This window comes from Oculina patagonica, chromosome 2 (genome assembly GCF_052425735.1).
Source record: "Oculina patagonica isolate OP01 chromosome 2, crgOcupat, whole genome shotgun sequence".
NCBI lineage: Eukaryota > Metazoa > Cnidaria > Anthozoa > Scleractinia > Oculinidae > Oculina > Oculina patagonica.
Genome location: NC_135759.1, coordinates 37,873,432 through 38,008,058, shown reverse-complemented (window position 1 = coordinate 38,008,058; position 134,627 = coordinate 37,873,432). Strand labels below are relative to the sequence as shown.

The following is a 134,627-nucleotide window of genomic DNA, read 5'->3' as shown; positions in this document are numbered from 1 at the left end:
AAGCATGGTGGATAATGGGAGAAAGTTATCCACCATACGTTACGCAGGCTGACGAGTCCCAAAGAGGACGAAACAGCTGTTAACTGCTAGCCTTGTAGGTACTTCTATCTGGAGTCATGCAAAATGCACATTCCGGAGTGTAGTGAGTCCATTTCGCTAAAAACCATATAAATTATATTATGTACCCCAGGTTTATATGTGCTCATTTAGGTTATTTATGTTAAATTAGTAACTTTTTTTACTTTAACTTTTGATTCACTAGGGGATCGACTTGTTCCATTAGCCAACCTACCAGCATGTCTGCCAATACTTAGTCAGTCATGCAGTCAATCAATTGATCAGTCAGTTGGTTAGTCAATTTAAATATTCGTCTTTCTTTTATCACAACCACCTGGGTAAATGTATCTGAAGGAAAAGGGCGCGAGAAAGTGACAGAGCGTCGAAGTAAACAGTGATTCATGTCATGCAGAGAACGTCAGTCAATCAGATAGGCAGTCAATGATCAGTTGGTCAAACATCTGTCACTCAGGGAGGCAGCCGATAAGTCAACCAATCATCAGTCGTCGGCTGTCAGAAAGACAGACAGCATCAATCAGTCAATTAATCAGTCGGTTAGTAACTCAGCTAGCTATAGCTAGGCAACGAGTCAAGCTTGCAGGAATAGTTTGCTCAATTAGTTGAACCACGTGTCTACGAGAAAGCCCACCAACCAACCAATCAGTCAGTCAGTCAGGCAAACTGTCGGCCTCAGTCAGCCAGCCAGTAAGTCAGTTAACTAGTCGTCAGTCGTCAAAATGGCATCTTAGTTTCTTACCTTATTTGTGTAATTTCCTCTAGCACCATAGAAAGCCACTTCGTACCATGTGGCGATTAATACCCACGTGGCTTTAAATTTTCGTTGATCCACAAAAGTAGCTGTGACGTCATCAGTGGCTTGTTGAACGAGGTTAGAATCTGTGGTCTCTCTGTAGAACACATCTCCTCCATTACGTGTATCAACATCAGCCCAAAATGGCGCCACCAGTCGACGATTATCTCCAAGAGGAAAATTATCTGGTGTATATTGTGAAACTTGGACCAGAAAAGAAATTACACCATTGGTGTTAACCTAAAGAGATAAATAGAGAAAAGTCAGAGCTCATTTACAACCACAGTCTTTTTATTTTGTATCCGAAAGTTTAGAGGTCTGTAGTTGTAGTTTGTAAACGATTTTAACATTTTTTCAAGAAAAATAAATTAAAATATTATTATTATTATTATTATTATTATTATTATTATCATCATCATCATCATCATCATCATCATCATTATTATTATTATTATTTTATTATTATTATTATTATTATTATTATTATTATTATTATTATCATCATCATTATTATTGTTTGTAAAAAAAAATTGTTGTGTACCGTATTTTCTCGATTAAACGCCCCCGGAGTTTATGTCAAACTTGGCCCGATAAGGTCGGCGTTTATTTGAATTCAGGAGTTTTTTTCAAGCCCTGTGTTTCTAAGAAATGATTTTTATTCATTATTTTTGACAGCTATATAATTAGACATTATTTTGAAAGCATATTAAACCTTTAATAATTGTTTAAGGGGTATATTTTCAAACACAACTTGGAGACCCGGCGTTTATTCGGGGCCCGGCGTTTAATCGAGAAAATACGGTAACTCAGATAACAGTATGTAAATTGTGACGCCCACTCTTAAGATAGACATATTTCATTTATTGATGCGTCGATGCTGAACATTCCCTGATCGTGAGATGAGCCAGATACTGGAACATTTTCAGAGCTAGGATGTTTGTGCAAACAGCCTAACACAAGATTAAACAGGTTGGGCTATCTCGAGCTTCATTAAGCATGCCTCGCTGCGGGACAGGCATGTCTGATTGTATTATTTATATTAGTAACTCGCTTCTTTAGAAACAAGAAGAAAAGAGGGCGAGTCTCATCTCGCAGTCATACATAGATTGGACTGAGAATACCGGACAATAAAACGGATTACATTGGCCCCCGGTTGTAATTTTGTTTTGTATTTTGACTCTGCCACGCCATTTCCTTGGCACCGGTCCAAACGATAAATATTGATTCGTTTGACATTTTAGATAAATCACTTAGCTTCGAATATAGGCGCATTTGGTCATATTTACATGTTAATTTGCGCCATAGTACATTTAGCATAATTGGTCGAAGTGCCTTGTTATTCTGTGGAGTCGCCGAATGCTGCAAATATTTGTAATATCATTGAACCGAAACCAAGGAGTATTTTGGTAACTACTTATTACAAAATTCATCAATCCTGGTTCGTCACGTAGCTAATAGCTTGTTTCAATATACCTCGCAGTAGGAATAACATCCATGTCTTTAGCAGCATTGCATAAATTAGCTCACTGGTTGTTAAGGCTTGAAAAAAACTGGGAATGTTTTGTAATTTGACTCACGTCGACGCCATTGCCTCGATATCTGCTTCATGTTAATTCCAGACGATACGATTTTATTGTGGAGCTGCACAGATTTTAAACTTTCAAAACACTGGCCTGTTTCCGTAAACGTGGTGGAAACCTTAAGCACTACATTAAGCACGTTTTCAAGATTACAAGTCAATCGATGCATGAAATATCAAAAATGTTTGGTCCCAATATGAAAATATGTCTTCAGTTCACCGATTCCTTCCTTTTTTTCGTTTGTTCACAGAATCTCGACTACCCAAAAAGTAAATGATTCAAAATGAAAAAAGGAAACAGGGATTTGTAAAAGGTGGAATAATCATTATTAAATCCGTGAGGTAGAGCAGTTAACTGAGGTTATAAATAGCTGAAAGTACTTTACTTTATTTAACACGTTTCCTTCTAAAAGAAACTGAGCATCTTTTTAACTTGTTGAGAAGATTGAACCTTTTAGACATGTAAAATGATTTAACTACTTGTTTGATTTATATCGCAACAATACATCTATCTACTTCCTTGCTTCAATGCAATATGCATCTTTTCTATAAATAGTGTCTTCACTGAAGTGCATTGTGTATGAAAAAATTGCGTCCACTGGCTAGCAAAAATCAGATAAAATATTTGGTGTACGCACGCAATAATTAACAACTTACTCTGTCTCTGAAGGGAAAACATTATTCAATCAATCATGCCAATCAATCAAACAATCAATCAAAAACGTTTTATTTAAACACGATGTTTAGCATTATAATCTAGTTGCTATAAACGTATGATGAATTTGTCTGATAATTAAAGTGTGTTATTCTTGAATGAAATCATGAAAGGTACACTGTCACCAGTTTCACTTCAAAAACTCTAGAGCCTAAAAACATATGGAAACTACGAAAAGTGGTCCAGTTTTGTCAAAAATCACCATACAAGTAGTGTACAAGTGATATAATTATGATGCCATCAAGATTTTTAGAGTAAAGAGCTTTTTTAAATTTTAACGTTTTTTTTCTTTTCGACTGGAAAAACGCCTAACAACAATTTACTTTATATCTCCATCTTGATGTTCTAGTTGTATTTCACGTATGCCGGAGAGGACTTGATTCGCTAACTGTAGTACCGAAAAGCATTAAAATTCCCGTGACAGTGTCACTTTAAAGATATTAATTAACTTAATTGAGCAGTACATATAAATGTTATACTTACAAACAGAGAATTGTGATTCTGGTCGAAAAAAGGAAATGAAATCGATATCGGTATTGTCCCAGAACTTTCGTCATCATTTGGTGGAAGAAGCTGGTCGCCTTCACTTTGTCCAAAAGGATAAAAATTTGGAAGTATAACAGCTTCTAAAAAGGAATATTGACAGCAGACAAAAAACACAAGCGGTGTTAAAAATACCGCGAAAGTCATGGTTTGACTTTGAACCAAGTAAAAAAGTGTACTGATCAGCGAGGGACTATTTAAGTTAAGCCTGTCACAGTAGTTATTTTTTATAATGACAGTCTGAAAGACGAGTGACAGATTTGTAGATATAATTTGTGTTATTAATAGCAATTAGCAGATGACGTCATTTACTTTTATTGGAAGTTAAATAAATGCAGGTCACCTCGTTGTGGGCAGACATGCTTAAAAGAGCTTAATCAATGTTACTTCCGTGATGCTGACGTGCTACTGTCATTTGTTTCTTCTACTAGCAACGTAATCGTTGGATTTTATATGAGCAATATTTACGATTGTTTGGATTGGGTACTGCTTAAACGACCGTTGTTGTAAACTGGGCAAGGCATGAAGACCGTTCTTCAATAAAAAAAATGTCTTCCGACCGAAGAAAGCAGGATTAAGAACCTGTATGCATCAGCAAGCCATGTGGAAGGTAGTACTTCAAGAAACACCTTAGATCTGAAAAATAGATAATTCAATTTTCGTTCACCCACACCAGTTGTCATTAATTTGTTTCAGCGGGAAAAATCCCACTGACGCGTTATTTTTGACGTGTGTAAAAAAATTAGAGACAATGTATGAACGGCTTGCGTACACGTTTACGCAGGCCGTTCATACATTGTCTCTAATTTTTTTCACGCGCGTTAAAATTTACGCGTCAGTGGAAATCCACCATTAAGGTGAATTTCTACTGACGCGTATTTTTTACGTGCGTAAAAAAAAAAAAATTAGTGGCAATGTATGAACGACTTGCGTACACGTTTACGCAAGTCGTTCATACATTTTCTCTAAATTCTTTTAATTTACGCACGTAAAAAATTACGCGTCAGTGGAAATCCACCATTACGCTGAGATTCAGTTGACCCGTGACCGTGCCGACTAATGTTTCATGCAGTTAATCACAGACGTAGAATTTAAACAGGAAGAACAACGTAGTGCCGATGCTGCTTCTGCTTGTCGTCTGGGACGATACAATTCTAATATCAGATGCTATTATACTTCCAGATGGTTATGCTTTACTTTGTTTGAATCTGAATACCCTAAATAAGTTGGCATCGATATAGATGGGATTGCTAAAAAGCTATTAATTACAGAAATGTATAAAATTTTGATTTAATTTGAACTCCCTTATGAGTTTGAATCAATGCAGAGAGAGGTGCAAAATACATAAATTGTTACAAAATGTTTACTTCGATTTAGGGGCCTTGAGAGGTTTTTGGTTCTGTTCTACATGTAGAGTGGTTGCTCGATATCAAAACCTTGGCAGCAGCTGTATAGTAAGCTGAATACTCTTAGAGACAACTTGAACATATTGTTGAAACCATAAGGCTTTGCGTAGTAGAAAGCTATGAATATCTGCAGCGGACGATCATTTTGTGGCTGGCTTTATTTAGAGATAGACAGAGAAGTAGGTTTGTGGAAGGACCTAATCCGTTCATTATTTCAGTTTCATCAATGAGATTACGCTTTACGAAGTAGGACGCTTTTTTAAAACAAATCACCGTCTAGTCATTTAATATGTCGAAGTAATTACTTGTTAGAATATCTAAGGGTCATTTTTACCGAATGGTAATGAGGTTATGTTATTGGCCGCATTTTCTCACTCGAACACTCACTCAGTCACTCGATTCTGATATCAAACCGCAATTAATTTATCATTAAACGAGAAACGTGCTGACAGAAAGGTCCTTTAAACGCATTCAGCACATGTCAATCAGAAACAAATTACTTCTTCTTCAACCTCGTTCCAGGGTCTCTCTCTTTCAGGGAACTAAATTGAATTTCACAAAACAAATCGAAAGAGGATCACTCACACTTATCCTCTGGTGATAAAAGAGAATAGAATTCGCTCAACGAAGCCTCAGAGCATAGGCTATCAATGACCCATTCACGTAAGAAAACATTCAAAGACGCGTTTTAGTAAACACAACATTCATGCACGTTTTTGTTTCGCGTCACATCATCTTCGTGTCACGTCATCCGTTCTTCATCTTTTTGAGTCGTGCAGAAACGCGCATCTTTCTCTCAAATTTTATTCGCTGCTTAAAATAACGCTATACGTGCTGGCAGAAAAGTAAACATATTCACAAAACAAATTTACTTAATGCTAAAAAGGATCAAAGGTTACACTTAAATATTTTTGTGAAAAAAAATAATTCGCGCTACGAAGCCTGAGAGCACGAACCATCAATGATGCAATTCCCATGGAAAAATAAAACATTCACAGGGAAATAAAGTGAGATTGTGTTACATTATTGAACGCGTATTTGAAGAAAAAAACTATCAATGACCCATTCACGCAAGATACATTCGAAGGCAAATTAAGTGAGATTGTGACATTACTGATAGCACCTATGAACTACATGTAGTTATGCTTAAACTGTTATAAAAAATTATTCCGCACGCCTTGTGACGTGTTTTAGTCAACACAACATCCACGGCACGTTTTTGTTTCGCGTCACGTCACCTCGTGTCACGTCATCCGTTTTTCATCTTTTTGAGTCGAGCAGATACACGAAGTTCTCGAGCGTATCTTTTCTCTCAAATTTTTTCCGCTGCTCAAAAATAACGCTATACGTGCTGACAGAAAAGTAAACATATTCACAAGACAAATTTACTTAATGCTTAAAAGGATCAAAGGTAATACACTAACCGGTAAATATTTTGGTTGTGAAAACTGAATAGCGCTACGACCCTTGAAAGCACGAGCCATCAATGACGCAACTCACGTGGAATAATAAAGCAAAGTGAGATTGCTTTACTTTATTGGACACTTAGTTAGAAAAAAATGCGGAGGTCGGCACTTCATTCATCGAATTACCATGAGGTTGCTCGAAGAGCCTTTGATTAGTGCAGAATGCACTAGTGTGATGGTTTGGTGGGTTGGCGTTTGCTAAACCCCTAAACCACTAGAGCGCTAACGCGGTGTAAACTTTTAATCACCAATTAATTAATTAATTTTTTTTTTTTGTATTTTAATATTTTTATTTCATATTCAATACTACTGACAAATACACTCTAGAAAGTTACAAACTTACAAAAACAAACACTACGGAAACAAGAAATCTGTTACAATAAAGCTTAATTTTTTTCTAAATTGCATGCAGTAAATAAATTGATACAAAATGAACACTCTGTAATACATAAGATTTCTTACAATACATACGTTGAGAAAACATACAAACACGCACTTTTTAGAGGAGGTTAACCTATTTACAATATTGAATGACAACGCGAATAGAAATTGCTTAAGAGACACAGTGTGAGAAAGAGACCTACTATCAATTATTACATTTCTTTGTGCTTGCCCCATTTCTTGAGATAAGTAGACCATTTATTGTTTGATTTGGCGATTTTTAATTCCAGTTGATGGATCTTCTTAATCTTTGTAATTAAAACTATGACGGAAGGTTTAATCTTATCATATCTACAAGAGTATATGTATTTCTTCGCAATCAACAAAATGTGATTTACAAACAAATTTTCCTGGGCTTCGACGATGCCTAGCATCTAGGAGAGCGCATGCGGCAGCATGGCGTACGGACGAAATCTCTAACGCTCCGCGAAGTATGGGCGCTCATGTCAGTTCTTGAAGCAAGTAGCAGTTAAATCAATTTCCGATTACTTAGATCAACTTTCAAGAAATGCAAAATATCTAATTTATGGCAAATAAGAGATACAAAAAAAGAAAACAGAGAGGATCAAACTCTTCGACTCAAAGCGAGTCCGACGATGAACAAAGGAGACCAAGAAAATATCAAAAGCTCTATCGATGCTTTAATCAAAGCGATGGAAGCCGGTTTCGCCAGCTTACGTGCCGACTTCGACAAACTCAGACAAGAACTCAAACATGAGATTGAAGAGATGAGAAGCGAAGTGTAACATCGTTGAAAGAAAGCGTGAGTTTTACACAAAGCGAGTTGGACACGCTGAAGGAAAAAGCGAAGGAAAACACGAAGGAAATGAAGGATGGGCTGGAAGATCTCAGCTTGAAAGTAGCTCAGCTCGAAAAGAAATTGGAATCCGCAGTAGAAGAAAACATCAAGCTAGAGCAGTACACCCGTCGAGAAAACTTACGTTTCAACAATATCACGGAGTACGAAGGTGAAGATTGCAAAGCTCTGATTTGTGGTGTAATCCAGAACGAAATGGGCATGGATGCGTCGAACATCAATTTCCACGCGGTGCACAGAGTGGGGAAGAAAATCGACAACAGATGTAGACCCATCATCGCCCGATTCATCAGCCGCGAAGACAGAAATGAAATTTGGAAAAACCGAGGTAAGATAAAACAATCAGAAAATTATCCTGATGCGTACATAACGGAAGATTTTGCGAAGGCGATACAAGATGAAAGAAAAGTATTAATTAAAGCGATGATGAAGGCAAGGGAAACTCAACAGCATCCAAACGCGAAGGTGGTTGGACGATATCTTGTAATTAATAACGTGACATATGATCAGAATACCCCGCAAATGAGATTCATCTTATTGAATAACAATAGTTCCTATTGTTTCTTGCCTCGTTCTTCAAAGAGTTCCGACTCGGTGAATCTCATTTGCGGGGTATTCTGCAATTGCTCCTATCCCTATCTACTTAAAATAATTTTTTTCTCCTTTCCTCTTTCTCTCTATGTAACTTTATTTTTACAAAAAAGCCTATGCAAATTGATCGCAAGGACTAATGAGTTGACCCATCTATCTATTATTATGATTATGACAGTCAACTCTGCTGGGACTCGAACTGACAATGGAACGTTTTTACGTGTGCTTTTTTTTGTCGCCTTTTTCTTTGTATGTGTTTCGTTTGTTTTAAAAACACAAACATCATGTTCTGCTATAATAACCACAACAACATTAGTTTACTTTTTCTGCATGGTTTTTTTCCAATGTTTTCTCCGATGTTTTATTTACGGATCTTAAAATAGGTTTTCTTAATGTGAGAGGACTCGGGGATAGACTAAAAAGAAGAGAAATGTTTAATTGGCTCAGAAGGAAAAAGTTTTCAATTTACATGCTTCAAGAAGTGCACTGCTCAGAATTCACAATCCCTGTATGGTCTGCTGAATGGGGATACAAAACAATTTTTAGCTGCTGCACCAGTGCTAAAGGAGGCGTCGCTATTCTATTCAACAACAACTTTGCTTTTCAACTCGAACGAACATACGTGGATCCCAATGGTAGATTTATTATCTGCGATATCACAACAGATAAAAAATGTGTAACCATAGCCACACTCTACGCGCCTAATGAGGACGATCCTGACTTCTTTTCGAATTTTTTTGACCATCTTAATGACTTTGAGTGCGATGATGTAATAATTGGAGGGGACTTCAATTTGGTTTTGAACCTGGATGTAGATAAAAAGGGCGGACTCACTAGAACACATACAAAATCGGTTAAAGCTCTAAAAGAGCTTTGTGCCGAACTTGATTTAGTGGCATTTAGTGGACGCATGGCGAATTCTAAACCCGGACAAGCGCAGATATACGTGGCGAGCAAGCTTACGTGGCGGAGCAAACGCCCAGAAATTCAATGCCGTTTGGATTTCTTTCTTGTCACGCAAAGCTTAATGTGTAATGTTAAATCTGCTAATATCGCCACCGGATACAAAACAGACCACTCTTTAATAGAAATTATAATTGCCACCCACTCTAATGAGAGAGGCCCGAGCTTTTGGAAACTTAACACCTCGCTTCTATCAGAAATTGATTATATAAACCAAATACGAGATACAAAATTACAAAAATGATTGTTTTGTCGACGATGCCCTTATGTGGGAAATGATAAAACTAAAAATTAGAGAACAGTCTCTAAAATATTCAACAATTCAAAAGGCAAAACTTTCTCGGCATGAAGAAGAACTTGAAAAGGAAATTAATAATCTGCAACGCTCCGTTGAATCCAGCAATATCGAGGACAAGGATAAGGAAGACACGCTGCACGCTTTTATAGACTCAAAAAAATTAGAATTAGAAAAAAAAATTGAACACCGAACAAAAGGTTCAATCTTGCGAGCTAGATGCCGATGGCACAATGAAGGTGAAAAGAATACAAAATACTTTCTAAACCTAGAAAAACGCCATTATAAACAAGGGACAATAAGCCAATTAAAACTGGATAACGAAAACTTTGTCAGTACAGACAAAGAAATTCTGAACGAGTGCGAAAACTTCTACAAACGCCTTTACAGTTCAAACAATTGTTCTCAAAATGAACTGACAAATAGCATCTTCTTCGGTTCGCAAACGGAAAAAAAAACTAAACCTAATTGAACAAAAAGGTTGTGAAGGTTTACTAAATAAAGCGGAATGTCTAAAAGCACTAAAGGATATGGAACGCAACAAGACCCCGGGCTCTGACGGTTTACCAGCCGAATTTTACAAAGTCTTTTGGAATGATATCTCCGATCTCTTCTTAAATTCGATAAACTGCGCCTACCGTATTGGGCAGCTTTCAGTAACTCAGAGGAGAGGTATCATAAAACTCATACCAAAAAAAGATGCAGAACTCAACTTAATAAAAAACTGGCGCCCGATATCTCTCCTTAACTGCGATTACAAAATAGCAGCTAAAGCTATTGCTAACAGATTCAAGCAGGTTATCCCAAATATCATTAGCCATGATCAAACCGGCTTTCTTAAAGGCAGATTTATTGGAGAAAATATTCGACTTATTGATGGCATTATAAAGCACACAGCCGCAAAGAACATACCAGGGCTCCTACTCTTTCTTGACTTTGAAAAGGCCTTTGACACGGTAGAGTGGTCTTTCCTACAAAAAACCTTACAGTATTACAACTTTGGACAATCTGCTATAAACTGGATCAGGCTCTTTTACCATAACACAGAAAGCTGTATCCTCAACAACGGCTGGTCTAGCAATTTTTTCAAACTTGAAAGGGGGTAAGACAGGGTTGCCCTCTGTCTCCATATTTATTTATTCTCGGCGTAGAAATATTAGCGGAAACAATAAGGAAAAATAAAAATATTAAGGGCATAACAATAGACGAACAAGAAGTAAAGATTAGTCAATACGCAGATGACACTACCCTTGTTTTAGATGGATCGTCCGCCTCTCTAACAACCTCTTTACAAATATTAGACCTCTTCAGCGAGATTTCTGGTCTTCGATTGAATAGCAAGAAAACTGAAGCTTTGCGGATCGGTGCCAATATTGGAAAGGAAACACATCTCTGTCCTCAGAAAGGTTTTAAATGGGTAAAAGATAAGGTTAAAGCTTTAGGGGTATGGCTCTCCACCAACCCCGAAACCACCATAGAAGCTAATTACAGCGAAAAACTAACCAAAATCAGAAACAGCTTAAGCTGCTGGGAACTGCGCCGTTTATCCCTACTAGGAAAAATCACAGTCCTAAAAAGCCTTATTGCCTCTCAACTGGTCTACATCTTGTCCCCTCTGCCATCCAACCATAGCGCTATAACAGAAATAAATAATATTTTCTTCAATTTTCTATGGGATGGCAAGGGAGACAAGATAAAGCGTGATATAATGATCAACGATTACGAGAATGGAGGGCTTAGGATGATTGACATCAAACTTTTCAACAAAGCCCTTAAATCAAGTTGGGTAAAAAAATATCTAGATCCGGAAAATCAAGGTAAATGGAAACTTTTGTTCGATTCTGAATTACGAAATTTCGGTGGTGTCGAACTTTTTCGTGGCAACCTCAATAAGCAAGATCTGCTAAAGATTATCAAAACAACAGACAGCTTTACTTCAGAAATACTCCACATCTGGGCAGAAATCTCACTTGAAACTAACATTTCCTCTATCGATCAGCTAAAGGCGCAAAATCTATGGCATAACTCTCTTATACGTGTTGGAAACAAACCCATATACTACCGTTCATGGTCTGTAAAAGGAGTTAAAAAAGTGGGTCATTTAATGAATGATGCGAACAGCTTCTTATCATTCTCTGATTTCACAGAGCTTTACAACATAAAAACAAACTTTCTTACTTTTCAAGCCATCTTATCAGCTGTTAAGGCCTTACAAAAAAGCAACGAAGCAAACTTCAACAACTGCAACACTGCCTACAAACCTATTTTTGAGACCTTTCAAAAGACGTCAAAGCCAAACAGACTAACGTATAAAATCCTTACGAGCAAAAAACAGAGGAGCCCAGTTGAGGTCCAAAGAAAATGGGTCACACAATGTATATCTGAAACACCAGACGATATCGACTGGAAAGCAGTTTACAAAACACCCTTTCTATGCAGCAAAATCTCCAAATTAATCGTGTTCCAATTTAAGCTACTACACAGAAGACTAGCCACCAACATTTTTCTTATCAAAATAAACCTCAGGGATAACGAGCAGTGCACTTTTTGTAAAAAAGATAAAGAGACTCTCATCCACTTATTTTGGACTTGCGATATTTCCAACCTTTTTTGGCAAGAATTTAAACAATGGATAATTAATCGTGGAGAACTTTCGAAAGCTTTCAATTTGTCGGCATATATTGCACTAGGGCTTAAGCCAAATGATGACAATAAACTAAACTTCTACTTTTTGGTCGCTAGATATTTTGTATGGATATGCAAAACACGCAACACCTCTCCGGAGATAAAAAGCTTTCCCCTCTTCCTCTCACATTATAACACAGCGATCCTTTCCCCGTAAATTTTGATAAAAAAAAACCATGCTCAAATCACTTTATGTATTTACTTTATATTTTATTTAAGTTAGTTTTACCTATTTCGATGTTTGCCTTAAGCATTATTTCTTTGTAGGATAGAGAGTTAATTTGAATTGCTTGATCTCCAAGCCATTTTATAACCTCCCCCCAAAATTTCTTGGTGTAATGGCAAGATACAAAAATGTGTTCGAGTGATTCGTTCGCTTCTCCACAAAACGAACAGGCTGGGGAAGGAATAAGGCCAATCTTGTTGAGAAAAGCGTTTGTTGCAAGACATCTGTTGAGAAGTTTGTATTGGAACTCGCGCAATTTTGTTTCCAATGTGACACGATGAGGTAAACTATATATTTTCTTCCAATCTAAGTTATCATTCTCGAATAAGCGGTTGTATTTGAATTGAGCAGTCGGTGGAGTAATGATTCTATCTCGGATTTCTTTGTAAATCGTCTTTGAAACAGCCTTGCTTATTAAAACATTTTGCCCGTTTAAAGTTAGCTGAACCTCATTTTGTAGGGTAAAGGGTTCAATAGCAGTATATTTGCAAGTTTTTAAGGATTTTCGCCATTCATCTGGAAGAGCTTCGATCACACAAAGAAGTCTAAATGCATCAAGCGGAGAAATGTTAAGTTCTCGCAGCATGTGTACCGTTATGAGCTTATTGTTTTCAGTAATGAGATTCCTTATTCTGATGATACCGATATTTGCTAGGCTGTGATTATACACAGATTTGCCTTCAATACAGATAGCTTTGTTATTCCAAAGAATAATTTCCGAACAGTCTGAATGAAAACGCTCTTTCCTTGCTGCAGAGCATTCTGCAAAGTTTTTTAGGCATTCCTCGTAAAAAAATGGTAGCTTGATGGGCAAAGTTTTGACATCGAAGTCGCAACTTAAAAAAATTTACCGCCTACTGGTTTAAGATAATGCAGCAGAATAGTTTTCCAACTGCATGGGTATTCACTCGCGAGTCGTTTACAGCATAGTATCCTTTGAGTTTTAATAATAGAATCCAGGTGCGGAGCTTTGAGGCCACCATCTTCGATGTCGCTAACAAGCGCTAAGCGTTTCACTTTATCTCTTCCCTTCCAAACAAAATCGAAGATGATTTTGTTGGCCTCATTTACGAATTCTTTATCTAAACAAATCATGCTTGCACGATATAAAATGATTGGAATAATGAACGTTTTTACAATCTGAATCCTACCGATGATGGTAAGATCTCTCCATCTCCATATTCTTAATTTCTCCTTTATTGATTTAATCAAGCCTTCAAAGTTCAGCTTCAGTTTAGCACGATAATCATAAGTAAAGTGAATCCCAAGAATTTTAACGGAAGATTTTATTTTTAAATTTTTGAAAAGGTCGTGATTTAGTAAAGAAGAAGTGCAATTTCGAAGCAGCAGTATCTCTGATTTGTCATCGTTAACTTTCAGGCCGGAGCAATTTCCAAAGTTATCTAGAAGCTCGAGAAGTCTGGAAAGAGACTCATCATTCAATAGAAATGCAGTCAGATCATCAGCAAAAATACCCAATTTAATCTCTTGTTAATTAATATCAATTAATTAATTATTTCTTGTGTAGGGGGTGCGGGTGGAGAGCACCCGACCGTACCCCTAGGTAAAACCTGGAGCACATCTACGTTACTTTCATACAAAGATTCTCAAAGGTATATATTTGTTTCAGAAAACCCTTTGCTCTCCTTGTGGTACTACTCGACGTTTTAGAGCAACGTACTTTACGCCAAACGCATGCGCAGTGTAGTCTACGTTTCTTTCATGAACATCGCTTGTATTGCGTGTTTGTGGTAGGATTCCTGCAGACTTCGTGGCGCCAAGTGAAAACCGCAAATTAATTAAATTAGATTTTTAGACTTTTACAGCGCTTTCGTAAGTAGGAATGCAAAAACTTGCACCGGGATTTTCGGCGTGAAACTCCTGATAACCAGGAAACAAACATCCTACCTGTACTGCGTTTTAAAAATCTTTCGAAAGAGATGTTTTTGACTAGATTTGCTCTTTACTTTTTGAGAATATGACAGGGCAAAAATACCGATGAACAAACTTATGGAATACGGACCCAAACTTAGCCAAAAAATAGTGGAATAATAAATCCCTTATTTGATGGTTTAACATATAATACGAGCGGACATTTTGCTCATTGCTGCGCAACCCGCAAAAATATCTGCGCGTATTATACGTTAAACCATCAAATAAGGTGTATTTATTCACACATAATAAAACAAAAGATTTAATAGATAATAGACAAAAAAGATAATCCATATATGAAATCCATATGAAATATCTGATTCAAAGTTATTTTGACATTTTTTACTTATTACTTAGATCTACTTAGTACATTTCTATTATGTGGAGCTCGAATTGTTTCGTCCACATAATAGAAATGTACTAAGTATGTCTAAGTGATGTTAAAAAGATGTTGAACAAGCACGCAGCAACAACAACAACAACAACTATATTGACTTAAACTTAAAAAATATTGATGAATCATATGCAATAAAATTAAATACTGAGAAGAGTAATTGTTCATTTTTAACTCCAAGACAGACACCTATATGATGATCTTCCAAGCCGTGCAAAGCTAATCATGTTTCCATGATATTTGACGTTGCCATAGCCACGTCATAATTACAAGCAGGTCCTGCCACAAATCGGCATTTTTAACATTTTTCTTTATTTTTTCCAGTTTTTTGAAAAAGAATTGCATGATTTGATTAATTCTGCATTCCATAAGCATTCTGGCTTGATTTTGCATTAAATTCAGTTATTTTCTGACTTTCTAAGAAAATGGTGAATTCAAATACAAACAGCATAATCATTGGAGTTGCAAAACTGTAAAAACGTAATGTCGGTTGTTTTGACATTTCATTTGCGCCCTTTTTTTTCGCCTGTAGATTGCGAAAATTACTAGTTTGTTCTCATTGTTGTACTAAGTAACCTGAGAATGTTGAACCAGTTACAGAACTTAGATTAAAAAAAAAAAACAGAGCAAACAAGCTGTTATTTTGATCTTGTTTTAGCAAATTAGTCGACCCTCGTGTAACATCGTTTGAACCGGTATCTTCAAGTCAACTGGTTGAAGATCTAGAGTTCCACAAGTTCTATTTTGACAATGGTAAGTTGGTTAGGCGGATATATTTTATGTGTTTTGTCGTTTTTACTCGTGAATGTAATGAAACGAGTATTGTTATGGTTATGGAAAGTGATATGCAAATTTTCAGTCGGTCGGTCGGTCGGTCGATGGGCTGTTAACTTTAATTTATGAATAATAATTTATGCATTAAATTAGAAATTAATTTTCCTTGTTTTTTTTTTTTAAACTTTTTGTTTCACACTTCTGAGGTTTGAACCGGCGACTCCTAACATCAACTATGTTTTTGAAGACAAAACCCCTAACCGCTTGACAACTTCGGCGTACTGATCATTTGGGCTGAAAATTAGCATATAGATTTCTTTGTGTTGTTGTTAGTACGATGACCGATACCGTAGGTTCAAAGTTAAATGGCTTGTATGTAAAGCTTCTTCGAATGGCTCGATTTATAGCTCTTAAGAATTTCACATGACAAATAGAAGAAATAATTTTAGAGAAAATATGAAAATCTTCGAAACACTGAACTGACATTCCGTGTTTTGATCGAATTTTTAGATTTTCCAGGCACGAACTGTGGACTGCGACTGTGTTGGGTATTAAAAGGTTGATTTCAGTCCAATTTTAGCAGTCTCTGAATGTTCTATAGTTCCAAGCGTATTGTATGATAATCGATAGTCATGATATAGGTAAATAATTTATCGTAAAAAAGCTCGCCAAACTGACGAATTTTGTTGCCTTTTAATAATATACTGTATAGTACTTGATTTGCATCTCTAATAGATTCATAAAAAAGGAGAAAGAAAAAAAGACGTCGTATAAAATTGTAAAATAGATTGTCGTAAAAAAAAATAATTAATCGTCCCTGCTGAGAATCGAATCCGGGCCGCTGGACTGGAGGGCCAATGCATTGCCACTACACAACGCGTTAGCAAGCTTGCACTTTATGGTAGAAATTAGTGTTACATAACGAATGCTTTTGAATGGATTACCCGCGTCCGCTGTAAACACAAGGAACCAACGTGATCATATCTCCCTTCAAACAACTTCTATACTAACATGCCGCTCACAAAAAGACAGAATCATTTCATAGCTCTACACCAATACATTTAGTGTTCTCATTCACGAGTGGGCTAACAAAGCGCTTTTGATTTGTTTTTAACATCGCTCCATTTTTTCTTTCAATTCCAAGTAGGGCACGACTTGAACTTCGAACGTTGAAAATATTTATTTTAAATTTTAGTAATAGGATTTATATGATTGGTTGCCCCCGCCACTAGTAATCGAAGCGGGGGCAACGGTCTAAATAAAAACAAGGTTTACAAGTTATAATACAATATTGAAAATGGAAAAAAAGAGAAAATGAGATAAAAGATATATAAACAAATGATTAATTAATTAGTGAAAAAGTAAACTGAGGGCCTGATTACATGAGCCGGGCTGGCTCGGTTTGCCGAGATGACTTTCAGCCCGGTATTACATGAGCCCGGTTAGCCGGGCTGGCCCGGTTTGCAGAGATGACTTTCAGCCCGGTTTTAGCACGAATGATCAGAGCACGAATGATCTTTGATCACCTTTCTCCGGCAATTTGGTGGTTAATGTTTTGCACTTATGCATCTGGATGGGTTACGTTACCTCTACATCCTATTTAGAAGGAGTAGCATTGATTTTTTCGTCGGATATTGTGCTTGGAAGAGAAATTTAATGCTGGCCCGGTGCACGCGATTACATGGAAAATTTTCAGCCCGGCTAGCCGAGATCCCGGCATCGCGATACCGGGATCTCGGCTAACCGGGCTGGCCCGGTTGTCATGTAATCGCGAAGTTGATTTTTGTTGCGTTTAACAGACGTGCCGAGATCTCGGCAAACCGAGCCAGCCCGGCTCATGTAGTCAGGCCCTAACAATATAATTAATGTATACACCTAATTGCAATAAGGTTGTCACAGAAAAAAAAAAGTCAAAAGTCAAATAGGAATTAATTAAGCGCATGTATGAAATTTATTCGTACAAATGGCCTCAAAATGCCTCAAAATACGAATTAATCAATTGTATGAACTAAAAAGTGGCCTCAAAGCGTGCAGATAAATCTCGTGAGTTTTCTGTAAATGCCACCAGTTATGAAACTACGCTATTTAATTCCTATTTACCTTTTTTCTTTTTCTCTTTTTTCTATGACAACGTTATTGCAATTGTACACACACACACGAAAAGCTACTGATTACTGATTACTAGATAATAAATACAAGGTTAATTAGAAAAATGTTCTATCAGTTGCGAGACTGATAGTCATCTTAACATTTTAAAACTTCAAGAAGTAGTTTCTTTATATTATTTTGAACTTCTGATTTATTTAGTGATTTTACTGAGATATTGAATTCCAGATTGGAATTCAATGGCTTTTGTTAGGGAAATGATGGCTTTTTTCTGAAGTGGTGTTGAAAAATCGTGTTATTTCTGAAGGGGGTATCATGTCGGCACTTTGATCTTTTTTTAGGGGGTAAATTTTGACTTACCTCATCAATACGGGGGAGTGGATTATAAAACGAAATGGCCCACAAACAAAGCAATAAAACAAAATCTCGAAAAAATGTAAACAATGAGGCTACAGTTAAGGTCACAACCTCCACAAGCTTCTTCAGAGTTTTTTTTTTCTTTTCAGTTATTAGCAAAAGAACAACACCAGTCAATACGACGATTTTTTCGCAACGTGTTCATATGCTGGGGGACGACGCTGCTTGTATCTGCTACGTTCGACTTCGACAGTTCGTCAACAGGTAACATACAAAAACTAGCCATAACAAATGCAAATGTATCAAGTGGTTTTTGTAACTGCCAAAATCTTAAAAGGCCTTTTTTTTGCAAACACATGCTAATAAGCCGCTCCTAAAAATAACATCAGTGTTAAGAAATAATACTCATTACCGCGACTAGTTAACTGAAGGATTTATGTAAGCTGGTCCGGAAAATAAATAAATAAATCACTTTATTTAAGTGTCAATGTATTTAGCACTGCTGTGTTAATTGTGGACACGGTAAAGAAATAAACAAATATTGCAAATCGAACACCTCCGGATTACAAGTCCAGTGCCCTGACCACTAGGCCATGTGGCCTCCTCAATTCCATCCGTTAAATTTTCGTAGGGACCTTCATATCGGAGTACTACTATGAGATCGAATACGAGTACGACCTCGAATTTCAATCTGGTTAGGTTCTCAGAGCCCCCCACTTCTCCCTGTTGCTGAACTTGAAAAGGAAACTAATGGTATGAGGTTAGCATGGAATTTGATGATAAAAGACAACAGCTTTGATAGATCGTACTCAGCTCCGATTTGAAAATCCCGAGTAGGAGTACCTTAAAAGCTTTCCAACAAAAACTACAATCCCATAAAAAAACGGTTGGGAACGTTGTAAACACATGCCCGATTAAAGAGAGTTTCGAATTCAGTTTAGCAATCCCTATTCCGGTACTGCTGTAGGATCCCCCCGTCCCCCCTATCAATGTTGGTCCCTCCCTTGACAAACTTGTATGTGTATTAAAGGTCGCTTTTCGCTCAACATTGAAGAGGGAAGGAAGGGAAGAACAAAGGGCAAAACTTCCCAAGATTTTTGTCTGGGGTTGCAGCTCAATCCAAGGAAAATAACAAAATACAGTTATTGACTGAATTCGGTCGAATAGTGCGGGAAATATTTGGCCGTGGTCACATTGCCTCGCAACACGTGATCCATATGCCGTGGACTGCGCTCGAGTCAAATTGTTACCTGTCTGACCCTCCTACTTTGTCATAATATGTTATTCGTTCACTCATTTTGCAAAGCAGTAATTCCTGTTTTACTCTTTTTGAATGTTTTTGCTTTGCTTTATATAGTGCTGGTATAGCCTCGGAACAGCAATCAGAAGAAACACATGTCTGGCACAAAAGGTCAGGACGTTGGGTCATGGTACATCTACACAGTACCTACGTGTAGTTCGAGCAGTAAACGATCGGTCACTTACAGTGCATTCTAGTCTGGAAAGAGAAGGGAGTGGCACGTGGCTGTTACAATGTAGTTTTTGCTGTTAGATGCATATATTAAAGAAATAAAGTTATTGTTATCGTCACAAAGGCTGAAGCTTGGCATTCTCCAGTTCAGGGAGCCAAATTTGTAAGACCTTAGTTATTGTAATTGTTTAATTTTGCGTAAGTTTTTAAACACTTCTGTGTTTGCAACTTCAATTTAAGGTCCTTGAAAACGAAAGTTCTCGTATCCGGACAAACGTCCCTGCTGCCCAATTAGCGCGGCATTACACACTATGTGTAAGCCGCACAAAAACCGTTTCCGACAACTTGAAAACCGTTCACGTCAGATTTTCTGCTCGGCACACATTTTATTTACACACAGTACAATACATGTACAATACAATACAATACCTCTTTTACAAGATAAAAATTAAAGCTTCGATTCGCTTTTGGGGTCGTACTACAAGGTACTAATTACAAATACTAATTAAAAATACTAACTTGCAAATACTAAGATATTTTTAAGTATAAAAATGTTTAAATACTTGTCAAATACTTGCACACCTAGTAAACCTAACTTAGAGCAGCGAAAATTTTACCGGTTAGCTATTTCGGTAGTGTGACCTCTTCTCTGTTCACTCTAACTAATGATAATCAGAAAATTGACGCTCGGTGATTCAAAACAATACAAACCAGCTAAAGTTATACTCAAACAGGACTCATGTTATCAAACTAAAAGTCAATTATAATGCGGTTTTTGGTGCGTTCAAGATGAACATAAATACATGTTTACAAAATGCGTGAAAAATAACGGGGATGAGTAACAGTACTGCCGGACAATATTCCCGTTTGAAAAAAGTCGAAATTACTTTCTACCCATTCCCGCCCTCCGAAAAAAACCCGGTATATTTTACTACAATGTTCTAAACAATATTGTGCGAAAACGACGAAGAAATCAGTCAACTTTGCGTTCATAGCTTTTGCTCATATATACCTAGATTTCTCCCATTGGCAAAACTTCAGAACGCAGAACTTCTGGCTTAAGATCATTAGATGATGAGTAAGCAAGGTTGCTAAAAGATAAATCTTGCTTGCTTGTATTTCCAGCTGGTGAAGCCGCCTGTTCTTTATCACGTTTCTGATTTTTGCGTCTGCCTTTAAGAATACAGATGACCACAGTGATTACTGCGACCACTACAAAAATGGCTGCAGCGGAAATAGCAGCGTAAATATACCATGGTGTGCCACTGGATACAGTATCTGTATTAGAGAAAAACAGCTTTATTAGTAAGTTCATTTGGTATGAGTATTAAGTATGATGTATTACTATCCAATCTCATCTTCATTAAGTGAAATCCTGAACGGTTGTATATATACGCACTACGCATAATGCTAATAATACTAATGTGGAATAATTGAATTCAGGATAGCTGTTACAGGTTACCATGGTGGTATGACGGATACGTAGTTAGAAACATGGTTTATGGGCCAGTACTGTGCCGAGTGCAACTATTTAATGTTCAATTGTTCAATATTCACTGTTTACTGCATTTTTAATTGTCTTAGAGTAAATTCTCTACTTTCCAGCATTAGAATTTTTTTTTTCTAATTTCTTAGTTTAGACTGAAAAAAGTGTAATTTTCCAGAATCCTTATTCCCTGAAGGCCCTTTAATCCGGAATATATAACATGCACCACTATGAAGTCAGCCTGTAAACTCTAGTTTCCTGATTATCTCAATGTGATGATATTTTATAGTACGAGCTTGAAGACTGGTTTATGGACCAAGACATTTCAATATTGATTTTCAGTTCCCTCCTGTATGCATGCTCACTTTAAATTACTTTATTTTATTATGTTTGAAAAAGTAGTTACATGCTGACCAAATCAACGCTCAGAACAAAATATTTGTTTAATATTAACTGAAATCCCAACATGCTTAGTTTGGAATTGGTACATGAAACGTAGAACAAATATCGACTAACATAATAACAGGATCTAAAAAAATTGCACCACATAATCTATCCTCCATCCTACCTTTTGAGCATTTAGGTAAAGTTCCATTCCATTGGCCGTCCTTCCCGCAAAGAATAGTGTTTGAGCCAATCAGCGTGAAGCCTTTAGCGCAGGTGAACCAATAGAGTGAGCCCACGCTTGTACCGTTACCATGCGCATGACCGTTTTCAAAAGACCCAAAAGGAAGGCAAACTGAGAAAAAAGGAAGTAACCCATGACTGAGTATAAAAAAGCAAGCTAAAGAGGTTGGAAGACGTTCAAAGTAATAGAAAAGAAAGGTCGTGCAGCAATTTGTTTTAGCCGTTTGTTTTACCTATATCCGAAATTCCAGGCTAATTTAATCCTTGAAAAAAGTGCCACAAAACTAAAATAACACATCAAGTTAACATTTATTGACCTATTTGGTGACAACTTGGTTTAGACCCATTCCACTCTCCGTGTAAACAAGATATGACAGACGAGCCGTTCAACAGGAAGCCTGGGTTACAGTGGAATCTGTAGACTATTCCTCCATCTTGTGTGTCATTTCTCAGCATGGTACCTCGATGCAATTTGTCTTCTATTGGAATGCAGCCTGCAACTAATATTCAAGCAATATTAAATTATCGCACGGTCAATTTGTCTAGCTACTATGCTGCGTTAGCAGGCAAGTAATTTGGGAAAACGCTAAGAAAAATCAAACAATTCGTTAATAATAATCATAAGTTTTAACTGATTATTAGATAACGCATTTATTACCTGACTGACAGCTTGGTTTAGATCCATTCCACCTCCCGTGTAAACAAGATATAACAGACGAGCCGTTCAATTGGTAGCCTGGGTTGCAGTAGAATTTGTAGATTATTCCGCCATCTTGTGTGTCATTTCTCAGCACGGTTCCATTGCTTAGCGTGCTTTCTATTGGAATGCATCCTGTACAGAAAACGTCAAATTGGTTGCTTTATTGATTTCTCTTGATTATCATCGACTTTAAGTTTATGCAATATTTGATCATGGTTGTGATAAACCACTGTTTTGGATTTAGAAATCAGAAGGCCTTAATAACACTAGTTATGGAATGCTTTTGATTGGTATATCCTAAAATAAACTGTAATTTTTAGGCTTCAAAGATGAGTTCCAGTCCGTACTGCGCAATCTTCGCTTGCAATGTTTATGTAAATCTCACACGAAGGAATGATTACTAGCAAAGTTAAAAATTCTGTGACAAACTTACCTTTTTCTTCATTATTAGCACCTGATATCCTTGCAAAACAATAATAAGGAGTAGGAGAACCTCGAAGCTATTTCAAACCGACGTTTCAGCTCATCGGAAATTCTTTGCTATTACCGAAGTGTAACGTTTTAACGAATTAAAAACAAAAACAAAAACAAATCCCGAGTCTGCGCAGTACGGACTGAAAATCAGCTTTAAAGTGTCCACAACTGGCTACTTAGGCTAAATACTCAGACACTAATAAAGTACTTCTTCCTGTTAGCATGGGATAAAAGTCATCAACAATTTTTATTTTTCAGTTACTTTTTTCTTTTTTTTTATCTCAATCGTAACACTTCACCTCACCTGGTGTCTCGGTCTCGTTGATAACTGCAACGAACAACTCCACTGCCTGTTTAGAAGCCTCTCCAATGCTGACCTTTTCAGTGGTATAAATATCGAACAGACATTGTTTGTTATCACCACACACGTCACGAGCCTGCTGTCCCAGGGTTGCGTTATCAAACACAAGGTTATCCTGATCCAAAAATATTGGCACGTATCCCACATCGAAATAAGTTGTGTGGTTGCTGCCTTCCTCATAAGTGAATAAGGAGTTATTTTCGGTTGTAACCCCTGGAAAAAATGTAACACGATATGATGATATGATGATTTTACCTTAAATTAATCCACTGTTTCGTGTTTTGAACAAAAACGCAGCGATTGCAACTGTCAATGGCATCAGTGTAAGTGGCTCGGTAAAAGATATCACCAATAAACCATGCATTCAGAATCGAATCGTCTATCAGAATTAAAAATCACTCTGACAAGTGCAAGAAATTAATAGCAATACTTTTCCCTTTGCAATAAATATAAAAGAGCTATGAATACAAATAAACATGTAATTGGTAAACAGCTTAATCCCAGGCTAGGCTAGTGACACGGGCAGGGAAAATGCCTAGTACTTTGATTTTGCACCTAATTGACCAAAAACAAACATCAACTTTGAAAAAAGCAGTGCTAAATTCCAATTTGATCGGGAACAGTGGACAAAGAGCCACTCTGTGGAAGTGTCACTACAAATTCCCATTCATTATTTTATTTATTATTATTTACACGAATGAATACGTAATGGGAAAACAAGCCCAGACACTGGTCGTGTCATCATTTGTGTGATTTTCAGTGTAGAGAAACAAAATCATAGTTATGCTATGCGGGCCAGGAGTGCGTGTGATTTCGTGAAAAGCGGACTCTCTTCCATCGCACCCGTTCGCTCCGCATTACTAGCATCCAGTCTCTTCCTAACCAAAAACCAGGTAACAGTCTGTTTGGATATCCGTTGTAGTTAACGCCTAAACTCGTTTTGTTTGGTACAATATGTAATCAATAAATACTTACATAACTGTCCAAACTCGTAGTGAATTCTTGTTTGGGTCGAATTGGTGTCCAGGAAAGTTCCATTGGGAAGCAGAAATTCCTTTTCTTGGTCGTCATTCCAGAATCCAAGTAGTCCGCTTGTGTTCCCTGATTGAGAAAACAAATCATGAAAAGCATGCAACGACAAAGGGGAGAATGAAAATACTTGTTATTAAAAAGCTTTGCTTGTGATCGATAAAACAAATCATGAAAAAGCAACAACAAAGAGGAGCCGATGAACATATTTGTTGAAAAAGATTTGCTTGTGACCGAGGTTTTTTGATTTTGTTAAAAAATTGCTTTCCAATTTTGAAGTTTCTGAGTGAAATAACACCCGCGAAAACGTTTCTGAACTTTAAATACGCCAGTAATCCAGTAATCCAGTAACCAGTAATCTTAAAATGTCCGTCAACCATGGAGAGAAATTCTTACACTGAATACCTTGTTAAAAAATAGCTTCTACTCAATCAAAGACAGCACAAACTAATGAAGCAATTCCTCTTTTATCAATGAATATTCTTAATACTTGTCCCTGGTAAATCGTAAAGCATTTTTATTTGGGTGAGGGTCAAAATAGACGGCTCTAAACTCCTTATTACCTTAAAATAATTCTATCCACGTGTTGTAATTCGTCTCAAAAATTCTATAGAGTTACCATCAACGAAAGACCTTCTTCTCATTTATGTAAAATACAAAATAAAAACAGATTTGCGCGTCCTTATTTTACTTTTGTTAGCATTTTCATTTTAAGTAACTTTTCTGATTACTTTTAAATTGAAGGAAACCTAAAATAAACAAGGATGGTTTCGACTGACGAAGATAAGATGGATTTGTCCGTGACGTAGCTCCTTTAAACAGCTGCGATGAGATAGGAATTGTCATTTTTGATAGAAATGATTTGCCTGAAACGTCACATGTAGACCACTAGCCGTGGCTAGTTGTGTGTCAACAGCCAACATGGAAACCTTGAGCTAGCCAACTAACGTGACTCAGGACTTCTGTTGAACTTGAAAGACAAATTCAAAGGAAGATAAATAACAAAATAAATACAAATGTACCCACCCTTAAACATTGGTGGTACCAGTAGCATCATTTGTAAGATGTCCTCAACTTTCTCGATTGTGACTGATATTCCAGAATAAAATATGGCGGAGAATTTAGATGTATTGTTGTATTTTAAAACGATAACGCCGTTAAAATCCATCATCAAGTCCTCATCAAATTCCATCAGATCCCCATTCACCAAGACCTCTACTTCGTTGCGACCGTTGATATGGACCTGAGAGAAGTTAGGGGAAAGGGGTGAAATATCCAAGACATTTAAGGTCTAGATACATTCAAGACAGGTAGTGGAGCCAAAGTAAAAGGTATGGCACTCAAATGATTTTTAAAGTTACGTATTTGCTTATAAGAAAGAATGGTGTTTACGAAAAATTTCTTCATGTTCCTACGAAGTAAGTTTCTCAGCTTGCCATGCAATTGCTCTCGGCTGCAGAGGATATAGTTGTTATTTGTTATTGTACATCCCAGTCAATATTTATGTCGTTTGCATGGTTGTAGGGGGACAATGTGACAGTAAAGTGTCTTCTTACCGGAGCACAGCACAACGACCCCGAACTTGGCGTAATCGACCATTAGGACACGGTGCTTTTCATAAAAACTTACAGTGAAGTAGTTAATGTTTCAATGATGTACTGATGTATTATTATTATAGAGATTAATAAGCCATAACACACAAAGATGACTCAGTTCTAAACTTTAACTTGACTTCTTTTCACCTGTGAGAGACAAAGCAAAGGATTCTCCCTTCGTTTTTTCTTATCATTGACTAATTTTTTAACTTTATATTCACTTTAGAATTCTCTCAAAAAACCTTCGCCATTTAAGCATTATCTGCCATTAAATTTCTATAAAGTAAACATTTTACGCTTTTGATTATGACCCGTAGGGTTCCTGAAGCAATCAGTGTAAAGCTACCTGTACAACATCTGAGTCATTTTCCTTCATTGCAAACGCTTTATATATTGTAGCAGGAGTGTTGCTGCCATCATCATTGATCAAGGGCTGCATTCTTCCCTGGAGTTTGAAGTCAGGGCCAGCTACATTGAGGATTTGGTACTCGCCATAACCATTAAAGGTGTATTCCACTCCATCAAGTGTGATCATGTGAGGATCGCCGAAACCAGTGGCTATGAAACACAATTAGTTAGGTGATAAATAAACTCATAAATTAGTGAATAGAGGTTCTTTCTTTAATTCGCGCATAGTTATTACCTGGTCTTGGTGGTTCGTAATTAGAACCGTCATCTGAAGGTCTTTTTTCAAAGTACTTTGCACAGTTGTCGGAAAGCAGACAGCAATCCAAATATGGCACAAGATCGTGAAAGAAATGAGAGAAGACTGGTACGCCTGCCTCAATATGAAATCGATCCAAGGATCCTCCGTTTTGTGGACCAATCATTAGATTTCCTTGTTCAGTATAGCAGCATTGCTGTCCTGCTCCTTGATCACTATATAAAGACAGTCGAAGACAATAGTTAAAACCTATGTACGTGCTGTTTTGATTTATAGGGGAAAAGGACTTGTTTGTCAACCAGTCCCGCTTTTTACAGGTAGATAATTACGTGATGTGGGGCAATTCTTTTCACGGCACTTCCAGACATTGCAAACTACGAATATCGCAGGATATCGGTTAAGTGCAGATGACTGATTACAAACCAGGGCTTCCTGACCGTATATGGAAATCCTTAAAACTTGTCAAATAATTATTTAGTAGCAATATATTCTACATTGTTAATTTACCTGGGAGTGTTTGTCCTGAAGCAGTGCGTGGCTCCAAAATGATAAACAATACAATGATGCTCAACCTCTGGATTGCAATATTCATCCATCGTAAATCGTCCACGGTCTGCCATTGCTTGAAGAACCGTTTGCGGACAAGGAAGGAGAGAAGCGTCATCTGCAATGGCAGTGAAACGACGAACAAGAATGTTTATTGTTTCACCTGAGACAAATCATTTACCAATTGGCAAGTGTTTGTTAACTTTTTCATCGACGTTAGATCTGGAAATCCGGGTTTAAATTACGACAATGTTTCAAATCGTTTAGTTTTCTTCAAGATTTTGAACTTGATTTGAACTTTTTATGCAAATTAAAAGACATGAGTTTTTATATCAGTTCATTAAATACAAACTCAAGAGTAATTTACATTTAAAAATTCTATCCAGGCTGTCTTTGAAAGATTTTACCTGTATATATCTTTGGGTGCGGCTGATTTCTGTACCAGTTCATGCATCTCTCGTAGCCCCAAACATAACTCATCCAGGCAAATAGATCACTCCAGATCCACTCGGCCGGGGAATTACGGCCACTGTCACCAGTCTTCTTCACTGACACAAGTGTAACGAAACGGCCGTCTCCAACAGTAGCTCTGTGAAATTGACGTAAGTATGGAGAGTATGAGTATTGTTATCGTTGTAAAAGAATTTGTAGGAGTGAGAGAACAAACAATGTTCTAAAAACACGGTCGGCACAGTAGACGCCAAAAGGTGCATTAGCTAATAACCTTTTTAGTTTTAAATCAATTATTCTGAAACTTTGCACCAAGATAGAACTCATCATTCCCTAAAATTCTGTTGTTAGTTTTTCAGAATTTGCCATTTATGGCGGGAAAATGACGTCACGAAATTAGCGCCAATTTTTGGATTTAGTATTATGGGACATTCAATGATACCATTTGAAAGACCTTTTCACAGGGATCTCAAAACTGAAAAAAAAACTGAAAAACTGAAAAAAGTTTTGAAATTTGGATTTTGAGCACCGGTAGAATTACAAACTTAAGAGAGCTGATCAATCTTGTTGACTTACTAATCATACTTCAGTAAGTAAAAAGCTAAGAAGCTTTAAAAACAAAAGAACGAACGAATGAATAAACGACTTTAAAAGGAATACTTTTTTAAGTGTCAATTGTGGACACCATTCTATACTACTTATGCTGTACATGTCAATATAAATTGTACACTGCAACGAATTAGCTATTTGCCTTTTCTTCTTACCCTTGTCCCTGTCCTTTTGGTACAGTAAGTTGACCTTCTCCAGTGTTCTGTTGTTCTGCTATTAAAGGAAACATGCTATGAAAGTACACGTGGCCATCGTTCATGGAAAAGCGTGCCAATCGAATAGTCACAGTCTGGTTCTCGCTTCCGAGGTGGCCTGGGTCCCATGTAACCTTGACAGGCGATTGTTCAATCCACGTTGCTGTTCGCAGTCTTACAACACGAGGTCTTACCCTGTTGATGTTAACTACAAAGAACGAAATAACAAATACACTCGAATCAAAGTGGAAACTTTTCTGATTTTAAGGGCGTCCGCTTTTGAGAGGTTTGACATGCCTGTGTTTTATTGCAGTACAATTAATGTACTCTACACAAATAAAAAGGAATTTGCAGTTACATATGTTCATATGTGGCTCTTCATCCACTGTTTCTAGAAAGAAATGGAATTAAGAAGGGCTGGTTTTTGTGTAGTAAGAAAAACCGGAGGTTATGTACAAATGTAAACAATATCTTCTTCTTCTTTAGGACCCAGGGTGCCTGGTGGCACATGGGGCTTCCATTGCGAGGCCACGCTCCAACAAGTTTTTCTGCACTCTTCTTCTCCAGGTCTCCTTAGGCCTACCTCTGCTACGCTTTCCTTGGGGTGTCCATCTCAATGCAACCCTTGGCACTGAGTCTACTCTCATCCGTAGGACATGTCCCAGCCATCTCCACCTTCTCTTTTGCACAACAATTGAAACTGGTTCAAGATTACATGATGACAATAGGTCTTTGTTGTTGATCTTGTTTGGCCAAAATATGTGTTTGATGCGCCGGAGGCATTTAGTCTGGAAGACGTCCAGCTTCCTTGAAATTTCCTTGGTCACTTTCCAGCATTCACTTCCATACAGTAGAACCGATAGCACATTGCTCTTGTTTAACCCCAAGCAATATCTTAGTCTAGTTTTTTTACAGGAATTTTTGCTTTGATTTTACTTCGCCTCTCATATTTTAAAATTCAAAAATGTTAGTAGTGCATGTGCACTACTTGATCACATTTATGTAATATAACATTGGCCAATAATGCGGAAATAGTCAGAACGTACAACTCTTAAGTCGCAGGAACAAAATACCATTTCATCCTTTTGAAATAGCTGTTTGTTCTTTCCTAGACCATTTCTTCTTACACAGCCGTGAAATTTTAAAGAAAAAGGCTTAATTGTGTCCCTACATAAATAGGCCAGTTAAGTGTAATAACCTAGAAGACTGTGGTCATATTTTAGACCAATCTTCAAACATTCTTATTTATATATATTTTCCTCATTTATGACTAGTCTGTATTTTATTCTCGTTACACAATCGTTTAAAAATATTTATACATATATATTACCTGTTGTAAAAATTCCTTGAAAATCGAAGCTCGTTCCTCCATTGACTGACATTTTGATTGACAACCTGCCAGTCATGTTGAGCATGGGCACGGTACAAGATGCCCGGATGTTACTGATATAACTTCCGTTGCTAAATTTTCCGCCAGTAAATTCACAAATGATGCGATCTGATGGCGTGTAACAAGGTCCAGCTATGAAAAGGTTATCACCACCAAGCATAATTCCTGAACGCGGTGAGACCACGAGCGATCCTAAGCATGAATAAAATTAGTTATTTTTAATTCAACTCAGGATTGGACATCTTTGCGCACAGAAGTGCATTAAACTTAGGCTACAGATTAAGAGGGATGTACTTTTTATCTCCTTTTTTCCTTATATACTGAACAGTCCCAACTTTTCCCATCAAATGTTTAAAATTAAGAAAATCAAAAGGCACTAGGCACACTCCAGAATGTTAACATCCTTAAAATTTAAACAGTAAAATATATATTTTGCAGGATAATAATCTTACCTCATACACTTTATAGCTTACAAGGAATACTTCAAAAAATCTTAACTATTTGACATCCCAGATCATAACTTACTAAATCAGTGGAAGGTGCTCTTACCTTTTGTGTTGCAGCCACCAGCCTCGATATTCGCGCTGTCAATACGAAACATCCATCGGCCGGGCTTCCCAACATTAGACTGGGTACGGATGTCAATAACTTGGTCTGTAGCAGATCCCGGAATGTTGAAATATCTTACACCGTCACCGGCATTGAAACCAGCCTGTTAGAGGAAAAACGCGACTTTTTACGGAAATATGCTTAACAGGTTTACTATTGTTCGGCTCTTAAATGTTTTTAACAGATTTTAAATTTTTACAAGAATCCTAAGAAAGAAATTGACCGATGTTGAGCGTTGAAGCACTGAGAAAGATACATTTAGGCCTGGAACGAAATGAAGGCGAATAATGACGAAATCCATCCGATTGTGTTTACCTGAATGAAGGCTTTTGGTGAAGTTTCGCCCATAAGACTTTATTCAGAATAATTAAAAATGTTATTCGTATGAAAAAAAATATCTGTTAATATCTTAAAGAAATTAATGTATTTACTTTAATTTACTCTGAGAGTATAACATAATGCGCGATGCAGTCGTTGTGTCACATAGCCCACAAATGACCACTGCTCAACACTAGAGTTCTCAGTAGCTCAGTAGTTAGAGCGTCCGACTAGTGCACGGAAGTTCGTGATTTCAAAACCCATCTCTGAACCCAGAATTTTTTTCGATGTCTTTCTCTCCAACGTTATTCTTTTATCATAAATCAATGTATTGACCATTAATTACCTAGTTAAATAAGGCAAGAAAGTAAGCATTTTCCTTGGAAAATCATTTTAGTAAACGAGGAAGCTACTTGTGTCCTATTTACAAGAAAGGTATCTATGATGACATTTGAAAAAAAGCATCTTCATTGATCCGATCAATGAAAAAAACACTAAAAAGGGCCGATTCGCACTAGCGGAAAAGTTTGAAATGTCCTGACAATTCTCATTTAAAGAGCGCGTGTTCTCATGCAGTGTTAAAATGAGTCGCTTCACGATAACTTTTTCTTTTCTCACCTTTACATTAAGACAAACACTTCACATATAAACATGCTTTGCCTATCGCGTAAAGATTTCACGGCTGTTATATGAAAGTGATAGCCACAGCACGCTGCATACTGCCGCAACAATTTTTTAGTGCGTGTTGTCTCTCGGTGCAATCCGGGCTAAACACACAATAGCCAATTAACAACCTATTGTTATCTGGCACTACAAGGGACTTGGGAATGCCGGTTGTCATGAAATGTCCATCCTATAGCCCATGAATTGTGCTGCCTAGAGGCAGGACAACGGCCCCTTTGAAGTTTTGTCCGTTTTGACAAAATTTGTCCTAGTCAAAACAAGTTGTTCGCACATGTTTTTGCGATTGTTTTCACTTAAAATGACAAAGTGTATCGTGCGTGCAACGTGGACCAATGGCAAGACAACTGCATCTTTGTTGCTGTGTATTGTTGGACAAGTTTTGCGTCTCAAATACCGAATTCACACTTATCTTCTGCAACAATTGACACATTAATGAAGCAATCTACCAATTGTTTATACCAAACATGTCCGCAAGTGCGAATGTTCCCTAAGTCGGTTTTCTTTTCAAACGCCATGACTTTTGTCATTTTCACTATTATCCATGTACAAAATAAATTAACATACTTGTGCCGGATTTCCACCGAGACCTGCATAATCTCCTCCACTGAACGTGCCAGTAGTCCACGTGATTTTGTTGTAATTAAAAATGACAAACGAATGTCTTCCGTTTGTAATCAGAACAGCCTGGAAAGTGTTTCTCTGGAAGGAAAGGATGCAAGGTTACAAACGTTTATGTAAATAGATTGTGATACAGGCTAGGCACATGCATTCACAAGCCAGGGGCGGATCTAGGGGGAGGGTGAAGAGGGTGCGCACCCCCCTCCCTCCCTCCCTGAGATGACTTGTGGCTTTCTAACACAACTGGTACTCTGTAAAAAAAAGTCAGTTGGGCCATTCCTAAGTGGTGCACCCCCTCCTAAGAAAAATCCTGGATCCGCCCCTGCAAACTACGCAGGCAACAGTAGATGACTAACGACTATGCTGTAGTACTTAGGGCTCATGAGAGCTAGGTTATTTAAATTTTGTTTAGTAACTTTTTTTTTACAGAGGCTTAATTCACTATGGACTCGACTTGTTCCATTAGCCAACCTGCCAGCATGACTGCCAATACTAAGACAATCATGCAATACTGTTTGTCAGTCAATCAATCAGTCAGTTTGTCAGTCAATTTTAATATTCGTCTTTCTTTTATCAAAACCACCTGAAAACTTCAGGTGGTCAGGCAGGCAGGCAGGCAATGATCAGTCGATCAACCTATCAGTCAGTAAGTCAGACAGTCTGTTAGTCAGTCAGTTGGTAACGCAGCCAGCTAGCCTACCAGTCAGCCAGTCAACCAATCAGTCAGTCAGGCAGGCAGTTAGTCAAACATTTGGTCTCAGTAAGTCAGACAGTCTCAGAAAGTAAGACAGTCCTGGTCAGTCAGCCCGTCAGTCGTCAAAATAGCATCTTAGTTCCTTACCTTATTTGTATAATTCCCACTAGCGCCAAAGAAAGCCACTTCGTACCACGTAGCAATAAATAACCACGTGGCTTTGAATTTTCGTTGATCCACAAAAGCAGCTGTGACGTCATCAGTGGCTTGTTGAAGGAGGTTAGGATCTGTGGTCTCTCTGTAGAACACTTCTCCTCCATTACGTGTATTAACATCAGCCCAAAATGGCGCCACCAGTCGACGATTATCGCCGAGGGGAAATGTATCTGGTGTGTATTGTGAAACTTGGACCAGAAAAGAAATTACACCATTGGTGTTGACCTAAAGTAGCAAATCGAGAAAAGATAGCTCCTTTAAAACAAAGGTCCTTTCCCATTGTATCCGAAGACTTAGAGGTCTGTGGTTGTCTAGGAAACGAGTCAACATCTCTTCAAGAAAAAAATTGAAATATATGTAAAAAGTTAATGTAAATTTTAATCATTATTTCCCGTCAAAACTTAAAAGACAACGACTTTTGTAGGGTAACACAAATACTGGTGTCCCAGTAGTTTTCAATGTGGCCCTGAATTCCCGATGGAATTGGAATCTAGAAGGGTAGGTGTTTGTGGAGGGAGGAAAACGGAGAACCGGGAGAAAAACCTTTGGAGAAGGACAAGAACCAACAGCAAACTCAACCCACATATGACGCCGACTCCGGGAATCGAACCCGGGCCACATTGGTGGGAGGCGAGCGTTCCCACCACTGCACCATTCCTGATCCCCCCAACTTAGATAACAGTATTGTATGGTGACGCCTACTCTAAAGATAGGCACATTTCATTTATTGATGTGCCGATGCCGATTCTCCTTTGACGAGTGCTGCAGAATACTGGAAAATTGTCTAAAACTAGACCAAACTTTGACGATTTTGCAAACAACCTATAACAATATTTCACAGGTTCTTCACGCGCTTTATAGGCTATCTGAAGCTAAACCTGCCTTGCTGCGGGACAGACATGTCTGATGCCTTTTAAAGGAGCTACGTCACGGACAATGCAACTTGAAAAAAATGGCAAGTTTTTTGACAAGTTTGTCGTTTCTAATCCGTCTTAATCTTCATCAGTCGAACCTATTCTCGATTATGTTCGGTTTCTTATTACCCTGTTGGTGTTTTTTGACGTTAGAAACCTTTTAATTTGAGGTTTCCTACAAATTAAAAGTAATCAGAAAAATGATTTAAAATACCGTGACTTTAAGGAAAAGATTGTATTGGCTATTCACCACTTTAGAAAAAAGAAGACAACTGGGGCGAGTCTGGGGACAAAAACGAAGACTCTTTAAAAGCACATGTTACGGTTAAACATTTTCCAGCAAGAGTCGTAAAATGGATTTCGCTCATATTCATACCAAAGGAAGATCTTAATATGAAACAAATTACAGTATACCTTGTTTGGCTAAATGTCGATTTGTTTTCGAGAAAATCGATCCTTTTAAAAATCAGCAAAAATGGCGCTTTTCGGGGCTCAAAATGTATGCCGAGTTTGTTAGCTTTGCCTCAAAAAATAAAACACTCTGTTAAACACCTGTTAAATGTTAAAGAATGACATCAAATCAATACGTCAAAAGCAATTTCAGCTCTTCAAATCATTTTATTTAAAAAATATAATTCATTCATTTGATACACTTTTATTTTGATTCAAAATAGGTCAAACTTATCGAAAAATTTAAGTATGAGCAAAGCGAAATAAATGGCCGAAAATTTAGTATTTGAAAGATAAATAATTGTTCTTTTCGATACGAGAACGATTTCATGGGGAAATGATTTAGTGCGATGCTTTCAAGTCTCAAAGTTGTTTAAAATTCGTTAATTTAACCGACCGTGACCTTTTTTTAATCTTTCTGCCGTAAATGATAAGAATAATAATAATGATGATGATGATGATAATAATACTTTATTTATAGAGCGCTATTTCTATTTCTAACCAATAGCGTTTTATATATGTCACATTAAACTGCAAGAATGCTGGAAAATAAAATAAATAACATTAGAGGCCTGGTTGTTGTTCTCAGTGGAGCTATTTGAATGGAATGCGCCAGCTGTCCGGAAATGTTTTGCAATTAGACTCTGCATACCATTTCTCGATACCGATAACGATAAAGATTGATCTACTTTGACATTTTAGATGAAGCACTGAGCTTCGATTGAGGAATACATGCGTGATTCTAAATAGAGTTTACTACGTACTTCCTTTAACCTTGCTTATAATAGCATAACTTATTCGTTGTGTATTTTACAAAGTACATTGTGCATAATTGGTTGAAGTGCCGTGTTATTCTTCGGAGTCGCCATATATTTCAAGTATTTGTAATATTATTAAACCGTAACCCAGGAGCATTTTGAAACCACTTATTAGAAAATTTATCAAACCAGGTTCGTCACGTAATTGATGGATTTTTTCAGGAATAACATCCATGTCTTTAGCAGCATTGCATATATTAGCCTATCAGTTGTTATGGTTTAAAAAAACCTGGGAATGTTTTGTAATTTGACTTTCTTCAACGCCATTCCCTCGATATCTGCTTAAGAAGTTAATTCCAGACGATTCAATTTTATTGTGGAGCTGCACAGATTTCAAACTTTCAAAACTCTGGCCAGTTTCCGTGAAAATTATTATGCACGTTTACAAGTCAATCGATGCATGAAATAAAACTGTTTGGTCCAAATATGAAAGCATGTCTTCATTTTATCCGATTCCTTTCCTTTTTTTCGTTTCTTTAGAGGATCTTGACTACTCAAATAATAAATGATTCAAACTGAAAAAAGGGAACAGAGATTTGAAAAAGTTTGAAAAATATATAAAATCCGCAGGAAGTAGAGCAATTGGCTGAGGTTGTAAATAGCAGAAACTATTTTGCTTACATTTCTTTCCAAAAGAAACTGAGCATCTTTTTGGGGGAGATTGAACCTTTTGGACATGTAAAATGACTGAACTACTTGTTTGATTTATATAGCAACTGTGTATCTATCTACTTCCTTGCTTCAATACATACGCATCATTTCCATAAATAATTTCTTCACTGAAGTGCATTGCGAATGCAAATATCGTGAAACTTTTGTCCACTGGCTGGCAGAAATCAGATAAAATATTTGGCGTACGCAATAATTAACAACTCACTCTATCTCTGAAGAGGGAAACATTATTCAATCAATCAATCAATCAATCAAAACCTTTAATTAAACACGATGTTTGGCATCATAATCTAGTTGTTATAAACGTATGATTGATTCGTCTGAAAATTAAAGTGTGTTATTCTTAAAGGGAAGTATAAAGATATTAAACTCACTTAATTAAGCAGTACAGGAATGTTATACTTACAAACAGAGAATCGTGATTCCGGTCGAAAAAAGGAAATGGAATCGATATCGGTACCGTCCCAGAACTCCCGTCATCATTTGCTGGAAGAAGCAGGTCGCCTTCGCTTTGTCCAAATGGATAAAAGTTTTGAAGTACATCTGCTTCTAAAAAGAAAAATTGGCAACAGGCGAAAAGCACAAGCGGTGTTAAAAATATCGCGAAAGTCATGGTTTGACTTTGAACCAAGTAAAAGAAGTGTACTGATCAGCTAGGGAACTATTTAAGTTAAGCCTGTCACAGTAGTTAATCTTTATAATGACAGTGCCTGGAAGACAAGTGACAGATTTGTAGATATAATTTGTGTTATTAATAGCAATTAGCAGATGACGTCATTTCTTTTATGTAGTAGATAAAATATTCGCGTCCGATCTGTATGGGAGTATACAATGGCGAGCCGATAGGCGAGCCATTGTAAACGCCCATACAGATCGGACGCGAATATTTTATTCTACTTGCGAAATGAAAACAATAAATTGAATGCGAAGTTTTGTTATGCGAATCAGTAGAGATCTGTATCAAAAGTTAATGAATACTAATTAGCTGAGCAGGAGTCTGTATCAAAAGTTAACTCTATTGTTTGATTTGTATTGGGGTTTATAGTTGCGTACATGTGATCTGAATACTGTGCTGGGATTGGTTTGCACCCTCATGAATAGTTAATGAATTTTACAATGGAAGTTAAATAAATGCAGGTCACCTCGTTGTGGGCAAACATGCTTAAAAGAGCTTATTCAATGTTACTTCCGTAATGCTGCCGTGCTACTCTCATTTGTTTCTTCTACTAGCAACAAAATCGTTGGATTTTATATAAGCATTATTTAGGATTGTTTGGATTGGGTACTGTTTAAACGACCGTTGTTGTAAACTGGGCAAGGTATGAAGACCGTTCTTCAATAAAAAATGTCTTCAGACCGAAGAAAGCCGGATTAAGAACCTGTATGCATCAGCAAGGCTGTGGAAGGTAGTACTTCAAGAAACACATTAGATCTGAAAATAGATAATTCAATTTTCGTTCACCCACACCAGTTGTCATTAATTTGCTTCAGCGGGAAAATCCCTTCTTCTCCAATCATATCTTTCCTTTCGCATCGGCGACATTTCAATATTCATGACTCGCGAAAAAAGATTTCAAAGACACAAAAAGATCAAATAAAGCCGCCTTATCGGATTACGTAGCCACCAGGTCTTCCGCTGAGATTCAGTTGACCCCTGACCGTGCTGACTAATGTTTCATGCAGTTAATCACAGACGTAGAATTTAAACAGGAAGAACAACGTAGTGCCGATGCTGCTTCTGCTTGTCGTCTGGGACGATGAAAGTCTAACATCAGATGCTATTATACTTCCAGATTTTAATACTTTACTTTGATTGAACTTGAATACCCTAAATAAGTTGGCATCGATATAGATGGGATTGCTAAAAAGCTATTAATTACAGAAATGTATAAAATTTTGATTTAATTTGAACTCCCTTATGAGTTTGAATCAATGCAGAGAGAGGTGCAAAATACATAAATTGTTACAAAATGTTTACTTCGATTTAGGGGCCTTGAGAGGTTTTTGGTTCTGTTCTGCATGTAAAGTGGTTGCTCGATATCAAAACCTTGGCAGCAGCTGTATAGTAAGCTGAATACTCTTAGAGACAACTTGAACATATTGTTGAAACCATAAGGCTTTGCGTACTAGAAAGCTATGAATATCTGCAGCTGACGGTCATTTTGTGGCTGGCTTTAATTAGAGATCGATAGAGAAGTAGTTTTGTGGAAGGACCTTATCCGTTCATTATTTCAGTTTCATCATTGAGATTACGCTTGACGAAGTAGGACACTTGTTTTTAAAACAAATCACCGTCGTCAAGTCATTTAATATGTCGAAGTAATTACTATTTAGAATATCTAGGGTCAGTTTTTGTTTGAAGTTTCCAGCCAAGTAAACAAACGAACGGAACATCATTCCTTAAAGTAACCCTGTCGGTTTCAGCTAACCTTTGAATATTAATCCTTTTAGTGCTGTTACTTCCTCTTGACCAGCAATTTCACAACGCTTTCGAATACTGATGGTGAGAAGAATTTTCAGTCGAGAGCCATATCAAGCTATTTATCTATGTTTATCTCTAATTTGCTCAGTTTTGATCAATGTTCATAATGAAATACCCAAGTTCATGGGAAGCAGAAAATATCCCCTTCTTTGTCTTCACATATTTCAATTCTGACTAATGTAGCAACAAGATGGCGAATGTTCATAATCAAATACTTAAGTTCATGAACTGAATTTTTTATTCCCACAATTTCGTTCGTTTACACGTTCTACAATCTGGTAAATCGTACACCTGACTCTGTTACAACATCCTAAAATACGCCCTTGTAAGTCTTTTTCTACGATCTTTTTTAGCTCACCTTTTTAGTGCCGTAATCGATTACGACTCCTACCTGAGTTTACTAATCCTTGAAACTCGCCCTGTCACAATTCGTTGAATTAACACTTGCAATTTTGCATACCGCACGCCTAGAGCTGTCGTCACTTGATCTCGTGCAAATTATTTACTTGCAATCATCAACCCCTCAGACTAGAGGAAAAAAGTAAACATCCTTTGCTAGAATAATCTAAGGAAAAATCCACACATGCTCAGTGGTGGTGAAGAGAGTTGTTCCAGATGAGAGGGCGGAGACACGAGAAAACAAAGGCGCCTTTATATCAGATCTATCAACTTGAACGCTGGGATTCAGTTTACCCCTTATGATGCTGACTAATGTTTCATGCAGTCGATTGCAGACGCAGTCGTTCTCAGGCGATAAACATGAAGATTAACGTAGTACTGACGCTGCTACGTCTTGCCATCTGTGATACAATTCTAGCTTCACAGGCCATTATACTTCCAAATTTTTACCCGTTTGGACAAAGCGAAGGCGACCAGCGTCTCAAACCAAATGATGACGAGAGTTCTGGGACAGTGCCGATATCGATTCATTTTCCTTTTTTCGACCAGAAACACAACTCTCTGTTTGTAAGTATACATTTTTAATTTAACTTGAATACCTTTAATAAGTTGGCATCAATACAGAGGGGGTTGCAAAATAGATAATTTGTTACAAAAAATTGTTTACTTCGATTTAGGGACCTTGAGAGACTTCTGGTTCTGTTCTGCGTGTAAAATGGTCGCTCGATATTAAAACCTTGGCTACAAATGTATAGTAAGCTACATACTCTTATAGCAACTTAAACATCTTGCCGGAACTATTAGGATATGCGTTGTAGGAGACTATAAATATCTGCAGCTAGCCTAACGACCATTTTGTTTCTGGCTTTATTAGAGATCGCTAGAGAAGTAGTTTTGTGGAAGGGCCATTTCGTTCATTATTTTAGTTTTATCGGCGAGATTACGCTTTCACGAAACAGGACGCTTTTGTAAAACAAATCACCGTCAAGTCTGTCGAAGTAATTACTATTTAGAATATTAAAGTCATTTTTTGTTTGAAGCTTTCAGCCAAGTAAATAAGCGAACGGAACATCATTCCGTAAACTTACCCTGTCGGTTTCAGCTAACCTTTGAATCCTTTCAGTGCTATCAATTCCTCTTGATCAGCAATTTCGCAACGCTTCCAAATGCTGATGGTGAAAAGAATTGCCAGTCCGGCGAGAGCAATGTCAAGTTGTATATTCATGTATATTTGTAATTTGCTCAGTTTTGATTATGTTGAAAAGTTAGGAAGCATGTTATATCATCTTCTTTATTTTTACAAACTTATCCCGGCTAATGTAGCAATACGTTGGAAAATTTCCATGTTAAAACACCCAAGCTCAAGGACTGAATTTGTTATTCCTATAATTTCGCTCGCTTACACGTTCTAGAGTCTGAAAACTCGTACGCTCTGCTGCAACATTCTAACATACGCCCCTTTAAACCAAATGATGACGAGAGCTTTTTTCGACCAGAATCACAATTCTCTGTTTGTAAGTATACAATTTTGATTTAACTTGAACACCTTTATAAGTTGGCATCAATGCGGGGGGGGGGGGGGGGGGGGTTGCAAAATAGATAATTTGTTACAAAAAATTGTTTACTTCGATTTAGGGACCTTGAGAGGTTTTTGGTTCTGTTCTGCAAGTAAAGTGGTTGCTCGATATGAAAACCTTGGCTACAGATGTATAATAAATTAACCTAAATACTCTTAGAGACAACTTAAACATATTGCTTTGCGTAGTAGGAAGCTATAAATATCTGCAGCTAGCCTAACGGCCATTTTGTTTCTGGCTTTATTAGAGATCGATAGAGAAGTAGTTTTGTGGAAGGACCTTATCCGTTCATTATTTCAGTTTCATCAATGAGGTTACGCTTTACGGAGTAGGACGCTTTTTTTAAAACAAATCACCGTCGTCAAGTCATTTAATATGTCGAAGTAATTACTATTTAGAATATCTAAGGGTCAGTGTTTGTTTGAAGCTTCCAGCCAAGTAAACAAACGAACGGAACATTATTCCTTAAGGTAACCCTGTCGGTTTCAGCTAACCTTTGAATCCTTTCAATGCTATCACTTCCTCTTGACCAGCAATTTCACAACGCTTTCAAATGCTGATTGTGAGAAGAATTTTCAGTCGAGAGCCATATCAAGCTATTTATCTATGTTTATCTGTAATTTGCTCAGTTTTGATCAATGTTCATAATGAAATACCCAAGTTCATGGACTGAATTTTTTATTCCCACAATTTCGTTTGTTTACACGTTCTACAATCTGGTAAATCGTACACCTGACTCTGTTACAACATCCGTAAAATACGCCCTTGTAAGTCTTTTTCTACGATCTTTTTTAGCTCACCTAAGATTACGACTCCTGCCTGAGTTTACTAATCCTTGAAACTCGCCCTGTCACAATTCGTTGAATTAACACTTGCTATTTTGCATACCGCACGCTTAGATCTGTCGCCCTTTGATCTCGTGCAAGATTTTTACTTTTAATCATCAACGCCTCAGACTAGAGGAAAAAAGTAAACATGCTTTGCTAGAATAATCTAAGGAAAAATCCACACATGCTCAGTGGTGGTTAAGAGAGTTGTACCAGACGAGAGGGCGGAGACACGAGAAAAACAAAGGCGCCTTATCAGATCTGTCAACTTGAACGCTGGGATTCAGTTTACCCCTTATGATGCTGACTAATATTACCTGCAGTCGATTGCAGACCCAGTCGTTCTCAGGCGATAAACATGAAGATTAACGTAATACTGACGCTGCTACGTCTTGCCGTCTGTGATACAATTCTAGCTTCACAGGCCATTATACTTCCAAATTTTTACCCTTTTGGACAAAGCGAAGGCGACCAGCGTCTCAAACCAAATGATGACGAGAGTTCTGGGACAGTGCCGATATCGATTCATTTTCCTTTTTTCGACCAGAAACACAATTCTCTGTTTGTAAGTATACATTTTTAATTTAACTTGAATACCTTTAATAAGTTGGCATCAATACAGAGGGGGTTGCAAAATAGATAATTTGTTACAAAAAATGTTTACTTCGATTTAGGGACCTTGAGAGACTTCTGGTTCTGTTCTGCATGTAAAATGGTCGCTCGATATTAAAACCTTGGCTACAAATGTATAGTAAGCTACATACTCTTATAGCAACTTAAACATCTTGCCGGAAACTATTAGGATATGCGTTGTAGGAGGCTATAAATATCTGCAGCAAGCCTAACGACCATTTTGTTTCTGGCTTTATTAGAGATCGCTAGAGAAGTAGTTTTGTGGAAGGACCATTCCGTTCATTATTTCAGTTTTACCGGCGAGATTACGCTTTCACGAAACAGGACGCTTTTGTAAAACAAATCACTGTCAAGTCTGTCGAAGTAATTACTATTTAGAATATCAAAGTCATTTTTTTGTTTGAAGCTTTCAGCCAAGTAAATAAGCAAACGGAACATCATTCCGTAAACTTACCCTGTCGGTTTCAGCTAACCTTTGAATCCTTTCAGTGCCATCAATTCCTCTTGATCAGCAATTTCGCAACGCTTCCAAATGCTGATGGTGAGAAGAATTGCCAGTCCGGCGAGAGCGATGTCAAGTTGTATATCTATGTATATTTGTAATTTGCTCAGTTTTGATTATGTTGAAAAGTTGGGAAGCATATTATATCATCTTCTTTATTTTTACAAACTTATTCCGGCTAATGTAGCAATACGTTGGAAAATTTCCATGCTAAAACACCCAAGCTCGAGGACTGAATTTGTTATTCCTATAATTTCGCTCGCTTACACGTTCTAGAGTCTGAAAACTCGTACGCTCTGCTGCAACATTCTAAAATACGCCCCTTCAAACCAAATGATGACGAGAGTTGTGGGACAGTACCGATATAGATTCCATTTCCTTTTTTCGACCAGAATCACAATTCTCTGTTTGTAAGTATACAATTTTGATTTAACTTGAACACCTTTATAAGTTGGCATCAATGCGGGGGGGGGGGAGGGGTTGCAAAATAGATAATTTGTTACAAAAAATTGTTTACTTCGATTTAGGGACCTTGAGAGGCTTTTGGTTCTGTTCTGCATGTAAAGTGGTTGCTCGATATCAAACCCTTGGCTACAGATGTATAGTAAAATAACTTAAATACTCTTAGAGACAACTTAAACATATTGCTTTGCGTAGTAGGAAGCTATAAATATCTGCAGCTAGCCTAACGGCCATTTTGTTTCTAGCTTTATTAGAGATCGCTAGAGAAGTAGTTTTGTGGAAGGACCTTATCCGTTCATTATTTCAGTTTCATCAATGAGATTACGCTTTACGTAGTAGGACGCTTTGTTTTAAAAGAAATCACCGTCAAGTCATTTAATATGTCGTAGTAATTACTATTTAGAATATCTAAGGGTCAGTTTTTGTTTGAAGCTTTCAGCCAAGTAAATAAGCAAACGGAACATCATTTCGTAAACTTACCCTGTCGGTTTCAGCTAACCTTTGAATCCTTTCAGTGCTATCAATTCCTCTTGATCAGCAATTTCGCAACGCTTCCAAATGCTGATGGTGAGAAGAATTGCCAGTCCGGCGAGAGCGATGTCAAGTTGTATATCCATGTATATTTGTAATTTGCTCAGTTTTGATTATGTTGAAAAGTTGGGAAGCATATTATATCATCTTCTTTATTTTTACAAACTTACATTCCGGCTAATGCAATACGTTGGAAAATTTCCATTGTTAAAACACCCAATCTCGAGGACTGAATTTGGTTTTCCTATAATTACGCTCGCTTACACGTTCTAGAGTCTAAAAACTCGTACGCTCTGCTGCAACATTCTAAAATACGCCCCCTCTAACCAAATGATGACGAGAGTTCTGGGACAGTACTGATATCGATTCTATTTCCTTTTTTCGAAAAGAAACACAATTCTCTGTTTGTAAGTATACAATTTTGATTTAACTTGAATACCTTTAACAAGTTGACATCAATACAGAGGGGGTTGCAAAAAAGATAATTTGTTACAAAAAATGTTTACCACGATTTAGGACCTTGAGAGACTTTTAATTTTGTTCTGCGTGTAAAGTTGTCGCTCGATATCAAAACTTTGGCTATAGTAAGCTAAATAATCTAAGAGAATGACAACATCTTGCTGAAACCATAAGGCTTTGTGTAGTAGGAGGCTAGCGCTATTAATATCTGCAGCTAACGGCCATTTTGTAGCTGGCTTTATTTAGAAAAGTAGGTTTGTGGAAGGACCTTGCATTGTAATGAAAATCTATTCAGTAAATTTGTTTTCTCAGGACGCTTGTGTAAATCAAAACACCGTCACGTTGTTAATATGTCGAAGTAATTACTATTTAGAATATCGAAAGGTCGTTGTTTGTTTGAAGCTTCCTGCCAAGTAAACATTTCAATCGGAACACCATTCCTTAAAGTAACCCTGTCGGTTTCAGCTAACCTTTGAATCCTTTCAGTGCTATCACTTCCGCTTGACCAGCAATTTCGCAACGCTTTCAAATGCTGATGGTGAGAAGAATTGCCAGTCTAGAGCCATATCAAGCTGTTTATCTATGTATATCTGTAAATTGCCAAGGTTTGATTATGTTGAAAAATTGAGAAGCAGAAAATGGCATCTTATTTATATACATTAATTGATTCTGGCTAATGTACTAGCAACACGTTGGGGAATGTCCATAATCAAACACCCAAGTTCGAGGACTGTATTTATTATTTCTACAATTTCGTTCGCTTACAAGTTCTACAGTCTGGAAGCTCTTGCACTCTGCTACAACATTCTAAAAAACGCCCCTTGAAGGCCTTCCCTTATATTAAGTACAACAAACACGGTTCTAGAATTTCGCTGGACGCAATACAAACGTAAAACAATGTCCATATTACATACCCTCAGCTACGGAGTATGCGATTACACAACACAAACTAAGACAAACCTTCGGCCATTCCCAATCAGCAGCACTATTAAACAAGCCGGTAATATGCTTAAAGCTGCACAGTACTCCTAAAATTGCAATCTTTTATTTTCAATAGTAGCCAAGTGTTGAAAATATGTCGTATAACCTTACATTACAATCCACAATGTGTACGCTCTTTATTATATTAACTATCACGTAAAATATGGCTGAGCCTGAGGATATTCTTATTTTAGCACATATATGTTCAGAAATTTTGAGGCAAATCTCAGCCTCGACGTTCTTTAAAACATGGCTCTTGTAAAAAAAATAAGCTAAAATAGTTTACGCCAAGCGGAAGCGTTATCTAAAGTACTCGTTTTTCTCTGCATAATCACCGTCTTTGTATCGCCTGATTTTTGACCCAATTTTGAAATGGTAAATCCCTGATCTTACCTTGTAGGGGCGCAACCGCAGCATCACAGTATTGTTAAATCTTGACATGGGTATTATGGGTGTACGAACCATTGCTCGTAACAAGCCCGGCGTGTCTTCACAGCGTACAAAAAAATCACCTTAATTTATTAATATCGTGCTAGATATAATGACGGTTTCAACTCCAATACCGCTTACTTAGATAATTGATCGCAATGTGTTAAAACGACATAAAAAAGGCGCAAAATAACATTAAATGTCTAGTTTGGAAACGTCAACCAAATGGCTGACACGCCAAAATGTCCCTAATAATAATAATAATAATAATAATAATAAAACTTTATTTAAACTCGAATTTAGAGTAGCTTGACAAGCTAATATTTCCGAGAACGAAAAATAGATAACAAAAAATTAAAATAAAAATTACTATTTACATATTTAAAATTGACTTATATTAACTAATTATAAAAATTGTCATTTACATAATTTATGAATTGGCTGATTTGGCTCTGCAGATGTGCCTTTTAAAGTCAGATAAATTTCCTGATTCCCTGGCTTACTTGTTAATGTGGTGGTTCTTTTGTGTTTAACAGCAAATCGGCTTTAGGTCATCGCTAGAAATCGCGGACATTGAAGTCGGCGAATTTTGATGCATCTTACATTAAACGCTCACGAAACTTGGTAATAGCCACTGATTCGAAAGCCTGACTTTGGGCTCATATACATCTACGATGGTACACAAAAATGCGGCCTACACAGAGAAATATTTTGTAAAGTAGGAAAACCACTGGTCAAAAATATTGCCTGATAATAAAACTGGAGCAAAATATCTTTCAAACGATGGCTTTTGCGGCAAAATTGGAGCAAAGACGGCTGAAATATCGTAGCTCAAAGACAGCGGATTTTGGGATTTCAACGTGGACTGCCGCCGTGTGTTTACAGTATGCGATTTTTTGTGGTTTTCTTACGGCAAAGATACAAATGAAATCTAATCGGAAGGAGATGTAAATTGTTTGGTGAGTTAGATTCATGTATAGTTTTATTAAATCTGCTTGCACATTTTTTCGATCACATTCAGTTTGCCGATAATCCCCGTTTATAAACTTTAAGTTTTCGGTTTTCGCCATACATTCCTCCTCTACGCCTTATAATTTTGCTCTCAAAAACCTGCAAAAACTGTTCGCAGAACACGTTCATGAATACAAATGAAATTCGAAGTCTGCACTTCGATTCTTGTACAATGTGGTTCTTAATACACCAATCTATTGTGTTCCGCTTGCACATTTTTACATTTGTTAATTTGTCAAGAAATATTTAATAAAACATTTCATTCTCCATACATTTTCTTTGTAATTTCTTGAGTTCGCTTCTACGGTCAATGTACCGCAGGACATACTATTCGCGGACTCGGAGGTCCGCGATTTCTAGAGATGCATTTTCCAAATTCAGAAACAAATAAGAAAATGGAGGAATTGCGTGCTCCTGGCTGTATTTACTTGAGATCCGCGCGGCAGTCACTTTTAGCAATTCGGTGAATTGGCTTTTGCAGTTTTGCTCACCGCACGCGTAGATTTCGCGTGCAAGTTTTTTACTTGCAATCATCTCCGCCTCGGACTCGAATAAAAAAGTAAACATCCTGTGTTATAATATTTTTGTTCCGATTATGACATTCGAGGAAAAACCTAAAGCACACGTGCTGAGTAGTGTCAAGACAAGGGGGCGGAGACACGAGAAAACAAAGGCGCCTTATCAGATCTGTCAACTTGCATATGTTACTGTATTATAAGAAAAAAAAGGGATTTTATAAATTTTTAATCCGCTGTCCAAATCCCCGAGTCCACACATTTTTTTCTATTATGGCGAGACGATTATTTCTGGGATCATTAAACACAGTGTAAATAAACACTGTCTGTTTCAATTTTTGACAGTTTGTTGTTATTTTAGACTGAATTTTTTTTTCAGGTCAACACCAACGGTGTAATTTCTTTCTTGGTGCAAGTTAGAGAACGCACACCAAATGATTTCCCTCTCAGTAATAATCGAAGAATGGTGGCACCATTTTGGGCTGATGTTGATACACGTAATGGAGGAGATGTGTTCTACCGCGAGACAACAGATCCCAACCTCCTTCAACAAGCAACTGATGACCTAAAAAATAATTTTTTTCTTGATCATACATTCAAAGCCACCTGGTTATTTATTGCCACGTGGTATGAAGTTCCTTTTTATGGCGCTAGTGGAGAGTACACAAGTAAGGTAAGAGCTTTGTCAGTTTTAAACTGTGACAAGAAAAGAAATAATAATAATAATACCAATAATAACTCAATCGTATGATCCTCGGTGGTTAGGTTGGTGGGTAGGTAGGGCTGCGAGATCCTCTGGCCACTTTAAATAATTCAATTGCCTGATGTCTCCCTCGTGCTCCCATACGGCATGGTAGGCTGGTAGGAAGGTAAGTAGGTAGGTAGGTAGGTAGGTAGGTAGGTAGGTAGGTAGGTAGCTTGCTTGGTAGGTAGGAAAGCAAGTAAGTAGATATGTAGGTAGAAACGTAGGTAGGTAAATGAATGGGTGGATGGTTAGATTTAAATAGGTAGATGGTAGGTAGGTAGGTAGGTAGGTAGGTAGGTAGGTAGGTAGGTAGGTAGGTAGGTAGGTAGGTAGGTAGGGTGGGTGGGTGGTGGGTGATTGGCTAGGTAGGCAGGTAAGTACGGGTATGTTGGTGGGTGGGTGGCTGGGAGGCTGAGTGGGTAGTTGGTAATCCTCATAATCATAATTATGCAAAACTAAACCAAGTACGTCTTTGCATTTTCCATTTCGTTTTTGGATGAAATGTGCTTTAAATCTTGAAAAAACTCTTAAAAATTATTTAGTAAAACCAGGAGTCTCAAACTGGTAAATTGTAGTCCCTTTAATCCTTTTTTTCTTTTTATTTTAAGAGGAACAATTTCCAAGCGGTTCTAATTACAAACGGAAGTCATTCTTTTGCAATCTTTAATTATAACAAAATCACGTGGACAACTGGTACTGCCGACTCGGGGAACAAAACAGGACTCGGAGGTACTCCAGCACAGGTATACCAACGTCCTTTGTTTACTCGATACTTACTAAGTACTCATACCAAGAACAACAATATTAAATTTAAATGTGGAGGTAACCATTCTCGTCCCCATAGCCCTTTCGTTTCTCTTAGCCGGCTTGGCACGAGAAAACGGAGGGCTCTGGGGACATAGGATTTTTGAATTAATTCGAATTCTTTTGATTGGCTGTTTGGAACAAAGAATTCCTAAACGGAAGTCGAAAACGTAACGACTCTCTCATACATTCTTTTGAAACGTCGTGACTGCATACATGAAGACCGGAAGTCCTAGAATCTAGGACTGGAAATCCTGTGTCCCCAGAGCCCTTTGTTTCCTCGTGCCAAGGCCCAGCCGGCTAAGAGAAACGAAAGGGCTATGGGGACGAGAATGGGAGGTAACTACCTAGAGACAAGTTCTATTTTGTCGCCAACATTTGGCTTACTTGTTTGCCGCTGTTGTGTCGTTCACACACACCAACTTGAGTTTACTAACACGAGTTGGCCAATAGTTTGTCGTGTGAAAGCCGCTTAAGGCTTGTCAAAAGAAATGCCTTACAGCATAGAATTGACTCTGTTCTGGTTTCCTTTAATTTGTACTCTAAAATAATTACTAGAAGAGCACAAAAACTATCGTAATTTTTCAGAGTTGATTAAACCCCAGCCAAACAACCGACAGATCAACCAAAAAACCACGCAACCAAGCACCCAATCGGCCGACTGATCAAGTGAGCAAGCGAGCAACCCCCCCCCCCCCCGCCCACCCACCAACCAAACGAGAAACGAATAATAAACAAAAAACAAAAACAACTACAGAACAATTTTTCTTACAAACAAACCAAAAAATAATCCATTTGTTGATGAGCGCCATAAATCTATTTCACTGACAGGCGGGCTTCAATGCAGGTGACGGTAGACGATATTTTAGTATTCCGGGGTCTCGTACCCGTGAAGTTATTAACCTACCAAGCAAATCCAATGTGTGGAAACCCGGTCGGTGGATGTTTCGTATTGACAAGTCAGAAATCGAAAAAAGAGGCTCCATTAATCATGGTAAGACCTGAGTTTTAGTAGTGGCAACTGATCAGCCTCCCATCAGTTACGATTATTAACAAGTCATTGTTAAAAGACAATTTCTATGCTTACTGTGCATAGTTAATAAGTAACATGGTGTATCCTACCCTGAAGTAACACTCGACCATGCATAGATTACACACAACAATTCTTAAGTAGAGCAGTAGAGTTGAGTTAGCGTTGGGCATGCTGCAATTTTTGTGCGAAAAGTTACGCGTAAAATTTCACTGTGCCTTAACTGTTAACTGTCTGTTTGATTTATTTCAGCGATGGAATAGTTCCAACGCTGTGGAATGGCATTTATGATATTAAAATCAGAAAGTTTCGGAACTCAGTAGGTTTTAATATTTCGGCTTTAAATGTTTATGTAAGTATCGGGTGAAGACTGTAATGATTCGAATAAACCACCGAGTGAGCAGACAAACATGTGCATTAACACATGAAAGGCCTCAACAGACAGGCCGAAGGAACGGAGGTCAAGAGTGCAGAAAACTATCCATAAGACTGACTGACTAACTGACTGTCCTTAGGCTTTGTACATGAAGATTAATTCATTACTGATGCCGCTTCAGTTTGTCGTCTTTGATACAATTCTAACTCCACAGGCCATTGCATTTTCAGATTTTTATCCTTTTGGACAAGGCCAAGGCGACCAGCGTCTTCCCGCGAATGATGACGAGAGTTCTGGGACATTACCGATATCGATCCCATTTCCTTTTTTCGACCATAAACACAATTCTCTGTTTGTAAGTATACAATTTTGATTCAACTTGAATACCCTCAATAAGTTGGCACAATGCAGAGGGGGGTTAAAAAAATTAATAGATAATTCATTAAATTATGTTTACATCGATTACGGAACCTTGAGAGACTTTTGGTTCTGTTCTGCATGTAAAATGATTGCTCGATATCAAAACCTTGGCTACATATGTATAGTTAGCTGAATACTCTTGGAGACTACTAAGTACATTTTGGAAATCATAAGGCTCTGTATAGTAAGAGGCAATAAATATCAACAGCTTGCATAATTTAGAAAAGTAGTTTTGTTAAAGAAATCGAACCTTGCATTGAAATGAAAACCGATTCAGTGCATTAGTTTTCTTCCTACTATTGTTCTACAACGAATTGGGACGTTTAAACGTCAGGCTATTTAACATGTTTCTTTTTTACACCACATAAAAACAGTTTGTTGTTGTTTTGGGCTGAATTCATTCCTTCAGGTCAACACCAATGGTGTAATATCTTTCCTGGTGCAAGTTTCACAATACACACCAGATGCTTTCCCTCTTGACGATAATCGTCGACTGGTGGCGCCATTTTGGGCTGATGTTGATACAAACTATGGAGGAGATGTGTACTACAGAGAGACAACAGATACTAACCTCCTTCAAAAAGCCACTGATGACATCACAGCTAATTTTTTTGAGCATCACACATTTAAAGCCACGTGGTTATATATCACCACATGGTATGAAGTTGCTTTCCATGGGGCTAGTGGAGAGTACGCAAGTAAGGTAAGAGCATTGGTAATTTTAAATGTAAACTGTGACAAAAAAGCAAAATACTACTGAGAAAATGAGTATATTGAGATGTCGAAGAAGAATTCTTTAATCCAGAGATCCTCCGTGAAAGCCTGACACGCACCTAGTCATATTCAAGTACAAAACGTTTAAAAGACATCCCGGTTAGGTCTAGTTTCTGTACTTATCTAAGCAAAAAAACAGTAAACGGGGATTTTTATGTTTAAAAGTGTCGGGAAAGAATGGTAGCTAGCTAGGTAACTAGCGTAGTAGTTAGATGGCTAGGTAGGTAGATAACTAGGTTTCTAGGTAAGTGGGTAGGTAGGTAGGTAGGTAGGTAGGTAGGTAGGTAGGTAGGTAGGTAGGTAGGTAGGTAGGTAGGTAGGTAGGTAGGTAGGTAGGTAGGTAGGTAGGTAGGTAGGTAGGTAGGTAGGTAGGTAGGTAGGTAGGTTAATGACACACACACACAAAATCGTCATAATCATAATTAGGCGAAACAAAACGGGTAAAAAACGTCCATTAATTTTTCATTTTCTTTTAATGGAAGCGATAAAAAATATTCTTTAAAACCTCATTAACTCTTAGAAATTATTAAGTAACCTGTAACCCCCAAAAAGTATCAAAATCGCATATTGCAATTGTAGTCACTATTAATTCGAGTATCTTGGGACCACTTAAATAATTGTTCTTTTTTCCTTTTTTAAGACGAACAATTTTCAAGCTGTTCTTATTACAAACGGAAGTCATTCTTTTGCAATCTTTAATTATAACAAAATCACGTGGACAACTGGTACTGCCAGCTCAGGGGACAACACAGGACTCGGAGGTATTCCAGCGCAGGTATACCATTTTTTTGTTCACTCGATACTTACTACAACATGGACTGTTACATTGTAAATCGAACTAGAGAAAAATGCTCTACAGTACTGAATTAACATTACCTGGTTCCCTCATCACAATAAGCAAATAACAGGAGAGCATCAAAATCATCGTAATGTTTTCGGTGTTGACAGCAGTTTGGCACTGAACACCAGCCAAACAACCGACCAAGCAAACAAGCAAACTACCAACTTACGCACAAACCCACCCACTTACCGACCGACCGACCGACCGACCGACCGACCGACCGAACGAACGAACGAACGAACGAACAAACGAACGAACGAACGAACGAACGAACGAACAAACAAACGAACAACACGAAAAGCAATCAATCTCACCCAGAAACCAAAAACTCTATCCATTTATTAATGAGTGTTAATCAATTTCACTGGCAGGCAGGCTTCAATGCAGGTGACGGTGGACGATATTTTAGTATCCCAGGGTCTCGTACGCATCAAATTATTAACCTCCCTAGCCAGTCTAATGTGGGAAAGCCCGGTCAATGGATGTTTCGTATTGACAAATCAAACATCGAAAATAGAGGTTCCATACATCACGGTAAGATTTAGTAGACAAAAAGGCTGCATGGGTTACCAAATTTCCTTACCCATGGTGCTCCGCTGGAGCGCTTCGCGCGCTAGAGCTCCGCAAAAAAAAACAATAATAAATACAAATCAAATAAAATTCACCGCATTTAGTTCATGGGACTATAACGTCACCTACTTAATTTATTTGTTACACGCTTAAAAGATTCCTCCCCAAAACACCGGAGTAACCGGTCCCTATTTCACATCTAAGTCTTTTTGATGTGAAGAAGCTTGAAGATAGTACTCAAAAAAAAGAAAGATATCTGAAAGATAGATCATCGGATATTTGTTTGTGTACCCAACACTAGATGTCATTAATTTGTTTTAGCGGGAAACTCCCCTCCAACAACGCTGATATTTTAAAATTCATGTTTCACAAAAAAGACTGTCGAACGTCACAAAGGGATCAAATATAGTTGCTTTATCAGATTAATAGCCGTCAAGACGAACACTGGGATTCAGTTGACCCTTACAATGCTGACTAATGTTTCATGCAGTTGATCACACACGTAGTCGTTCTTCGACTCTAAACATGAGATTAACGTATTGTCGTGTGCGATCAGGAAATCTCACCTCAGATGTCATTGTACTTCCAGATTTTTATCCATTTGGACAAAGCCAAGGCGACCAGCGTCTTCCACCAAATGATGACGGGGGTTCTGGGACAATACCGATATCGATTCCATTTCCTTTTTTTGACCAGAAACACAATTCCCTGTTTGTAAGTATACAATTTTGATTTAACTTGAATACCTTTAATAAGCTGGCACTCAGCTACATTGCTGTTTCATGCTGCCGTGATTTGTAAATATTTTTTCATCTCAAATAACTGCGTTTCTGCAATTTCGAGGCAATTAGTGCTATGGAGTTATGGGAGTGTCAGAGGTACAGAATGAAAAATTCTCCTTTACCAGAATATTTAATGTTATTTTTAAGACTTTGTTTAAAGTCTCTGTATTTCGCAAGCTCTTTAGATGACTGACGAGCAGAGGAAATAAAATTTTATTGCTTTTTTGAGTTTGGTCTGAGATAAATTCATCAAGGCCGATAAGCTCTGTTAGTCAAAAACAAGTATTTCAACATGTCTGTTTGAAATAAAAGTTCACTGAAGAAACTAATTATTTCTCTGGATTTTATACTGTACATATGTTGCTACTAGCTGAAAACCTCCCGGCGCGGCGTCAGTGGGTTAATTTGGGTAAAAAAAAGAGTGGTTATTGGGTACTTTAAAAGGTTTCTTTTTATCTAAAGAGAGGGCGCTTTTGTGGGTTTGTTTACTACATCATGAACATTTCAAAGACATTTTAGCTGTTAACTATTCCTGTAGTTGCACTGAATTGATAACCAAATGTCCATTGAGAGGGCTCTTATTTTCTTTGGAACTTTCTGCCAAGTAAACGTGGGAACAGAACATCATTATTTTGCAATGCTTCCCAATGCTGGTGGTGAGAAGAATTGACAGTCAAGAGTGATGTCAAGCTCTATATTTAATTTGCTCAGTTTTAAACATTGGAAGGCAAAATTTTCTTTATCTTCACAAATGTATTTCACCTGATGTATTAACGCTCGCGAAGGGTGTTTATAACTGCAAAATTGCAATCTACTTTTAACAGAAGTCGAGTACCGAAAATATGTCCTCAGAAGCCATGACTGCTGTAATGATTTCCTCCGCACAATCACTGTCTTTATATCGCCGGATTTTTGACTGAGTGTTGGTTTGGCAGAAGATATTTTTGCCAGGGCTCCCCCAGGCGATAAATATTGACCGGTCCCTAAGCTGCATTATAGAAGCCGATAATGGCTGCATTTTTTTAACCTTGAATTCCGCCCGGTCACTTTTAGCATCCCCATCTCTCTTCCCCCAAATAGGGTTAACTCTCCCTGTTGTCTAACAGTTTTTCGTTGCTTTGGACTGAATTCATTCCTCTAGGTCAACACCAATGGCGTTATTTCTTTCCTGGCGCAAGTTACACAATACACACCAGCTGCTTTCCCTCTCAGCGGGGATAATCGCAAAATGGTGGCGCCATTTTGGGCTGATGTTAATACGGGCAATGGAGGAGATGTGTTCTACAGACAGACAACAGATCTTAAACTCCTTCAAAAAGCCACTGATGACGTCAAGGCTAACTTTTTAGATCATCATAACTTCAAAGCCACGTGGTTATTTATCGCCACGTGGTATGAAGTTGCTTTTCATGGGGCTAGTGGAGAGTACACGAGTAAGGTGAGAGTTTAGATGTTTTGAATGTAAACTGTGACAAGAAAAGCAATACTACTACTGAGAATATAACTACAATCAAATCCAATGATCCTCAGTGAAAACCTGACAAACCTAGCCATCTGCAAGTACAAAACGTTAAAGAGACATCCAGGTTAGGTATAGTTTCTGTACTTGTTCAAGCTAAAAACCCAGTAAAGGGGAATTTTTATGTAAGAAAGGAAAGATAGGTAGGTAGGTAGGTAGGTAGGTAGGTAGGTAGGTAGGTAGGTAGGTAGGTAGGTAGGTAGGTAGGTAGGTAGGTAGGTAGGTAGGTAGGTAGGTAGGTAGGTAGGTAGGTGGGTTGGTAGGTAGGAAGATAGGAAGATAGCCTTTGATCAATCCACACACACACTCACTCATCCTCATAATAATAATAAACTAAACCGAGTTACGTCCATTCATTCTGTTTTTAGATGGAATCGACGAAGTAATTTTGCTTTAAAGCCTCACTTTTAAAAATTATTTTGTAAAATTGTAGCTAAGGGCCCAACAAGACGTCAAGGTCGATCTGCTGGTCATCATTTTGGAACTGGTTCGGCAAAAAACAAGAGTGCGCACGGGCTCTCCCGAGCTTTTTGTAAACGTTCGCCCGTAAATCACGTCGTCCTGAAAAACTACTCGTCGCAACGACTTACTGCCCCTGGGTCACCGAGAATGTCCAAAAAGTATCAAAATCGCAAATTGTATTAACTTTAATCCGAGTATCCTTGGACCGCTTAACTTATTGTTCTTATTCCTTTTATTTTAAGAGGAACAATTTCCAAGCTGTTCTCATTACCGACGGAAGTCATTCCTTTGTAATCTTCAATTATATCAAGATCACGTGGACAACTGGTACTGCCAGCTCAGGGAACAACACAGGACTTGGAGGTACTCCAGCACAGGTATACTATTTTTATTTGTTCACTCGATACTTACTACATGATGCAATGTTGCACTGTAACGTGTACTAGAGAAAAATGTCCCTCAGCACTGATTTAACTTTATCTTGGTTTTCTTTTCACTCTAAAAGAATTACTAGGTTGAAAGCAGTTTGGCACTGAACACCAGCCAAGAGACCGACCGACCGACCAATCAAGCAACCAGGCAACAAGCCGACCGACCGACCGACCAACCGACCAAGCAAGCAAACCCACCAATCCACCCACCAACCGACCGACCGACCGACTGACCGTTCAAACAAACAAACAAATATATGAACAAAAACAACACAAAAACAATCCTTCTTACAAACAATCCAAAAAAGTTATCCATTTATTGATAAGAACCATTTATCTATTTCTTTGACAGGCGGGCTTCAATGCAGGTGACGGTAGGCGATATTTTAGTATTCCGGGGTCTCGTACCAATCAAGTTATCAACCTCCCTAGCCAGTCTAATGTGGGGAAGCCCGGTCAGTGGATGTTTCGTATTGACAAAACCTAGGTCGGGAAAAGAGGCCGCATACATCACGGTAAGAGTTGTTTTTAGTAGGCTTTAAGGAAGACAACTGATCTCCCTCCCATCAGTTGCAGTTATTGACAAGTTTTTGTTAAATGATAATTTCTACGTTTATATATAGTTCTTACCTTCTAGCATTTCGTGTCTGCGTGTAGTTTATTGATAACTCGTTTTACTAGAAGCGGGGGGCAAGCAATTTTGTAATAATATATAAATAAATTCTAGTCTATTGCACATAGGTAATCAGTTACATTGTGCATCCAACGCTGAAGTGACATGCCCCTGCACACGACCATGCGTTACACCAATTCCAAAGTAGAACAATAGATTCGAATTAGCACAGGGCACGCTGCAATCTATTTTGCGCGGAAAGTTACGCGCAATATTTCACAGTCTTAGCTTTAATTCTTGCTGCTAGCTAAGTATTACTTGAACGCGTTTTGTCCACATCAAGCTAGCAGGCTGTCGAGAGGACTATTTTCCTTTATTTTACCTACAACAAGAATTGGCAATGCACTAAAAGTAATTTCCATTTTACTACAATCTGTACATTCTTTACAGACAAGGTGACTACCCTCATCATTTTTTTTTTTCCTTTCAGGTGTGAACCTCTTTTGAAGGATATTTTTATGTTGCAATATTTTTTTTGTTTATTGTTAACTTCAAGTGTGACATTAAAGGAGAAGCCCATTCCAAAATGGCACTTTCCTTTCTTCACGTAAACGACAAGATAATTCCAAACGCATGCAAGTCGCAAAATTTTAGCTTCGAAAGCGCATTCAAAGGAGAAGTCCGAAAATCGAAAACCGGCCGCCGCCATCTTGGAGTAAATTAGCAGCCTGCGATTTATGTGTGACGTCAAAGAGCTTCATCTGAAGTTTGGCTGGAAGTTTTTTCATTGTTTAAATAGTGAACACTCCTCATTAATTTTGTATTCGCTTGTGTTTTGAAGTGCCTGTTTGTTCAGCATCATTTTGCACAAAATAAACTACAAGAGGTAACAAAAGTTGAGCTCAATGACGTTACGCATAGATTACCAGACTACTAAATTACTCCATGGCGGCGACCGATTTTCAATTTTTGTACTCCAGAAAAGTTTTCATAGGGTTTGAATACTCTTTAGAAGCTGAGAAATTCGTTTACAACATATGTTTTTATTACCTTTTCGTTGGCGTGAAGAAGAAAAAGTACCATTTCAGAATAGAATAAACTTCTCCTTTAAGGTTGTATTTATTTGCAACATACATATACGTGCATAGCCGTCACCTTTGCTTGTTGGAATGTTTTATTGTTTTCGAGCTAGAAAAAATTCCGCGAGTAAATGCGATGGCTATACGCGTATGTTGCAAATAAATACGCCCTAAATTAGGCCTCGATTTTGCCATGAGCTATTCAAGAGATTTGATGTTAACAAAACTATTACGTAGGCAAACCTTCCTTGGCATAGGAAGTGTTCCGAACAAGTGCATCTTGCCACTCTAAGGGCCTGTTTATATAGAGGAGAGTTGTCCCTGGTAGGAGGGCTACCCTCCATACCGAGCCACCCCGGGCGAGATAGCTTTTCATACGTTTCTTTATAAATAGCTGCGAACTGTTTATATGAGAAATTGCAAAGTTGGCTCGGGGGGCAGGGTGACCCTGGGTGGAGGGTCACTCGCTTTGAAGGTGGGGTGACCGTGGGGAGCGAGCCAACTTTTTCCATATAAACAGTTTGGTTATTTTCGCCTCGCCTACCAAGGACAAGTTCACACATAAAGAGCATGCGCAAACGCTGCAGTCGACCAAAATAAAATTGCAGATACATTGAAATCGAATTCGGCGGTAAATTTGTCCAAAAAATGGTCGTGGTAGATGTTTCAGCGTTTCTTATTTAAAAAAGACAGGCAAAATAGATGTTTCAAAACAACTCTCGCCAGTCTTTTGAACCAAGAGGGCCAAGTTTCGGCTCGGACAACAGGGACAACTTTCTCATATAAACGCTTGGTAAAAGATAGCGCGGGGGAGAGGCCGAGGGTAACCCTCCTACCAGGGACAACTCTACTCTATATAAACATGCCCTAATCCTCTTATTCAGTCGATTTATCGAACTTTTTCCCTGTTGATTCCTATACTACCAGTAAATATTCTGTACCATACGTTGGTCAATAATGTAATTACTTCCGCTAATGAACCACTTCTGGCGTTTAGTCGAAGTGGTTAAGTTTCGTTTGTCCTTTTGTTAATCTTTTGGGTTACTTTGATAGTTCAAAATGTTCCTATCACGACAGGTGATATTAGGATGGCAAGTGCGATTGTTTGTGCTTTCAGCTTATCTTAAAGAGAATTTAGCTAAAGAAACATGTTGTGAGTTAAGTTATGTGATCTTAGTTAATTGCGTTGGACGTAAACTTTCTTTAGTGAGTACGTTGGCCGTGCATTTGAAAAGAACTGCGGAAACGTCAGTTTTCGATGTTATTGAGCCGTGGGACACTTTAAGGTCGCACAGGACCCTTGCATTCATTAGTATGTATTTATTTAAAGGTATGCACGAACTCGACGACTGAAGCCGACAACAAACGAAATATTCATAAGAATGATTGTTCTTTAAGTTCTTTGTACTTAAGAAATAGAAAACATGTTTCGTGTTTCTATCGAGTTATAGAAACACGAGTGCAAGTTTGGGAGAACGAGAAGTGCTGTGGGAACACGAGCCGATAGGCGAGTGTTTTCACAGCTTTTTCGAGTTCTCCCAAACTTTCCCCGTCAATAAATGTGGCTAATGAACTTAATAAGCAAGGGTCCTGCGCGACCTTAATTAAGGTGGCCGAATACGGTTTTACGTAGCTCACAAGCGCGCGCTACGATTTCCTGCTTGACGTCATTATTGCTCGCGCGGGCTAAAATGGCGCTAGCAACTCTAAACAGAAATGAAAAAGAGTTCCATTTGTTTTACCACGTTTAACCAAATTTGTCTACAAAAGAAAACTTCAAAATACTTTCAGATAGGTCTTAAAACCTGGGGCGCAAAACAATACGGCAAAAAAGGTGGATAAACAACCGACAGAGAAGTTCTAATTCTGTCTTTCATTATCGCTCGCGACGCATGGCGTCATATTAGCGCTCGCTCGCACGCGCAATTTGATTCGCTTTGGAGGTCGTAAAAGCCAGATTTTGATCAAATTTTCTCAAAAACCTACCGTACAACCTATTATGAAACTTTCACAATTAAATGTAAGAGGTGAACCACGTCCACAGCCAAAATTTTGAAAAAATCTGTAAGACAGATTTTGAGCTATTTTTAAAATAGGGAAAATATCACATTTTCCTATTTTGCGAAAAAAACTGTCCTACAGATTTTTATATTATTTTGCATGAATGTTTTATCAAAGCCAATATCTAATTTCTGAAATTTTGAGGTAGGGTCATACGGGTAGATTTCGAGAAAAACGCCATTTCACCTACTAGTGCCAGTTCCCTCTGAAGCACTCGGCCATTCATTTTAGCTGTTTATTAGCATTTTTACTTTCCAAATGTCGCATATGATGGTTACAGGATGTAACAAATAGTAATACGAAAAGGATAAAACATTTCTGGCGATTGTAAAAGAGAGATAAAAGATGGACTGATTTTCCCTCTCAAAACTGTACTAAGCCACCTTAAGTTTTACTGTTGTGCTCAAAAATATTTACCACTAGTCTCATAATATAAATTTGATTTTTTGTGCTGCTTGATTAAAAATTGGATCACGTCCGTTCTGGTTATGACGCATGCTGTCCAGCCAGTGATTGGTACTAAACACTGGCTTAAAAAGATAGTTTTAGTTAAGAGATAGTTTAAAATTCATTTGCGGCGAATAGACACCGCTATTCATGTTCCTTTTGGCCAATCACATCGCAGTATGGACGTAATGCGAGGTTACTTAATCGCCAGTTTAAGAGTTGTCTGTTGACAACGGCTAAGTAGTAGCTGAAGAATAAAGAAGGCAGCTGATCCAAGAAGACGTAGTCTGACTGAGTTAATCGCTCCCTGAACTACAGTTGCGTTACATTTTGTCCTGTAACACGTCCTTTCACCCACGCTCGTAAATTATGCTTGGTGTTGATATTATATTTATGGCTGGAAAGCGCAGTTTGAATGTTACTTGTGGACTTATGGCTTCCTGTGGCCACTTAGTTTTATTGCGGTGGACTGCGTGCCTACAAGTCTTTGTTCTAGCCCTGGCTAAGGTGTTGTATGAGTTGCTACAAATAGTCTTTGACAATAATAGTATTTGACAACACCGCAGATCAATTCTCAACCACCATGAACTTGACGACCCTACACCAGTATCGATTCATTTCAACCAACCCGGCCATTTCATCAACAAAGTTCTCCTCATCCCGCTTGAACTTATACGTAGCAAACGTGACTCAGTTAGGAAGGCTCGTGAAGCCCATTTAAAGTTTTCTATTTGTAATAATCCATTCACTTTTATCACTTTTTATTTCCCGACAGCCCCTAAGGAAGGTTTGTTTTGCAAACCGAATTATTGGCCAAAGTTTTTTGTTTTGTTTTTTTCTTCAATACAGCTCGAAGGCCTCTGTTTGGTAGCTGTTCAGACCTGCATTCAAAAGGTTCCTTCCTAGTTTTAGTAAGGTATGGACGAAGGAACCTTTTAAAAAACAAAACTTCTGTACAGTACTAGACAGAAGGCACATATCACACATAGCCCACCTGGGCCTAAATTTTGAAAGAAATATCTCGAATTAAAACAAGAAGGCTTTGAAGAAAGACCTACATGAAAATAAAGCTTTGAAAAAGACGATCTCTGAGGCGTCCATGTTTTTTTAATCTAATATATGAATTTGAGTTTGAAAACAAGAGCTTATGAAACTGTAGAATGCCAATTCACTTCTTCAGTTTCTTTAAAAGAATACGGAAAGAATTTAATGTGTGCTTATTTACGATTGAAAAGTTCGAAAGCCTAGGAATAACCGGAGTGTGGTAAGAGTGGGTATATAGCAATTTTTATTAAGTTTATATGTGTTTCTCAATTTTGAGCAAAAATCGCAACATGTCTCGTCTACTTGCTTCCAACATTACAGAAAATGACAAACGCAAATTTCACCGATATCTTATAATTCTACAGTCTGTCATAAATGTGAAATAGAAGAAGCTTACATTTAGCTATTAGCAAGTTCCCGAGGCTCACTCCGCTGAAGATAATTTCTTGTCTAGAAGAGTCCGGTTCGTTCGAGGAATCTTCAAGGACCACTTTCTGGGGGAAAAAAAGGCTTGAAATGCACTCACGGCGGCATCGACGGTTGTTGACTGTTCTTCTGCTTGACAAGAAAGTAGCATTTCTTCAGAAATTGTCACAGGTGATGAAGGAAATTGTCAATATGTAAGCAGAAGGGGAGTGTAGACATGTGCGCTGTGACACGATAACAGAAGACGTCATTTGATGACATTTTCTCTTTTGTTAGTTATGTAAACATTCTTACAAGAGCTTATTCAATTCTACTTCCGTGATGCTGCCGTGTTGTTATCCTTTGTTTCCTCTAAATATAAAACCGTTTGATTTTATATAACCATTATTTTGGATTGTTTGGATTGATATTGCTTAAACGACCAAAAACCGGGCAAGTGATGAAGACTGTTCTACAAGAAAAATTGTTTTCAGGGGTAACAACCTGTATGCGTCAGCAAGGCTCTTTAATGTGGAAGTACTTCAAGAAACACATTAATTAGATCTAAAGAATAGATCGCCAAATTTTTGTTTGTTTCCACCACGCCAGATATCATTTATTTGTTTCAGCGGGAAAATCCCTCTACCTCATCTCGCCCCTCACATCGGTGATATCTTAATATCCATGACTCACAAATTAAAAAGACTCTCGAAAGTCACAAAAGGATCAAATAAAGGCGCCTTATCGGATTAAGTAGCTGTCAAGCCAAACGCTGGGATTCAGTTGACCCCTGACCATGCTGACTAATGTTTCATGCAGTTGATCACAGACGCAGTCGTCCTTCGATTCTAAACATGAAGATTAACGTAGTACTGATGCCGCTTCTGTTTGTCTTCTGCGATGAAATTCTAACTTCAAATGCCATTGTACTTCCAAATTTTTATCCTTTTGGACAAAGCGAAGGCGACCTGCTTCTTCCACCAAATGACGACCAGAGTTCTGGGACGATACCGATATCGATTCCATTTCCTTTCTTTGACCGGAATCACAATTCTTTGTTTGTAAGTATACAATTTTGATTGAATACCCTAAATGAGTTGGCGTCGATACAGAGGGAATAGCAGAAAAGCTTATTAATTACATTAATGTTTTCATCGCTTTAGAGACCTTGAGAGGTTTTTGGTTCTGTTCTGCGTGTAAAGTGGTCGCTCGATATATCAAAACCAGTCTAAAACCTTGACAACAGATTTATAGTAAGCTTAATACTTTTGGGGACTACTTAGTACATCTTGGAAACCCAAACGGCAATAGGCATTTGAAGGCTATAAATATCTGCAGCTACAGGCCTTTTTGTAACTGGCTTTATATAGAGAAGTAGCTTTGTGGAAGGATCTTGCATTGTAATGAAAATTACTAGAATGGCATCAGTTTTCTCAGTGGGAATATTATGCTTCAACGAAGTAGGACGTTTATATAGAACAAAAAACAGTCAAGTTATTTAACATGTCTGAATAATTTCTATTTAGAATATTGAAAGGTCCTATATTTCCGCTTGGAGCTTTCGATTCTGCCAAGAAAACGTGCGAACAGAACATCATTCCATAAAAATATAAAACACAACGGGGAATTGACCCTGTCGGTTTCAAGTAACCTTTGAATCCTTAAATTAGTGCTATCACTTAGCTTCCGCGTGACCAGCAATTCGCTACTCTTCCAATTGCAAATGCTGGTGGTGAGCAAAATTGCCAGTTGAGAGCCATGTCAAGCTGTATATCTAATTTGCTCAGTTTGATCATGCGGGGGGGGGGGGGGGGGGGCAATTTGGGAAGCAGAAAATGTCCTCTTCTTTATCTTCACAGGTAGATTTTTTAGCAATTAAACGTAGTAACGCTTGCGAAGGTTGTGTAAAGCTGCACAGTATTCCTGGAATTGCAATCTATTGTCAAACTGCCGAGAATATATCGTATCACCTTACCTTAAAAAAATTCGTAATAAGCCAAGCTTGTCTATTGCCCTGATTTCTTCGCACAATCACTGCCTTGGTATCGCCGGATTTTTGACCGAATTTGGGAATGGTAAAAACCCAACATGTAGGGAATTTCGGCTGCATCTCAGGTTCGTTTGATTATGACATGGGTATTTTAGCTAGCTCGACTGCAAAGATACGAACCATGGCTCGTCCGAACGAGCCTGGTGTGCCGCCACAGCGTCTCCAAAGAATACCTTAAAAGAAGCTACGTTACGGACAACACATTTAAAAAAAAAAAAATTCGCACAGTTTTTCAAATTTTTCGTTCGAAATTTTTCTTAATCTTTATCAGTCGAAACCATTCTTGGTTATTTTTTACCTTTTTATTACTCCTTTGTTGTTTTTCTATGTCCCTGGCTTCCTTGCAGTGGTTATTTGCTACGTTACGGTAAATCGGCTTTAGTTTATTTTCCGTATTCAGATGCCAATAAGGAAATTAATGTGTTGCGTGACGACCAAGTATTAAGCTGCATAAGGAGCCATAATCGATTAAAGCTTCTGGCTGCTTTAACTATTATCAACCTTGAAATCCGCCCGGTCACTTTTGGCATCCCCGTCCCACCTCCATCCAAAAAGGGATAACTCTCCCTTTGACTGAATTCATTCCTTCAGGTCAACACCAATGGTGTAATTTCTTTCCTGGTGCAAGTTTCACAATACACACCAGATGCTTTCCCTCTTGGTGATAATCGTCGACTGGTGGCGCCATTTTGGGCTGATGTTAATACAGGCATTGGAGGAGACGTGTTCTACAGAGAAACCACAGATCCTAATCTACTTCAACAAGCCAGTGATGACGTCACAGCTACTTTTGTGGATCAACGAAAATTCAAAGCCACGTGGTTATTAATTGCCACGTGGTACGAAGTGGCTTTCTATGGCGCTGGTGGAAATTACACAAATAAGGTAAGGACTTTGGTGATGTTAAATGTGTGCCTTTTGTTTATGGATGAAATTGATGGTATCATTTTGCTTCAAATTTTCACAAACCTTTAGTAAAACTATAAACCCCCGCCCAAAAGTCTCAAAATCGCAAATTGAAGTCATTTTTAATCCAAGTATCTGTGCACCGCTTTCCTTATCCTTCTTTTCTCTTTTATTTTAAGAGGAACAATTTCCAAGCGGTTCTTATAACAAATGGAAGACATTCTTTTGTAATCTTCAATTACAACAAGATCACGTGGACAACTGGTACTGCCAGCTCAGGGAGCAACACAGGACTTGGAGGTACTCCAGCACAGGTATGCCAATTTTTTGTTCACTCGATACTAATTGCATGATGTACTCTTGCACTGTGTACAATATACTCTTGAACTTTATCCTTGTTTCCATATCACTCCAAAAAAAATTAGAGGAGCATCAAAATTATCGTATTTTTTTAGGAGTTGATAGTAGTTTGGAACTGAACATCAGCCGAACAACCGACCAATCGACCGACCGACCGACAAATCAAGCGAACAAGCAAACAACCCATCCAACCACCCATACACGCACGCACCCACGCACCTACCTACCCTACTCACCAACCAACCCACCCACCAACCAACCGACCAACAAACAAATAAAAAAACAGCAACAACAAAAACTAATGAATTTATAAACAAAACAAAAATTTATCCATTTATTGATGAGTGGCACAAATCTATCTCACTTTCAGGCAGGCTTCAATGCAGGTGACGGTAGACGATATTTTAGTATCCCGGGGTCTCGTACCCATCAAGTTCTCAACCTTCCTAGCAAGTCTAATGTGGGGAAGCCCGGTCGGTGGATGTTCCGTATTGACAGCGCGAAGATCGAGGCTGGTGGCTGCAACACAAAAGGTGAGAGCTGTTTTTAGTAGGCAGGAGGAAAAACCAAATGGTCAGCCTCCCACATGTTGGAATAATTTTAAACAAGTTTATGTTTAATGACAATTTCTATGTATACGATATAACAGCAGGCGAAAAAAAATCTTCAAAAAAAAAACATATGAGTTTAAGTTTGAAAAACATGCTTCGGATGGTCTACAGTCTCTTGCCCAGTTTCCGGCCACTTTAGTTTGTAATCGCTATAACTTCTCATTTATACACGGAAAGTTACTCATTTTTTGTTCAAAGACAGTTCATCTACTTACCTTTAAAATGTACAAAAATTGGCTGTGCACGACAAGTATTAAAGAAATTATGCAATTTTTCGCAGAACTAGTATGTTGCCCAGTTTCCGGCCAGGTGGTCCAGTTTCCGGCCGTCGAACTAAAACACATTTTTCCCTACAACCGCTCGACTTAAACCGACTTGTAAGTCCCTTGGCAAACGAAAAGTAAGTTTCAATATCAGTTTATTCGAATTTGCTTTCTCGCCTGCCGTTTTATGGAATATTTCTTCGTCAATGACCCGTTACCTTTTCTTTCGCTTATTAGGATGCATTGGCAGTGTATACATATAAATGTTGTAGTCTATCACGCTATGCTTGCTTTAGCCGCTTTTGTACTCTTTGCTAAATTTTTATTTCATAAATTTCTTGAGCAGGAGATACTAAAATTCAGTTATTTCACTTAATAAAAATGCTTTTGAACAATGTGCTACTCGGTGGCCGGAAACTGGCACAGCGAGTCCAAATCTTTGTTAAAACTCTGACTTCTGAAATTCAGAAACAGCTGAATTCTGGCTTGTGATGACAGAACCCCTAATCACTTTCATCTTAAATCTAAATTCTGGCAAAAAATTACGAAGCTTCCTACGAAACGAGCTCTTGGTTTATGTACGGTAGCTTTGATGTGCAGTGAAAAGCGCAAAAATTAGTCGTCTAACGTTTACTCACGTAAACAAAGCTCGACCTTACTCGTCCGTTTCTTGACCAAAAAGCCTGCCAGAACCATCAATTTGTAGCGGAAATGTTCCTTTTTCTGTAGGAAAGCTTCGGTGGACGAAAATAAAACATAACTACGAAAATAACCGACGAATGCATTTTTTGGCCGGAAACTGGTACCGGCCGGAAACTGGGCAACAGACTGTACATCTATCTTCAGCTTCGAATGCAAATTAGACTGCTAGTCGGCGTTTGCGAGAAAAGTTAAGCGCAATGGTTAGCCATGTGTTTGGGCCTTAACCTTCATCCTTGCTGCTAGCTAAGAACAACTCGTACGCGTTTTGTCCACGTAAGACTAGCAGGATGTCAAAAGGACTATTTCCAGGACTACAAATAATCGCGATTTGAATTATGGAACTGGAACCGTGTTTAGCTGAGGGCGCCGGCATATTCCTTCATTGTTCCTTCTATAGTTGGCAATATACTTAGAGTAATTTCGATTTTACTACAATCCGTACATTCTTTAAATACACGGAGGCTACCTTTATAATTCTTTTTTTCAGGTTCGCTCGTCGTCTCACCACGTTCGGGAATTATGCTTGGTGGTGATAACATATTCATAGCTGGACCTTGCTACCATCCATTGGATCGCATCATTTGTAAATTTGCTGGCGGGAAAGTTACCAACGGAAGTTATATCAGCAACATCCGGGCATCTTGTACCGTGCCCATGCTTTTTGTCACTGGCAGGGTGTCAATCAAAATGTCAGTCAATGGAGGAAATAGTTTCGATTTTCATGGGGTTGTTACAATCGGTAAGATTGCAGCAAATTGTAGAGTTGTTTAAAATCTCACGAGCAACCTACACCAGACTGTACACCAGACTTGGAAAAGAATTCCGACAATAGGTTCAAACGACCAGATAACGCAAGAACAAATGAGTTGTCACTCTGTTGGAGGCCAGGAACCTAGTTAGCCAGCAAAAGGTTGAGCTTAAACTTAACTTAAAGTTAAAATGCAGAGACCGATACAACGTAGAATGATGAAATTTGTTATGTACTAACAATTAGTGTATTAACAATTGTTAGTACTAACAATTAGTGGGGTTGACTGCCAATTGAGAGGTCTAGGTTCTACCCCGGGCTATTATGTTGTGTTTTGTTCCTGGAGAAAGACACTTGGTTCTCCTAGTATCTCTTCATTCCTGTGAATTATGAGTAAATTCTGGGGGTACCCTGCGATAGGCTAGCGTCCCATTTAGGGTCTGGCAGGGGTGGGATGGATATCAATGAGTTTTAGGCTCCGCCGACACGAGGATTGAACCCTGAGTACAAAAGGTGAACTAAAATTTGTCTAATTCATTTTCTTAGATTATATCGACTCTGTCTCTTGCAGTAAAAATCAACAGGAACAGACCTCGAGTTAATAGGCTTACGGCGAACATGTGGTTTGAAGACCGTCAACTGCAGGTCACATGGGATCCAGGCCACCTTGGAAGGGAGAATCAGACAGTGGCTGTTGAACTAGCACGTTTTTCTATGAAGAACGACCACGTGGTCTTTGACAGCATGTTTACTTTAGTGGCAGAGCAGACTAACACTGGAGAGTGTCAGTTCATTGTACCAAAAGGGAAAGGTCAAGGGTAAGAGGTCAATGTTTGGTTATACAGTGGAACCTCGATTTAACAAACCTCTATATTTCGAAGTCCTCGATATAACGAACGATTTTGTTCGTCCCAGAAGTAGCAAAATATCTGGAAAAAAACCTCGAAATAGCAAACACATTTTGCCCTTGGCCCTTCGTTATATCGATAATTTCATTCAGTTTGATAGTGGGGGCGAGGGGGAGGGGGTGGAGAAAAAAGCTGAATTGTGCAAAAAAAAAGTAGGAAAAAAAATCGTACACAAGGAAGCACAGGGAAAAAAAAACACTATTTCAGAACGATAATTTAAACATTGAAAAATTGTTTACCGATCGCGAGGTGGGAGAAGGAGATGAGAAGTAAGTACCTATTGTAACGCGCTGCTCAGTACAGTCGAAGCTCTCTTACGGACACTCTCGTAAGCGGACGGCTCTACTTACGGCCGCCTTGTTTGAAACCCCGTTTTAACTCCCATACAAACTCTGTATTTTTACATTCTCGTAAGCGGACATTCTCACGAAGAACCAGCACGTCAACGGCCAGCTCCAGTTACGGACACTTTTTTCGCGTCCGGAGGGTGTCCGCTTACGAGAGCGTCGACTGTATACTAGCTTATTCTATATGTACCAGGCTGTTGGAAAAAGCAGCTCAATTCTTCCTTTTTCGGGAAGATAGACTTAGGTTCTAAAGGCATCTGGGGCTCTTGCTGAAACACATCACTCTTGATGTCTTAGAGCTCAGAATCCTCACAGTGGTTTCTCTTTAGTTGCTCAGTGCATCCGCGTAAAAATTCGAACTCAGTCCTTCAAAAAGTAAATGCAACATTCACTCGGACTGCAACTTTCGCATCAGTCTAACATTTTGTGGCACAATCATGTGCAGGGTAGGAAAGATGGGCGGGGACGTAGCTGCATTTTTAAATGGTTAGATGCCTTAGATACTTCCTCGTTGATTTGTTTTTGCAATTCTCCAGGGCTAATGTTGGTGACGGCCGCTTCGTTACACTTGTGCAAGTGAAAAAGACTGGTCAAAATCGCGGTAATTCCGCGGCCGACAAAATCTGGAGCGATCTGTTTTCGTGGATAAGTTATGAGTGGGGTCACGAAAGATGCATGGACTGGTACAGAAAACAGCCCAATCCAAAACTATATACAGGTAAACGCACAGCCGGGCTTTCAAGCCGTGATTATGTAGTTGTTTGATGCATCGAAGGGAAGGGATGTTTCTGGAAGGCTACATGTTATAAAGAGTATAAGTAGCATACAGAATGTGCGTCTGTGTTTGTGAACCAATATATAACTGGTGGGTTTTCAATGTGTCTTAGCTCAACATTCACGTTACTCTGTAGTTCCATGCATAGGCGGGTGAAAACGGGACACTTATGTAACCATTGGTGCAATAACAGTTGTGAATCTTGTCAGGAATTGATAAATTAATGGCTTATTTACAGCAATTTGGTGCAAGGGTAATGTAATTAAGATATCAATGCAGATGATGCATCAGTACTGTGGACGGGTATATTTTGCTGCGTTTTTTGCTTGAACGAAAACGGAAAGTTTGGAAACTTTTAAGGAGTTTTACAGCAAGGCGCCCAAAAGTGTGACCACCTTTAATTAATTCACATTCTTTCGTGCAACCACCATCCTATCAGAAGTCAACTGGAACCTGTCCTTGGCTTCTGATTGGATGGTGGTTGCACGAAAGAATGTGAATTAATTAAAGGTGGTCACACTTTTGGGCGCCTTGCTGTAAGGGTGCTACACAGACTAAGAAATATCTAATAATACTGAACGCCTTTCAAAATATTATGCAACGTTGTGTAACTTTTGTTCTTCGTTACACACTTGTCGCAGATGACGCTTCCCTTCTTCCTTGTCCACAAACGTTTCTTCAAGCAATGGCAGACCGTGGACGATTCACGTTGGATGAATATTGCAATCCTGGTGCCGAGGAACACTGTGAGCGTTACCATTATGGAGCCACGCACTGCTTCAGGACAAACAATCCAAGGTAAAAAGTGTGATCTAGACTAACTGAATGTTTTTAATTTATCAAGCGAGTGAATCTACATGAAAAGCAACGAGAAGAGATGAGTGGTACATGCATACATAATTATCGTAGGAATTATCTTTAATTTATTTTTTTAAGGTGGCTTTCAGAATTTCGTTATATAATAATTCGGATAATTATGCAACTAGTTTGATGTTTCTAATATAGAAGCTTTAGCAGAAAGCTATTTAACGGAAAAGAAGCGTCAAATCATCGTCTTTGTCTGAAACCAAAATTGTGCATCTGCACAACTTAAATGATATATGGGCTCAAAGTGCAGCAATTTTTTTTTCTTTTTTTAAAGAAAATGCTTTTTCACAAAGATTGTCTTTTCACTTAAAGTTCGTTATTATGATTTTATTTTTCTTTTAGGCGGACTGAACTGTGTTTTAAAGCAGAACCAAAAAGCTGTAAAAGTTAATCATGAAAGGTTTTCAAACTATTTAATATATTTTTAATTGGTAGTAACGAAGGTGCAGGACAGCAATGCTGCTACAACGAGCAGGGAAACTTAATGGTCGGCGGTCAGAATAATGTAAACGGAGGATCCCTGGATCGATTTCATATTGAAACAGGAGTACCAGTCCTCTCTCATTTCTTTCACGACCTTGTGCCTTATTTGGATTGCTGTCTGTTCTCCGACAACAGTGCAAAGTATTTTGAAAAACGACCTTCAGATGACGGCTCTAATTACGAACCTCCAAGACCAGGTAATCCATAGAATATTCCTTTCTTTCTGTAGTTTAACCAACACGTGTATAAGCACGTTCGTGAAAAAAATTTGCATTGAAAATTGAAGATCAACCTTTCGGAAATAAAAAAAAATGTGTTTTAAAGTTGGATATGAGTTCCATGGATATTACTCATGGCACAAGATAGTTAAAGAAGAATTTAATGTTCTCTCGGCTCGAGGAAGAATGACATTATGAAGCTAGGCCGTATATACCAGGGTTCAAATGTCAAAACTTCACGTACACTAAACACAAAACTCTCAGCTTTGTCTGACTTGAGATAATAAGATAGATAAATCTTTCCGAAATCTTTTCCAATAGTTTACCGTTAAGGTCAAAACACAGTTTGAAAACACTGATTATTATTATCATTATTATTTGCGTTTCATAGCTACTGGTTTCGGCGATCCTCACATGATCACACTAGATGGAGTTGAATACACCTTTAATGGTTATGGCGAGTACCAAATCCTCAATGTAGCTGGTCCTGACTTCAAACTGCAGGGAAGAATGCAGCCCTTGATCAATGATGATGGCAGCAACACTCGTGCTACAATTTATAAAGCGTTTGCAATGAAGGAAAATGACTCCGATGTTGTACAGGTAACTAGTATTGCAATAAAATGAACCAATTAGCAATAAAAACTTCTTTCAGCTAAAACCCGTGGTATTGAATTGTGAGTCATTTCGGAAGAGAAAAACTAAACAGCTGCCATCCATTCAAAAGGTAACAGAATTAAGTGATTTATATAACGAAACCTCCAGATATAAAAAAGTCATCTTGTGTGAAATCGAGCGTCAACTGATATCAGTCGAGCACATTGATTGTCAATGAATATTTTTCCTTTTAGGTCCGCATCAGTGGTCGCAACGAAATAGAAGTGTTGGTGAATGGAAATCTGATGGAATTTGATGAGGAATTGATGATGGATTTTAATGGTGTCATCGTTTTAAAATACAACAATACATCTAAATACTCTACCATATTTAATTCTGGAATATCAGTCACAATTGAGGAAGTTGAGGACCTCTTACAAATGATGCTACTGGTCCCACCAATGTTTAAGGGTGAGTATGCCATTTCATTGTTATTACTGTTCTCGAGTTTGATCGTCTGAAAAGTCATACTATGTAAGGCACGGTTCAGACGCCGTACTTCACATGAGCCGAAGCGAGTAAGATTCATGTGAAATACGTCGTGTGATTGAATTCGGATCGCTTACCGTGCTCTCTTGGTATTGTTTTCTATTTGAAAACTTTGAATATGGTCGCTTTCTATTGGCTCAGAATAAAGGAGGACCTACAGGATAGGATCAAAGAAACTTTTTTACTAACGATTCAAGTCGGATAAGAGTAAATGTGCACAGTCACGCTCCCTATAATTTTTGTTCTGTCTGATTATTTCGCCATATTTTATCGATGTTACAGGGAACACAAGCGGCTTATTAGGATTCTGGGATGAAGATCAAGAAAGGGAATTCCTGCTTCCTAACGGAGCCTTCCTGGACACCAATTCCAGCCAAAGCAGGATTCACTACGAGTTTGGACAGCTATGTAAGTTAAACAATGGAATCCGTCCAAATTTCAGGGATTTCTAGGAAGCTAATTTCTTTCCATTTTGGCATGATTAGGGTACACTGCTTTTTTGCCTTTTAAGACTAATTGACTCATGGCTCCAGGCCCATAACTCCGGTTTCTGTGGTAAGAAGTCGCTAGAAGTACTGTTACTAACCCTGGATGGGATGCTAGTTCAGCGCAGGTTAACGCTCAGCTTTCTTTAAGGTTTCCCCAAGTGTAGGAAAGAAAAGTATCTTAGTGCCTAAGAACTCAACACTGTGACCCGACCAGAGTTCGAATCTGGACGTCTTTGGGTTGATCATGATAGCTTTTTTTATTCACCTCCTTGCAAACTCTTATCGTTCCGGGAGGCCAATTTTGTGTGTTGTCTGCAAAACAAAACTCTTTGCATCTTAAGGGGAAGCCATCAGTGAATGAGGTTTAGTATTTTCAGCTGTATCTAGACAGTATCTTACAAAACTACTTTATGTCATTATTCTCTTCACAGGGGCCACAACTAATAATTACTCGTTATTCACTTACGATGAAGGCACGAACCACTCAACTTATTTCAATGTCGGATACGTGCCGATATTTTTGGATCGGGATGACTTGAAGTTTGATAACGCAACCCTGGGACAGCAGGCTCGTGACGTGTGTGGTGATAACAAACAGTGTCTGTTTGATATTTATACCACTGGAAAGGTCAGCATTGGAGAGGCTTCTAAACAAGCAGTGGAAACTTTTATTGCAGTTATCAATGAAACGGAGACAGGAGGTGAGTAGGCCATCAGGCTTGGGATGGAAACTAATGACAGGCCTTGTCATAATTTTCCAAAGTTTCCTGTACAATTTTGGCAACAATTGTTTGCACTGACAATGCTTGACTTTTATCAATATTCTGACATTAAAAAGTGGACACGTATCAATTCAAACATGGGGCGAAAGAAAGTGTTTGTTTGGGAATCTGTCGCAGAATTATTTCCGTAAAATTTGTTTTTAAATTAAAAGTTATTACATTCTGTAAAGCACTAAGTTTACTGAATATATCTGTGCGAGGGATGCATGCAGTTGCATTTTTTTTTATTTCAATGCAACCGTCCAAGAATTTTCCCGTCAACTTTTGACTTGATCCCAGTTACAAGAAAACGACTTTGAAGCCAACACTGAAAACGTTTGAATTTGTGCACATAAAATTCTTGCAGGCTGTATACCAATTGAGAACATACTGCAAAATGGCTCAATGCAAAGAAATGATTCTAAAGATGGAGGAATAGTCTACAAATTCCACTGTAATAAAGGTTTCCGTCTGAACGGCCCTGCTGTCATTCGATGTTTCCAAGGACGGTGGAACGGCTCTAAACCAAGCTGTGAGCCAAAAGGTTAGTGATTTTCTTCCAAATAATAACATAAAGTAAAGGGGAACATAGGTGAATAAAAAAGTATGCGTTGTGGCGACCCACACTGCTCGGCATCCCCCACCTTCAGCTGAAACGCATTCCTTCTTTCGGGGCCTATTCCAGTAAGTATTAGTTTAGGTGCATGGGCGACCCTAGCAGCCCCAGAGTGAAAACACTATGGGGATTCCGGGTAACAAAAGGCTAGAAAAGCATCAGTTGGACCTGTCACGGATCCTCCATATCCAAGCGGACGCAGATTCAGCAGTCTCTTGCAGCTGTCTATTTACAGGACCACCTTGCTCTGGGAGCAACCCCGACATCGGTCAGAAAACGAATAGCAGACCTGCCAGCAAAACCACAGCATCATTCCTCAACTGGATAAACACAGCATGTCCACCCACAATCTTCACACTAACTCCTCACATTTGCATACTGGGGCCCAGTTGTTCGAAGAACGGATGCGCTATTCGCTGGATAAATCGCTATCCAGTGATCTGATTCAATGCTGACAAAACATGCTACGCTATCCACTTGATAGCGGTTTATCCGGGCACAGTTGTTCAAAGGGCGGGTAACACTATCCGTTGAATGACTCGCTATCCAGTGGATAGTGTAGCCCTTGCGTTTATATGCCCACCCTAAATCCCATACGAAGTTGTATAGGCCCAGCGCTTTTAACCGGAGTTTTACGGTATCATTTTGTTCTTCTTACGTATACATTACACCACTATAAAGCAACCTGGCTTGGGAAACCCATAACATATGATGATCTCTCCTTATTTCAACTTACCACCTTAGCATTTTCCACTATGCAGGAATTCAGGTTATACTGATGATTTATTAGGTAGCATCACAACAACTTACTTTATTTGCCTATTTTTTTTTTCAGTTGCAGATGTTGTATCCAATAGCACACCATGGTATATATTCGCTGCTGTTTCAGCTGCAGCCATGTTTGTAGTCGTCGCAGCAATCATTGTGGTCAGCTGTTTTCTTAAAGACAGGCGCAAAAATCGCAAACGTGATAAAAATCAGGCGAACTCACAAGATGGAAAGGGGATTAAGGAAGACTTAGTCTTCGTTGGCTCTTTTAGCAACCCTGCATTTGCTGCATCGTCCAGTGACCTAAAGTCAGAAGGCTTACGTTACGAGATTTGGCCAGTCAGAGAGCTCTAATAGAAAAAAGCTATAGCGAAGAGAGTTCTTCATTTTCTTATTGTGGTCGAAAAACTGTACATAGTTGAAATGGAAGACAGACTTACAATCTTTTAAGTTGTTAATTTATTGTTTACTTTAGAAGACGTTCATCTTCTGTGTTTACTGAAAGCTTATGAAAACAATTCGTTAGCTATGTTATCTTAGTTTTAAATAACAGTCGTCCCCATTTCAAGTGCGTGAATTCGTTGTTCTGATTGGTTTTAATATAATATTCTATTACGTGGCTTTGTTTAACCTTCTTTTTTTTAGGTTTTTTGGATCGTATGGTTTTTGTTGTTAGATAAGTCATTGAATGAAAGACTCGGGCTTATAAAACGGACGATCTAATGAATGAACGAACGAAGTCAAAAAAACTTTAGTTAGATTTTAATCGAATTAACCCTTAAACGGAAAGAGAACCACTTTTCAAACCTGGGCGCTTCCTCGATGTTACCTTTCTTCCAGACTCCGCTGCTACTGGTCGGTGACATGGAGCGGGGGACTTATTTCGAGCCAGCCTTCCCTCAGGCGCCTCGATTTTCTGCAACAAAACGAGAGAAAAAACGAGGCAGATTTCGAGCCGCATGGGTCCTAATAACCAGTGCCAAGAAACCTACACGACCAGGAACATTAAAATCTAAGAGTTTGTATATAGTTTACCTTTTATTCAGTTCTTGTTCCTGAAATGAGTATTTTCCTTTCATTTAGTGTTTTTCAGTTCTAAATATCGGTAAATCCCCATGTGTATTTAAAATAACCGGCACGCATACATGCATGCACAGGCGATGACGCTTTACAATGATCCCAGAAATTGCATTTTTCTTATTCATTTTAATTTTTATTTGCCTTGACTACAAAACGAACCTCCAATACATTACAAACTTACAGTATGATACGATAAATACATTAAATCATTATGAACTTCGTCATTTAGCAACAGAAAGGCCCAGGATTGATTTCCACACCTAGTCGATACTGAAGATTGTGTGACACTACCGTATTGAAATGGTCTGAAATACCGCTTACTAGAAATAGGGTAGAAGTTCTTTCTTAATTTCTTAATTCTGGCTTCTCGTACAAATAGGAATACGGATACCGTCACTGTGTGGTTTTTAATGGCTTGAGATAAATACCCGAATAAATATTATCAAAAGCAGTAAAATGAAGATGGCGAGTCGCGAAGGAAAAAGAAAAGAAAATTAACTTAAACTTAAATATTATCGACAACAATGCACGTCAAAGCAAACAAAGATTTCAGATAGCTCACCTTTGCAATCTAATCAAGATACTGCTGCCATCGGTCTCCCTTTTGGAAAGGTTTCAAAAGTTATGACACTAACCGGCCTTCACTCGTCAAATTCAAGCCATCACGTATGCCGACTTCGAATACACGTATAACGGTAGAAAAGTTCTTTAAGCGAGCTCACAATTATCCAGTACATCGATCATTCTCCCTTGAACCCAAAACTCTGTTTAACTGTACGTTAGAAATCAAACGCGTTTTGCCGATGGATGCTCTTAAAGTTGATTCAGTACTCATGACAATCAAAGATGGCGTACCAAAACTGAGTAAACAACAAAGTGCCTAGTTCCCAGTGCTACTCGGTTGGAGTAATCGTAACATTGCCCGTCCACGGGCCACAGCATATAGGCGTTGCGTCACCGCCTAAAAAGCAACAATTCACTAATGAGCGATTTGAAATTAAAACAGATTACTGTCTTCGCCTGAATAAAAGTAGTTGTTAGAAAGCTACAAAGTGATGAGAGTATTTCACTAATAAACAAACAGGCAAAAGCACCGGCGAGTGTTTTTCTTTACACCTCTTTCGTGCTTTTTGTTGTCACTTCTTTAGTTGCTTTCGGTGAGACAATTAAGACACTTGAAATGTAAATGTTTTAATTTATTTTAGCTACCCGAAATCGTGTTAAACGTTCAGCGCAACGTTCCTAATTAACTTTGCTGAGCCGTTAGTATCAATTTTGCGACTGTATTTCGATTTACATATCGCATTTTCACCATTGCCAACCCTCGATTAACATCTTGATCTGTGTTGTACAACACTATCGAGAAGAAGATTAAACAGCATTAAAGACCAGTCCTGTGTGTGAGTCCTGGGTTTGTCCGAATTCCAATTGCCACAGATTCCCGTGTACAGGAGATCGTGATGACGAGTTTTCATCCCTGCAGCAAGTGAGTGCTCAAGATTTAATTTCCCCAAGTTGTGTTATTGTCCACCGTAAAAGTCCAGTTTCCAATACCCGTCCCGACAGCGAAAAGCTATCGTCACAAATTTTAATCCTTTATAAACTTAGGCTTTGTCCTCACTTGACCGTTCACGATGATATGGATCCGGTCCCAAAGTTGGATCAAATAGACCTTTCGAATTCATTCACACGAGACCTGTCTATCCGGTCCCAATTCCGGTCCCGATGACGGGTTCCGTGTGAACACCTCGACCAGTCCATTGAGGTATCAGCTGCGTTATTTTGGCTATATTCACAACGAGCCGGTCCAAAAAAGGATTCGTTCGGAGACAGTTTGCTTGCTTGCACTTGAGACTGGTCCGTGTGAACATAAACCACTAATATATTCAGTGATAATTATATTGCTGCATTTTTCACGTTCTGTTCTGACTTATAATACTTATTGATTGTCTTCTAGGAATTAGTTTCCGAAAATCTGATTTTTAAAATCGACGTGGATATGTTGCAGATTAAAATGGTTTTCAGGTTAAATCCGTATCCAGCCTAGATAACATTACAAGGAGTTCTCTTCAGCTTGAAACAGATTAAACTAGGTCCGGTTGAAAACGGATTTAACCTGAAAACCAATTTAATTTCCAATAGATATGCCACAGATTGCCTTCGTTTATCAGGAATAAATTAAATCGGGGAATAGAAAGCGTTTCTATTTTACGGACGCTTACCTCATTTTCGTGATGATTGACAATCATTTTTGCTGCAAGTATCCAAACAAGCTTCACAAATCAAAATAGCTTTCTCTACAGTGCCTTTGGAAAACAACTTGAATTCCAAATCAAACTTTGTAACTTTCGTCACGTTTTTAGTCCCAAGCCTGCGTTGGCGGCTTTGTTTGTCGCAAACACTCACGGTGCTTTAATATGTGCGCCGGAATGGCTTATTTATTTATGGTTTCTTTTAAAATCCAATTTGACACCGCTGTAAGCTATTGTGTGCCTTTATAATAAGACATTCATCAAGCAACAAGGTTTCGTACTCCAGCATTGCAGGCATTCATTGTCCAGTATACTGCGCAAACATATTCAGGGAGGTGAATTATCTTTACAAATTGGAAACTACCGCTGGTGTTTTCTTTTTATAAACGATACAAACCTCATCTTTTTTATTTTCAGTAGGTATAGAATGGGGTTGGGGAGGTACGCATTTGACAATCTAACCGAAAAGTTTCCTTGGATTATTGAGATAAACAACGTAAAAGAGCTATGACTGACAAATCCTTGCAATCTTTTATGTTTTTTGTTAGTCTCTACTGAACTTGTGTAACTGTTGACAAGATGACACATACCTTATCCTTCAGATTTTTCAATAAAATGTACTGAAAAAAGACAAAATGGAATGATCTTGGCGTCCTTTTCACTAAAAGAGTAACCCATACAACGCGGAAAGCAAGTTCATAAACTTTTGATTTAGATCCGGAAACTCGTTTACCACTTTTCTGGGCGATAAAATGACAATTTTTAAGTAGGATTTAAAGGGTGACTGAGAAACAATTTTTGTATAGGCGGCAACTGAAATGCAGTTTTCCATTGGACGAGATCGTATCACGTGACGCGCTATATAACAAAACTATATATCACCCTAGGATGACTCAACAACTCCTTCGGCGACAACAGGGTGCATGAACCTTGGATTTGCACGTGATCAGGAAGTGCGGCTGGAAACCACGGTATGAACGCGAAGCAATTCGAAGTTTTGGATAAACGCTAAGCTTTTATTCATCTTTTTTTTTTTCGTACTCTGGAGTCAACAGTTCAAATATAAAAAAAAAATCGCACATGCAAAATTTTCGTTTGATTCAAAACTGAAAGAATACATCTCAATGCTAATTCGAAAGCTCAAAGTACCGCCAATTGTTAACAAATTCAATGAATAAATTCATGTCGTTTTCGACCCAAGGACAATTTAAGTGTTGAATGAAGAATGCAGCAAAGCGTTTAATTGATGTTGAGGGGTATAACAAAACACTTAATGACTGCCCAAGCGGGAAACAACTAGTTTTGTTTCCCTTGGGGCCAGTCATTTAGTGCTTCCCCCAGCACCGGAGTAACGAGCGTCTCAGATTGTGCTCGTCCATGCGCTGATTTACATCTAAGTTCTCCGTATCAAGATTTGACTGACAACAGTTATTTTTTACAAGGATCACTACTGGCTTTACCACACCAGATATTTGATTTACCTTTTCGCTGTCAATCTATGCGTTAACTACGTGAGTCCCACATGGCCCCACAACATGACGCTCTTGACTCGACCGTGCTCCCAAGCCCCTACCTGCTGGGAGAGGTGTCCATTCTATCACTTTATCTTGTCTAAAATGGCGTGAATCCCGACCAGAAGTAAGTGTGAACCCTTCTCTTACACTTAGGCAGAATCCCGGCTTTTAGCGGAGCTTTTGGTGGAACATTTAGAATTCTGCAAAGCGCACGGAAAGACCAAAAGAAACACACACTTGTGAATTTTCATGTACTAAACAATTGAACCTGTCTTGCACCTCTTTGTCTCTATAGTGCTTGCATGCCAATACTGAAAAGATAATTTGCACTTGTGCTTGTCCACGCGCTGGTGTAAATGCCTCAGTGTATAAAACCTACATAACTTGCATCAGACAAGTGGCATTGGAATTTGTTAACTTCATTATTAGGTGTTACACTAGATAACAGGCTCAAGTTTGATGCCCACATCGCGGACATTTGTCGTAAAGTAGGAGGACAAGTGAATTCCCTGAATAGGCTAAAAAATATTCCACCTTGTAAGACCAAAGAAGCACTCTACCGCGCCTTTATTTTCCCTTATTTTACTTATTGCAGCCAAGTCTGGCACCACTGCGGGACCAGAAACGCTAACAAGCTAGAAAAAGTTAACGAGCGTGCACTTAGATTAATTTATAAAGATAATTCTACATCATATCAGACTTTGTTAGAGTGGATAGGTCTTAACAACACTTTAGAAACTCGTAGGATACAGGACATGTTAATTACCATAAACAGCTGTTTTCAGGGTAGAGCCCCTGTAAAAATTGGACGTCTCATAAATGTGAGAAGTAGCAGTTACAATTTGCGAGGTGCAAATGTCTTGACATTACCTAAGGCAAATAGTACCAAATACGGACTTAAACGTTTCAGTTATTACGCCGCAAAACAATGGAACGGACTTCCCGAGAACGTACGCTGCCTAGCTGGCACCAAAGATTTTATACGCAACATTCGAAATTTAACGTTTTAAATTGTAAGTTTTTATTTTTTAGGACTTTTTATAGCGATGTTAATCAATCAAGGGTGTTTTAATTTTTTATATTTGTAATCATGTTAATTATATTATCTATAGTAGCTAGCATTTTTATATTGTATATATTTTAATTAATTTAGATTTTAGTTTTTAATTTCGTGAAATAACTGTAAACTAGCCGTAAAGCTAAGATTATTTTACGCTAATAAAGTATCTATCTATCTATCTTCAAACTGTTGGTTTAGACCCCGTCCACACTGACCCGGGTAAATTTGAAAACGCATTTTTTTCTCGGTCACCGAAAACGGTACTTTTCAAAAACCCTCTCCTTAGTGGGTAATTTGGAAAATGCCGGCTAGGTGGTGTAGTGTGGACGGCGAAAACGGGCGAAATCGGGACTTTTTGAAAACGCTAATGTTCTCGTTGTAACTCAACGTGCGATGAAGGGTATCTTTTTCAATTTTACCCGGGTTAATGTGGACGGAAAACACTTTACACGGCGTTTTCAAATCTACAAAGGTTAATGTGGACGGGGCCTTAGAATAATGATTTTTTTTTCTCTTGTACAAAAGCTTAATGAACAAGAAAAACAAGAAGCTTAAAGAGGTAACACACAAGTCCACGTTTTGTTGGTACATCCACATTTGAACAAAATCCTGCTCAGGCTTAAAAATGTTTGTTTTGTTCAGAGGGCTGAATGAAATTAACTCAAACCCGAGTTTTCCCGATGGCATGTCTCCCGCACTTTGACAAATTATTGTTGGGTTTGCAATTTTCAATTTGATGTCAAAACTCAACTCCAAAAAAACTTCAGTGACATGAAAAAAGTCGTTTTCAGGTCAAAAATCTTTATTTACAATAGTTACATAATGATAATGGGATGACGACCGTGTGTTTTATGAGAGAAGAACTCAGAAAAAAAATTCAGTGTGCACAGATGGGACTTGAACCCACGACGTTCAGTACACTAGTCGGACGCTCTAACCACTGAGCTACTGAGAACTCTAGCTGCATAATATGAAGAATGTAGTCAAGATTATGTCATTATTGACAGCACAGTTTGACACATTGCGTGGTCTTACAGTACTTTAATTGAATTTACTTAATTTATAAATATATTACAGTGCTTCTTACAAAAGTGACCGATGGAAACCCTTTAATTGTCTGTGATTTCTGTAGTCTGAAGCTCTTGCATGTGATTGGTTACAACACAAAGAACATCGCAGACATATTTCAAGTGTTCACGCTTCTGTAATAAATGTAATAAGGGGACTCTGTAAAGTGAGGAAACGGACGGCGGATGCGGACGGCGGATGGCGGACGGCGGACGCCGGACGGCGGACGGCGAAAAAAAAAATTGAATAAATTATAGTAATAAATTTAAAAAATAAAAAAAGGATAATAAATAAACACAATAATTAAAATGAAATAAATAAAATGTTAAAAAACGCATCATTATTAGTCGAGGCATCTTCGGATCACTGCGCTGGAAACTCGTCGAAAAATGCTTGGAAGGCTTGGAAAAGTGCAAAAAAAGGTTTCGTAGTAAATTCATTCTCCAAGCACTTATGTATTTAACTCTTCATCTGTCTTATTCTTGAGCTTGTAATAATATAGGAGTTTATCGCTAAAGACAGTGTTTGGATAATTTTCAGAAGGCTTCGGAAGTTGCACAAATACTATTCACACACTCGTGTGTAATCTCTGTATATTTTTTTATTTGTGACTTTACAGCATCAATAATGATTAAGTTTAGATACTAAATACCGGACTAATTTTTCAAGAAAAGATTTATACACGAAAAACAAGTCTGCCACATGCACCTCGCTATTTTTTATCGTATCAGGCAAACTATGTACTTAGTTAAGACGTCAGTGAATTTTATTCCTTTGTATGAATCAAAATACCCTGGGTGTCAGAGGGTTTTTTGCGCGATTTCCAGTGAACCTGTGTCACGACTATAGTTCACTCCATAATGGAAATTAAAAGCTTTGGAGCTCAATTAAAGTGGCCTAATAACTGCTACAAGACTTTCCAAAGAATCATCTGGTTTTATTTTATTTGCATTGTTACAACTTCCACTATTTCTGTCATCTCAAAACCCTTCCTTGATTCATCGGGTTTGTTTGTGTACTTGAAACAATTAAACTGCACTGTAAATTGTATTTCGGACGCTTTAAAATTTCGGACGGTTTTATTTTTGGGCAATTTTTTTGTACGAAATAAAAATTGTTCGAAATCTTTTGCAAGTAATGTAGAACTTCAGGCTGTTGATCGGTTAGAATAGATCATGTAAACTTAAAATGCCTCAGAGGCAGCATTTGGCTTCATTGTAGATTGGTAAACCAATTGAATGCAATTTGTGTTGTCACTTCCCTGTCACATCTGGTCAGCTGGAAGTTCACTCTATAAACGGGCACAGTGTGCAAAATTTGCTTGCGATATAAAGCCTGCATTTAACAGTACACGAACATGGACAGCAGAAGTAATCTTTTAACCCTTTTGGTTTTTGTGACCTAACGTCTCTTGACCGCAAAAAATAAACAAATCTGGCATATAAACCATTAGCCGACACACCAAATGACTTTTCACTGGCGTCGCTAGCTATCCCGCCAAAACATGTTTACGAAGAAGCAAGACGAAAATGACCAAGAAGTTTTTCGAAGCAAACACAAAATTTGCCTTAATAGAAGCAAAAACTTGTTTTACTTTTTGATTTATTTTCGTAAAACTGTTTTATCAGCGTTTTGATTTATACAAAGGAATAGTATAGAATAGTTTGTTTGTAAAATACGATAATACGATGATACGTGAGGTGCATGTAGCAGAGATACATTGTTTGTTCAAGTTTAAATCTTTCTTTGAGATATTAGTCCGGTGTTAAGTATCTAACCCTAGTCGCTATTGATTCTGTAAAGTCACAAATAAAAAATATACAGAGATTTAATCTCTCTATATTTTTTATTTGTGACTTTACAGTGTGAATAGTATTTGTCTTTAGCGATAAATTCCTATATTATTACAAGCTCAAGAATAAGACAGATGAAGAGTTAAATACATAAGTGCTTGGAGAATGAATTTACTACGAAACCTTTTTTTGCACTTTTCCAAGCTTTCCAAGCATTTTTCGACGAGTTTCCAGCGCAGTGACCGAAGATGCTTCGACTAATAATGATGCGATTTTTAATATTTCATTAATTTTATTTTAATTATTATGTTTTATTTTATTATCATTTTTTTAAAATTCATTACTATAATTTTTTTTCGCCGTCCGCCGTCCGCCATCCGCTATCCGCCGACCGCCGTCCGCCATCCGCCGTCCGCATCCGCTGTCCGTTTCCTCACTTTACAGAGTCCCTGTAATAAGCGCTGTAATTCACACAAGAGCCCAAGACCAATAACGTTCGAACTTCACCGGACTAGGAAACATATTTTTGTGCACTTACCAAAGTGCAAACTACTAAGTAAGTTTTTTAAAAATATCTGTTCTAGTAAGAAAGCAACAAAAGACATAGTCTGCCTGATACAACCAATCACATATGTTCAATCCCCACTTCCACCCCTCTCCTTACTCTTTCACTTTGCCAATCCCTCTTCTCTCTCCCATCGTGCATTCCACTGTTCAAACTTCCCCCTCCCCAGCGCTTTGGTGGTTGTGTCAGCTGAGCCAGAGGTTTGGGGTGAGTAACCGTGACACACAAGTCTGAGGTTTTTAGACGGAGGCAGTTAATTGTTTTTTAAGCCATTCATTAGTGAAGGCTGATGGGGGGTCCACATGTCGCTAGTTGGTTAACCCCATTCAGACCTTCATTAGTGTGCTGTGTTGTTGTTGTTTTCTATAACTACAAATGGAGAATTGCCGATATTTTGACCTGAAAACACTAAACGTAGAAAAATATTGATTTTAGGATGAAGAACTAAATAAAAGCTACACTATATATAATCTCTTATATCTAACGTTCCTGATTATCTAGTCTTTTTGTCCATACCGGTTATTAGGGACCATGTGGATGAAAATACTACTCTAAAACAAATCTCTTTCTGATGATCCCTGTCGCCGACCAGTAGCAGCGGAGTCTGGGAAAGAACTAGCATGAAAGGGTTTAACTCGATTACGATCGCGGCCTTTAAGAAAACAGCTGACCACGATGACTGCTACGAAGACTAAAAAGAAGACCGCGGCTGAAACGACGGCAAATATATACCATGGCGTGCTGCTGGATACAACATCTGCAACTGAAAAAAGAATAACTGCTTTATTAGTCGACAAAGTTGATGTGTTGTCACCTATAATCTCATTTGTGTTTCCTGACATTCTGCACGGTAGTGGATACTAAGGTTGTAAGTTAAAATAAGGGCAGCTAGTAATATGTTACGGGTAACCCAAGCCGGGTTGTTTAATAGTGGTATGATGGATACGTAGGAACAACGAAAGAATATTATTTCTGAGTACAAACTGGTTTGATCACCCGAGTCGTGCTGTCGGCAGTTTTTAAAGTGCTACGAAATGCGGTACGTAAGCTAATCAATCCACTACTCTATCACTAGGGTAACTGGACAAGTTAAATCATATAAATATTTGTGCGTTTTGGCCACGTATATTTGGAATGTGCAGGCAAATTGTTATAAACAACTATTTGATGTAAGATGCATCACCCTGGCATGGACTCTACACCTAATTTAAGAAACGTTGAGCATGTGAAAAGCATAAACCATGAACGATATGACCCAATGGTATTCTGGATAGACAGCCTTGGTAATGTGAGTTACATTCCATATTTATTGACAATCAAGATATTTCCATTCTTTGAGAGCCTTTAGAGCATGATTTTCGATACCTTTTTATTATGATAATCAAGGTTTGTTCTGTTATAGATTATTCTTTATAAATTATTTTTTTCGATTTCCCAGTGAACATTTAGCTTGCATCGTTCATGTTTTATGCTTTTATGGGTCAAAGATTCTTCATCAGGTGTCGAAGGTTCGGATTTATCTAAACGACATTATGTAGTTTTAGTTCGGTAACGTTCATTTGTGTATCAAGACAATTCAATGCTGGAAATAAACTGATGCGGGTATATGCTAGCTTTGTTAACAAAAAGAAGTTAATCATTCAGTGAAGAGAGCTTTTAGCGAGAAATTTCCGAGCTCTTCCAACAGCAGCCAAAAATATGACCTTCCAGTCACCAAAAAAAGTTCAACTACTGAGCTACAAGAGGTTTGTGAGAGCTATTGTAGGCCATATAACTAAGTTATTTCCGGTCGACTCTCGCATAATTCCAGGATAAGTTAGGTCGCTATACAATGTATGTATGAAAAATTGGTAGATGTTTTAAAAAGCTTGGTACGAATGAAATATCTAATATTAACCAGGAAGTGATACAAGCTACTTAAAAAAACATTTTCGAGTATGTGGTGTTGGGTAACAGTGACATTATATATTTAGAGTGGTTTCAATTAACCCGTGAAATAGTTATTACACTTTCAGATACTATTAGACACAAATTCCATTGTTTTCTTTTGTTTCCGTTCGACTATTATGCACAAACTGTAAGATATTGTTTCACGGGTTAAATGAAATCACTCTACCTATCCAACAACATTTACTTTGTGTTATTATTTAAAAGAAAAATACTAACCTTTTGGCTCACAGCTTGGTTTAGAGCCGTTCCACCGTCCTTGGAAACATCTTATGACAGCAGGGCCGTTCAGAAGAAAACCTTTATTACAGTCGAATCTGTAGACTATTCCTCCATCTTTAGAATCATTTCTTTGCATTGAGCCATTTTGCAGTATGTTGTCAATTGGTATACAGCCTGCAAGGATTTTATTTGCACAAAAAAGTTTTCAGTATTAGCTTCAATGTCGTTTCCTTGTTACTGGGATCAAGTCAAAAGTGACGGGAAAGTTCTGTGGCGGATGCGCAATAAAATCTAAAATGCAGCTGCGTGCATCCCTCACACCAGATATATTAAACTTACAGTGCTTTACAAAATGCAATAACTTCCCATACAAACCCTTTCTTTCGCCCCATGTTTAAACCGATACGTGTTCACTTTTTTATGTTCCGCTCTGTCTTTTTTTTTAATTTTTTTTTCTTATATCGAACAGCAATGTGCAAAATTTGTGGAAAACGAACCTTTTTAGAATCGCGACGAGGCCTGTCATATAGTTTCCACACTAAACCTGACGGCCTACTTACCTCCTGTCTCCGTTTCATTGATAACTGCAACGAACGATTTCACCGCCTGCTTAGAAGCCTCCCCGATGCTGACCTTTCCAGTGGTGTAAATATCGAACAGACATTGTTTGTTATCTCCACATACGTCACGAGCCTGCTGGCCCAGGGTCGCGTTATCAAACTCCAAGTTTCCCTGATCCAAAAATATCGGTACGTATCCGACATTGAAATAAGTTGAGTGATCCTTGCCTTGATCGTAAGTGAATAACGAGTCACTTGCACTTGTGGCCCCTGTGAAGAAAATAATGAGTTTTGAAAGATACTGTCTAGATACAAAATATTAAATTTCATTCACTGATGTTTTCCCTAAATTGCATAGAATTTCGTTTCACGGACAACATACAACACTATTTGAACGGTAAGGGTTTGCAAAGATGTGAATTAGAAATCTTTTCACCCAAAGAGAAAGACGTGGTGACCTGATGGTTAGCGCGCTGGATGCCGGTTCGAGACGTCTATTTGAGCTCTGTCCGGGGTCACAGTGTTGTGTTGGGGAAAACTTAAAGAAAGATCCGATGAACTAGCATCCCATCCAGAGGGGAGTATATTTGCACGGATTCCATTGTTTAGCTTACATAGCTGTCCAAACTCGTAGTGAATCCTGCTTTGGCTGGAGTTGGTTTCCAGGAAGGCTCCGTTAGGAAGCAGGAATTCCTTTTCTTGGTCTCCATCCCAGAATCCTAATAAGCCGCTTGTGTTTCCTGTAACATCGATAATATATGGCGAGAAAATCAAACAGAGCAAAAATTTAAGGGAGCGTGATTGCACGCATTTACCCTTGTCCAAATGCAACTGTTAAAGACTTGGATCAAAAGTGAAAAAAAAGTTCTTTGATCCCATGCTGTTAGTCCTCTTTTATTCGGAGCCAATAGAAAGCGATCATGTTCACAGTTTTCAAATTAAAAACAATATCAAGAGAGCATGGTAAGCGATCCAAATTCAATCACCTATTTCCAACTAAATCACATGACGTATTTAACATGAAGTTACTTTGTCTTACTCGAATTTACTCGCATCGGCTCATGTGAAGTAAGGCGTCACAGACCGTGCCTTTTATAGTATGACTATAAAGATGATCAAACTTGATACCCACCCTTAAACATTGGTGGTACCAGTAGCATCATTTGTAAGATGTCCTCGACTTTCTCAATTGTGACTGATATTCCAGAATTAAATATGGTGGAGTATTTAGATGTATTGTTGTATTTTAAAACGATGACACCGTTAAAATCCATCATCAATTCCTCATCAAATTCCATCAGATCTCCATTCACCAACACTTCTATTTCGTTGCGACCACTGATGTGGACCTGAAAGGTAAAAATATCCATTGATAATGTGCACGACTGATAACAGTTGACGCCCGATTTCACAAGATCATGAATATGCTTAAAAAGTTCATAGTTTCGTAAATATTTAAAGATGGCGCTTTCTTTGTCCGAGAGTTCGTGTTCTTGTCTATGAACAACAGATCTGTGCAATAGCCCTTATGCGCGTTTACGTCTAGCCTGCGTAGCTGGCGGGAGTCGAGTGCGAGTGCTTGCTTCGAGCGGGCGAAGCCCGCGTGCGTGAGCGGCGAAGCCACGCAGGCTAGTTTACGTCAGACTGGCAAGTTTCACCACCAAGCCTCGCTTTCGAAGTGCAAACTTGTAAATTTTATCGTGAACGTATACAAAGCAGCAAAGATGAAAAGAATACCCACGTGAAAACTGCATGAAGGTGGCGAAAGGTTGAGAATAATTCGCGCAAACTAGGCTTGGTGGTGAATTTTGAGCTAATGACGTTATCATGCATAAGGCCTATTTACCAGATTGTTTTGTTCAATCAACTACTCCACCTTCCAATTTGATGATTAAAGAGTTCTTTCTGCAAGCAGTTCGCCGCAACACCGTAATAATGGACAGTGATGACAACTTGAATCTCCTTCTGTAAAAAGAAGCTTAACACATCAAGCTTCTTGCGCCATCGCTGCACCCTCGCTGGACAATGGCATTAACGCTAGCAGAGAGCTATGCGTTTTCTCTTGATTACCTTATTTGTTTCTTTATTTTTCTCATGTGCATGTATATGCTAATTACCAACCTTTTAACTTCGCGCTTTCTATGTTTATTTTGTAGTCTGATAATGGCAAAGAGTAATACCGAAATATAATATCATAACTTCCTTTTGTATTTGTTGTCTAATCTCGTTCCCAGATTCTAGTTCCCAGATCTCATTTAGACGGAGCGTCCAAATGAGATCTGGAAACGAAATTATTTGTTGTCTATAAACCTAGACCAGAACCAGCTTCTGCGTAGACACAATGCGCTTACTCGGATTGTCCTTTATCTCGATTTATCCTATTTTTACACTGTATTTACTGAAATTATCAGAGGGAAATGGGTTTTTCTTAGTATTTCCTTTCCACAATTCAACACCACGAGCTCCAGCTAAAATAAATCGTTTTTTTCTGATTGGTAAATTTTATTGCAAAACCAGTTACCTGTACAACATCTGAGCCATTTTCCTTCATTGCAAACGCTTTATAAATTGTAGCACGAGTGTTTCTGCCATCATCATTGATCAAGGGCTGCATTCTTCCCTGTAGTTTGAAGTCAGGGCCAGCTATATTGAGGATTTGGTACTCGCCATAACCATTAAAGGTGTATTCCACTCCATCAAGTGTGATCATGTGAGGATCCCCAAAACCAGTGGCTATAAAACACAAATAAAATTGCAGTAAAATAATGATTTCAGTGTTTCAAATTGTGTATTGACCTTTATGGTAAACTATTGGAAAAGTTTGCAGAAACCTTTATCTATCTAATTATCTAAAGTCTGACAATGCTGAAAGTTTCGTTTTCAGTGTACGTAACATTTTGACCTTTGAACCCTGGTATAAAGGCCTAGCTCCACGAGTCTCCTGAGATTAAGAGGTACAGTACAGCGTCGTAACGGTTTGCGAAAGGTCATTCTTCCTCGCTCGTGTTGGAAGGGATTCAGTAATTTCCGTACTGTTTCTACCCAATTTAACATGCATCATCTTTTATTCCAAAAGGTATTTCTTTAACTCTTAATTACTCGACTTAACATTTTTTTTTATGTTTTACCTGGCCTTGGAGGTTCGTAAGTAGAACCGTCATCTGAAGGTCTTTTTTCAAAGTACTTTGCACAGTTGTCAGAGAGCAGACAGCAATCCAAATAAGGCACAAGGTCGTGAAAGAAATGAGAGAATACTGGTACTCCTGCCTCAATATGGAATCGATCCAGGGATCCTCCGTTTACATTATTCTGACTGCTGACCATCAAGTTTCCCTGCTCGTTGTAGCAGCACTGCTGTCCTGCACCTTCGTTACTACCAATTAAAAATATATTAAATAGTTTGAAAGTCTTTCATGATTAACTTTCACAGCTTTTTGGTCCTACTTTAAAACAGAACAGTCCGCCCTAAAAGTAAACTCGGAACATGACTGCTAACATGTAGTTATGTGTACAAATGATCTTTATAAAACCGGCATCCACTGAACTTTGAACCCAGATATTAATCCTGTTGATGAGACCGTGGTACATTTTTTGTTCCACAAGCGCACAAATCTTTCAAGTGGTGTCATTCGAGGCAATGACTCAATGATTCTGTTAAAGCTTCTATATTAGCAATATCAAACTAGCTGCAACATTATCCGAATTGGTTTGCAAACAACAAAGTTCTGAGAGCCACCTTAAAGAATTGAACTTAAAGGTAATTTCCACATTAATTATGTATCCATCGACCATTCCTTCTCTTCTCTCAGTCACTTTTCTTTTGGATTCACTCGCTGGATATATTTAACTTTTCAATAAGTCTAGATCATTTTTTTACCTTGGATTGTTTGTCCTGAAGCAGTGCGTGGCTCCATAATGGTAACGCTCACAGTGTTCCTCGGCACCAGGATTGCAATATTCATCCAACGTGAATCGTCCACGGTCTGCCATTGCTTGAAGGAACGTTTGCGGACAAGGAAGGAGGGAAGCGTCATCTGCGACGACAGTAAAGAAAAAACGATAACTCTTAGCAGAGTCTATTAACTCTGCTCTTAGTCATCAACTTAAATAATTCATCAGCGTTAGACAAAATTTTGCATACCGTTACCACTAGATTTTCTTAGACCGTGTATCACCCTCCAAGCTTCTTAAAAGTTTCAAAAGTTTCCGTTTACGTTTAAGCCAAAAATACAGCAAAATATTTCCGTCTTCGCTTTCATGCAGCAAACAGGTACATAATCACGGCTTGATAGCTCAGCTGTGTGTTTACCTGTATATATTTTTGGATTGGGTTGTTTTCTAAACCAGTCCATACATCTCTCCTGACCCAACCTATAACTGATCCACGAAAACAGTTCGCTCCAGATCCACTCGGCCGCGGAATTACCGAGACTGACACCAGTCTTTTTTACTTGCACCAGTGTAATAAAACGGCCGTCCCCAACAGTAGCCCTAGAGAATTGCAAAAGCAAAACAATGAAGAAATATCCAAAAGCATCAAACAATTCAAAAATAGAGCAGGTCCCCGCCCGTCTCTCCTACCCTAGGAGAGCAGGGATGGGGCAGTGGTGAGAGCGCTCGCCTCCCATCAATGTGGCCGGGTTCGATTCCTAGACCTGACGTCATATGTGGGTTGAGTTTGTTGTTGGTTCTCGTCCTTGCTCCGAAAGTTTTCTCCGGGTTCTCCGCTTTTCCTCCCTCCACAAAAACCAACACTTTCAAATTCCAATTAGATCGGGAATACACGGCCCCACAAGCTTATAGCTTTAATCCTCACGGTGTCTAAATAAAGTTTTATTTTTATTTTTTTTTTACTCCACTTAAAAAATATAATACCCCCCAACCCCAACCTCAAACTAAAATTAAATTGTCCGTCTCTAAAGGTAACAAATATAACCTCTTACCCTTGTCCTTTTCCTTTTGGTACAATGAACTGACACTCTCCAGTGTTAGCCTGCTCTGCCAATAAAGTAAACATGCTGTCAAATACCACGTGACTGTTCTTCATAGAAAAACGCGCAAGTTCAACAGCAACTGTCTGATTCTCGCTTCCGAGGTGGCCTGGATCCCATGTGACTTGCAGTTGACTGTCTTCAAACCACATGTTCGCTTTCAGCCTATTAACTCGAGGTCTATATCGGTTAATGTTTACTGCAAGAGACAGAGTCGACATAATCAAAAAAATGAACGCGACAATTTTAGTTCACCTTTTGTACTTAGGGTTCAATCCTCGCGTCGGCGAAGCCTGAAATCTCATTGATATCCATTCCACCCGCTCCCGACCCTTAATAGAATGCTAGCCTATCGAAGGTAACCCCTAGAATTTACTTATAATTCTCCGAAGTGAAAAGATCCTACGAGAATCAAGTGCCTTTACCCAGGAACAAAACACAAACTCCTTAACCTGGGCCTAAACGTAGACCTCCCTACTGCACTATTTGCATTTGATGACTAACTAGGATCGTGGTCTACAACAGAGTGACAGGAATGATATGTTCTTTTGTTGTTTGGTTGTTTGCACCAACTGTCAGAATTCTATCCCAAGATCAGCGTGGATAAGCGCCAAATCGCAGGTTTGGTCGCACTTATGTTCTTAATTACTCTACAACTTGCCGTAATCTTACCAATTGTAACAACCCCTTGAAAATCGAAACTCTTTCCTCCATTGACTGACATTTTGATTGACAACCTGCCAGTAACGAAAAGCATTGGCACGGTACAAGATGCCCGGATGTTGCTGATATAACTTCCGTTGCTCACTTTCCCGCCAGAAAATTCACAAATGATAAGATCCGATGGAGTGTAACAAGGTCCAGCTATGAAAATGTTATCACCACCAAGCATAATTCCTGAACGCGGTGATACCACGAGTGAACCTGTAAAAAGAAATTAAAAAGGTAGACACCTCGTCTTGAAAGAATGTAAGGATTGTTGCAAAACAACTCGACATTCCTCAAGGTTGATTTCAAAATATAGTTAATATTATCAAGAAGTGCTCGACCATAGCCAAACATGATTCGACTTTTATGACATGAGTTTTCTTGGTTTGGAAATAGTGCTACTCGACAGCCTACGAGCCTGGTGTGAGCTGAAAACGCCGTGAAGGTCTTGGGGGACAAAATAGCTAGCAGCAAGGGTGGACGTCAAGGCACAAACACGCGGTGGAACATTTCGCGTAATTTTCGTGCAAAATAAATTGTAGCTTGTATCCAGCATTGATGTACAATATAACGTATAAATTACGCACATTATTGCACCCTATGAGCGGGACTCTGGTTTTAAACTGTGATAAAAGATGTAATAAGTCACTTTTTAGTGTCAAGGTCTTTAGCACTGCTGTGTTTATTGATGGCATTAATTAAACAACATAGAAATTGTAATTAAAAAAAACATGTAATAATTCCAACTAGTGGGAGGCTGACTGGTTGTTCTTATACAAAGCGGAGTTGGAGGAGTTGAAAGCGGGACAACCGCACACAAATCCATGCAGAGACAGGAAGAATGATTTGAACCTGGGACCTCTGTATTACAATATAAATTTCAGCGCCCTAACCACTATTCGACACTATGCCACGCCACCTTCCTTTCTGCCTACTGAAAAACAGCTCTCACCTTTCGTGTTGCAGCCACCAGCCTCGATCTTCGCGCTGTCAATACGAAACATCCACCGACCAGGCTTCCCCACATTAGACTTGCTAGGAAGGTTGAGAACTTGATGGGTACGAGACCCCGGGATACTAAAAAATCGTCTACCGTCACCTGCATTGAAGCCTGCCTGTCATTGAAATAGATTCATCCATTCATCAATTAATGCCTATTATTAACTGTTTTGGTTTTGTTGGTGTAATTAATTGTTTGTTTGTTTGTTTGATTTTTGTTTGTTTGTTGGTTGGTTGGTTGGTTGGTTGGTTGGTTGGTTGGTTGGTTGGTTGGTTGGTTGGTTGGTTGGTTGGTTGGTTGGTTGGTTGGTTGGTTGGTTGGTTGGTTGGTTGGTTGGCTGGTTGCTTCGTTGGTTGGTTGGTTCTGGCTGGTTGGTTGGTTGGCTGGCTGGCTGGTTGGTTGGTTGCTTCGTTGGTTAGTTGGTTGGTTGGTTCTGGCTGGTTGGCTGCCTGGTTGGTTGGCTGGCTGGCTGGTTGGTTGGTTGGCTGGCTGGTTGGATGGTTAGTTGGTTGGTTGATTGGTTCTGGCTGGTGGCTGCCTGGTTGGTTGGTTGGTTGGTTGGTTGGTTGGTTGGTTGGTCGGTCGGGTGGCTGGTTGGATGGTTAGTTGGTCGGTTGATTGGTTGGTCGGTCGGTCGGGTGGTTGGATGGTTATGTGGTTGGTTGGATGAATGGTTGGTTGTTTGGTTGGTTGGTTGGTTGATGGATGAGTGGATGTTAAGCGCTAAACTGCTATTAATCCGAAAAATTACGATAGTTTTGATGCTTCCTAGTAATTCATTAAGAGTGATAATGAAACCGAGATAACGTTATACCAGTGTTGTGGAACATTTGTCTCTCGTGCGCTTTACAGTACAACCTCCAGATGTTAATTCTATTGTTTTCACTCATGTAGAAAGATATTATAAGGTGAAAAAAATTGCATATACCTGTGCTGGAATACCTCCAAGTCCTGTGTTGTTCCCTGAGCTGGCAGTACCAGTTGTCCACGTGATTTTGTTATAATTGAAGATTACAAAAGAATGTCTTCCATTTGTAATGAGAACAGCTTGGAAATTGTTCCTCTTAAAATAGAAGGAAAAAGAACAATTAGTTTAACGGGCCCGGATACTTGGATTCAGTGAGTACAATTTGCGATTTTGATATTTTTCGACGATTACAATTTTAGTAAATAATTATAATGATTTGGAGCAAAATTAATCTCAACATTTTTTTACGATTCTCATTTTATTCGGTTCGGTTGCCAAAGCCCTTACCTTATTTGTATAATTCCCGCTTGCGCCATAGAAAGCAACTTCGTACCACGTGGCAATCAATAACCACGTGGCTTTGAATTTTCGTTGATCCACAAAAGCAGCTGTGACGTCATCAGTGGCTTGTTGAAGGAGGTTAGGATCTGTGGTCTCTCTGTAGAACACATCTCCTCCATTTCCCGTATCAACATCAGCCCAAAATGGCGCCACCAGTCGACGATTATCGCCAAGAGGGAAAGCATCTGGTGTGTATTGTGAAACTTGCACCAGGAAAGAAATTACACCATTGGTGTTGACCTGAAGGAATTAATTCAGCCCAAAAACAACAACAAACTGTTGGACACAAGGCAGTGTTGACCTTGTAAATGTAGATGTAGATGTAGATGTAGATGTAGATGTAGATGTAGATGTAGATGTAGATGTAGATGTAGATGTAGATGTAGATGTAGATGGAATTGTAAATGTAAATGTAGCTGTAGATGTAGATGTAGATGTAGATGTAGATGTAGATGTAGATGTAGATGGAAGTGTAAATGTAAATGTAGCTGTAGAAGTTAATGTAGATGTAGATGGAATTGTAAATGTTAATGTAGCTGTAGATGTAGATGTAGATGGAATTGTAAATGTAAATGTAGCTGTAGATGTAGATGTAGATGTAGATGCAGTTGTAGATGTAGATGTAGATGGAATTGTAAATGTAAATGTAGCTGTAGATGTAGATGCAGTTGTAGATGTAGATGTAGATGGAAGTGTAAATGTAAATGTAGCTGTAGATGTAGATGTAAATGTAAATGTAGCTGTAGAAGTTAATGTAGATGTAGATGGAATTGTAAATGTTAATGTAGCTGTAGATGTAGATGTAGATGTAGATGTAGATGTAGATGTAGATGTAGATGGAAGTGTAAATGTAAATGTAGCTGTAGAAGTTAATGTAGATGTAGATGGAAGTGTAAATGTAAATGTAGCTGTAGAAGTTAATGTAGATGTAGATGGAATTGTAAATGTTAATGTAGCTGTAGATGTAGATGTAAATGTAGATGGAATTGTAAATGTAAATGTAGATGTAGATGTGGATATAAATGTAGATGTAAATGTAGATGTAGATGTAGATGTGGATATAAATGCAGATGTAGATGTAAATGTAAATTTAAATGTAAATGTAGCTGTAGATGTAGATGTAAATGTAGATGTAGATGTGGATATAAATGTAGATGTAAATGTAAATGTAAATGAAGTTGTAGATGTTATTCAATGCATAGGAAGACATAGTCGACGCGTGAATATTGTTTAAAGGAAAACAAACTGCCATTATTGGATACTTTGTACAGAAGTAATGTCGGATATAAGAATAGTATGTCTCCTGTTCTTCCTCACCCTTTCTCACGTAACAATGAAAATATGATAGGCTCCTGACAATTCTATCGATTGATTATATAAACAGAGAAAAATAAAAATACGACACTCAAAAGAAACCCTGGCACATACTTGTCATCTCTATTTGTAGATGACACGTAATAAACTGACCCATGTTGGTCACCCGAAAGAAAAAGCTAAGGCACGCTATTTATTATGTCAGGAATGGTGGTGGACAAAACACTGACCCCCAGTCCATGGACTACCCCCATGGACTACCCAAATGGACTACTTAAAATGGACTACCCCTAAAAAATGGACTACCCTTAAAGTACTATTCCGAGTGTGTACCACTTACTGAGCTGTTGTTATACACACATAATTTGCACTTACGTCTTACCTTGTTTATTTTCAAGCCGTACGTATCCCTCTAGCCGCCATTTTGAATATATTATACTAAATGAACATCCGCTGATCACGAAAGTGTAGACTCAAATCAAGCAATCAATCTTTGGACTCATAGAGACAGACAAAACAGGCACTGCACTGCACTGCAGAAGATCCAAACTTTTTTAATAGTATCAGATAGTTGCTTGAGACGAATCTTAAACATTTGGTGGCCAGAGAAAATTTTTGAATGAATAACTTTGGCAGTGCAGGGAGGAGAACAGAACCGGTAGGCAGACAGATCCTGAGGAAAAAATAGTGCTGAGTCTGGGCCCCAGGGGGGTACTCCGGGATCCAAGTGACGGGGATGTGCGAAGGATTTTTTTGGGTCGAAATTTTCGATTCCGGGATTTTTTTGGGTAGGAGAATTTGGCAGGTATTTTTTTGGGTGACTTGATTTAAATAGGGGATTTTTTTGGGGTATTAAAATCAAACTAAAGTGCCTTGGCGCGGCCTTGGCAATTTAGGGGTAATTTGACTAGGGATTTTTTTGGGCGTTTTTTTTTTGGTCCAGGGATTTTTTTGGGTAATGTCGGGAGACTTAGGGATTTTTTTGGGTCCTGAGTTTTTCCTCCATTCGATCATCCCCGTCACTTTGATCCCGGAGTACCCCCCCTGGGGTCTGGGCATGAGTCTTCGCTTTTTGAGGTCAGCAGATGTATAGTGTAATTCATTCAAAATGGCGGCTAGAGTTGTCGAAAGTAACCGAAGTAAGTGCAAATTATGTGCGTATAACAACAGCTCAGTAAGTAGTACACACTCGGAATAGTACTTTAAGGGGTAGTCCATTTTTAAGGGGTAGTCCATTTTAGGTAGTCCATTTGGGTAGTCCATGGGGGTAGTCCATGGACTGGGGGTCAGTGTTTTGTCCACCACCGTCAGGAATGAGGTTCTGTTTGCGTGATATTTTGGCAGAAATAACCAAACAAGATAAAGTAACAATTTTCGATATTCTTAATGAAGATTATTTCGATTTAAATAGGGGTTGAGATATTCATTTCAGTTTAAAAGGTGTTTTGATCTTTATAAATGACCTTATTCGTTGTAGCACAATCTACGGAAACGCATGGCATTCATCAAGATTTTTCTTCCGCAGTACCGCTTCCCGTGACCAAATATAAAGCTATGATAGCTCTTTAATAGCTGTAGCTTTATAGTCTATTTCGCATAGGTTTCTAGATTTCACTGAGGAGTCCTGACTAGTCTCTACAAGTATTAGCGGGTTTTTTATGTGTTCAGTGTATGTACGCTTCGCGCGACCCGCAAAATAAACCGCCTGTTCTGCAGACTTGCAGTTTGCACGTAGAACCGACAGAACCGAAGGTCCCTAAAGCAATAAAAACGCTTTATAAGGCTGTTTTCTTTGTATCGATGCGAATTACTACTTATTCAAGGTAAAGCTTAAATTTTATACTTACAAACAGAGAATCGTGATTTCGGTCAAAGAAAGGAAATGGAATCGATATCGGTATTGTCCCAGAACTCTCGTCATCATTTGGTGGAAGAAGCAAGTCGCCTTCGCTTTGTCCAAAAGAATAAAAGTTTGGAATTATAATGGTATCTGAAGTTAGAATTTCATCGCAGACGAGAAGCAGAAGCGGCATCAGTACTACGTTAATCTTCATGTTTAGAATCAAGGGACGACTGCGTCTGTGATCAACTGCATGAAACATTAGTCAGCATGGTCAGGGGTCAACTGAATCTTAGCGTTCGACTTGACAGCTACCTAATCAGATATAAAGAGCATTTATTTAATTCCTTTGTGAGTTTAAAGAGTCTTTCTCGTCAGGCATGAGTCAATAACGCCAATGTGAGGGAGAAATAGGATGGAGGGATTTTTCCGCTGAAACAAAAAAAATGACATATGGGATGGGGAAAACAAACGACAATTTGACGATATATCCTTCAGATCTATTACCTCTAAATACTATCTTCCACACTGAACAGCCTTGCTGCTACATTCAGTGTCTTTTTACCCCTAGCCTCCATTCCTCTGTCGTCCATAAGAAACTTTAACTGAAGAATAGCTTTTATTTCTGGGTTAAATGGAGTTCTTAGGTGTCAGTGGATCATTTACTTACGGTAAAGTTTGTATTGAAATCCAAAATGTCACGGTCTTCAAACCGTTGTTTTATAGAACGGGTGTGTCGGCTAAAGGTGCCCATCAGTACATCATTTTGATCAAATTGATTAAAGTACTACTACAGTTACACGATCCCGCAAGACCGTGTTCACACTTAGTGCCTGAGCACTGGTACCTGAGCACCGGCAAAAAATTAGCGTCGTGTTCAGACACAAAAAAAAAAGTTCCCAAGTACCTTAAGTGCCCGAGTGTACTAAGACATGGGCACCGTGTCGAAATTATGGCGTGGGTACTTGAAAAAATAGTATGATGTTAACATGAGTGCCCAGCGAGAATATATCGTGCTCGGGCACCGTGCCTAGGCACTAAGTGTGAACACAGCCAAAGACATCACACTTTTTGGCCGTTCAAGAACGCGTGGGAGGTGATCTTACATACACAATCATGCAAATCTTGCTTCCCGGTAGTAGAATTTACTAACGCCACAAACAACGCGTGTATGCACAAACGTTACAGTGCGGAAAGAAAATGTGTAAAGCGGAAGACATTTTGCAACAGCCAAAGATATCCTTTGAGAAAAGGAATTCTCGAAGTAATTCATTATGGTAAACAAAATGTCATGGATTAATAATAATTACTCCTAAAGGAGTACTGGCAAACGGAAATGTCATATTGTTGCTACGTGGTTTTATAAGCCAGGCTTTCATCAGTGTCCGGTAAATCAAAGACGCCATCGGGGATTTCGTTGTTTCTCAAACGTCCCAGGTATTTCCGAATTACAAAAAAACGACGACGTAGATATGCTCCAGTTCGTCTTCGTCTACGGTGAATAAATTAAATTGTGAAGTAGAAAGCTTCGCATATTTGCGTGATGGTCTTTGATCATTTGTGTTGCAAGTATAGTGCACATGCAAGGCCTCTGCAATATCTTTAACAACTTGGTCTATCACCGATTGAGAAAAACGAAGTTTCCACACAAATAATATCACACCAGGTTTAATTCAACTCCAGAAATTTGTATTATCGCAAATAAGCGCTGGTAAAAAAATCGACTAAAATAAGAATTTGAAAAAAAAAACGTTCATAAACTTTCATAGTAACATGATTTATTTAATGGGCTGGAGTAACTCGTTTACCACTCATTTGTGTGTGTGTGTGGGGGGGGGGGGGGGGGAATAAAATGACAACTTTCAAAAAGGATTTGATGGAATACTATGGAAACGACTATACTGTCTCCGTAAGCTCAGCGTTTTCAGAGGGAAAGGTGCGTGTAATTGATACCGTTCCCCCAGGGCCTCGGGAAGAATGAGTAACAAATGTCCTAGAAAGATTAAGGTCTCTCTGATTAACATCTAAGTTCCTTCTTTCAGAGTCTGATTGACAAGAGTTTGTTCTACAAGGTTCATGACTGGTTTCATCACGAGATATTGGATGTTCGTGTTCGTTATCAATCCATGCATTAACCACGCGGGTCCCACATGGCACCACAACATGATGACCTTGACTCGATTGTTCTCCCGAGCCCCTTCCGTCTGGAGGTAGGGGCCCATTTTCACCAGCCGAGTCATCCTCACGGGCCCTGTTGTTTTGACGAGTGGGCCTCAAGTTGGAATGCCACATATAGTCCGTCGAACGCGCATTGCGTGATGTAGTTAACTCAACATTTCCCGGATAAGGTGGTGGAGGCTCTTCATTGTCCTCTTCATTAGAGCCCCGTAGTTGCATGTCTGAGTACTGAGACAGATTGTCCTCGGATGTACCTCTAGGTACCACACGAAAGTGGTGGACGAGACGAGGACTGTGAAGAGACAAGCTAAAGGTACTTGAACCAGAGCTCCGTCTTGTCTCTGAGACGTCTAGCGTTACTGAATTCCTTCTGGAAGGTGGGTAGAGGTGAGGAGAGCGAATAACTGAGAAGAAACGTGAAAAGAGGAAAAATAATTAAGCACAGGAACATTTCAGTCGCTAATTATAAGAGCTGGCCTCTCAGTGGCAACAAAACAAACCCTTATTTAGTAACAAATACTTTGGTGTTTTGTAGGCATAATTATTCACTTTAAAAAAAAATTATTTACTTGCATACCTGCGTCATAAGAGGGCGGAGCCCCCACATCTAACGGATCACGTGATCGATCACCCGATACGTCGCCAGGGGGTCCAGATCTATGACGGTTTCCGGAGATGCGTCTGTTGTTTGAGCGGAGCTGGAGAACAACTAGTGCGCAGGCCACCAAACAAATGCAACAGAGACCCATTATAATCACACCCACTTCTACTGTCTCCTCTTTGTCGTTAGACGGATCTATTATTACAAAGGTGTAGGAAAGATAAGAATTCAGATATACCATTTTATTATTCAACTCGATAAGAAACTTACTAATACTTTACATGTAAAACGAACACTCAAATTCAACAGAACTGAGAGCGGTACAAATGTACACCGTGTAACTTTGTCAACTTAAAGTCAAATAGATCTTAGATTTTTATCTACTACATATTATTTTTCTATGTATTTACAGTTGAATCCAGATAACTCGAACCCTCAATAACTCGAACCTCCCGATAATTTGAACCTTTTTTGAATTCCCTTCAGGTCATTTCCTCTCTAGTATTACCCTTGATAACTCGAACTCCCGATATCTCGAACCTTTTTCAATTTCCCTTGAAGGTTCGAGTTATCGAAATTCATCTGTACTTTGTGTTTACAAATTAGTATGGGATTCTCCCAGGCTATACTGGCTGCCACTTTCCCATAAACTTTGTATTCCGATAAAACTAATTTTATGTACTGAATTTCCCGATTTAGAAAGTGGCACATTCTCCCGATCCCTCAGTGACTAAAATTAATGCCTTCTCGCAGTTATTTTCAAAGTCATACAATGTAGAGCCGAGCTGCGAGTTATAAAATATTCTGTAGTGAACTGTGTCATTCCGTTATCAAAATAAACTAAAAGTGAACTACATTATGTAAATGTAACTCGCAAAATCCAGTCAACAAACTCAACTTATTAGCAACTCCAACAGAAAAAGTACTTGTACCCGAAAGTAATATTGGGCGTTTTCGATGAAAGTAATTAAAACGGAAGCATTTCTGCCTTACATTAAAGCGTTCATTTCCGAGATGACACAGTATTTTAATGGATAATTATCACTCCAATTTTGCAGATATTGTCTGCCGAGTTAGATATTATTACATGTGTCTCCATTCCAAATCAAAGTTAAAGAAAAGAAAAATAAATAAAAGTGAGACGATTTCAATCAGTGATTCGTTGAGGATACACGTTATTTTAACTTTTATCAGTAAATACAAGGCTAAAACACTTTGTAAAGAACGCAAACTGTAATGGATTATATTGAGCATTCAAGGGTTTCTTTACAGCTGCAAAAGTGATCTAATCCGTTAATGAATAGATATCAGGTTTCTGTAGATAACAACAACAGTCATTGCAGCGGGAAGTTTTCTTAATGCATCTGGAGTGGCTATGTCTTGATTAGGGTATTGCTCAATTGCAACGGTCGAAAATCCATTCCTTGCTAAATAGACATAATTTTAATAACCGTAAAAAACGCTCGGGCTTTTAAAATGGAATGGACAAAACTAATTTCAAAATACTGAATTGGTTTTTTTTTTCACGATCCCATAATACATCTTGTTTACCCCCCAAAATTTTTGCGTTAGCATTGTTTTCAATTTCTCTTGGGATTTACAATGACGTACAATCGTCCCAAGAGAAATTGAAAACAATGCTTATGCGAAAATTTGGCGGGGTAAACAAGATGTATTATGGGAACGGTGAAAACAGTGAATTCACTTTTTTTCGCGGCAGGAAAATTTAACTCGCACCTTTTAGTGAAAGAGCAGACATCCATTCCCACGAATATGCCGATATTCGATCAAGCATAGTCATACAAAATATATATACAGTCGAATCCCGATAACTCGAACTTTCAAGGGAAATCGAAAAAGGTTCGAGATATCAGGAGTTCGAGTTATCGAGGGTAAAATTATTAAGAAAACAACCTGAAGGGGAAACGAAAAAGGTTCGAGTTAGCGGGAGTTCGAGTAACTGAGGGTTCGAGTTATCGGGATTCAACTGTAGTTGAGGGCTTTATGATCGTAAAATAGCTTCTTCTTAGCGCGAAAAACGGGATTGGCAGAAAGAACAGTTTTTCTCGCTGCTGTCCAGCAAACCTAACGCCCGGGACAGGCTACCGAAGAAAAACGGCTCTCCGAACTAGAAACAACATTATTATATTGTTCAACTGCCTTTTTGCATTGGGAATCATTTTCAGGTTAAACGCTCTAACATGATAGTCAGAAAAAAGATTCGTCTATGAAAGGCAATTAGTCGGAACCGTTTCGCTTTTTGTTTTCTGCTTCCCTTATCCCAGTAAACAATAAAAATAAACATTGTTTTTTGTTTGAAATTACATTGAATACATTTAGCCTCTAACTTACCACTTATGTTAGTCGGGCTCATCATCATTGTTCCATTCATTTCAAATTCCCCTTCCATGTCCATTTTTAGCAATCTTTCTTCTACGTTACAGTCCAAGTACACAGGGCTTGAAAAGAAATTAAAGATTAAAATAAAACACACATCAATCTATACCGAGTAGTCTACATGCCTCAGTGTGCTCCCGCTAGAGAAAAAATAATATCGTGGATGAACATTTGATTGATCTGACGGCTTCAGTGTCCACGATAATTGAAGACCTGACAACTGAACTAAAGAAGGACTTTTGCAGTTCCTGAAGTTTCCCTAGCCCCTCCCCACTTGCTCACCCCTCGATAGCCCGGGCCTCTACTCTACTGAGATATTAGAAATTGAAGAGGGTAGGACAGCCGGAGACGATATTGCACAGAAATTATTTTGCAATTAAATTTTCTTTTGATGCTGAATTTTAATATTAAGGAGCTAAGGGGTCAACAAGCTTGTGATGACAATGTTCCCCAACCATCTCCCTCTCAGTCGGGCACCGTTTCTCTAACAGAAGCTTCAGTGTGAGAAGATGAATAAAATTGCTAATATCTTATTTTCAATTAACCGTTGAGTGATGGCGGTGCAAATTAAGGGCCAAAACTTCTGACAGAAAGTTTGTATTAATTAAAACTTGGCTAAGCTCCTAGAAATATCCGGATAAATTTCAATCAAAGGTTTTCAAATGCCTTACACCTGCTCGCGTACTGTCATCTAGCGACTCTTTGTTATTGACACTGACTGTGTGTCACTAATGATATTGCGACAACCTGACATGAATTTATTTCATTCAAATTTATTAAAAACATAAACTCGCCGTGTTATTCGGCCAACAAAAAATGTGTAAAGCGTCGAACTGGACAATGAGACTGAAAATTATCACGAACACTAGTAATCATTAACCGCTTCATTGCTTCGAGAAAACTACACTGGCCGCTGAAAAGTAAATTTGTTTTTCTAACGTACGAGGAAAACTATAGTGCTTTAAATATAATAGACTACGGACATCAGCCTCAAGTTTATTGCTATGTTATGTTAATCGTTTCGCCACCTCAGTCAGTGCAGGTTGAAGTTAGCGTGGTTTTATATGGAGATGAGATCACGGCAGCGGTTTCACTTGCCGCACGTTTTATCACGCGATTTACGCGCGGTGTGTTACATGAAGATTGCTTTGCGACATCATTTGGAATCATTTTATCTTGTGAAGCAAAGTGTACCGAGTTGATAACCACGATAGGTTTTTGTCAAGGCTTGCTGAAATAATTAGGTATCGAATGCTAGGGAGACGACCGTAGGTAAGGGTGGCTTTGAACTGTTGTCAATATTGATTCGAGAATAAAATGCAAATTAGCTTACCAAGTTAAAAATCCTTTTTCCCGCGATCTTTTGCAGAAATTTTTCAACTTTTCTCTCTGACGCTAAAATCTTCGCTTTTCCCTGGCTTCAGTATTGCACATTTTCCAAACTCCACCTGCAATTGTTCGATTACTCAGGATAAAAACTCCTCATACAACTCCATTGGCTTGTTTTCCACTCGATTAAGTTTGTTTCATGAGCGCAGCCTTCAATGATATGTTTACATGGTCACGAGTGAATAACAAAATACTATATAGTAAAAACGTGCATCAAATATGCCGCTAAGATTAATCCAACGTTATGACCTTAGAATATCATTTCTTCATTCTAAGATTTACATCATGAATTCAACCAAAGAGATCTTAAGTTGTACGCAGTTGCGTCTCGACATTTTCAGTGTATTTTGTCGGCACGCATATTATGATTAGTTTCGCTGTCAATATTTAATACCTTACAACCCCAATTTTTTATTATTTTGATCACGTATTTCCTTTCAGGTTCTTTGTTTATCATTTTCAAACGACAGGTAAGCTGATTACCTCCAAAGAATTAAAATTCAGATTGTAAAGGCGTAAACAACATATAACACCAAAATATTGGAACACTCGCTGCTGAATTCTCGGTGAAAAAAAAGAGAAAAATTATTTTTCCTTTCATTTTTAAGTAACACATTTAATCTCAGGGGAGATCTTTTTTAAGAATTCTTACAAGGCACGATTTTATGTTTTTATCGACTTTTCATGTATATCTTAAATATTTAATCTTTGTTTCTTTATTCGTCCGCAATTGTAGCTAAGAAAACCACGGGAAACCAAGATGCATTGATTGATTGAGTACTTTTAAAATGATTATTTTTACTCGTATATATTTTTTTCTTCTTAACCCAATACCAAAGTAACGCACGAGAAATATAATCAGAATTAAGCTACAACGAATTTTGGATTTTTCTAACCACAAATGGCGCGTGTTGGGTTATACAAGGGAAATTGAGGTCTTGTACAAGAACAGCAATTTCTTAAGAAGTGCTTGTCGAAACATTTAGATCAAGAGATTCGTGCGATATCTCATATACTGAAAATTGACTATTTGATCATAAAACAAGTAAATAAAATCACCAAACATTTCACCTACATTATAAATGACGGTATGAACTCAAGTAATGCTCCTTGCGTTTCATGTAAAAGAAACCGATTGAATAAAGAGAAGAAACGTCCTTTAAAAGTTGATATCATACGTACCTGCAAAGATGACGTCTTCAATATTTGTACTTTTGAACCCATACGAGAATAAAAGCTGTTATGAACTTCACGTAAGCCTCAAATGACTCGTGTGTGAGAAAGTAAATACTAAAAATGCATATTCAACATCAGAAACGCAGAACGTATTGTTAAATTTGCATAAGAAATCAACTTGTTTATTTAAAACAGGTTTCCGGCCATTCTCGTCCCCATAGCCTTGCCATAGCCCTTCTCGTTTCTCTTAGCCGGCAGGGCCTTGGCACGAGAAACGAGGCAACCTCGCTCCCAGGGTCTACTCCGCTTTCAAGAAAAAAATATTGTCGCCGAGAAGACCCTGGGGACGAGGTGTGAAACGAAGGAGTCTGGAGTCACAGGATTTCCAGTCCATGATTTTAGGACATCCGGTCTTTGTGTATGAAGTCGTGATGTTTCTTATACTGTATGAGGAAGTCATGTTTCCAGGGACCTTCTTTCTCGTGCCAAGGCCCTGCCAGCTAAGATAAAGGAAAAGGGCTATGGGGAAGAGAATAATTTTCGGCTGGCACAAAACTCGGTACCAGGCTCTGAGTCAGGTGGAAGACCAAATCACATTCGCCCAGTTTCGCTGGGTTTGTTCTTGGCAGTTTTTGTGAGTCTTTAGGCAAGAAAAATGCAAAACCTTGAATCGTTTGCAGTAATCAAATTATTATACAGGTGCACTATTGATGTTTCAATTACCTTCTGAAAAGCCTTTTGGGAATAATAAATGTATGGAACATTATAAGATACCCTGTGAGATAGCTCTTTGGGAGGTAACGAACAAAGCCGGGTTCACATTTGTAAAATAAGTATACGCATAAGCGCAAACATAACCGCAAGGATGTTCACCCCTGTGTAGAGAAACAAGGAGATAAACGTGAGCACAGTGCCTTAGAATATTCTGATGAACACTGCACGATGGGAGTGCACGTGGCAACAACTGCCAAATCTACCGGTTCACAGCACAAGACCAAAAAAAAGGAAAAAAAATTCTCTCTTTTCTTTTGTCGACCGAACTTTTTCTTAGGGTCCGACTAGAGTTTTTAAACATCCAAGGAAAAGCAAACGCAAAAAGACAAAATCGACAAGAAGGGGTTGGGGGGCCTTTCCGCTTGGTGTGCCGCGCCGCCTTTCTCGTCCCAATCCCTCCTTGCGCGTCTTCAACCCTGGAAACCGGGAAGGTCGGTACCAGGTACGACCCTGAGGCGAGTCACCTGAGGTACGACGCTGATACAAAACTTCTTTATTACACCTTAAATTATGCAAGTAGAAAACCATCTAGTCATGTAAAGGAAGGCGCAAAAGAGCGAGAGAAACGGAAAGCATTCCGTTACTCAGTGTTGTGGAGTTTATGATATCTCACTGGTGGAAAATAAAATCGCTATGCTAGTTCTCGAGGGTCGCCCAGGGGCATGGCATGGGGGAACAAAGGAACATGGTCAATTTCAACTGGAGAGCAGGGGAACAAGTAAAATATCTAAGGAGACAAGGGATTAAAACGGTTTGAATCATTTTTGACACCAACTAAACATTACCCTGACTTGTCAATAGGTTTTCCTTTTACAGTATGATCATGTATTTGCCAAGCAGTCAGTTGATAAGAACCAAGAGAAATATCAGCTACGGGAACATTGGAGTCCGGCTAGGAACAATTACATGTAATAGAAAATGTATGGACATCAGGTTAGTACGTTTGACTAAAATATTTTTCAAATGGTCTTCGTTAGCCTGTGATGCAGGCATATTTACGAGCGAGCGCTGAATACTCCTTAGAGTTTAATTTGGGAGGGTGTTGAGGCGAGTAAATAAACGGACAGCGGAATGGGAGTCTACGATAAACGCCTTCACTAGGCCTCGTGCTCTGTATATAGTTCTTCTCGCCACATGCAGAATGCTTTGTCAAAACCTAAGGAATTATTTTCCGTTTCTGACCAGCCGTCTGTAGAGTGGCACGCTGTGATCGTCTAGTGGTTAGGACACTGCGTTGTGGCCGCAGTAACCCAGGTTCGAATCCTGGTCTCGGCAGTTTTTTATGTTTTATTTTTTATTTTTTTTTATATATGAAAAATATCAACTGGGGTAAATTGACGTGCTGTTAAAACAAATTCTCCGTACTTAATACTAAAAGAAATTTGTGGTGAAGAGTAAGGAGTATTAGTATTTTGGACTTGCATAGTAGTTTGTAAGTATTCATCTTAAGGTGTATAGTATTCTTCTGACACGTTGAGCAGTGTGCTGCGCACACAAAATACATAAAGCATAACATTTTCCATGCTTTGGATCCCTTGACGCTTAAGGTTATTCAAGACCATTTTTTGACAATATGAATTACCTTCACTCGTTTTTTGATAGTTTAAATGTTAAAAGTGATCAACGATTTAGATAACAACATCCAGAATGCATTGTCAAAACAATAGCGGAATAAGTTTCATTTTCATACAGCCGTCAGTAGAGTGGCACGCCGTGATCGTCTAGTGGTTAGGACACTGCGTTGTGGCCGCAGTAACCCAGGTTCGAATCCTGGTCGCGGCATTTTTTCTTTTTCCACTCATTTTTCAAAAGCTGACGGAGAACACAATTTTATAACGATTTTCATTTGACTGTTATTATACACTCATCGTGTATTTTATTTGGTTTGATGGTTGATGATTTATGTTGATGATCCCTAAAAATGCGGCATTTAACTTTCAAACAACGTTTTCAACCTTTAGGGAAATTAATAATTTTATTTACTAGTAATACGTGACTCGCAGGGCCTCGCGAAGCTCTGGGTTGGGGAGGGGGGGAGTGTTATAAATAAGGAGTGGATTATTTGAAGTTGAACATTAATTGAATTGTACATATTCAATTTTCCACAGTAGGCAGGAAGATATATTTGTTAGAAATGTAAAAATATTTTTTGGAGGGGTAGCATTGGAAAGGTAGTGGATTGGGGAGTGATGGTGATAACCGGTTTTAACCGGTGATTTGTTATTGTTGCCTAGTAACGGGCATGGCCGCGACACCCTCGTTCCCAGGGTCTACTCCGCTTTGAAGATGGCGGCTCTTTCTGGTTCGCAAAGAGGTATTATAAAGCGTTGGGAAGCACAGTCTATTTTCAAAATCATCGACAAATTATTGGATAGTCGCATTTTGGACATTTATTTGAGGGCATTAAAAAAAAGAAGAACGAACGGCAGGAGGATTCGAACCCTCCGCCCGCGCGCCCCTGATGGCGATGAAAGGTTTATAGCCTGAATAGGCGTTGAGGGAGTATTATGTGGAAATCAGTGTTATTTTAATCCGAAAAGAAAAAACGATAAAAATGAAAGGCTCAGGATTCGAACCCACAAAAAAATAATAAAAATAAAAAATAAAAAAACCCTAGCCGGATTCGAACCCCCGCCCTCAGTCCCGAAGATCTGATTTCAAGTTCGACGCCTCACACCATTGATCCACACCATTAGGCACCAGCGCGCGGCCGTGTGACGTCATTTCCGCCACACACTTTAGGACCGTAAACTCCACACGAGATTTCATCCCGCCTGAGCCCTTTGAGGGACAAAATTATACACCCCGCTACGCTCGGCCTTCGGCCTCGCTTCGCGAGGAAATTAATATTTATTTATTCATCTATTCATTCATTCATTTATTTACAAGAATAAAGGGAATTAAGGTCGCGCAGGACCCTTGCTCATTAATAAATTCATTAGTCAATTTCTTGTTGGAGTGCTATCTTGTAAAGCTTTAATTCGCTACATTTTGAATATCGATTCCTCTAAAATTTAATAAGGATACTCAGGGATGATGGAATTACATCATGATTGTCCTTTTACTGAGAGATGACCGTTGTCTGTGATGTTACAAGCCCTTAAAAGTTTAACTGAAGATAATGCGATTTTGTGTCCAAGTTTTCAGCTAGCACAGCGCACCAAATGAAATGATTATATAGCTTAGTGATAAATCGTAACTTCTTTTGTGTTCCCACTAGAACGAAATTTTCGATTTCAAAAGCTGCTACAAGTTAATGGCTTCTAAGAGCGTAAAAATGTGAAATCTAAACTTTGAAACATGCTATCTTCATTTTGAGAAGGAAATTTAAAAATTCGCTCTAGCCAGAACACAATAGAGTACACCAAGTTTATGTTCCTCGCGAATCAACTCTTGAAATTCTATATCGGCAGAGAAAACTTGGACACAAAATTGAAGGTTTTGAGGCTTCCGAAGACCTTCCGAGTCAATGTTTACAACAACGTGTGATATATTCAAAGCTGTGAATCTATTTATGATAATTTCCTATGTTCCAGCGCACGTGGCACAAAGCTGAAAACAATAACTAGTAATTACTTGTACAAAAGAGTTTAAAAACAAACATTCTCATGAATATTTCGTTTGTTGTCGGCTTCAGTCGTCCGGCAGTTCGTGCATACTCTTTAAATAAATACATACTAATGATTGCAAGGGTCCTGCGCGACCTTAACCCTTTTCGGACGAGTGGGGTCGAATTCGACCCCTTCAGAGTCGAAACATTTTTCCCTCCCCTACACAGGTAATTTTTGCTTGTATGAAGCTGCAGTGACGGGAAAAACTATACAGCGGTTATCCAATTACATAAACATGTTGTCGGCCATTTTGCTTTCAAGAAAATTTCAAATTTCTCTTCGCTTTCGTCGCTCTACGTTTGTTTACATCAGTGGAAAGATATTGCGTCAGATTATTTTAACACTGATCAAGCTTTACAAATGGTTTTGCGGACTAGAAGTGATCTTGAGGACGAAGAAAGCTTGGAAGACGATTTTGACGATCGTGGAAACTGCATCTTGCACTTTGTTTGTTTATTTCGTGAGACGGAAGTTTTTTCTGAAGGATCGATTCAACCTTTGCCACCATGTCACAGGCCTTCGCTGCTAGAATAGGCGATAGAGCTAAGAATTCATTGTTTATTTGCTTTAATGTCTTAGACGAAGTTTAAAAATGGTTGTTTGAACATTTTGGCCAAGTTAAATTGACAGGTTCGATTCGAAGCTCACTGGAAGCTGTCCTAGGAGCTGCTACCACGTGTTTCTACCTATGTTATACTAGAGTGAAAGTCACATTTTTTTGTATACAGGAAATCGCTGTTGGCTAAATGATTGTGCTAAATGAATAACATATAAAATAGCCTATTTGATGATGTATACATTGCCTAGAAAAAATTGTAAAACATCTTGAGAAAATTCGTTCAAACCTAAAAGTTTTTATTTTAATTTGCATATTTGCATAAATTATGTATGTTTATCGGTTACCATGGAGACGGATATAAATTATTTGTTCATGTTTTGGATCAAAAAATGTTCAGAATTTTATAGGCTTTCTAACCATATAAAACATGTGTATATTACTGTAAAGAGGACTCCTTGATAAAAGCATTTTGTTTTGTAGCCCTGAGAACCAGTTTCTGTCTAAAAAAATATTCAGTCTGAAAAGGGTTAACTGCTGGTGTCTTGTTGAACCAAATCTTTTTAAGAGGATTTATTTTGTACTCAAAGAAAAGAGGTTAGCCTATTGTTAACTTGAACAAGTTAGTCGGAGTTACTCTTTTTTGATAAAAGTTTCTTATATGCAAGTCTGCTTGGTTTTGAATTTTCTACCAACTTAGACAAAAAACTTTCGCAATTAGACGCAGGCCTTGCGTTTCGGGCCCGGGGGGAGAACTCAAAAAAGTTTTATACGGGGAGGCTCCGCCAAGAGATCTAACCCCTTACCTTTTTTATACAATTTTGACAGAGATTGTACCCCTTTCGTATACCTTGTACTGAAAAAAGGTACCCCTTTTATATACCTTAAAGACATGCCATTGACTTAGAACAGGACGTTTTCTAATCATTTTCATGTAGCGCTTAAAATAATACAGCCAGAAATTGTGTCTGTTTGATATAGTTTAATTAAAGGCCCTTTTTAAAAGACCTAAATGACAGATTTCAAAACCCTTTAATATGCCTAAACTTGTGAAATCCCTACCCTATTATTTACCTTAAGTCTGAAAAAGGCAATTTCGGGCGGAGCCCCCCCCCCGTATAGGCCATTCTAGGGAGTACCCTCGCCCCCCCCCCCCCGCCCCCCGGTGGGATTTCGGGTGTAAGCCTTTTCTGTATCCCGGCGTTTGACGGCAGTTATAAGTCCATCGGTTTTATTAAATTTAAATTCCTTCCTGTCTCGATGCACGAATCTAAGCCTGATTGACCGTTTAACCTGTTACGCCCACATTATTTAGGCGGTGCTGCCGAAGCCATCGTACCCCTGACCCCCTTTCTGAGTCAATCATGAGCATGCGAGGACTTTCCATCTTCGTCTCCGTCTTGGACGGTTAGGGTTCTTGAGCATCTATATTTCATCTGATCTTACCATTTGCACGGCAAGATATTGATGATTCCTGACCGATCGCAAGTCGCGAGGGGACAAGAACATAGCTGCCAATGCAAATATGGTGTTAGTGGAAATGGGTTTCCACTGTGGTAAATCAAAGGAGAGAATACTTCAGATCGTACTTTCCTTCTTTCCCGTAGAGGCATTCTCGAGGGAAATCGAAGAAAATAGGCGCAGCCGTGAACGGAAAGAAATGGTAGATGGGAGGAAAAGTAAATGCGGATCGGAATCATTACACCCTCATAACCGTCATTATTTATTAGCATAACCTATTGACCGACTATTTATAGGCAAATTCGCAATTTGACTGGCTACCCTTGTGGCGGGGAGGGGTTTGGGCTAGTAAAATTGCCGAAATCGCAAGCCAAAACTATAAATAAACCACTTTCACTGACATGAGTTTTGTTGAATAGGCTGGAACTTCGGACAAAGCGCGTTTGTTGCTCTGCTAAGCCACCTTATCGCTTTATCAGGCAACAAAGTTATAAATGGGTTTGTTTCACTTCCTTCTTATCCCACTCTATCCAACAAACGGAAATGATAACAAAAAGAACGACAAACTGTCTATTTCTTGCGCTTACTCGCTCTTTAACCCGCTTAGTGGCTTGCATTCACCCAAAGAAATCTCGACAGAGCATTATTAATTGTAAATGCGTATTACCGATAAATTTAATCGAATACGTAGTCCAGCTTTCAATTTGCCGAAAAATTAGCGAGGACAACTATGAAATTAAATTTTAAGAGATATTTTGTGTTTCAGAAATGTAAAATATAAATGACCTGAAAAAATATTAAACTGAATGAGCGCGCAAAAGGCAATCGTATATCTTCATTTATACCATGCCATAGAAAATACAGCCAATCAGAATACAGGAAAGCCGTTGTATATTCGACGGTATTCAACCCAACCTTCCCATCGTGCGCTGCGATTGTATTCTCGACGAAATTTAGAAAGCGTATTTTCTATGGCATGGTATAAAATAGTTATACCGAGAAAATACAAGTGACTCGTGGGATATTCCATAGTATACCACTCGAAAGCGTTGCATAACTAGTATATCTCAGCCATGGTGATCCCAAGTGAATAAAAGTAGCTAGGCAGATTCTTCAAAAAGGTTGCTTGCTCCAATCACCTCAGACTTTGCAAACGACAGAAGCGACAGAGACGATCCGGGCGATCATGTGAGAACCAGCCTTAAATGTACTCGGGGCAGCCACGACGACCGTGCTATTTTTAGAAACTGACTTCACATTCGTCGCGCGTGGAGAAATTTTCGAAAAAAATTAAAAGGAGTTAAGGTGTAAGCCAACATTGTCTTCAAAGGATGATTATGGCTTCTTGTCGTGACGAAACGTCTTATTACGTGCCTTTGAGCATTGTGTTTTGAAGTACGTTTTGCCTTTCACCCCGATTCAGTCTCAATGCACGATCGCGGCGGCCTCACGCTGAGGAACAAAGCATACATGTTTTAAGTCACGGAACCCAAATGTTCTCTGATCTTTGGCCCGTATAATGGACCTTCCTCAAAAATCGTCAAGTTGTAAATGTTAATTTTTGAACCACGTCTTTTTTTACAGTACATTAAAAGTTCTGTGAAAGTTGCTTTCCAAAAACTGCAAGGATAACCAAAAGTGGATTAAAAGTAAAGACATTCTTGAGCCGACAAACGTGACTTTACTTGCCAAAATAAACTCTCTGATCCTATCACGCCCACCCTTGTACTAGTAATTGTATGTTTCGCATCCTGTCGAACTGATTTTGACTTATATTAATAAAAATTGTATGGTACTCTTAAAATCACTGATAATTTGGCGTTTCTAAATCTTTACACTCCAGGAAAAAGGTGGAGGGAAAACTCGATTTACAAAGAAGGAAAAGAAATAAATTTGGCCGCATTTTTACCCCACCCGCGTCGATTTCACCACCCCACCCCCAACCCCCAAGCAGTCCGCTCCTCGCTTTGTTTCTAGCGAACAGCTGATTTTAATCATGTGCAAGATATGAAAGACGTGTTAAAAACATCTACAGCTCTTGGCCAAAAATCACAAGCCTCTTCAAAACCTCCCATATTTCTACGTGATGCGATTTTTTGCGCTGATCAATTTGATTGACGTTCGCGTCCGCTATCGCTTGTTTGCGGCGAAAAACGCGATGTTCCATTGTTTCCGCGGACGCGGGAAAACATGTGTTGTGACTTGCGTATTTTAGCCATTCATTGAGTGAACCATCGATCGTGTCTAGCTAGCTATGGATTTAAAAGTCTTCTTTTATAGATTGCAGAGTGCAAGGGTCTGGTTTTATTTCGTCGAATGTGTTTTCATTTACGAAGAGATAGTATCGGATGCAACACTTGTGTAATCTTGAGCAATCTCGGAAGAAAAGACATTTTGCTATGCTACAAAAACCGCGTACGATGAAATGTGAAACCGTCTGTTGTGTACGCCCTAGCAGTAGCTTTGATATTTTAACCTGTTGGAGGTCGTCACTGCTTCCTTGAAGCACGAATACAGTTTAGCTCAGAAACCTTCGATATTGTTGGGCATTGAACGGCTTCAAACTTCACAATGGCTGGCGAATTCGTCAAAATATACCGGTGTTGTTGTTGTGTGGCCATGTTTACTCTTGTCGTGTTGCCATTCATCGGGTTTTGTGAAGGTAAGCTCTCGTGTTTATTGCTTTCTTTCTCTACAACGACTTCTCCTGTGGCGATGTTTACAGTTATTCGAGCTTTAGTATTTATTTAATTGTGTTAAAAGATGCAAGAAATGGTAGTGTTTTGAAGCCTTACGCTAAAAATATCTCTCCAGAATGCGTCGATTGTTCAAAACACGAATGATTTTGAAATTGAAAATCTTATTTTTTCTCGTGTGATATGTTGATTTGTTCTAAGTGTCATGAAACATTTTGATTTCAAGATGACTTCATACTGTGCATTCGAGAGTCACGACACGAGAACGACGAAGTCAAATACTATACAAAGTCTCAACGATCGCCATTTTACATTTACGTGTCAATACCGACATCTTGTATTTGATGTATTTCAATGAATAAGCGTATAAAGCATGCAAATCAAGGAACTGACTTTACAGTCATTTAATACAAACGGAACGGGTTATTTCTCGATGTAAAACTCTACAAAGTGGTATCAGCAACATGCTGTAGATAATTATATCATATTTCTTAAAAAAAAATTGAATATAAATTTAACCAACCTTCTTTGCATAACAACAATATTGTACATGTTCGATGAATTTAATTAAACGAGGTCAACTTGCTAAAATTTCGAAATGATACTGACACTAAAATAGCTTGCCTTGTAGCTGTGCAGTAGCAAAATGTTATAAAAATAGCCAAAATTATCATTTAAACATAACGATAATTCAATTTTTAGTTCATCTGGAGATTTTCCAAATCATGCAGTCACCGCTTTTACTGATCTATTGTTTGTGCGGTTAGCAAACCATTGTTTATGAGGTCTAGGGCTCTATAAAGGTTACAGGGCACAAACATTATTATGAAATGTGAGGTACAAATGTATATGAAGTCTAGACAAATAGGATCCATTGAAGTTGACTTGCACTTCACTTCTGTTGAACCCAACAGAAATCAAGTCTGAGATCTCTTTTTGCATGGCTTCCTGTTAAATCCTGCATGCATGCATCACATGCATCCGGCCCTATCCCCCACCAGGGGGCAAGGAACTAAGAGAGCATGCATCACATACTAAGATATATTTTCCCAAGTACGAAAAAAGTCGTCGTCTTGAAACTGACAGATATGTTTTAGCACAATGCGTGAACATTGAAGCTCTCAAGGTCCTATTCATTTATACTTGGTTCAAATAAATTTTTCTTTGTCTTTAACTCATTGCAGTATCATACATTTCCATACCCAAAAACAAAGGGAAAAAATTGAACCAAGGATATATAAAATTGAACCACAACATGTTTACCAATGATAGAAAGATCATTGGATTAATTAGTGGAGGGGGACGGGGGGGGAGGGGGACGGGGGGCTGAATCTCCTGCCACCTGTACCTTTTACTCCCGTATCCCGCCACTTTCGGTAGCCATTCTCTCCTCTTTGGCCCATATCTATTGCAGAATAGTTGTACTGAAATGTTGCAAATTTTTATTCCTTTTCTCCCAGTTCCTGCCACGTTAAGAATCCCGCTTGCTGCCCTCCTTTCTCCTGTTTCCCGCCCCTTTTCTCCCGGACCCCTGCCCCCCTGTCCTCTCCACTAATTATGATCAGCATACATTTCAAACAGTGGACATTATTCCAAAACAAGAAGCAAATGGTCACATTAAGCATGAGACCTCCTTCTGGTACACTGTAGCACGCATTCTTTTGATTTAATTTGTAAAACAGCAACACTTGGCACTGACTTTTGTTGTTGTTGTTGTTTCCTTTTTAAGTTTATTTATGTAATATTTTTAGATAATAAGTTTTCTCTTATCCTTCATTCAGATTTGCTGCCATATCCTATCGGATTATATCCACTCAACAAACTCTACAATACTGCAGATGCAAGTTGCTATGGTAACCTTGGTGGAATAGCTCAGGACGTTAAGCTTGTAACAGGTCCTCTTGGAATAGCAGATACTGCTTATGAATTTGCTGGTGTTGGAACAAGTCACATCACAATTCCACAGAGTCCACACTTGGATGCCGAGAAATCTATAACGATTCTAGTTTGGATATTTCAGACTGGTCAGGCAGGCTCTGTCATTCAATACTTGAATAACAATTATAGAGGTGTAGGACTTCACACATTGAATGCTAATTCTGTTTTTGTGCAATTTCTGGAGCGTAGTGGAAAGTCTGTTTCTTTCTTTAGCAATCATACAATCAGTCTTCATAATGAGTGGCAGTATGTTGGAGCATCTTACGACTACAACAGTGGGACTGCAACGTTATGGATAGATGGCAAGGATGTGCAGCAAATGTATCTGGGGAAATTTAAATTAAGTACAAACAGAGATATTCGTATTGGTAGTGGACAAGGAAAAGGTGATAGCTTTGAAGGACGAATATCATGTTTACAGATCTACGACAAAGCTTTAACAAGGGAAGAAATTACAGCTGTGAGAAACAGATGTTTCCAGGATAGTCAGGGTGTGTACAGTGTATAATTTACTTTAAGTAATACATGAAATGGTTCATTATCAGGAAATTAGCATTACATTAACTGTCATTAATGTGTTGTTCCAGAAAATATCCATACCCCTCCTATGGAAGTTTTTTTGGGAGGGATTTGAACCCCCACCCCCAGGAAGGACTTCTCTATAAAAATGATGGGGGTGTTCATTGTAACTTTTAGAGGGTAAAATTTGTAAACTAGTACCGCTTAGTGTGCTAAACATAAAATGACCACTGCAGGAGTTGTCACATTACCTTTTAGGGGCCTTTAAGGTTGTCAATCTGAAAAATGGGTTCCACCCTGCTGGAAACTTTATATATTTGTATTTTGTACTTTACAGTACTGCTCAAAAGTAAGTTACCACCCTCTCGCAAGACGAGAGTCTAGTCTCATGAGCTTAAAAAAACTGCAAGTACACAGCTCTAACTTTGGTAGATGACATTTTTTTATGGCTCCCCTGTGCTCAACCCCCCCCCCCCCTTGAATTAAGATCTGGATCTTAACCACTGATGCTAACCATATAGTGACTACACCTTAAACTAGATTCTAATCTATCAAGTGCATGACAAGTCTGTGGTGTCTACTATCCTATAAATAAGGCAATGTGTTTGTCCAGAAGATATCCATACCCCTCCCATGGAAGGTCTTTTGGTTTACATCCCCCACCCCTCTGGAAATTCCAGTCAAGCCCCATACTTTCCTTTAACATTTTTGGCTTCAGACCCCCCACCCCCTCGGAATTTCCAGTGACCTTCCATGAGGTGGGTATGGATATTTTCTGGAACTGCACAATATAAAACAGAAACAAAATTGAAGATCATTCCTTTTTCAACAGCTCCAGTGGACTGCAAGACATCATCTGCACCATGTAAGTTTTAAACTGCAAATCATAACCTTGCTAAGATTTATGTTTAATCAGAGTTGTTACATTGATTTAACTTACGTGCTCTGGCTCAGATTTATAATGTTTCTCAAACGTTGTTTTAATTTCATGACTGTAGGTACTAAATGTTGCAGAAATTGAAGACTGCCTACATGTACAGTAAGAAATGAACCCGGGTGGGGGGTACTGCCATATTAAAGGGACGGGGATGCTTGTCGGAAATTTTGAAATGAACCCCTAAAAGAGACCAATCTGGGCGTGACTCCAGCTATTTTAGACCCCTAAAAGATACCAGAATTCTGAAAAAGAACTTACAGTGTATATTTGTATATTTCTTCATGTGTAACCCTAAACAACACCGTGAAGGCTAAAAATATTGCCATTTTCCCCAGAACACCCTAAGTGTTTCAACAAATGGACGCCATTAGTCCGTGAACAAGGAGCGGTCTTTATTGACCAAATATGGTAATACAACTACAACTGGAATGCGTGACTAACTACACGACACGATGTCACGCTAGACTACTTATTGTAACATCTCCCCTCTTTTTGAAAACTGAACAAAGGGTAACATAACAAAAATGAAAATGAAAACTAACTTTGTAAAAATAAAAATAAAAACTTATACAAAACCATGTTAGCTCTACAGTCTTAGAAATCAATGTCTCTTTGTGTGCAGAGTTCTTAACGTGATAGAACTAGCTATAGTTTCAGTTCCTTTGTTTTTCTGAACTAGACTAAGTGACATAGTCTTTGAATCTTGAGGGAACCTTGACTACTCGGGTTCTAGTCTTCAGGACAGCAGGAGGTGTCTTTGCAACGGTCTGTTTGCCTTCAGGAACTACTGGCTGCGTACTACTGCTCAAGGGCTGACTTTCCTCCACTGGAACTGGTTCTGAAACTGGTTTGTGAGAAACTGAGTCAGAGGTAGGAACGGCTGGTTTCTCAGCTGGCTTAAGGAACTCGCGATTTCAACGAACGACTTGGCCGTTTCCTTCAGGTTTGACCAGATAGGATCTGTCTGACAATTTCTCCAGGCAGGTGCCTCGTTTCCAAGTTTTGTTCTTCTGTAAGGGTGCAACTCGCACTTCTTTTCCTACTTCTAGCTCTGGTAAAGTACGGGTGGAACGGTCATGATACCACTTCGCTTTTTGCCGTTTTAACTTTAACTTCTCAGTGACACTCTCAGGAACTTTCGGATAAAGGAGGCTTGTGGCTGTGGGCAGTCTGGTTCTGGAACGACGACACATTAATCTCTGCGCTGGGCTTGCCCCAAGTGACTCGGTTGGTGTGTTTCTTTGATCTAACATTGCAAGCCAAGGATCTTTGTTGTCCTTAAGTGCTTTCTTCAGTAAGGACTTAGCCACTTTCACTGCTGACTCCACTTTACCATTGGACCTGTGGTGGTGCGGAGAGGATGACACGTGTACAAAGTCCCAATCACGTGAGAATTGTTGAAATTCATAGCTAGTAAACTGAGGACAATTGTCAGTTACGAGTGTGTCTGATATGCCATATCTGCTGAATTGCTCTTTGAGAAACTCGATCACTGAACTGGAAGTGTTCTCTTGCAGCTGCTTGACCTCAATGAAGTCTGAATAGAAGTCAACAAGGACAATGTACTCTTTGCCATGAAGTTTGAACTGATCGGCAGCAACTCTGCTCCAAGGGCGATCTGGAATCTGATGACTTTGCATAGGTTGCTTCTGGTTCTTGGCCTGAAATTCGTTACAGATGGAACATTGCTTGATCAGGTCCCGTACCTCTGCGTTCATGTTAGGCCAAAAGACTGTGTCTCGAGCTTTGCGGAGACAAGCTTCAACTCCCAAATGGCTGGAATGTATTCTTGATTTGACTTCGGGTCTCATGACACGGGGTATGACCACTCTTGAACCTTTAAACAGGATCCCATTGTGTACTGTTAACTCTTCCCGATATGACCAGTATTCTCTGATGTTGACAGGTACTTGCTCTTTTTGCATTGGCCAACCAGTCAGGACTGTGGTCTTTAAGGTTTGCAATGCTTCGTCCTGTCCAGTACACCGCTGTAACTGCTCCAATCTCTCTGGAGTTACCTTCAGGGCTTGCATAGGGTTTAGGCTCTAACTCCAAGGAAAACACTTGGAAGGACTCTTCTGCCATGGTAACTTCATGCTGTGCTGCTCTTGACAAGTGGTCAGCCAAGAACATCTGAGAACCAGGTTTGTAACTGACTGACAAATTGTACCGCTGAAGTCTGAGTAACATTCTCTGAAGACGGCAAGGTGCTGATAACAGCGACTTCTTGAATATGGACTCAAGAGGCTTGTGATCTGTCTCCACTGAAATGTTCTCTCTATGTGCCAGATATTGGTTAAATCTTTCACAGGCAAAGACGATTGCCAGGCATTCTTTCTCTATGGTCGCATATCTCTGCTCTGTCTGAGAGAGGGTTCTTGACGCGAAGGCCACAGGTTGTCCGTTTTGAGTCAGTACGGCTCCCAACCCCTTGTTGCTGGCATCTGTCTGAATGGTGACTTCTTCTTCTACGTCATAGAACTTCAGCACTGGATGCTGGATAACCAACTGCTGGATAGCGACAAAAGCTTCATCGTGTTGTCTTGCCCATGTGAACTGAGCTTGGTTGGCAGTGAGTTCTCTTAATGGTGCAGACACATCTGAAAGCTTGGGTAAGAACTTGGAGAGGTAATTCACAAAGCCAAGCAAGGTGAGTACTTCAGACTTGGATGTCGGTTTGGGCATGTTCTTAATAGCGGTGACCTTGTCTGGATCTGGCTTCAGCCCGTCCTTCGAGATCACATGGCCCATGAATTTCACTTCAGCTTGTCGAAGCTTGACTTTAGACTTGTTGAGCTTTAAGTTCACTTGTCTTGCTCTTTCAAGTAGGCGGATGACATTCTGATCATGATCGCGTTGCGCCTCTGAGTCGTTTTCCCCATAGCCAACTACCAGGATATCATCTCTGATGACTTTCACATCAGGCAGGTCAGCAAGGCACTCTTGCAGTTTACTTTCAAAAACTTCTGGTGCAAGACTTATTCCAAAAGGCATTCTTAAGTATCGGTATCTCCCCAGGGGTGTCCAGAAAGTAGTCAATTTACTACTGTCCTCATCGAGACTGACTTGATAAAATCCATCCTTTGCATCGAATGTACTGAAGATTTCTGGCTTTGCTAAGTTCAGGTAAAAGTTCTTCAAGAGTTGGCATTTGGAACTTTGTACGCTGAATAGCACGGTTTAAGTCCTTTGGGTCTAAGCAAATCCGAATCTTCTGTGGCTTGGCTACTACCACCATGCTACTTATCCATTGTGAGGGCTCCACTGCTTTTGTAATGATTCCTATCTCTTCTAATTCCAGAATCTTCTTCTCTACATCTTTCCGTAAGGCTACTGGTACACGACGAGGTGAATGTTGGACTGGTGTAACACTCTGATCAACCACTATCTTGGCATCGCCAATGTGTCCTAGCCCATTAAAAACATCATGAAATTTGCTCATCAGTTCTTCCTTTGACAGAGGCTCTGGAACAACACTGTCATTTAGCTGGTGAACACTATCCGTAACACTGGCATTTAACTGGATGAGCTGTAACTTCTCACAAGTTTCTGCTGACAGCAAGGGTTTGCACTTATCTTGAATAACTTGAAACTTCAGAACATGTTTCGTACCATTGTGCTTGATGTGCAGGTCGCATTCTCCAGCTGGCTTCATTGTTGAACCACCAAACAGCTTCAACTTGACTGTGGAGTTTTTCATAGGTGGGTCTCCTAACTGTGTAATGGCTGAAAGATCATCTAAGCATAGTACATTGCAGGTAGCACCGGTGTCGAGTTGACATGCCAAAGTTGTTGAGAACTCTTCCTCAGCAGAATTGAAGAATGTGATATCTGCAAACCACTGTCTTGACTTTGTTTGAACCAAGGATACTGTTTCAACTCTCAGGCAGCTCTCATCTGAACTTGACTCATTGCTGTCTTCCACCTGGTGTACTTTTCTGGAAGAAATGCACACAGACGCGAAATGACCTTTCTTTTGACATTTGCTGCATGTTTGTCCGAACGCGGGAGACTCCGTTCTTCTTGCATGACGTTGTTTACGACCACAATATCTGCATTTGGTTTCAGAGCTTTCACGTTTCGTCTTCTCGTCTTCATTCTTCTTCGCTTTGGACGATTTTTCTTCTTCCTTCTTACGATGAGGTTTTTTTGGCTTTTTCTTAATCTGTCATTAAACTTCTTAACTTCTTCTGTCTGCTTGTCTTCGGCGCCTTGAATGTTCTTCATTTGCCGCAAGGCGACTTCACTCGTTGTGCACATTTGAATCGCTTTTTGTAAATCCAGCTTCTTTTCTCTCAGCAACCTGACTTTATCTCCTTTGTCCTTTAAGCTGATGACTAATCTGTCTCGTATAAACTCATCCGTCAGTTCGCCATATTCGCAAGAAGCGGCCAACTTTCTCAATCTTGTGACATAACTTTGTACGGATTCTTCGTTTTGCTGCACGCACGTATTAAAGACGTACCTTTCGTACACCACATTTCTGCTGGGCTTGAAGTAATTCTCCAGCGCTTCCAGACATTTGTCGACTTTCTTTTTGTCTTCCTCTGTAAGGTTTAGGTTGAGAAATATTTGAAGACATTCCCTGCTCATTGCCGATCTCAAGGTCGCAAGGCGGACCGATTCTTCTCGCTTGTCGAGGCCAGTTGCTATCTCGTAATCACTCCACTGCTGTTTGAAGAAATCCCAGTTTCCTACGACATCTCCATGACATTTCATTGCATGTGGCAGCGGGAAATTGTGCGGATAAGCTTGAGGAACAGCTACTTGAGGAACAGCTTGTGGAACTTGCGAACTCGACTCCACGTGGTCGGTGTCTGGCATCTTCGTAAACTTTCGACGTACGTATCACTGTGAAAATTAAATACGGTCGACAGAAGAGGACAGCATCTGCTTTCCGTTGACAGCGTTTGTGCCCGTTAGAGCGAACATGTTCGACGTAAAATACGCTTTTGTTCTGACACCATGTTTCAACAAATGGACGCCATTAGTCCGTGAACAAGGAGCGGTCTTTATTGACCAAATATGGTAATACAACTACAACTGGAATGCGTGACTAACTACACGACACGATGTCACGCTAGACTACTTATTGTAACACTAAGCGAGACCCAAAGTCGGAAATTTATACCGTAAGCGTGACGACGAGCATCCCCGTCCCTTTCATATGGGAGTTCCCCCCCCCCCCTCGGGAAATGAAGTGATGTTGACTGACATGTCTTTTGCACTTTCATTTACAGCTGGGTGTGGTGTTCCTGTGAGTGCCCAGTCTGGAACTTTCTATTCCCCAGGGTACCCCTCTGGTTATCCTTATGATGCTAATTGTGTGTGGGAAATAGACGTTCTTGATGGTTACTATATCAAGTTACAGTTTAGGTGAGTCATTGTATACTATTCCTATATTTATTCATCTCTTTCTAGCAGGAGGGCATTTTGCGTGCGCATGCGTCGATATGGGCTAGTGCGCACGACAGAGAAGTTCTGCTATCGATTGTTTACATATTTTTCACAATTTATGGCCTAATTTTCAGCTCAAAATAAAAGGTGTTTTAAGTTTTATTTGCTGTATACGATACTAGGAGTCCTTGCTTTATCTTCTGACAACAACAAGCATACTTTGGTTTCGGCGTGCCGTTTATCTGATCGACTTTGGCTATGTGTATTAAACATTGCGCGTGGACAAAATGGCGACCGAATGTCGAGAACCTAAATACCTTGCCCATGTTTTTAATTGCTGGGAGATCTAAACGGACAAAGCGCTACGGCTACTTAGTACTAAAATATAAAACAGCAGTTTTAACTATACGATGTTATAATCAAGTATCCCGGGTTTGAGCGAGTGGTCATGATTTTGTTCAGATTTTTCATAAAACTGCAATTTCATCGTTCTCACGATGCAAAAATCTCAAAATCTAACCTTGATCTCCAGCGTATACCAATGATATATGGAGCCTGAAGTACTTGAACTATCGTCTAATGCTGCGAAGGTAGCGTTAAATAATGGTCTATTGTGGTAATTTTTAGCTTTCTTTAACGCACGTTCTCGCTGGTTTATTCTAACAGAGAAACTATATCGTTTGTGATTATTTCCTTAAACTTAAGCATTGGTCAAAATAACTTCACATTTCGATGTACCACAATCATTCCGTTGAACAAAAAAAGAATTACTGAGATCGGTCTTAATTTTAAAGTGTTATGGTAATTATTTGCTGGTAGACTATTTGTTTACATTTTACTATGTTAATTAGTACATTTTTGGCTCCTTTATCAAAATCTAGCCTTGATCACCAGTCAAAAAATAGCATGAAACGAAGAAGCGATATATATATTTTTCAGAAACGTTCTAATAACTGCTGCATAAAATGTCTTTAGAAAGAATTTTTAACTATAAACAATGTTATTTTCAAATTTTCATTCAACGTTTGTTTCTTTAAGATTGATGTTCGTTCTGTTATAACGACTGTTTTACTTCTGTGTCGCCTAAATGTGATTTAAAGAACTGCAGTTCTTGTTCCAGGAAACCCTGTTTGCCAGTCAAGGGCAAGTTGGCTTTGCCTTAGAGTCATCAGTGAGCTGCATTATCATGTGCAGAACACCCAAACATGTCTTTCCCCTCAGGGGAAAACCCTTTTCTTTGGTGGCCGTCCCTTTAGGCAAAAAATCTCCCGACAAGCTATAATATTGCTTGCACTCTGCCTGTATTACAGCAATTGATTTGATGTGAAGTTTTGATCCTAATATATCACACTCCAGCACACGAATAAATGTCTTCCTCTTTTTACGGCCTGCTTGATTTTTGTCGGTGAAGGCTTTCCTACCTGTCCCACATATTTTCCCATTATTTGCAACAACGATCCAGAAGCAGGCCAGAAAATCTGCTTTATAAGAGCCTTGCCACAAACAAAACACTTTTCTTAGCGAAATTTACGTCTATATTAAATTATGTGATGATAAACAGTACAAATAACAAAGTTTGAATCTTCCGCGCCATTTTTATTCCCAAGATCACGCGGTCTTTGTACAGCGGTTGCACGCATGCGCCCGCAAAATGCCCTCCTGCTCTCTTTCTTACTGAATGTGTTTTTCGGGGGGGGGGGGATTATTTTTGAAAGTGTTAAGGTGAGAAAAGTTCAAACCTACTTGTAACCTAACTTCTCTGTGCCAATTACATGTAAAGGTGCATAAGGCCTCAAAAATATGCACACAGACAAGTGCTAGTAAAATTGCTCAGCTATAGATAATAAATTTTGGCCAAATAATTAAACAATTAAAAATTATCATAAAGACAACTAAAGTATTTGAAATTATGTGGAATACAGCCTGATATTTAATTAGCCGAGGAAGCGGTTGGCCAAGTTGGCTACATTACCACAAGTTGTCAACAAAATGCATTTTACAGCTAGATAAACTGTGGATGTGCAGTGCTTAATATGTGCTGAAAAGTATCACATTATGGAAACTACATAATGTCTGTTGCATGATATCTGTCTGATTAACCTCAGCCTGAATAGCAGATAACACAAACCACAACATCATACTTGACCTCATTCAATGAGTCTTACAAAATAATGTGTGAGGCAGCTAGGCATGCGAGGCAAGGCATGTAAGGCAAAAATCCCTACTCCAAATAAAAGGCTAACCCCAAGCTACCTAGGCTAACTGTACTGGCTAATCTGGAGTGCTACACTGTGTAATTTTAGGCTATTAACCGGAGTGTCATTTAGGCTAACCGAAGTGGTATTATTATTAACTACATGTGTGTATTTTATCTACAGTAAGTTTGATTTGGAAGCAGCATATAATCAGTGGCCAGACTGTCCAGACTATGTGGTCATCCGTGATGGCATCAACAGCTGGTCAACCAAACTGACGGCTCTTTGTGGAGGTCAGGAGGGCTGGGAAAAGGAAATCGTCTCTTCTGGAAATGGCATGAGGGTGGAGTTTGTGTCAAGTAGGTTTGGTTCTGCTCAAGGCTTCACTGCAACATACACCACAAGTCTAATAGATGAAGGTTAGTGCTCTAATAAATGATTAAGTGTGTGTTTTGTCTTAATGTTTATGTGACATGTACTGCTGAATGGTCTGTATAGTAAGTTGGCTCACAACGGTTTCCAGCACTTTAAAAAAAAAAAAAAAAAAAAAAACATAAAAACTTCCAGCTCTTATACTTTGGTGGGTCAGTACTACAAATTTAAAAAAAAACCCAAAACAGGGGGCAAGAGTACCGAATATCAATTACCTTTACAGTAAGTATTCTCAGTTAGAGACACAATAAGAGTAAATAATGGCTAGACCTTAAAAACACAAATGGGGGGGGGGGGGGGGGGGGGGAGGGGGGGGGGGGGGGAAAAAAAAGGGGAGAGGGGAGAAAAAAAAAAAAAAAAAAACCCCCCCCCTCAATAAATGAACATGACTTAATAATTATTGAAGATAGACCTCCCCCAGTCTCAGTCATTTCTCTTAGGCCACATAATATTAAGTCTGATTCCCGTGTGTGTTTTGCTCTTTTATTTCTTTTGTTGTTATATTGTTTCTTATTGTTTTACTGTAAGTTCCAAGGATATGGTGGGTAATAATTGCAAATAATTATTCCCTCACAGCCTGAATATAAAAAAATTGTCCTTCTCACCACATGCATTCGGGGAAATTTCATGTTCGTTACTCTGACCTAGGAAAGGGCTATAACCAATGTTTTATTTGCATTCCAGTTGAAAAAGAAGAAGATGAAGAAATGATGGATTTCAGTCGTCATTACACTGGCATTGTTATAGGCGTGGCATGCGCTGCAATTTTTGCCATCCTGTCAATCATCACGTTTAGTCACACTCGAAGAAGATTGCAGGAGCGACGTCATGGCAGCTTAACAAACAGCAGCCGCAGACGTGTTTCCTTCTCTGACAATGATATCTTTCAACAGAATGCCCCACCCACTTATGATGATGGTAAGCTTTTGTTTTTACTCTGCATTCATTCTGTGAAAAGAATGTTTTATAACCATAATTTATCGAATATCCTACAGGCCGCAATGCATGTAGAGAGATAGATAATAATTATCTAACATCCTAGGTCTGCAATGTGTGCGGTACCGCTTTCTAAGACCAACCCGGGACAAAGATCTATTTTATTATTTCCCATTTTAACTTAAGTGAATCACTTATTATTTTTAAAATGCACAGAATGAAAGCTTATCTTCTTAAATCAGTTTTTAATGTCATAAACCTCCTTCATGCGATTAGTTTTATACCAATTACTTTTTATAGACAATTTTTAGCATTTTCCTAAGATTCTCAATCATTTTAAAAAGAAGATATTTATCAATATTTTTTAACAGGCTATTTATTATATTTATATTGTATTTTAATATTTAGTTTTTTAAGATTGTCTCTCAAAAGCCCCCATGGGCTGCAGTTGACAATAGAAAATATTTGATATTTGTATTTGTATAAAATGTCACCAGCATCATAGGTCTGCAACATGTGCAGAGAAAGAGATGATTATCTAGTATCCCAAGTCTGCAATGTGTGCAGAAAGAGAGAGAATTATCTTGCATCATAGGTCTGCAATGTGTGCAGAGAGAGAGAATTATCTAAAATAATAAGGAAGAGGGGAAAAGACAAGACGACAAATAAGTAGATCTGCAATGTGTGCAGAAATATTGATAATTATCTAGCATCACAGATGAAATAACCAAACCCAAAAAAAAAAAAAAAAAATTTTTTCTCTTATTCATAATCTGTTAGGGGGTGGGGTGAAGTAATGTGTGATGGAACAGCAAAGATATTTTTATGCTACAAAATTAATAAGCTTAATTATTTAATCATGTATTATGTAATCAATACTTCCCCCGCACCTGTGTTAACTCAACAATTTTATAACAACAATTCAAATGCACCCTGGATATTGAAGAAAAAATATGAGCTAATGCAAAACTATCTTTCACTTAAAATATTTCAGTAATGCGTTATCCAGAGCTTTACCCACCAACACCATGTCAAGGATCATTAGCCAATACTCCAGCAGCAACACCCCGGCAGGGGTCCCCAGTGTCAACACCAACAATAGCACGTCGTACACTTGACAGACATGGATCACCAGCGCTTATTCCTAAAGTTGGTACACCCATTGGAATGCCACTTTTTAACTCACGCCTAGGAACAGCTAGCCATACTACACCACCAAGGACCCCTAGGGTTTCTATTCAGCGGGGCATTTCTCCCTTGGCTAGGGCAGAGTTGACCCCACAACATTCACGTCATGCAGATCACTTATCTTCTGATGAACACGATGATAATGATGACGACGAGCTGCCGCCATATCCAGGCATTATGGGGGACACTGCAAGGGGAAACTACATGCTCCTTAATATGAATATTGATTCAGTTCTGGACCAAGTAAGAGAAACTTTGGAACAAAGACGATTTGTTCCACGACAAAGATCACACCCTTCTTTAAGTGACAATGATTCATCTGATACTAATCACAACGGAGCTGTGAATGATCAAAGTGGTTCACTGTCTTCATCTCGAATCATAGACAATGCAGGGGTTAGCCAAGCAAGGGTTGAAGCAAACAGAAACTCAATTTCGTCAATGCCAAGTGTAGGTGACAATGGACATATTAATCCGTGGGTATCTAATAAGTTCCCCCAAGATGGCCGATCTGGGGGAACCTTAAGATCTATCGAGTCAGATGTGTGAGGCTTTTACTGTAATGTTCAAAGATTTAAGGCCATTTTTCAAGGACTGCCAAGGGATCAGATCTGGAGGGACATTACGAATGTTTAAGTCACATACTTGATTGATCAGCTTTTATTAAGAGGGTCATATGTACAAGTTTGTTAGAGCTTTGGTCCGTTCTGAACGGACTCCTTCAAACCCGTGTAGAGCAAATGCAAAAACTGTGCGATCTGTAAGCTGCAAGTGCTTGGTGCTTGGTTTTCTTTGCTACTGCAAGGCTAATGTTTAATGCAGCAAAAACTGAATTGCTATTCATAACCCGCTGTGAACCCTTTCGTTCCCCTCCAAGCTTGGAAATTACAGATATATGCGGTATTTTCTTTTAGTGTTTATTTATGTGCAGTTATTTTAATGTAAACTTGGATCATGCAATTGCATGTATGACAGTGCATCAAGGAAATATCCCTAGCTGATAAATAATATTTTGTTATTCGGCTTATTTCCCGCCTGTTTGAAAATGACGTTGTCCTCTGATTATTCTTGAGAATCCGAAGGGTTAAGGTGCAGTTTATGGGTCTTCATAGCCCCCACCCCCTCCCCCCCCCCCAAAAAAAAAAAATAAATCGAGCCCTCTAGGTGTAGAATTTGTTCTATAAGCTTTAACGTGAACCTGGAACTTGAATACACTTTGTAATCTAAAGAAAAGCCGTCAAAACCGACTCTTCTTAGTCCTCTAACGTTTTCCTCTTCAGTCAATTCGGTTATTATTTTTTGAAGGGAAAAAAGACGCGTCAGGTTAAAGAATGGTTTGTTAGAGGAACCTTATTTTACACTTGGCTTGCCTTTTTATTTTATTTCTTCAGGCAGTAGAAAGCCACCTGCTTAGCTTGCTCAAGTTTATGCAGAAAAGTTTAAGTGCTCTCTTGATTTACGACATTCCATAATATACAACACGTAATAAAGTATATATTTATTTATTTTGCCATTGTTAGTATTTTCTCCAAACAAGCTGATATCAGAAAATGCCCTATAACGCAAAGATGGTTGAATATTTCTTTGTTCGTCTGCCGCAGCTTGTTAGCATAAAGTGGCTGGGAGAACACCGGGGGGGGGGGGGACACTTCCTATAAATGGGCTAATGGCGATGTGCCGCTGGATGGGGTCGCATTTTCACGACTGGACTGACTATAATGGGGTCGCCTTTTCAAGCATTTTTTATAGGGTGACTAGAATGGGGTCACACTTTTCCGGGATTTTGAGAGTACGAAAATTCTGGCAAGTTGTGATTTATAAACGGAGATATTCGCTGAAAAAATGTTACCGTATTTATTGCTGTTGTTCAATATTTGACAAACAGCTCCCAGAAAGTGACTAAGTTGGGGTCGTGAAAATTACATTTACCCAAAAGTGACTAAGATGGGGTATATAATTGGCCATAGAATATGACTATAATGGGGTAGGGGTTCGGAGAGGCCAGCGGCACATACCCAACAAAAATTGACCCAAGTACCCCCCCCCCCCCGGGGGGAGTACATTGCCACTTTGCCTCCTACGCAACGCTCTTTGTGTTTGTCACGCGTTTCTGAGCGCAAAGAACGTTTACGTAGGAGGCTAATTGCCACTTCACCTGATGGCATGTTAGTCCACCGCATGCGCGGAGGTTGCGCTGTTTAAGACTTGGCGGGGCAGTATCTCTTTTGCCTCACACGCTTGCACGCTTTCGCGTCTGTTCCAACGGACATAAAAGCAAAAAAGAAACTGCTCGCACTTTGTCACTGTTTAAGCGTCTGTACGTTGACGGCCCTCTATTTTCGCTCGTCGAGAGCGCATTAGGGAACAGTTCTTTTTATGTTTTGATATGTTTTATTGCCTGCAGCAAAGTTTTAATTGTCAATATTGGAATGTCCCAGGGTTTCGCTGCAGTGAATGGGATAATAAAACTGGCTAGGATAATAAAACTCTGTTACTGGAACGCAATAAGAAGCTAAAACGATATTACTGTAAAGCGAATTTCTAATGCAATAATGAGCCGCCTAGTATATAGTAGTACCAGGCATAACTAATCGATGATCAATGACGTCAATTGGTAATCAATGAGTAATCGATGGGTAATCAGTTGATTAGTCATTGATTATTGGCGATGATCAATGAGTAATCGATGACTAATCGAAGGCCAAAAATTTTGTGGCCTATCGATTACTCATCGATGACATCGATTACTCATTGATGTAATTGATTACCTATTGTTATTGATTACTCATCGATGACCCATCCATTACTCATCAACTTTATTATATTGCACAAAAAGGAAACATTCCTTGCTTTCTTGTACCATTTTTTTATTTGTGATTTTTTATCTATGTTTATAGTCATATTTTGCTTTATATCTGGCGTTCTTGTTGACGAAATTACGCCTTCACAAAAGGTCAAATAACCTTCCGGCGTATCAAGACGTGAAGGGGTAATCACAAATTCAGATGATATTTCAATATTTCACTTTACCCAACTCTTTATTTAATAACAAAACAATTGGAACAGGAAAACCAACCAGTCTGCAAATGAAACTAACAAGTACGGAGACAAGAATCGACTACGTGGTTATAGATTTCGTTCGGTGGATGCTTGTCAGCAAAGTAAAACTGCTTCGGCTTAGGGAGACAGCCGTCAAAAGCACTTACATTACGCACCGGAACAGCTGCAAGAACTTTTACTTTCTGTGTTTTTTTTTTTTGTTTTTTTTTTTTCGCGTGTAACCATGATATTGTTTCATTGTTATGGCGTGTACAAGCTTGCATTTGAGTGTTGAATAATTTTATAAGTTCCGGTTTTGAACCACGAGATTATATCGATGAGTAATCAATACAATCAATGACTAATCGATGCAATTGATGACTAATCGATGACCAAACATTTTGTGGCCTATGGATTAGTACTCGATTATTACTTATTGATCATCGACAATAATCAATGACTAATCAACTAACAGTAACAGTAACAGTAAATCTTTATTGTGCCTTACACTCCAAAGGGAGGTATTGGTCTAGTTACAATAAAGGTGTTATAGCAACTATGCTAACAAATTACTTAATAACAAACAATGAAATTACAATGCAAACGTTTACGGTAAATATTGGACTATTACTTATACAACTATTTATTGATATAACTTTCAATTTAAAATTTCTTTTCTTTTTTTGAAACATTAGGAAGATATATTTAGCTATGATTCTAGAGGTAGCATAATTATCTAGTTTAAGAAGGTACTTTATTTTTTCATGATCAGTTAAATCTACAAAGCGAGGATCAGTTTGTGACACGATGGAATGAAGCTCTTTTCTAATATCATTATACCCTTTGCAATACATTAAAAAATGCTGTTCGTCCTCTATGTGGTTTTCCTTACATACCAAGCACTTTCTTTCTTCAACTGGTATGGATGCTCCTGCATTTTCATATTTTCCAGTCTGTATGCGTAGGGAATGTACCCCTAATCTTAGTTTAGTTATTTTTATTCGATGCGCTGGATTTTTAACTGTAGTGAGATACTCTTCTAATTGGTAATCTTTTTTAACTTCTTTGTGAGTGAATTTTTCTCTAGAGCTAACTGACGCGCAATTTCGGACCTTTGACCAATTTTGGAAATAATTTTTTTCTTAATCTATGTTTAATTTTAGAGCAAGAATTCGTTGAAAGTTGTGGGGCTGATGTGTCATTATCGGAGAGAATTCCTAATGCTTCATCATCATTTAATAAACTAACAGATTTAGTATGTTTTTTGGTGTAAAGAAATGCATGATTTAATATGGGATTGGTTATCTTATGTTCTAATCTTTGAAAATAGCATAAGATAGATGCTAAAGGGTATCGACCTAGTTCTGCTCTACATGCTACGTTTTGCTGATTACCTAATGCTGATTACCTATTGATTGCCTATTGATTACTCATTGATTTCATTGATGTCATTGATGTCATCGATTAGTTATGCCTGGCTAGTAACATGACTAACATAGTTGGTAATTGCAGTTTTGTTGTAACGCACTCGACCTTGTATCGAATTTGTATGCAAATTTTCAAGGTTTTTTCCGCTTTTTCATACGCCACACCGCAGTGAATAAGCAGAGTCTTGTTTTAAAGAATACTCCAGATTTCAGACTTTGTTGAAATGGCCTCGATGATTGTAACCGTTGCGTTTAAAGCCACTTTTGGCTTGCTTCGACGCTTGGCTGCGGAAAGGCTGAAAGAAGGCGATGTGGTAGATGCAAAGCTACGCGACGTGATCGTGGATAAAATCGACAACATCAATACCAAATTGGATGCACTGGCGGGGAAGGATCTCGCTGCGAGTATGAGCTTCTTTATGGATGGGCTCGTGTATCTCGAAAAAGTACTGAACCAGAGGACGACTCATCGTGAGAAACCAGAGAAGGATACAGGTGCAACGCAGGCAGTCGGGGCAGTCGTGGGAATTATGGATGAAGAGCACTTAGCCGAAAAATTGAAAAACTTACAACCTACTAATTTAAATGAAGCGGCCAGAAAGAATCTTGAATACGCCAAAAAAAGATTTGACGAAGCCCGAAAGAAAGCAGTTGAAGCCTTTGGTAACAAAGCACTAAGCACGGCCGATCGCCTTCTGGCAATGGCGATTCGCATTATGGCAACCCTCCTAGAGCAGGTAGAAGATCTTACAAACGCCTTAGCATCGTGTAAACTGTGTCTTCAAGAGCTCCACTCTCTTTCCGCGGTCCAAGAGAACTTCAGTCTTGAGCTTAAGAAAGGTTTTAAGTCAAAGTTTGGAAAGGATGAACGCAACGAAATTATCGTTGCCGTCTGTCAGATGAATCGCGTAATTTACGATGTCATTCAAATGGTCGACGAAGGCGCCTCTAAATCAAAAGAGCTTTTGATTTGGCCTTGTGTTGATGTTGGAGATGAAAGGATTGATTGTTTGCATGACTCAAGAATAGCTCGAAAACTTCGTAAACTGGGTATAGCGCAGTTTTGCGTACAGGCCTGGTCGTTTGGTCACGAAGGCAATGAAGAGCAAAAACTAAAGTCAGTCAAGGGTATCGCTATTAACACGAAAGGGCAGTTTATAATCGCAGAGGGAGATGTCGTGAAACGTTTTGACAGCAGTGGCAAGTTTCTGGACTCTTTCTCTCCTGTTATTGATACATGGATTGAAGATGTAGCTACTGACCGAGACGATAACATGTATGTATTGATCGCAAAGGATTTGTTTGATGCCAGTAAAAGGGGAGCCGTGCAAGTGTTCGACACACAAGCGAAGTTACATCACAGCTTTCTTATAAGACCAGAATATCGTGTCTTCTCACTGGTGGTGGACGACAGTGGTAATGTTCTGGTGTCTGTGAGTGAAATACCAAAGCCTGAAGTGTCGGGCAAGCCCTATTATGGTGAGCGCGATGACAGTTCTGATGACCTTAGAGAGATGATGGTGGAAGTGTACGAGAATCATGGACGACTTCTTCATAGAATTGAAGTAATGTGCCAGGCGCGTCCATCTAAGTGTCACATTAGTACTACTGGTGATGGCCGCGTCATGGTCCTAGACCCAGCCTCACGCACTCTTCACCTATTTAGCGCAAGTGAAGACTATCCTTTTGACAAGAAGATACAATTAAGACAAGCTTCACCTGAAGATCGTCCTAATGCCATGACATTTCACCAGGCAAGTGAACAGTTGATCATCGCTTCATTCAACGACAAAACAAATATCTTTCGAGTGTCATTATATAACAGGGACGGTGATTATGTTCGCAGCATTCCACTTGAAGACGTCTATTGTATAAAAAGAATTGTAATAACCAACAACGGACGCATTGCCTTAGTTGACGTGCGTTTATCCGTGCCTAAGACTCGTATAATCATTGTGTAAATTAATATCATCCCTTACCCCCAGAAGCCCTTTAATAGCGCCCTCCAAGTAAAAGACAGAAACGTTTTTAGAACTATTGTATTGCTCTATTAGATTATTATTATCATCATCTTTTTCATTACTATAATTATTATTTACTCTAATAGTTTATAATTATTATTGATCATGTAACAAAAATTAATATTGTTCTTTTAAAGGCCAAGACTGAAAAACCGATTTAAGTAACCTAGATTTTATTGAGGCGAAAATCTTAAATACTCTAATGAAAATTAAACTATGCATCTTGTTCATATATTGCAATAACTTACAACTTTTAAAAAATTCACAACTTAAAGAAAACCTAAGATCCATTTTTTGGTGAAATTAATTAATTACTTTTCTTGGAAACTTCCCTACACATACCTGCGAGTAAGTCGGGATATAAAATTAAGAGAGCTGGAGACAATCAGCTGCTATAACAACGGGCACAATAAATTTTGGTAGCTAATACTGTATATTTTAAAAGAGTGCTTGTGTAAAAAAATATAAGGATCTGTGTGGAAGTTTGAAATTAAAATATCGTTAAATGAAATGTAATTAGCATACTTCATTAAACAAGCATTAATTGTTTTATCGAAATTC

At 38.7% G+C, this 134,627-nt stretch overlaps 6 protein-coding genes, 1 long non-coding RNA gene and 2 other non-coding genes across 14 annotated transcripts; 6 read left to right on the top strand and 3 right to left on the bottom strand.

The window, feature by feature from the left end:
- Window positions 1-20,475: 20,475 nt before the first annotated feature.
- Window positions 20,476-36,424, bottom strand: LOC144644619 (sushi domain-containing protein 2-like). Its single transcript, XM_078504145.1, has 17 exons — window positions 36,154-36,424; window positions 32,825-33,118; window positions 31,930-32,064; window positions 30,304-30,466; window positions 29,695-29,946; window positions 28,326-28,572; window positions 27,519-27,700; window positions 27,073-27,229; window positions 26,545-26,780; window positions 26,248-26,459; window positions 25,333-25,549; window positions 24,253-24,378; window positions 23,221-23,490; window positions 22,401-22,574; window positions 22,060-22,236; window positions 21,684-21,854; window positions 20,476-20,907 (listed from the first exon to the last, which is right to left on the bottom strand). The coding sequence occupies exons 1-17, from the start codon at window positions 36,358-36,360 to the stop codon at window positions 20,642-20,644; spliced, it is 3,486 nt and encodes a 1,161-aa protein (XP_078360271.1). The 5' UTR covers window positions 36,361-36,424; the 3' UTR covers window positions 20,476-20,641.
- A 4,922-nt stretch (window positions 36,425-41,346) lies between these two features.
- LOC144644620 (sushi domain-containing protein 2-like) lies at window positions 41,347-75,097 on the top strand. 3 transcript variants are annotated; one of them, XM_078504147.1, is made up of 15 exons: window positions 41,347-41,597; window positions 63,600-63,893; window positions 64,094-64,228; window positions 64,645-64,807; window positions 66,338-66,589; window positions 67,170-67,416; window positions 68,390-68,571; window positions 69,270-69,426; window positions 69,931-70,175; window positions 70,588-70,799; window positions 71,048-71,264; window positions 71,625-71,750; window positions 72,262-72,531; window positions 72,959-73,135; window positions 74,043-75,097. In XM_078504147.1, the coding sequence occupies exons 1-15, from the start codon at window positions 41,391-41,393 to the stop codon at window positions 74,327-74,329; spliced, it is 3,171 nt and encodes a 1,056-aa protein (XP_078360273.1). In that variant the 5' UTR covers window positions 41,347-41,390; the 3' UTR covers window positions 74,330-75,097. The 3 variants fall into 3 exon arrangements, with proteins under 3 accessions (XP_078360273.1, XP_078360272.1, XP_078360275.1); XM_078504146.1 differs by lacking the exon at window positions 41,347-41,597 and adding an exon at window positions 61,748-62,019; XM_078504149.1 differs by lacking the exons at window positions 41,347-41,597; window positions 72,959-73,135 and adding an exon at window positions 61,748-62,019.
- LOC144644624 (dendrite extension defective protein 1-like) lies at window positions 43,494-57,287 on the top strand. The gene is made up of 13 exons (XM_078504154.1): window positions 43,494-43,567; window positions 46,935-47,228; window positions 47,909-48,043; window positions 48,936-49,098; window positions 49,741-49,865; window positions 50,340-50,633; window positions 51,345-51,479; window positions 51,917-52,079; window positions 52,705-52,829; window positions 54,039-54,335; window positions 55,121-55,255; window positions 55,662-55,824; window positions 56,413-57,287. Exons 2-12 carry the CDS (start codon window positions 47,019-47,021, stop codon window positions 55,794-55,796), a joined length of 1,917 nt encoding a protein of 638 aa, XP_078360280.1. The 5' UTR covers window positions 43,494-43,567; window positions 46,935-47,018; the 3' UTR covers window positions 55,797-55,824; window positions 56,413-57,287.
- LOC144642064 (uncharacterized) lies at window positions 57,875-59,788 on the top strand. The gene is made up of 2 exons (XR_013568689.1): window positions 57,875-58,610; window positions 59,452-59,788. It is a non-coding gene; the product is annotated as an uncharacterized LOC144642064 (long non-coding RNA).
- An 8,316-nt stretch (window positions 75,098-83,413) lies between the features above and the next one.
- On the bottom strand, window positions 83,414-97,436 carry LOC144644621 (sushi domain-containing protein 2-like). 2 transcript variants are annotated; one of them, XM_078504151.1, is made up of 15 exons: window positions 97,206-97,436; window positions 93,991-94,284; window positions 93,664-93,798; window positions 92,688-92,850; window positions 91,700-91,951; window positions 90,980-91,226; window positions 90,346-90,527; window positions 89,914-90,070; window positions 89,165-89,409; window positions 88,558-88,769; window positions 87,169-87,385; window positions 86,651-86,776; window positions 86,037-86,306; window positions 85,475-85,650; window positions 83,414-84,062 (listed from the first exon to the last, which is right to left on the bottom strand). In XM_078504151.1, exons 1-15 carry the CDS (start codon window positions 97,410-97,412, stop codon window positions 83,859-83,861), a joined length of 3,087 nt encoding a protein of 1,028 aa, XP_078360277.1. In that variant the 5' UTR covers window positions 97,413-97,436; the 3' UTR covers window positions 83,414-83,858. The 2 variants fall into 2 exon arrangements, with proteins under 2 accessions (XP_078360277.1, XP_078360276.1); XM_078504150.1 differs by having other exon boundaries at window positions 83,415-84,070; window positions 85,474-85,650.
- Window positions 97,437-98,870: 1,434 nt separating this feature from the next.
- On the bottom strand, window positions 98,871-105,139 carry LOC144644605 (uncharacterized). 3 transcript variants are annotated; one of them, XM_078504127.1, is made up of 5 exons: window positions 104,946-105,139; window positions 103,708-103,822; window positions 102,330-102,436; window positions 99,954-100,172; window positions 98,871-99,780 (listed from the first exon to the last, which is right to left on the bottom strand). In XM_078504127.1, exons 3-5 carry the CDS (start codon window positions 102,391-102,393, stop codon window positions 99,095-99,097), a joined length of 969 nt encoding a protein of 322 aa, XP_078360253.1. In that variant the 5' UTR covers window positions 102,394-102,436; window positions 103,708-103,822; window positions 104,946-105,139; the 3' UTR covers window positions 98,871-99,094. The 3 variants fall into 3 exon arrangements, with proteins under 3 accessions (XP_078360253.1, XP_078360254.1, XP_078360252.1); XM_078504128.1 differs by lacking the exon at window positions 103,708-103,822; XM_078504126.1 differs by lacking the exon at window positions 104,946-105,139 and having other exon boundaries at window positions 103,708-104,929.
- Window positions 105,140-106,916: 1,777 nt separating this feature from the next.
- Trnah-gug (transfer RNA histidin (anticodon GUG)) lies at window positions 106,917-106,988 on the top strand. The gene has a single exon. It is a non-coding gene; the product is annotated as a tRNA-His (tRNA).
- Window positions 106,989-107,423: 435 nt separating this feature from the next.
- Window positions 107,424-107,495, top strand: Trnah-gug (transfer RNA histidin (anticodon GUG)). Its single transcript has one exon. It is a non-coding gene; the product is annotated as a tRNA-His (tRNA).
- A 5,916-nt stretch (window positions 107,496-113,411) lies between these two features.
- Window positions 113,412-129,085, top strand: LOC144644604 (uncharacterized). Its single transcript, XM_078504124.1, has 7 exons — window positions 113,412-114,003; window positions 115,819-116,466; window positions 117,327-117,359; window positions 122,672-122,807; window positions 125,207-125,442; window positions 126,140-126,373; window positions 127,386-129,085. The coding sequence occupies exons 1-7, from the start codon at window positions 113,913-113,915 to the stop codon at window positions 128,126-128,128; spliced, it is 2,121 nt and encodes a 706-aa protein (XP_078360250.1). The 5' UTR covers window positions 113,412-113,912; the 3' UTR covers window positions 128,129-129,085.
- The last annotated feature ends 5,542 nt before the right edge of the window (window positions 129,086-134,627 follow it).

What these genes read in the sequence shown, in the direction of transcription:
- LOC144644619 (XM_078504145.1), bottom strand. Translation starts at nt 36,360, where the DNA reads ATGACTTTCGCGATATTTTTAACACCGCTTGTGCTTTTCGCCTGTTGC. An exon ending in TCAAGGAATTTTTACAACAG is followed by an intron (nt 28,573 to 29,694) that starts GTAATATATATG and finishes CGTTCTTTGTAG; the next exon opens with TTAACATCAACAGGGTAAGA. An exon ending in TTCAGGACAAACACTCCCAG is followed by an intron (nt 26,781 to 27,072) that starts GTAAATTAACAA and finishes GTCTTTATATAG; the next exon opens with TGATCAAGGAGCAGGACAGC.
- LOC144644605 (XM_078504127.1), bottom strand. Translation starts at nt 102,393, where the DNA reads ATGGACATGGAAGGGGAATTTGAAATGAATGGAACAATGATGATGAGC. An exon ending in GAGCCCGACTAACATAAGTG is followed by an intron (nt 100,173 to 102,329) that starts GTAAGTTAGAGG and finishes TTGTAATAATAG; the next exon opens with ATCCGTCTAACGACAAAGAG. An exon ending in TCCGCCCTCTTATGACGCAG is followed by an intron (nt 99,781 to 99,953) that starts GTATGCAAGTAA and finishes GTTTCTTCTCAG; the next exon opens with TTATTCGCTCTCCTCACCTC.
- LOC144644624 (XM_078504154.1), top strand. Translation starts at nt 47,019, where the DNA reads ATGGTGGCACCATTTTGGGCTGATGTTGATACACGTAATGGAGGAGAT. An exon ending in TCGGAGGTATTCCAGCGCAG is followed by an intron (nt 51,480 to 51,916) that starts GTATACCATTTT and finishes TTTCACTGGCAG; the next exon opens with GCAGGCTTCAATGCAGGTGA. An exon ending in AGAAACACAATTCCCTGTTT is followed by an intron (nt 52,830 to 54,038) that starts GTAAGTATACAA and finishes TCATTCCTCTAG; the next exon opens with GTCAACACCAATGGCGTTAT.
- LOC144644620 (XM_078504146.1), top strand. Translation starts at nt 61,765, where the DNA reads ATGTTTCATGCAGTTGATCACAGACGCAGTCGTCCTTCGATTCTAAAC. An exon ending in TTACGAACCTCCAAGACCAG is followed by an intron (nt 70,176 to 70,587) that starts GTAATCCATAGA and finishes TGCGTTTCATAG; the next exon opens with CTACTGGTTTCGGCGATCCT. An exon ending in ATGACTCCGATGTTGTACAG is followed by an intron (nt 70,800 to 71,047) that starts GTAACTAGTATT and finishes TTTTCCTTTTAG; the next exon opens with GTCCGCATCAGTGGTCGCAA.
- LOC144644621 (XM_078504150.1), bottom strand. Translation starts at nt 97,412, where the DNA reads ATGAAGATTAACGTAGTACTGATGCCGCTTCTGCTTCTCGTCTGCGAT. An exon ending in TGGTGGCTGCAACACGAAAG is followed by an intron (nt 91,952 to 92,687) that starts GTGAGAGCTGTT and finishes TTCTTTTTACAG; the next exon opens with GTTCACTCGTGGTATCACCG. An exon ending in CCAAAAGGAAAAGGACAAGG is followed by an intron (nt 90,528 to 90,979) that starts GTAAGAGGTTAT and finishes GCAATTCTCTAG; the next exon opens with GGCTACTGTTGGGGACGGCC.
- LOC144644604 (XM_078504124.1), top strand. Translation starts at nt 113,913, where the DNA reads ATGGCTGGCGAATTCGTCAAAATATACCGGTGTTGTTGTTGTGTGGCC. An exon ending in ATGTTTCCAGGATAGTCAGG is followed by an intron (nt 116,467 to 117,326) that starts GTGTGTACAGTG and finishes CTTTTTCAACAG; the next exon opens with CTCCAGTGGACTGCAAGACA. An exon ending in CCCACCCACTTATGATGATG is followed by an intron (nt 126,374 to 127,385) that starts GTAAGCTTTTGT and finishes AAAATATTTCAG; the next exon opens with TAATGCGTTATCCAGAGCTT.